The 144,179-nt window shown below is 46.4% G+C and overlaps 1 protein-coding gene across 16 annotated transcripts; it reads right to left on the bottom strand.

Moving 5' to 3' along the window:
- Positions 1-64,857: 64,857 nt before the first annotated feature.
- KTN1 (kinectin 1) lies at positions 64,858-142,886 on the bottom strand. Of its 16 annotated transcripts, none has more exons than XM_055804988.1 (44): positions 142,757-142,886; positions 118,447-118,900; positions 116,597-116,734; positions 113,961-114,128; positions 111,486-111,616; positions 109,297-109,413; positions 106,637-106,777; positions 104,411-104,517; positions 102,691-102,823; positions 101,585-101,672; positions 101,124-101,290; positions 100,412-100,480; positions 98,549-98,586; positions 97,856-97,946; positions 97,445-97,513; positions 96,675-96,712; positions 96,468-96,558; positions 94,064-94,132; positions 92,699-92,733; positions 92,477-92,567; positions 91,519-91,587; positions 90,591-90,628; positions 89,871-89,961; positions 89,642-89,710; positions 88,000-88,037; positions 87,248-87,338; positions 87,068-87,145; positions 86,127-86,164; positions 84,994-85,084; positions 84,822-84,890; positions 84,362-84,399; positions 83,337-83,427; positions 81,107-81,193; positions 79,207-79,296; positions 77,988-78,068; positions 77,456-77,545; positions 77,275-77,367; positions 75,875-75,946; positions 75,331-75,414; positions 75,058-75,141; positions 72,588-72,671; positions 71,159-71,251; positions 66,555-66,678; positions 64,858-65,371 (listed from the first exon to the last, which is right to left on the bottom strand). In XM_055804988.1, the coding sequence occupies exons 2-44, from the start codon at positions 118,859-118,861 to the stop codon at positions 65,367-65,369; spliced, it is 3,984 nt and encodes a 1,327-aa protein (XP_055660963.1). In that variant the 5' UTR covers positions 118,862-118,900; positions 142,757-142,886; the 3' UTR covers positions 64,858-65,366. The 16 variants fall into 16 exon arrangements, 15 of the variants coding, with proteins under 15 accessions (XP_055660963.1, XP_055660916.1, XP_055660924.1 ...); XM_055804941.1 differs by having other exon boundaries at positions 118,342-118,900; positions 142,757-142,885; XM_055804949.1 differs by having other exon boundaries at positions 118,342-118,900; positions 142,753-142,884.
- Between the last annotated feature and the right edge of the window lie 1,293 nt (positions 142,887-144,179).

Here is a 144,179-nt window from a genome sequence, read left to right as displayed (position 1 = left end):
ACTAAAGTCTGTTGAAACACTATTAAAATACAATTTAACTAAATGGCTTCCTGGGAAATAATAAAAAAACGCCCCAACATTTCTAGTTTCAAAGTCAAAAAATGTCAAAAGCACGGTTAAGTTGAGAAAAATAATAATGCTGTTTAGTTCTTGTATAATTCTTTCCATGAGATCTCAAAATAATTTTGGAAGAAAATAGGGGGCATCGCACTTCTTTCAGTGCTGTGAATTGAGAGCCAGATCTGAGGGAATCATTGTCCTGCCATCGCTCCGAGCATTAGAAGACACAGCAGAAAGACAGCCCAGGTTTCCTCAGCTCGGCACGATCTTCTGGCATCTCACAAAGAGAAACACGGCAGGTAAGGAAACAGGCAGAAAAACTTCTGGAAGTGCTCAAACAGCTGAGGAAGGGGGCATTGCTTTTTTGAAAGTAATTTGGGTGCCATGGTAATTTGGATGTCATTGAAGTCATGTCCTTCCCTGAGGTCTACAAATGTGCTACGTGTTCACCACTGGTGTTAGGTACCTTCGCTGAGACAAGGGGGCTGAGAAATGCACCTCTTCTGCTTTTATACCCATAGCTTTCACAACGTATAGCCTGTGCCATGACACCCTGCTCCACAGACACTGGCACCATCCCGTCCTTCCCTTGCCACCACTACCTAATGGCCATTGCCCTTTGGAAAGCAACAATAAAGTTCCTGCAGGATCCAAAGCATCTTGTATGTGGAAGGCTGGACATTCCCACTAAGTTTTCTAGCTCCAGGTTATGATGTGAAAGATGAATGGCAGCAGGTGCTTCTGCCCACCAAACCTGGGTTGCAAACAGACGCAGCTGGCAGGCTGTGCCTGAGCTGGGTGCTCTGGGCATGCAGCAGACCTGAGGGACAGGCAAAAAATACCAACAGCTACCTATGCAGAGGTTTTTAGCTTTGATCTTCAGGCACATGCCATCAGCCAGCTTGGGATACAAGGTCTTCAGTCGCGCCAGGGAGTGCCGGTTAAATTTAAGTGACTCTGGGAGCAGGAGAAATGGACCGTGGCTTTCTGGGCAGTTCATTCATAAACTATTTCAATGACACCAACATCACAATCAAAGCAGTTTAGCCAGTCTAGATCTTGCCTTTAATCTTCATTTTCTGCAAAAGAAAGAAAATAGTTGCCTTAGGGCAATCAAATCTATGAGTTTTCAGGGCTGTTTTATCAGAAATGCCTCCCATAGGCTGTCAGTTCTGGAGTTTCCCTTCCCTGTGGGGAAAATGGGGACGAAAGGGACTTGGGGTGATGGCCTGATGCAGCAGCATGGGTTGGGGACACTGGGGTCACAGCAGCTCCTCACCACCCCCAGCAAAGTGCTCGAGTGCTTCACTGCCCATTGCCTAAGAAAAAATGCTCCTGGTGTTTAATCTAAACTCCCTTGCTGCCATTTAAAGCCTTTATTTCTTTTCCTGTCCCTGATGAACAATAACAGAGAAACATTATCACACAATATAAAATATTAAACACCTGTTGTAAATATTAAATTATATACAAATACAACCTGGCAAAGATAATGCTCAATACATTGTTTACATTGCTACTGATTAATATTGGAGATTAAAATTAATTCTCACATAATATAAACATCAACATGCTTTTAGCATGCAATTAAGCTGAACAATTTCATCAGCACAAAATGTTCTTATCCTTGCAAAACAAGACACACTAAAAGCAAAGCAGGTCTGAAAATATCACTGAAATCAAACTCCAAATGCAAAAAATATGGATCACAAAAGATTTTGGGTTTTACACTTTGGAAAAGCTTTTTCCCAAACTGAAAGGCCACAGTTGCAGGTGACCTGAAATCCCATCAAGGTGGGCAGATCCTCCTGTCTTCTGCTGAGCAGTGTCTGTCGCCCTCTTTGCCAATACCACAGGGCCATGAGAGCCATTGGTATTTTCATTCCTGAAAAATCCATTAAAAATAGGATGAGCCAACATAACTGTTGGATTTACGGCATATGGAGTCTTCCTTTGGCATGGCTCACCACTGGCAAGGTCTCAGCTGGAGACTGCCATCACAGGAGGATGCAAAAAAACTAGGAAGAGCCCAAAGGGGTGGAACGAAGATGATCAGAGATTGAGAAAAGTTAAGGTCTAAAGGTAATGGGGAAAGAAGACTGAAGGAAGATCTCCCACCAGTCCCCAGAGGTGTAATAGCCCTTCAGAGACAGTTCTCCACCTCCACTGCAGGTAGGACAAGTGGTGAATTAAAGCACATTCAGGTGACACTTGAGGAAATCTTTCTAATGACAAGGTTAATTAAGCAGGGATAAAGGTGAGCTGGGCAAGCAAAGGAGGCTGCATCACTGGACATCTTTAAGAACAAGTCAGACAAGCATGTAGGAACAATGCAGAACAATGGTGTCACCTTGGAACAGGTGATGTGTTAAAGAGACATCTATTTTTGCTGATTGCTCTTATCCTCTGCTTTTTATCTCCCCAGGAGTCAGTCCAGCTGGATTTTAGCCACATGGGAGCTAAGAGGTGCATTAGCTCCCTGACAAGCTCTCAGACACCAACCAGCACGAGTGGAGGCCAAACCCAAGAGATCCCTGCAGGGAAACCTCTTCCCACTGTCCTTATCCAGAACGTCCCACTGCCCTGACGGAGCACCATGGTGCTCCATCAAAAAAACCTGTGGCCAATGCCTCTGCAGGAAAAAAAGCAAGATGTAAAGTAGAGAAGAAAAAATGTGGGTGTGTAATTAGGTGACGGCACATGTCCTGGCAGATGATTGCAGTGATAAAGCATGCCATATGCTCCGGCTCCTATGTAAATCTTCCTCAGCTGACATCGTTATGGAGCATTTGAGAACATACGCCGGTCCCTTATGTTTTCTCTGTCCTTCATAAATGTTGCCAAGCGCCAAATACCTAAACACAATTAACTTCTGACATTGCGTTGAAAGGCTCTGCTATACCCTCAGAGAACAGGGAGCTTCTCCCCACCATCCTCAGAGCACCCTACCTCCACGTTGCCCTCCAGGGCCACAACAAATCTATAGGCATTGCAGCAGCCTGCACGGGGAGCAGGCGCCTCTTGTCCCCTCCAGCCTTCGCCGAGCAAAGAATTGGTGAATGAGATGTGCCAAACTGATCCCAGTTGGGATCAGCAATATAAGACCAACGAGATGGTGTATTCAGGCAGTGCCCGGAGCATCCCAGCCACGACCTGGAGCTCAGCATCCAGAAAGCTACCGGTACAAATTGCTAAGCAATTTAGAAGGATTAGATCAGGGGAAGAGAAATTGCTAACAGGGATTTTTCAAGAGCAAATTCCTGTCAATCCTTTCTACTCTTTAACAAGAAAAGCAGCCCAGCTGATGGAGGGAAGATGCAGCTGTGACAGATCCTCACTCCAGGGAGGAACCTGGCACAATCTTGGCTGACAACATTGCAAACAAACAAGGGAAACCTGCTCAGGTGAAGTGATAAAGGGGGGGCACGAGAGAGGAGCAACCCTGCACTCAGCAAGCTGTTATCAGACATTCCCTGCCGGGCTGCCAGGGGATCTGAAGGGGCACCCAGCCCCCATATACTCAAAATTTGCATTAGCAACCCAGATGATAGACTAAAGAGTGTGTTACAAAGTGTGCAGATAACTCTGAGCTGTGAGGACTGCAAGGTTTTTGGAAGGCAGATAATTAGAAACAATCTTAATAAATTCATGGCATTTGTTTTGAGTGAGCTAAACAAATTTCAGTCAGAACAGAGAAGCAAAAAGCTGTGTCTTGAACGGATAACTAATGCCCAAATCCAAGGTGAGGAACAGCTCCTAGAGATGTCTATAACCCCCTAAAAATAGCTCAGGAGGTCATGATGGGATCCAGCTTGGGCGGATGCTCAAGAGGGAAAGGGCAGGCACAAGGGCCACCTTTGGGCGCATCCCTGGGAGGTGACACCTCTCCTTGTGCGCAATTCTTCAACTCACTGCGATGCACCACAGCACAAGGATAATACAGATGAGCTGGAGCCAGTCCAGGGAAGAGCAACCAGACATGGTCTGGAAGCCACGGCCAACGCAGAAAGGATTAAAGCACTGGGGGCTACAGACTTTTTCACCATCTGCTATCTAAAAAAAACGAAAACAACCAAGCTCAGGTCTTGTCGACTTTACCCAGAGACAGAGCGATAATTGGCTATGTTCAGCTGCATGTTTGCAACAAGCAGCTTCACATGGGTGGTTGGATCCCCAAAGCAGGTCTCTGCCCTGCAAAGGGCTCCTGGGCCGAGGTATCCCCGAGCAGCACCTTTTCTTTGCAGCAACACAACACAGCACACGAAGCTTGGTCATGAGTTTCCTCTGCCATGCTGATCACCCTTGACTGCTTCTTACCTCCTGAGGCTGGCAGAAACGCCAGTGATGAGACTCTTTAATTTCTATAAATTTTATAAAAGTTGCACTATGGACACCTATGCTTATTTTGCTGTACCTGTCCTGGAACAGCTGTAGACATCATTCTTCATTCAGTTGCTGCTTTCTATCATTTTTTGCAAAGTTATTCTCCAAATCACTTCTTTGAAGCAGCTTTTTGTTTCCCTTGGGTGGGTTGTCTGAATTTGCTTCATTCCCAGTGGAGGTCTGGGCATCAGCGCTAAGGAAGCAGGATAACGGTCCTCGTCACACAGGGTGGGCAGAGCAGGCATGGTACCTATTGTTCTCCGCATCCGTTTCAGCTACAAGAGGAGGAAATCAGCTTTATCTGAAGCAAAGAAAGACATCAATTAGGAAAATTATTAGGAAAAACTTCCTGGCAATAGCGTAGCAATGTATGGGAACAGACACCACAGGCAGCTGCGGAAACAGCTGTATTTTTAACAAATAACCTTAATGGAGATGCTCTTCTGTACACCAGCTCCTGTAACATTGTCACCTCATCCTCTCTGGTCCACACCTGATCCTTGCCCACACTGATTTACAGAGTTTCCCTCTCTTCCTACCCCATCACATCACCTCTTCTGGGGTCCCTGCATCCCTCTGACAGCACCATGCTCCCAGATCTGCAGGACCCACTGCCCTTAGCATCCCTCTAAAAGTTAGAAAGATGATGCACCTTTCCCAAAGGCTAGGAAAAGGGAAGAACCTTTTGGAAGGCAGCAGCGTGGATGAGGGGTGAGGGTGGGGGTTTTGCTTTCCCTCACAAGCAGCACTTGGCAGAGAAAGCTGCATGGTGGTATCTGTTGCAAGCCCACCACCATCAGCACTGCCTCTGCCGGCACCAGCAGAGGAACTTGCTTGCAAGGTCTGCTCTGGAGCCCACCCAAGCCTCATCCACGTGCAGGGGGTCCATGCCAATGGGAAAGCCACCTGTTATTCCCTTACAAGGGCAAAAAAAACCACTATATTTCTTCTGCTAGCCCTAGTAAAGCAAGCAACCAACCAGCCCTAAAAGCTTTAGGCTCCCTTTTAACCAAATTACTCCCTATGAACAACATTCAAGGGAAGAAAATAGTGTGCTGTGATGACTCCCCTGCCTGTTTAGCGTGCCTGCTGCTGCAAAGCCAGCCCAAGCAGCTGATAGCAAGTCCCAACAAGGGGATTGAAAAAGGTCCATTGTGGTTTGGCATGTAGCAGAGGACGAGATCAAGAGCAGAGCAATCTGCTGGCACACAGGTGGCTCACAAATCCCATGTCTAGTAGGCTTTGCTTATTTGTTTGTTTGTTGGGGGGGGCGGTGTCAAACAATGAAATGTTTTCCCCTTGGGACTTTTCAGGTCTCTCTCTGCCCCATGTTGCTCCTAATCTGGGACAAAACTGGGATGCTGAGCTGTAGAGCACATCTGAGCGTGGAAATGTGCAATGGGGTGGATGTCTCGGGAGGTTCTGCCACTCACCATCCTGCCTGCAATAAGCACACATTTCCTAAAAAGCCAGAGAACAGCAAAAAATAGTCCCTTCTCCTCCACCTGTGTCCTTGCTAATCATCTCAGCAGATATCTCAGCCCATCAGGCATGATGGAGGGAACCCCTCCTTGTCCCAGCAAGTCACTGAGCTCATGGTATGCAGCAAAGCCTGAAAGCCATTCAGATGCCCACGGCGTGGCACGAAGCCGCCCGGATCTGAGCCAGAGACCAGACTCGCAGACCTGCAGGCAGGAGGGTGCCACCGGGACTCTGCCAACAAGCTGCTCCTGGCATCCCTGCCCTCCCGGCAGCCTTTCTGCTTCAATATAGCCATCGATTTGGTAGTAAATTTGTAGCTGTACTGATGCTGTGGCTATCACAAATGCAGTATTTAGGATCAGATCTCTCTCCTGAGTCGATGCCTGTTGGTGCCCAATATTCCCTGCTTTGCCTCTGCATCTCTTCATTTCCAGCTAATAAAATTATACTGCTAATTTCCAGCCGGCACAAAGACATTTCAGACCCCAGGCTGAGGCTCCCTGGGCTCTTGCAGGGCTGGGGCAGCTCATGTCAGGGAAAAGCCACGGCCCTCAAGGGAAGGAAGCTCCAGCAAAGAGATGTATTTTTGTTACTGTGGCTGTGTTTTAAGTTTCTATAGCTACCAGCATGGAGCTGTTGGGAAATACTGCTGCGCCCTTCCCCGTACAGTGTTTCTGAGTGGAAAAGCAGGAAACGGGGCTGGTCAGAAAGGGTTTCTAACTTCCCATATTTAAGCATCTCTCCTCCTCTCATCTCCACACCCTCCTCCTGGCTGGGAAGAGCACATTTGGCCGTGCGTTAGCGATGCTTCACCAAGCTCGGTGATCAGATTGCAAGGCCAGATGCAGCACAGATTTCCTGCAGGGCTGTGAGCGATGGTGGCCAAGGACCCCGAAATCAGCTGGGAAGCAGCATGGCAGGCTGAGCCGGGGCTGCTGCCAGAGGGGTTGGTCCCCAGCCCGTGGGTCTCCAGGTCCCAGGCACCGATGTCACGTGCTGCTGGGCATCCCCCTCTCTGTCCTCCAAGGATCCTGCAGAAATGCAAACCCCACTCTATTTTACCTCTCTTTCTCTGCTTCCATCAATCCTTCTGCATTTACATACACACATATAAATGCACACAGCATGTAACAGATAACCTTGAAATAACTTGTAATTCTGCTTTCTGGTTTTGAGGGACTCGAGCCCTCATAAAAGGAGGAAAAGGGCCAGCAGAGAGTCACAACTTCTCAAAAGCCAGAAACACCCCCTGAGTCCATGCAGAACCCCGAGGCCACCTTTGCATTCTGGCACTTGCATCCACAACTCACAATAAAATCCGCCTTTCCCCTTCAAACAATGAGCCAGTCTTCCATGTGCTTTCAGGAATAATGTGCACACTGTTATGCATGGTGCCTGAATTGCTCCGAGGCGACAGAGAGGTACTCAGACACAAGACGATAAATAGGGTGTAAGGACCATTTCCTCAAAGGGGTTGAGCAATTTGAGTTGTAGAGGTAACAGACCTCATTTTGTTCAGGGACAGGCATGTTTCTGGAGGCATTATCTAGATCCAAGGTGTTTCTTTGCCTTCTGCCAAGTGTTGGGACACAACAGTCCAGAGTAATGCACTCACACCCCTGCTAGTTTATGTTCTTAAAACAATTTGGTCATTTTTCCACAATGCGCACACGCATACGTAGATGGGTTGGTCTCTCAGTACTTATGAATTAGTGAAATGTAAGGCTTGAGGGGTCAGAGGTTGGGTTCATACAAACATCCTGAAGTTCAAATATTTTCCCAAAGCTGGTCTGAACTCTAAATGACCTTCTTCAGACTGGAAACGTGAGGCAGCCGCTATTCCTTATGAGACTACCAACACGTCATGAATTTAACAAAGTTTGCAGCATCACCAGCAGAAGTTGCTTCTCCTGGAGTATTCGGTCCTTAGCTTCAGCTGCCAACCAGGGCCAGGAGAACTGGGCTCTAGGTCATGGTCAAACACTAGATGATGCTTTGGACAACTTCCAGGTGGTCTCCAACAACGTGGACATGGCCTTCAGGTGTTTTTCTACCTGTCCTTGCTACAACCCTTGAGACCCAAGACCCAGAAATTGCTCAAAGAGGTTTCCTTATCAAGCGAAAGCTCTGATTTGCCAGCTCCAAGGCAAGGATGCCCATCACGCAGATGCTGGAGGAAGGCTTGAAGATGACAGATGTGCACCCTTACCTGTAACGCTGTTATTCCACAATTCCTGCCATGTCCTGCCCTGATTTAAGGCCCAACCTGCTAAACACTGGGCACACATCTAGCAAAGGGCAGTGGCATGTTATTATCCTCGTTATAAAACCTGCCTCCTTCCCACCGCAGGGAGATGACTCAGAGGCTGAGCCTGAACGCAGTATGTTGCAGATAATCACAGAGTAACAAACTACCCAGAACCGGTAACGAACATCGGGAGCCTGGCGGACATTTTGCTGCCTGCTCATTGACGTTACAAGACGTTTCACAACATTAAAATCGCTATTCTTTAGCATAACTCACAAACAAAACAACACAAAGCCACCTCAGGTCAGTGCTTTAGTTATAAGTTGCTTAACAGCAAGCAATATTTCTGCTGTTGTTTCTAACAAGCAATTTGCTACTTTTTGCTGTTCCCTGAAATGCCAGATTAATAATCTCTCTCCTGGGTCTGCAAAATCTCCTTTTACCACTGAAACTAATTATGCTGTTAACCACTAATGCTGCCGAAAGAGAGCTAATGAGTTGCTAGACAGTGGGTGTTTTATCTCCCATGCACCAAAAGCTACAGCCGTACAATATGCAGCACTAACAGAAAACTTCTGCAGTGGCCACAGTCTGCCTGACAAAAGAGAAAACAGTGGAGGAGGCAAAGCATCTGCTCCGAAACACCTCTCCCTGTCTCCATCACCTGCAATGCTGAGAAAAACAGCCATGGAGTTGTAAATGAAAGGATGCCCCGCTGCTTTTACACCCCCAGGACACTGTCAGCCTTAATGAGTTAATATTGTTAAATCTTGCTGTGCTTATCAGCTGGGAAACAGCGTAGGAAAGGCACTTTTGGAGATGGTGCTCCCAGGACGGTGATTGTGCATTCCCATTTCCTCCAGCCGTCTGCTGCCTTTCCATGTCTCCCCAGGAGACGTGTCCTGTGTCATGCACTGCTGTCGTTGCTGCCGATTTTATTGCTATCGCCATCATAATTTCTTAATATTAGTATCGTAGAAGCAGCTTGGAGCACTAATGGTCCCAGACCCCTTCATGTTTTAATAGGACTTGTAGCAATAGGGCAAGGGGTAATGGTTTTAAACTAGAAGAGAATAGATTCAGACTAGATATAAGGAAGAATTTTTTTACAATGAGGATGGTGAGACACTGGAACAGGTTGCCCAGAGAGGTGGTAGGTGCACCATCCCTGGAAACATTCCAGGCCAGGTTAGACGGGGCTCTGAGTGACCTGATCGAGTTGTGGATGTCCCTGCTCATTGCAGGGGGGGTTGGGCTAGAGGGCCTGTAAAGGTCTTTTCCAGCCCAAACTGTTCTGTCATTATATGATTCATATGGTACAAACACTGTTGGAGATATCCCACACTTGCCCCAGTCACCCTCCAGTGCAAACTGAGTAAATTCAGGGCTCCACTGTGTGTTGTCCTACCTAAAAAACCTCTACATCCACCTCTAATGGGCTTATAGGCTGCACAACCATAACCCACAGCCGACCAGACCAGAGCCAGAGTCTGGAAAGAGGTAAGTGAGTCATGTCCTCCACGAGGCTGAGACAGTGGATATCCAGGGAAAATCCACTCATGATTAGGTTCACCCTTGAATGGGTACCTCTAGTAGGACAGGCTGTTTCTCCCCATCACAGCAGCTCTTTGTGCATTAGACACCTCTGGTGGAGTGGGAAGACTCCTACCGGGGCTGGAGCAGAACTGAGCAGCACCTCACAACGTGGTTTTCCTGAACTGCAACATCTGATCCTCAGTGGTGCTCAGAAGGGCATGAGTCAAAACTCCCAACTTGCTTTTCTTCCTCCAACATTAACCCACTCCTCAACAGCCTAGTTCATCAGTTTGTCCATAGCACTGCTGATGCTTTCCGTTGTCCCTAGGATAGCACAGGAATTAAATTAATGCTATAAAGTGGAGCTCAGAGGCAGAAAATGACCACAAGTATTGGTGATACGCAAATTCTACATTTCATCTTCCTCCCCACATGGCCAACTCAAATTCTTCTTTTTCCCCACATCAGCACTGGTGGGGAAGCATTCCTGGGAGCAGACACAGAGCTGGGGTACATCTCCAAGGTGCCCAACCCAAATACTTGCAGCAGTGGACACCTAAAACTCTGCAACCCTGTCTGTGTTCACTGCAGACATTAATTGCAGGTCATGTTGTGTCTCACGTTTATTGAATCCAATGAAACAAATTCTTCTTGACCTCAGCAAAGCCAGGGCTTGGCCCTGGGAGCAGAAGGAGACACGTTGGTTGCTGGCTCTGTGGTGGGCAAACCCCAGACTCGGAGTGGGACAGACCCTGAAGTGAGCCCTAGCAGATCAGGATACCTAGACGTGCCTGGGAGTTTTCCAGCTCTTTGCATCCTCCAGCATGCTAAATCTGCTTTCATACCTACACTGCATCAAGCATCTTCGCCTGTCCACACAGCAGGCAATTTCCCTGCATGTTACCGGGGTTTGACCTAGATGTTCATGGTGTTAACTATGCCCAGCAAAAGCGGCAGCGTCACTATCATGAACCAGTCTCCACTTTTGTCTGCCTTCCTGCCCAGCTCACGTATATCCTCAAAGTCCTCTGTGACCAACTTTCTATGCTTTGCAGCCTTGCTCAGCTCCTCCAGTTTTGAGCAAAAGAACATTTCTATATTGCATTCTTTGATGGATCATTCAAAGGCTTCAATAACCATGTCTCGAGTTTTGTAACCTTTCCTGAGCACTGCCTACTGCTCTTGTTTACATCTGGGACTTTCAATTGCACAACGGTTCCTTCATAAAAACGTTAGTTTCTCGCACTTGGGTTGAATTCATGGCTCAAAATCGTGTCTTTCCATGTGTTTGTATACATTTGCTGTGTTTGCTATGGCCAGACAGCAGCTCCCTGCTTCCTGGGGGGAAACTGCTGCGTCAAAAACATCCCCTGCATAGTTACGATGAGTTCTGAAGGAAGAGAATAAAGTGTCTGGTGCCACCAAGGTAGAAAAAAGGAGGTCAAAGCACTTCAGAGACTCCTGCAGGCCTGGAAAGCTTCTGGAAGTAGAGCTGGGAGTGGGGAGGACTTGCAAAGGAGGAGGTGCTGAGGAGAAAGCTGTTTTCCCCTAATTTTGCCTTCTCCCTTGCCATCCCTGTGCCCACCATGGAACCACAGAGCACTTCTGCTTAGAAAAGGGGACTGGTCCCATCACAGGCCAACAAGCTAAACCAGGGAGCCAGAGGTCAGGGCACACAGTGCAGTGGAGGGCTAGAGCCTGAAGGTGAACTCAAGTTACACATCCGGGAGATACTTTCACATGCAAACACACGACAAATTCAACATTTTAGGGAGCTCAGGAATAAGGAGCATTACCAGCATAGACCATCCCACCACAGAAACACCCTTGGAGTTTGATACCAGTGAGCTGGGACCTTGGTTTATGTCAACTACCATTGCAAAGGTCTCTTGAGGCTCCCCAGCTTCCAAGGTGCTCTACTTTATCCAGGGCAAAGAAAATAGCTGTCCTCTAGGAGGCAGGGGACGTCCTTATGGGCTGTTGTCCACCCTTTATTGTTGGTTTGGAGCCTCTGGGCTCCACAGAGCAGGGAGAGCCCGGAGGGGCTTTCTGTCACTCAGGGCTCAACATCTGCATCTTCTGGGTAAGGATTTAACCGGGGTCTGTTTCTCTTGCCTTGAAGCACTCATTGGAGCCAATCATCTCAAGGCAAGAGTGGCTAAGGGGTGCCGAAGAAAAGGAGGTAAAGGCTGGGGAGAGCAGGGGTTAAGTGTTTGGACGTTTCATCTCCAACATCAAATCCCGTCCAGGACAAGAAGCCAAAAAATCATTTCAAAGCAGCAGCTGTAAAAGTCACGAGGGAAACAGCAGTGTTGAAATAATGTCTTCGATGGAGCAGAGGAGCACACTCAAAGAAGCAGGTCAGACAGCACCTCTTCAACCTTCACAGCCTCACCATACCGGGGCCAAGCCTCCGGCAGTGACACACTCACACCTTGCATGGCCCCGTGTTGTCACCAGGAGCAAACTGAACACAACGGAGTGCAGGTGTTACACAGCCAGCGATGCCGGGAGCAGGAGCTGCCCCCTCCATCAAGCATCCCTGCAGGTGGTGGACTCTGATGGCTCCATGTAAACATCTTTCTGCTTGAGGAACAGAAGGATGTTTTGCTGGAAAAGAGGCTGTTTCAGGGAAAGGGTCAGTGGTATGTGATGCACCTCTTTGCTGTCCATATATTCTCTGGTTTTTATGGTAACAGCAAATACACGGGGCCAGAGACAACTGACAACATATGAGGAATTTTAAGACTATGTGATGGTGAGCAAACCCTGCCTGCATACAGACCTAAGCAAACCCTGACTGAAGAAGGTGGAGAGAAAATCAGAACAAATCTCCTTTTTTTTTGCCTGGAAAGGTTTGCTTTGTTTTGTGACTCCTCTCTGAAAAAAAAAAAAAAAAAAAAAAAACCAACAAAAACAAAAAAAGCAAAAAAACTAGCTTATTTCCAGAAAAAAAAAACAAAACACAGACACCTGTGTTTTCCTCTTTCTGGCTAGATCCAAGGTGGTTCAGCCCAGGAGCGCAGCTGCTGGGCCTCCTTGGGCCTGGAGCTGAGACATCCCTTGCTCCTCTTTTTTTCTTCAGTTCAACTTTTTAAGTCAAAATTCATCCCCCATGGCACAACACTGCATGCTGACAGAGAGCAGGGCATAAGGCAGCGGGGCAGGGACCGGCGGGCACACACTGATGCCCCAACATCCCAGCCCCCCAGCCCACCTCCAAACCATTTTTTCCAACCCTACGCAGCTACCCCTCTCCCTGTGCCTCTTTTCCTTCTTTCCTGAGTCCCCGAGCTGAGTTTTGGCCCTTAAGCTGGGTTCCTCCCTGCTCTCAGGGAGCTCCTCTCTATTTTCTTTCCCATTATGTTTTGCTTTTTAGCACGTTCCTCCCAGCTCCAGCGGCTCGCTTGCAAGACGCTGCATTTTTCAGACTGCTGCCATAAATCCGCAAATCGGCCGTTACAGCGAATACTGGGTGACCACACACCTCCTCTGACCCCAGCCAGAAAGCATCAGGCCACCTGTGCCTGGATCAAAAAAAACTTTTTTTTTTTTTTTTACTTTCTTCCCCCCAGCATTTTATTTAGCTGAGCAAAACCCACCCCAGGGTTGGCAGGGACCCAAGTGCCACCCTGGGAGAGCCCCTCTGCAGCCTGAATGCAGCCTCTGTTGCCGCTCACACTGGCACGTCTATGCGAGATGCCCCAGGGTCCCTATTGTACGGGCACCCCTGGCCAGGGGGACACCGCCGTGCCACCCTGCCCATCTGAACCCCCCTCCAGCGCATGCAGCCCCGGAGCACGTGTGCACTGCTGCGTGCAAGGCAGAGGGGCAGAAGCCCCTCCAGAGTCGGACATGCAGTAACGTATGATCTCTGCAAAGTCTGGGGCCGGAGCAGTGAGCCAGCGAAGTCACTGACACTGCAACCTCCTATTTAAAAAACAATTGAGATGATCAGTCTCTGGTTCTGCCTTTTCTTCTAAATTAACACTCCAGGGCCACAATGGTTTGTAGCCAGATTTTGTGGCAAAGATGGGCCTGTCTGTTAAGAAGGCTGTCCTTTTTAATCCACACCCTAAAGCAGCAAGAGACACCCTTTTCCTGACACCCACCAGGCTTTTATGCTGGTTTTCATGGGCATAGCACAGGGCACCTGCAGCACTGGGGGCAGCTGCAGAGCCCCAGGCAGGAACACAGTGAAGTCCCACACCAGTGGGCTTGCAATGAGCAATGAGGTGCAGGGCATTTGGCCACCACCCTCACAAGGTCTATGTCCCTCCCCTTTGGGAACACAACCTGGAGCCAGAGAAAAAGATATTAGGGATGGTCCCCTGGGAGGAGAGACGCGGGATGTCCCTGGGCTATCAGACACGGGTGAACATGACCTGATGGACGAGGCAAAGCAAACCCAGCACTACAGGCTGGTGGATTTACACAGCTCTTGCTACTGACATTTTTAAACCAACTGGTTTGTCAATGTGCTGGAGAAACAAAATGGGGAAAAGGCAATTACAGAGGAGGCCAGCATCATATTAGCAATTGCTGTTGCTGTTGCTATTAGTGTTATTGCCCTCTTCCCTCTGAGCCTTATTAGGTGCTTACATGAGAGACGGACTTTCCTGAAATGTCAGTAAGCACCAAGCATTTGAAAATCCAGCCCTGCAGCGCCCTGAAAAACTTGTTGATTACTTTATATGTTTTATGAACATGAAAAGCCACAGCAAGCGCGCCCTCAGGTGAGCCATGAGTCCCAGCCACATCCAACGGCGAGAAACAGGGAGCAGAGGCAGGCAGGGCAGGAGGGACCTGCACTTTTCAGACTTCTTCCTCTGAACCAGTCATGCTTGGAACATTGCACAGAAACCCTTAGTGCCAGGGGACAAATCCTGCCACCCACATCCAACCACAGCAGCTGGGTGACAGGTCCTGTTGCAGTGCAGCCACTTCAGCAGATGTGGCACCAAGTTCCCCAGGAACTCAGGTTTCCTGAGCACCGCAGAGATGCTCTGCTCTGTTGTTCAATAAGGGTTGCACATGGTGACCAGACTCTTCACCTGCCCTCCCAGCTGGCAGTGGGGCATCAGGAAGGCAGATGGGCAGTCTGCCATGTTTCCAGAGCAAATGTCCTCAAAAGTGATGCATTCCAGGGTTTGTGGTTTGATAAACAAACATCCTCCAAGGTAACACATCCTAGAAAGTGTCCAAGTGTTCCCTCCCTTTTCTTCATGCCTGGGTCTCTCTTTGCCTCTCTCTCACCACTGCATGAGCTCTATTTTCCCTTATCTTCAGGGCAAGCTGCCATGTCCTCCATTTCAGGTAGGGGAAAGGACCCCCATGCATCCCCATCCATATCCAGAACTCTCCATCAGAGATGAACAAAGTAATGACCTGATTCCAAAGGAAAGTCATTTTTTTCCCCACTTTTCCACAAAAGCCAAGCAGCTGCAACTGCAGGAACAGCCCCTGAAACTCCGGAGCTGAGCAGGAGCTTTCCCAGTGTGGGGTCACATTGCAGCAGGCAGAAGTGGCTGGGTCTGGTTTTTGTATTGTAAGCATGTGGAGGTACATTCAGAGAGCCAGTGCCAGCCCAGGAGAGCTTTTGGTTCAAACAGCCAAAGAGGAGGATGGTGAGCAGACCCGCTGGAAGGGAGCTGGGCTTGTTCCCAATCACCCCCCAGCACTGCTCAGCCAGGACTGGAGAAGCAGTGTCAGATCTCCTGGTTCCCAGTCCAGAGACCTGTTCATAGTTAACGCTGCTTTTGGACTTCCCCTGCTTGTAAGCTGCATGTCCATAGATAGTTGTTGACTTCTCCCCTCCACGGGACATGGGTGGTTTGAGTTTTACATACGTTCATGGCACAGGTCCTGGCTGAGGCAGATAGAGTGGGCTTGATGTCTCCGGGGGAGTTATATTTGCTCTTCCTTTCCTTGTTGTTTTCCCTAACCTAAAATAAGATGTCCCAGACTGAGGGGGAAAAAAAAAAAAAAAAGTCAGCATGTTTTGCTCTCAGTGTCTGGATAAACATATCACTTCCCAGCCCTTAAATAGAGCTAATGGGATGAGCTGTGGGGAGCTCATTGAGATGCGACAGCTTCAGAGGCTAACGAGAAATGCAGAGGTGATGGAGCCCTGTTTGCTTCATCCATCTGCCCTGCCAGCCCCACGGGAGAGGTCTGCTTGGCCATACCACACTCTGCAAGGCTTGAGAAATCAGCCCCCATCCGCCTTGCTCTTGCTCTCCTGCAGTGCTTCTCGTTAGGAGTACGCGGCCGTAATTAGCGCAGCCCATGCTGGCTCAGAGCTCCTCCTCGGGGACAGCTGCTGGCTGGAGCCAGCTATTTTTTCCCACCACAAAACAGGATTCATGTGCGAACATGTCGCTTGCCGGGAGCTGAGCTCTGCTGCGGGGAGCGGGCTCTGTGCTCCTCCTCCCCACAGGCCGGGAGGAGGTCCAGGAGAGTTGGGTTTGCCTCAGAAGAAAAGCAACGACCTGTTTTGGCCTTTTTGCAGTGGAGGAGTTAGTTGGTTTTTTTTTTCGCTTGGATGGACTTCTTTTCTACCTCAGACCATCTCTCCCTGGATTAAATGAAATGTTTAAATGTTATCAAGCACGGATACTGCTGAAATTGCATCCTCCATCAGTTGCAGACAGGGCTGGCTGATTAGCCTTTCACATTTTGCATCAGTTTAAGAACCAAAGATAGTGAAAGCAGGCTTGATATCTCTCAGAGAACCTTTCAGTAACACCCAGAGGATGAGCTCAGAGGAGATGAACTTCCATCAGCTCTCATAGGTGGGCCAGGCAGAGAAAAAGCCCATTTGGTCTGTCTCAGTACTTCAGAGAAGACCAAGATAAATCACCTGCACCACCCTCTGGAAACTCCCTGGACACAGGCAGGCCCTGCACCCCAGACCCTCCTGTGCATCATCAGCCTTTTCCACTGGTTCTGGGGAACGCTAGGAAAGGCACGTTTCACCCCATCAGGAGAGCGTGGCACACAGACTGCTGAAATTTTGGCACCAGTCCTTCTTCAGCAGTGGACATCTCCAGGTATTTGAGCAGCAAGGGGACATTTGCTCATGATGTTTGTTCTCGGCTGGGGAGGGCAGGGAAGATGCTCTTCTTGGGTCACAGCCACAGCAGAAAATGGGGCAGATGGTTTCTGTGAAACCCTGCATCCAGGTTTTGTGTTCCTTCCTTCTCCTACCTCCAAAACATGACCCAGGGAATGGGTCCCTCTCCTGCCCTGCTACAGTCTGGATGTAGGGACTTGGCTACATATTACCCCACATCACCAAAACCACCCACCTTCTGTTGCACGGTGAGAGCTCAAAGCTACCTGTGCTCAGCAACAACAGCAGCCCACGACTCTGTTTCCTCTACAGTTTTGCTTCTGTCACCAAAGATACCTGTGTAGGAATCACAGTTCCACCACCACAAGTGACACAGGGGCAGAGCAGAAGGAAACCCTCCTCTGCACATCAACGCCTGGCATCGTTCAGCCACTAAACCAGCCCTGCAACGCCTCTCTGCTCTCTCTAGGTGACTTAATTTTGGTTGTCTTCTTGTATCTTTTGGACTAATTCCCGTCAAAGCTGGCCTTGCAAAAATAACCTTGCCTCTGGAAAAAGAGCCCATCTTCTTCTGCCTTCATGAGCATCACTTGCACCCTGCTTGAGAGGACATGCTAGCCGGAGGGGACCCTGGCTGCTGCCTGCCCGCTCCACCTCCAGGCTCCTCGTTGTCCCCAAGCCAATTGCACAGAGATGTGGCACAGAAAATCACGTTCCACCCTTTGAAACTCCCTGCTCAGCCTCTCTCAGAAACCAGATGTCACCAGAGCCAGAGATTGCCAGCCCGAAACATGTCAGCTGACAACTAAAAGATGTTTATGCTGCCGATGGGAAACAACCCACCGAGTGAAGGAAGCTGCTCTGCAAGGGAGGGAGATTCAGCAAAAATGTGAGTCAGCAGTCGAAACGGGAAGCGATGACGATGGGCAGGGGGAAGGCTGACAGCCTGGGAGACATGAGCAGCTGATCAGGGTGAAGCACCACCAGCACAGAGAGTGGCTGCAGGGATGCAGGAGCCACTCCCAGAGATGCTGCCCTGCAGCAATGGGGCAGCCATGAGCCGTGCTCCATCCGACTGAAGAGGAGAGCATTTTCTCTCCAACTCAATGATGAAAAAAAGCAGCGTGGATCAAATGGGGCATGGGTTAAGCAGCCTACCACGCTGCTGCTGATTTACCACTTCTTTACCACTAGGATTTAAATCACCTGTTTGGGGCTGAATGTGAAGGGTGCCTGAATCACACTGACTCAGCTCAGCAAGTGAAAACCTGGGAAGAACAAGCATTGTTTCCTTCAGCTCCAGGCCAACAGTATTTAAGAACAAGGACTTATCCAAGGAGAACCCCACAGTGATTTCTAAACTGTTCTCTCAGCTAGCTGGCTGGAAAAGAAAACCACCCCCTCTGTTCCTGAGGATTGGGAGCCTTTGGTCCCTGGTCCACTCTATTTTTCAAGGCAGAAGCCCCAGGGCTGTCCTCCCCATTTCCTCCCCTCCCTGCCATTCATATCTCTGCTGGTTGAGCTGTGTAAAATCCAAAGCCTTCACTACATCTATTGCAAAAACTTCTGCAGCACATCTGCAACAATTGCACTAGGTGCTAAACCAGACATCTGAGCTGGTCACTGCAGGTTTTTTGCACCACAGAATTATCTACAGACCCAGAAACTGGTGTCCAGCCATGGTGGACAAGACTGGCCCCTGCACTGAAGACCTTGCTGCAGGTAAGGAGGAAAGAAGGAGTATAACCTACGTTTCCCACAGGGAAACCAGAAGGGCCATAAAAATATGGGATCCCAGTCACTTTATAGCAGAGCCCTTTTCCACGTGGCCCAATGAGCTCTTGTTGCATTTGGTAAAGCTTCATGATGTTATCTTAAAATAAAGCAAGCTTGTCTTGGATGTTTTCTTTGTGGAGCAACAGGTTGAAACTCTTGTCATTGCATAGCTTAAAAGCCAGGCTGTAAAAGCAGAGCAGTATGTCCCTGATCATTAATGCATTTCTGAAAGGTGTTCTCACTTCTTTGCTTTTCACAGCCTGGATGAGAAAAAGGCTTAGGTGAGCAAATCTAAAATTAATCACCTGAGTGTCTTACAGATTTCCAGGTAACAAGGGCAGCTGTGAATCATTGTCTTTGCAAGATGCACAGACCACAAAGACAGTACATCTCCTCTCTCCTCTTTCCCCTTCCCTGGGTTTGTTGCTCCAAGAGCAAACCTCACATCCTTACATGCAGGCATTAGAGGCAGAAACTGGGCAGCCTCACACGGATGGGCAAAAACATGTAAATATTAACACAATTGTACCTCTGAAGCAGGTTGTGAATGGCAGGTCCCTTCCCTTCTCCCTGCCCCACCCCACTCCTCCTCACCTGCTGCGCTGTCAGGAAGCAATGGTCCTTCCTGAGCAGCCAGGGTGCTCCAGAAATGGTCCCAAAGCCAGTGTGATAAACAGGAGCTAACAGCTTAGATTACCACCAGCACCATTTCTGCAACCAAGTGAGATATTTAGGCATGCTAGACCTTGTTTTTAAGGGCATGCAAAGCTGGAAGCTAACACAGAGTGCAGATACACACTCACAAGTGCCCCCCATGTTCTGGCCAAGTCGAAGAGCTGAGGTAGGGGAGCAAGGAAAGTGAGAGATTTAAAAATCAAGCACACATTAAATGCTGAGCAGACTGGACATCAGAATGCTCTGACAGCAGGTTCGAAGTCAACAATTTTACCTATGGAAAAGAAACATCACTGGTGAGATGTTTTCCTGGTGGGAAACTTCTCTGGTGAGAGAGACCTGCCTTGGATGCAGCTGACAAAGAATTACCTCCTAAGTACATTTTACCACTGATTCCTTTGGGAATGACCCAGGAATAAAAAGGTACTTACTGTGTGAGCAGAAGCACTGGAGTGGGCTTGATCCAAACCTGCTGGAGTCCAGAGGCACTTTCCATTGACTCGAACCAGACCCCAGCCCAGTTACACTCCAGGATTCCTTACTGGACTGCAAAGTCCATAGGGCTACAAGGCAATCTTTGGGCTGATAGGAAAGTCTTTGCAAACGGGGATTAATTTGTTAGAAGAGCTGAGAGCTGTAGTTCTAAGACAGGGCCCTGCCCCAGCAAGGTAGGTTTTTCATTGTTACTGTTCAATAATTATTTGAGAAATGGTGAGTTTTTGCCCAGATATTGCTTCGAAAAACAGTAGAAAGCTTGATCTATAGCTTGGCAAAGGGGGTGTGTGCTGCCTACCTGCAGGAAAGACAGCATTTGCCTGCCAAGAGCAAAGTCTGCATTCCCTGGGATTCAGGCTGGAATTCGCAATATCCTGCCTGCCAAGCTGCTGAGCCCATACTCAGCTTTGCCTGAGCTTTGATAAAAGAGAGAGGAGATCCCTTTGCCACATCCAATGTCTTTTGTTGCTCTGAGAACACCCTTTCTGGAGGCTTTTTTCCCCGTTTTGTCCAGTGCCTTCATCTTGGCTCTGTGTTTTCCACCCTTCTGGTTTTCCCAGAGATGTAAACCTGTGCAAAGTGTTAGTAGATCTCCCAAATCCACAGTGCTCACTTTCTCCCACGTAACTGGAAGGTCATCTTTTGCAGCCCATTCAAAGAAACATTTGCAGGAAAAGGACTACAACCTCGCCTCATCTGGAGCTTCTTCCACTCATCCTGGAGGCACAATAGAGCATTCAGCCCATCTGCAAACTTTTCCTTGCCTTTCTTGTCTTGTTGCCACAAAACAAGCAAATCAGTATTACTCTGACTCCTCATAGCAAGTCAAGTCCAGGTTGAGAAAAACATCAAGTAAATTTGAGCCCAAAAATGAAGGAGCTGATGGAGTTATAAGCAGAAGGGGAATATTTCTCCAAGGTCAGCGATGTGCATTAGCCTACACTCTGCCTAATGTGCCTGATGCATCAGGGAATGGCTTCCCACTGGCAGTACATCCACCTGGGAATGGCAATGCACTGCCCATCCACCAGCCCATCCAGCCTGGCCAGGTCCCAGTCTGAACATCACCTGCAGTCTTCAGCATCAGGAGACAAAGCAGTCACAACTACCCAGGAAGCAATTGCCAAAACTCACCATCTCCAGTGTCCCAGCCTTGTGCCGTAACCACTTGCAGTCCTGGATTTGCAAAATGAGAGCCTCTAACAGGCACAGCAGTGTGTGTGCAAAGCAGGTGATTGTAAACTTATGGTCACATTATGGGATGCTAGGCTTCATTCACGCCACGTACATCTTCAGCACAGGGGTGAGGATAGGCACTCAGTAGGCACCAGCCCCTTTCGCTGGCACAGCCTGTGGAGTTAGATCACAAATTTTCCAAGTGAATATGTCCTTAATAACAGTTATTTAATGGAGATCATCAGGAGACACATGCAGATATAAAGAATGCCTTACCTCCTCGCCATCCCAACAAAACATGCAAGGAAGCAGCAGCAGAGGAGACTCCTGTTCAAAGGTTTTCTACAGTGCAGCACTCGGGGCTGTTGCACAACCCTGGTGTCTTCCTTGCACAACAGCAGCTATGAAGGAAGGCTGGAATAAAGATAATCCAAGTGGATGGGGAGAAGAAACCCAGATTTCCCAGAAAAGGGACCCTGCTAGGAGCACGGTGCTGACACCACCTTGGTTTGGTCCTCTCCTCACCTCTGCGTTTCCAGACACATGGTTCCCCTCCTCGAAGGTGTGCATCCCCACCACCCTCATGTCAGAGAGTTCTGCACTTGCCGGGGATGTCCTGCACCCACCACACTTCTGCATTTGCTTGTCATGGATGTTGTCACCAGAACATCTCCTCCTGTCCAGCCAGTCTACACAACTGCCTGCTCAGACCATTTCCACCACCCATGAGCTACATCCATGTCTGGGATCCTGCTTTTCTACCAAACCCACTCCCAACTTCTCCCCTCTTGCTGTCATCAACCCCCTTTCTATGCAAAAGCTGGGGGCTTTCTAGCCCAGCTTGGGGTGACTTTCTGTGGCCAAGAAGGAGGCAGGATAGGCACAGCTTAGCCCAGGACAACCTGCAGCCTGCCTGGCTCTGGGACCACTCAGTCCCTCTGCAAGGATGCCTCTGCTTCCCATCCACCAGCTGCTGGGAGTGGTGATGCAGGGTTTTAAACCAAAATCCAGGACTCCCTTGCACACAGAGTGCTGCAGACGGCACAGGTTCAGGGCCAGCATGAGCGGTGATCCCTTGCATTGGCATCCCCCTTTTTGCAGAGTTGAACAGAGGTCAGCATTCAATCAGTGCCTCAAGCACCTTCAGCAGCAGCCCCGGGCTGGTGCAGCACAGCCTCGCCAGCTCCACGGGAGATGTTTGCCAGGAAGAGCACGGCAGGCTCAGTTTGTTTTGTCTGAACTGGTAAGTCTGGGAGATCAGCTCAAAGCGTTCCAGTTCGGAGGCCTATTTTTCATAAGCTCCTAAAGCCCTTTTCTTCCAGCCTAACCCAATCCAACACATTTGTTACTAGGCCACGATCCAGCAAAGAGTTCCATTTTGAATGCCAACAGCAAATTTTTATGACCACAAAATAAACCTTGAAATATGATATGTTTAGATAAGCGACGGGAATGCTAAGAGACTTTCAGTGAATTGAATCAAGAGGTGTGAACAGTCCTGCTTAAAGAACATTCAAAAATAATGGAACCGGGGCTGTGCTGTAACTTCCAGGAGGAAACAAGCTAGAGGCAACAGTCAGCAGATCATAATAGTGCTCATTTGAATTATGGCTCTGCAAAGACATGCTACACAGGAGCAAGAGGAGGTGCATTATGATCAGGCCTGAAGCAACGACAAGGTCCCAGGGAGTTCAGCCCCTGAAGACATGGCCCAAACCTGCCTCCGCAGAGCTTCTTCCAAAGCTACCACATGGCACAACTGGTTGCATCGTGGCTGCCTCCTGTCACACAGGGAGAGAAACCTTCCCCTGCACATCCACATCAAAGTGGCCTTACATGTCCTACTTTTTTTCCAAGCATTGGCATTCCCATGCTTCTAGATTAAATGCTCAGCCCACTCCAGTGCTTGACCTGCTCACCACCACTGCCCACATCACTACCACCAAAGTAGTCAGTGTTGGACAAGATCAGCTCCTGTCTGAAGGTAAAACTGAGAAGTAGAGATCATTTCGGTCCCTGGATATCCACTAAGCATGTGTGCTGTGTAGCTAGCTTGGAAGGGGTACAACATACCTCAGACGGCATAGGTGGATGGTGCATGTGGGCTGCCCAGGGCTCCTCAAAAGTCTGGGGCTACAGCATTCTTCTCTAGGTGCCACGTAGTCCAGGCATAGCCAGACGCATCCAGGATTTCTGGACATAGAGCAGCCCTCAAAAAAACCACAGTGCTATTGTGGGTTCTCACTGCTAATGCAAAACTCCACAAATACTAAAGATTACAGCTGAATATTTAAAAATACGCAGAATCTGCCCGGAAGATATTTCCTGGTGGAAACAGAAATCTTTTGCACCATGTAGCCCTAGATGAAGCAGTTCCAAGGGAGGAAGAGCCTGCAGCTGTTTGCACAGTCAGGATATCGCTGGCTCCTGATTTCCCATCAATGATGAACTCAGCCACCATGGCAGCACCCTGCGACGGTTCCCATCATACTGATGAGCAACCACCCTGCCCAGACAGGCAGACAATGACCTGTCCTCAGGCAAACTTCTCGCCAGCTCAGGGCTGAATTGCAGCTGTGGCACAGACCCAAGCCCAAGCCATCAGCAATTTGGAACCCCCAGGGAACTAGGGATGTTGCAGCTCATGTCCTCAATCCTGTCCTGTCCTCCCCTCTCAGTACATTCTTCCCCTGGGGATTCTGGGTAACCCTCTTGATCTTTGAAGCACCCCATAGTCAGGTTCCAGACCAGCTGAACAAACTAGTAACAAGCTAAATTGTTTGCCAGTGATGTTGCTGGCAGAAGGGCAGAGCTCAGCTGTGCATTAGCAGTGCTTTCTCAGGGGAGTCATTGGCGATGGGGATGAACTCCTCCAGGAACCATCACAGACCTCCCCATCGCGTGCAAAGGGCATTTGCTTACCTCAGCAAGGCAAAACAACACATTCTCAAATTAACAGAAACAAAACAACACGAGTGACTGCTCCTCTCACTCCCAGAGGAGAGGATAACACGACAAACATGGAGCAGATGTTGGCCACCTGGCTCCAGGCATGATGTGGAGACACTCTGATGTGGTGCACCAGCCTGTGAAACAAAACGTGAGCTCTGACAGTCCAGTACTTTCCCTTAACGTTGACATTACCAAAGGCATTGAGGAAACAGGACTCAGTGTCACCTACCCTCCAACTGAGGTGCAAGTCTCATCATGGTTGATATCATAATTTAAGCCCCAGGTTTTGGAGTCAACGTGATAATGGAGATGGCTCCACTCTACATTCCAACCCATTTTAGCCCTCAATGCCTGCCCTGAAGCTGGAGACTCAATTTCTTAAATATTTTAACAAATCTGTATTTTGAACTCAGCCCCAAGGGCAAGCTGGAAGCCACCCTAACGAGCTGTATTCAATCAGCCGGGCCCCATGCATGGCTCCAAGACATATCAGGTATCCTGCCCTGGCACTGAGACCCTGCCTGGGTGCCTTGAGCCTTGTGTTAGCTTTCATTGTGAATTTTTCAGAAGAATGAACCCAAGCCTGGGACTCCTTTCTATTTTTATCATGTTCCATCAGTCCCAGCAAGAACCAGACAAACAATCCCAAGAAATGCCTCAGAAAGTCTGGAGGACAAAAATAAATGCCCAGACTGTGGTTAGAGGGGCTGAGCTTGGCTGAGCCAGCTTGGGCTGGAAAACAAGCAAGCTGTTTTCTTTTAAAATAACACTGATGCCCAGAGAGGCTGGAACACCATCCTGCGGGATCAGGGCAGCACGGATCTGTGAGGTGGGAGAGAAGGACACATCTGGAGAACCCTGGCCTCAACATGCCCAGAGCGTAAGACTCCCGTAATCCCGATGTTATATTAAACAGCTTCTTTCTCTCCCTTTCTGCCTCTTCCTTTCCCTCCACCTCTCAGCCAAGCCTACATCTGGATGCACCAAAAATAGTCTTGGAAATCCTATTTTCACCCAGCTTCAGCCACCCACAGGCAGGGCTGGAGAGCAGATGTGGGGCATGGTGGCTTTGCAATACTGTAACCCAGAGAAGACCTGGGTTTAGTCTCCTGCTTCACCGCAGAGCTTCCGTGCAGCCCTGGGTGGGTGAGCATGATCCATCACCCTTTGGAACATCTCTTCCCTTGCATGGAGATGGCAGCGCCATCTCTTTGGGCAATAAGAACCACCTTATTGTCCCAGTTGCTGAAATTTTGCAGGCTGAAATAGAGAAATTTGATATGAAAAAGACAATAAAGTAAAACTTGTGATTTCTCCAGACCCAATGGAGGCAAAAAATTGCCCCACCAATGCCCTACAAGCCAGTACACTGAATTAAGCAGCCCATGGCCAGAGCCAGGCTCAGGGAAGGAGAGACACACAGACCTGTGCAGGGCATAGGGAGCTTTCCAGAAATAGCTTCATCCTTTCAGGGTGAGAAACCCAGGTATGTGGGTGGGATGTAACCCAGGAAGAGGTTTTCTAGAAGCTGAGATCAAGAGCAGAGAGAGGAGGCACCAACATCTCTTTAGCAAGGAACAAATGCCTTTCTAAGTTAGGAGGGTACTAAAGTCCCTGGTAAACCCCCTGCTGCACACAGGATCGATCCAGAGCTCTTCTTGCGAGCATGGAAAGTGCCTTGAACAGGGATGGGAACGGGGCTCCCAGGTATCTACCCACCCCTAAATACTATCCTGTCCAGGACTCTGGGCCACATGGGGATCTTAGTAAAGGATCCAGGATGCTGGCTCTGAGCCCAGGTTACCCCTCCAGCTGGCCTTGCTGGCAAAGCAAAACCCTCCTGCTCTTTATCTATCATAAATAAAGATGCAGCCTATCTCAAGTCTTCTGTATTCTTGGTGGCTTTTAAGAAACTCATGCAATCCTTAGTAGTCAAAATAATGAGATTGTGTCCTAATGTGAGATTTCCTTTGCAGGATAAAGTACACCTAAGGGCTGCTGATGTAATTCTCTCATGCTAAGCTGATTAAATGCTGAGGAGTTAGAGCCTTTTATAATTTTATTACATTAGATTCCAGCGATGAAATGAATAGAAATGACCAGACACTGAAGGAGGCAGAAATCCGTGTCCACAGATTTTAGAGACTATAAATTACATTCGGCCAATATAGCTAGGTGTAATATAGCAAGAACAAATCTAATAATAGAGTATCCGTCTGTTCGACAATATGGATAAACTTGGGCTATCGGTATTGTACAATATTAAAAGGAGAATTACAAGCAGGACCATAGAGAACAAGTAAAGGTCGTCGTATCCCAAGGATTCATGCCATCCCTTTGAGGAAGATCAGCAGCCATTAGTACTGCTTAGCAACTGACTGCAGGATATTATTACCACTGCTAATTATTTGTAGTGAGAGATGAAGGTTTGCCGGACTGGACTGCGGCTGCGACATGATAACTCCTTCATCCATGCCCAAAAGGTCTGAACTGCACCCAGCTGGATCATACCTGTCTACGGAACCTAGTAAAGTCCTAGATTTGGCTGACTTTCAAGAGAAATAAGGATTGCAGACACGCCTGAAGAAGCACAGATAACTCTCAAAATCAAGGCAGAAACAGCAAAATGCTTCAAGGTGCAAATTGAGATGTGGCATTGACTTTGGGTTAATTGACTCATTTCAGCCACCCCAGCACAAAACCCTTCACACCACTAGACTCTGGCTTAGACGAGTCAGCTGGGGACACAGATTACAAATGCGGCATCTGCTTGTTGAGCTCCTTCCCGTTTTCCTTCACAGGGAAAGCTCAATTTATAAGCAGCTTCCGACCAGGTCTTCCTGCCCACTCTTGGGTCTTGTTGGCCGTATTGGCCACATGGCCCAGTTTGCAGTTGCCCAACTGGGTGATTTATGCAACTCATCAACAAAGCAGCCAGTGTCAGCCAGGCAACCTAATGTGAAATTCAAGGGATATTCATGCACTGATGTTTTACATTTTCCTCCGGGCACCGCTGTCAGCAAAATGCTCCAATATTCAGATGAGGGTCCTATAAAAGGTCAAACTGAAATTTGCTTGCATATCTGAACAAATATTTGTGAACAATTTTCCCCATTATTCTCTCAGCTTTACATGCGGCCCGTTCAGCTGAGAAGCATGGCCCTTTATAAAATATTGCTAGAGACTGCAATGACTTTAAAACTGCCTGAAAGCAATTAAGAAACTGACTATTCAAATGTATTTTCTGCAAACAAAAGTTTATTTGCTATGTATAGATAAATGCTGTCAGTGGGCTAATTTGGAAGCGTTGTTGATTACCCATTGTAATGAGGCCTATTACATAATTAAAAGAGTTTTCTCCTAACTGCTTTTCCTGCTAATTAACATTTTATGCCATCTACAATGGACACTTTGGGCTGCATCAAAGACATTATTATGCAATTTTATCCTAAGAGCAGTCTATGAATTATTAATTAATATCAAATCTCTTGATTAAAGGGTAATTTGTAAGTAAGCCAGTCAGAGCTAGGAACATGCTTTGCCCATCAGTATTCCCCTGAAACATGGTCCCAAATAATATGGACTAAACAAAAGGTAGAACATTGGGAGTGTGAAATACGGGAGACTGGGATAATTTATGAGAACCTCTGATGTTTTTCCAGAAATTCCAGTTGTTGGTGTTTTAATTAAATAGCATCTTCTAAAACGCTCTATCATGTCCCAGCAGGATTGACAAAGTGAAAATGGTAGAGCCCTCCCTCTTTGGCGCAAGTCAAACAACAACAGAAACCTACTGTACAAATTCACCGTGACCTGGAAGTTCAGACCAAAAAATACCCAGGCAGGAGGGTGGGGAGCAAAAGGTGGAGGCAGAGACTGGAGAACATCTACAGAAATGTTTTTACCACAGTATAACCTCAAAAAGTTAAATGTGGGCCAGACCAAGGCTGCAGTATGGACGTGGGGAGGGTTGCCTTCCCGCTGGTCACTTATACAAGTGCATTTGTCTAAATATAGGTTCAGTTGGTCAAACCAAGCTGTCAGTTACTGGGCAAAGTCTTGGTTTACTGGGGTTGAGAGCAGACTCCCTTCAACATGAGTCAATTCATCAACCAAATAGCCCACCATGGGCGATAATGTGCACCTGGTCCCCTAACATCGCGTCCAGCCCAGCTGCACCCCCTGCACCTCATCTGTAATGAATCAGGGTCTCTGGAGGCCAGCATTAGCCACTGGGCTTCCCGAACTGCCAGCTAGGAGCCACAGCCACCCCAAAATGTCAAACCCTGAGGCTTCATCAAAGACCAGGCATCTTGTAGAACCAGAGCAGAAGGCTGAGGGGCACCCACCCACCCCACGCTGCTCGACTGCTGTGGAGTCAGGGCTCATTAATCACTCGAACCAGGACACAGCATCATTCCAGCTTTCAAAGATGAAGGCACTGCCCAATGCGCCCTCCCTCAGTCCCAGCATCTGCTCACTGCTGCAGCAGCTCATTTCTGCTCTGTGCTCAGGCTCAAATTGGCTGCAGCAGCTCCTCCTGAGGTCAGGAATGGTGGTAGACTAATAATAATAATAATAATAATAGTAGTAGTAGTAGTAGTAGTAGTAGTAGTGATTTTAATATTTATTACATTTATTATCATTGGTGTTGCTACTGTAATCGCCAATAATAATAATCAGCCTGATGTGCGTGCTATAGCTGGAGATACCTGAAATGCTCTCCACATGCTGCACAGAATGCATCTGGGCATGGAGAGGTAACCAGACTGATTTTCTCCAGCAAATGCCTGTTGGGGAAAGCTACTTGTAGCAGTCCTGTTTACTAGCACGAGCAGGCTACTGGAGTGCTGTGTGTTACTACAATGGGTATGCTACTATCAGGCTTTGTGATTCAATTATAATAGGGGAAGGGGAGAGGGAAGCACTGGGGGAGATGGTGGTGTTTGCAGTGTGGTACAGCCCCGACTGTGCAGTAGCTTACAATGTGTCTCACACTCAATGTGACCAGAATGGCACATGACTCGGGCGAGAAAAATAGCAAAACGGGTCATAAATAGAAAAATAGGTCAAGCAAACAGCCATGCTTCAGGTCATGGACATCTGCAGATGTCTTGGATGGAAAGGGCATTTCTGAAAGCTAAAGGGGGGTCCATGACACCGCTCCCTCAAGACCAGTTCTAACATATTCCCACCCCCAAAAAGGTGAAAATCTCCCCAGATTCCCCATCCCCAACCCCAGAGGTGAAAGTCCTCTTCCTTCTCATTGCAACAGCCACTTCTATGGACTCGCCCTCTGCAAGCCTGTGCCCGCACACAGCCTGGCCAGAGGCATGTTGCTGGCTCCTGTGGTACCCAGGAGCCATAACAAAACCCAGGACCAATTAGTCGTTGTCCTCCTCCCAAGAAAAGTACACAAAGAAAATAATTGTTGGAATTCATAAGACCTTGGATACAGCAATGATTAATGAGAGCAGCTAACTATAGAGACCTGTAGAAAGGCACAGCTATGTTTACATCAGCTGCCTTCATTATGTTTTTCTCCTTTTGACTTCTCCCATTATTTTGGAAGACATAATGAAGAGCTCCTTCAGTCATGCAAAAATGAAGCCAGGCAGTTCCTGAGGTTCACAGTTCCTAGGTTCCAGAGAGGATCTGGAATACTTTTCTTTACAAGCCTGGGTTATTTTGAATGCAGACTGAAGGAAAGGGGTGATCACATCATTTCTTTACACTGTATGTAGTTCATCTCACCTTTAGCCAGTTTTGCATTTTGGGTTAGCTGACAGGTCCTACCTCAAGTGAAAACCCCAGTGCAGAAGATATTGGTGATAGCAGGTTTCCCAGGTTTGGGTGCTTTTCCTTGGTCCCCAGCGCCTAAAGCCCTGTTGTACCACAAAAACAAGGAGGTGCTCCCCAAAACTAAAGGGATGTTCACCCGTTCCCCTCAGTGCCACACCAGCACTCATGGTTTCTTTGTGAGTACCGCACCATCTGGGGCCATGTGAAGAAGACATCTTCTTTTCTAACACATTTCTGGCCATCAGAACTGCAGAAGAAAGCATGAAAACATTAACTGGGTGCAAACAAAGGCTCGGATGCTGGGAAAAGAGCCCCTTCGTTGCTCTTTTTCTCAGATTTTAAAAGCAGTGTCTCACCTGGCTGATTTATGCTCTTTAACTACAAGAAGTTGGAGAGTATTGGAGTCCTCCATTTACCATCCAGTGTCACTCCAGCCTCAGCATTTCCCCTCCTCACTGATCAGTCTCACAGTGAAACCAGCCCATTCATTTTTAAAGCCATGAAAATGCAGACAACAGCCACCTCTCCCATCCTGGTTAGCTCTCCATGTAGTTAAAGCCATGCCGTATTTCCTGCTTCAACCAGACTAAGCTATGGACTTTTTGACCCTGGCCATTGGCAGAAAGCCAGGCTATCCTATGGACTACATTTAAAAAAAAAAAAAAAAATGTTTCACATATGAAAGCCTATAAATATCCAAGCAATTTACTGCAGATTTACCACTCTCCATTTTTCTGATCTCAGCTATGGTGCTCAAAGTTCAGCCCCAATTCAAATTAATACACAGCAGTAACTTTGCATGTCAATTAGAGGGAGAAGGTTATTTTCTGGCCCGACCTCTGAGATCAAGTGCTAATGCACTACAGAAAAACGCAGTGATCTATCATCCAAACTCCAGCCAGGACCACTTATTTCTATGAGAAGGACTTGCAGTAACGTACTCGACACCATCAGTCATTTCTTGGCCATCCTCTCGGGGGCATTCCCGGTGTTACATCCAAGTGCTGCAGGACCAGGAGTTTTCAGCCCCAGACACTGATTGAACACGACACCTTATTATTCATTTTATGGTACCCAGGTCATGGAGCAAGCCCCAGCCGTGGAGAACAGCAGACCTCCCGCCCGGAGACTTTGCAGTTTGAGGATATGCTGTGTTTTGATGGTGGTGCAATAAACACTCCTCCCTATGGAAGGGTTGCTGGAAAGGGCAGCGTTAAAGGAAGGAAAAGTGAACTGGTAATGAATTATGTCTGGAAGGGGTCAAACCCCAATGTTTTTAAGCACTCCACCTCTTTGTGTCATGCATATTGGAAATCACAGTCCAATCTGTCTTCCTGCACAGACCAAGTGGGGAGGCAGCATCAAATGATCCCTCAGTCCACAGAGATGAAGCTGTGCCCCCAAAGAACGAGCTGGCCATGGGGGCACAAGGAGAAGGGAGGGGGCATTCATCACTGCCATCTCTTCACCTTCCTTTTGCCCTCCTCCTCTTCCTCCTTCAGCCCCAAACCCCGCGCTGCCCCCATGGCTTAGCAAAGACCTGTGACTCTGCTCTCCTGCTCTACCGCAGCCCCTTGTCTCACTGGTGAGCCCAAGCCCATGCCTGTGCGTGGCTGGGACAGGTAGTGGCTGTCAAGATTCTGCCATCAGCCTCCCCTGAGATATAGAACAGTTTCCACCCCGGTCCCATGCACACATGGGAGATTTGCCCTTGCCTTCCCGGGTCAGGAGCTGGCTTGCTGGCGAGCGGTGGCTGGGCTCACTGGAGGCCAGCATAGAGCACGGCTAGGCTGATGTCCCATAGCTGCAAGGATGAGCTTTCAAAAGACCTGCTGGAGCCCAGCATAGCTCAGGATATTCTTTCAAAAGGAATATTTGAGGGGGAAAAAAAGAAAAAAAGGAACAATTTTCTCCCATAATGACCTTTGCTTTCCTGCTTTTCCACCCATTCCCTCCTCCTTTCCCAGCTTTTAGGCTGTGAACAGGTGAAGAGCTAGAAAGTCTTCCTCCCAGCACAGTAGCCAACACTGAGAACCGATGGCATCCTGTCCCTCTGGGTAACATGAGCTGGGAAGGGTGCCAAAAACCTGGGAAATATTTCCAAATACCTGCTGCACTGTGCAGTCTGTGCATCCTCAGACTAAAACAAATCTGTTCATCAGAGATGCTCCTGTGAAAGCAGTGGTGGGAGACGGTTTGCAGGGAAGGAAGGACTTCTCTGAACAGAATGGTCCCTAACGCTGCTGCAGCTGGGAAAGGCAGCACGTGCCCCTTCGCTTTCAGGAGCAAAGTGCCATCCCAGGTGTCCTTCAGGGTGGCTCAGAGCCTTGTTTGCCTTATTTCCCCAACTGCATATTCATCTGCTTAGTTTGTAAATCCCTGGAGCCTCATTTGTCCAATTAGTGCTTGCTGAGTCTCTTGCTACTGGCAAATAAGAGGCTCTTCCATACGCTATTGCATTACCCAAAAGAAAATTACTTGGCAGCTAAGAACTGAGGTGTCTTAGTGCCATGAGGAATTGAAGGGAAGAGATGCAGCTCCTGCACCTTAACTGGCCCTGACGTAAGCCCTGCATGGACAGGAGGGCTCAGCCTCAACCCTCATGGGGACGTGAGGTCATTTTGGTGCTGTTTTGGTATTCCAGGATTTGAGAAAACCTTGCCTGATCCCTCCATATACAAACTGCTTTAACTTCACACCTCTTAGCCTTCCCATCACAGGCGCTGTAGCATCCCACAGCTCCTTAACGGTTCCTTGCTTTGCTCCCCGTTACAGCTCACTGTTGGTGAAAGTTAATCCGGGAGCCTCCCCTCCAGCCAGACCTTTTGCAGAAGAATAAACCATTTGAGTGGGTTAAAAAAAGATTCCCAAGCATTTGAAGAATGAGAACATATTTTTAGCAACAACAACAACAAAAACCCAAAACTTTTTTCTTCCCCCCTCCTTCTGTTGGCGCAGTTAATCACTCAGCAAGAAGGCTGTTACCACCACCAACACCCAGGCCCCTCCAGCCCACCGGACAGGTGGCTGCTCCCTGTCTGCTGAGTGCAACGTTAGCGTGAGACTGCAGAAAATCAAATTAAACCCTAACAGACTGCCCTGCCTCACCTTGAGCAGATCATCCTACTTTACTTACCTAAATCTCTCCAAATCTGGTCCATGCATTTCTGGGTACCCCCTGCAGCAGAACTGAACGCACCAACATCAATGTCAGAAACACGGGTGGAAATTAAGCAGCAGACCTTGACAATTGGGAGCTGGGGCACCTGACTTGACAGGAGGGCATCTTGCTAGAGACCTGCCACTTAGTTTCTTAGCAGGGGAAAAAGAAGGGGCAAAAAAGCAGCATCCAGACACAAGAGCAGAGAGGGTGGGAGATAACTAATTAAATCAGCCATGCTGGGAGATAGCAGGAACACATTGCTCAGGCTTTCTTTCCCCTAGCCTGACATTTAGGCTAGACATATATATTCCTTGACAGAAGTTTGTGAGCAATTTGACCTGTGATAATTCTTTACCCCCAGCTGGGAGAGAGCCACACACCAGAAATCAATCTGTCTTGCCTCGATTTCTTGTCCAGCTGCATGCAGTTCCTTAGAAAGAGGCAAGCGTGTCCTTCCCTGATTTATCATACAACTTTAATAAGTGCATTTTATAGTTTAGGTCATATCCTTTCATGAGTCTCATTATTTCAGACAGGTTTTGTGGCAACAAAAATGTGCCATAAAAGTGTCTTTCTGCAGTGGAGTCAACCAGCCCTTCAGTTTAAGCCCCACTTGTGACTTGGAAAGAAAGAGTTTTGTTTGACAGTGTTGAATAAGACACCAAGATGACAATACGAGTGCCTAAAAAGGTGTGAAAAGTAATTGTGGCTGCAGTTGGAGTCTATTGAGTGTGGCTGTAATATCGCTTGCTCCCCCAGGAGGGGTTTGGATGTGCTGCCTATTTACAGCTTGCCAAATCCTGTCCCTGGAGAAGGCTCTATGCCTGGAGGACTGTTCTTCCTTTGGCTCAATTTTGGCTTTACAGAGGGGTAAAGGAGAGCAGGTTTGGGCTTGGATCTGCTGGCAGACTGTCTGCCCACAGGCCAGCCTGGTATCAAGCGAATTCCAAGCTCCATCAGACTTCAGCAGGCATTGGGTCAGACCCTTAGCTCTTCTCCAACTAAAACCAACATTAAAATGGGAAATAAGCCAAAATCAGAAATACTTGACCAAATTTCAGAATAAGCTGAGTCTGAACCCGGTTCCTAAAACCAGGACTTCAAACTAAAGCAGGGATTGAACGGAGAATAAACTCCAGATCAAATCCACCTGGATTTTAGGGACAGCTTGGCAGTTAACCCCACCACGTGGCCTCCTTGCTAGGCAAAAACAAGACGGAAAGTCAGACTGTCCTTACCTGGCTTTTGCAGGGGCCGATGACTTCCCCACGTTGCTCCCTTAGCCATCGCTCTCCTAACAGACCAAGTACCTCAGACTGAAACCAAAACCAAACTGAAATTCACGTCTCCACAGACGTGGGGGAGAAATCAGCACATCCTTGGCCGGTGGTGTTTGACAAAGTCCGGATATTAGGACTCAGCCTTCCACCTTTACTTATTTCTGCTAAAATCTGTGCATCCCCAGTCTTTCTCTACCTGTATGACCATGCTTTGTGCTCTCCAGGTGCGTTTAGTAGGATCTTCTGTCTCACCTTAAACTAAGTTTAAATCTGGGCTTCCAGATTTGGAGGTTCTTATTTGGGACAGCAAACTCTGAATATGACAGAGGTGTTCCCCGTCACTTTTTGCTTTCTTCCAGGGCCAGGGATCAGCCCTGACCACTGTTTAGCACCGGTGGAAGAAGCACATGATGCATATGAGGTATCTGACCCTACATCTCTTAAAATGGGTGTGACACTAGTGAAGGGAGGGAGGAAAAAACACATACAACTCTGAGTGGAGCTGGATCAGAAGCTGCAGAGGACTGGAGGACATAGAGCAGTGAGCCACAGCCTCCAGAAGAGCAAACCTGCAGGAGGTCCATGAGTGCAGCCCCCAGGCTCCCACCCCAGCACTGAGCCCCATCCTCCTCCAGCCAGAGCACCACCACAGCCCACCAGCATGTCGCAGACATTTCAGGAGGCCATTCTGCCCCGAGGCGGGATTGCATGCTGGGGCACCAGGAAGAGACGCAGGACCTTTCAAGCAAGAGACCATGGCATGAGATGGGGATAACCCCATCCTCTTTTGAAACCATGTTTCCAGCTGGACAGACAGAGAGGAAACAGCCCTAAATTTAAAAAGACATCCCATATTACCAAACCTGAACCAAGCCAGACTGAAGGATTGAATAAAATAAGACAAAGGCTCACAGTGTCTGTTAACCTGCTCAAGGCAGAGTAAATATTTGCATGCTAGGTCTGTTCTGCTCTTCCAGCACACATCCCCCTGTCAGCACATAAGCCAGGAGATTTTGTCACTCAGAGCATGCTCAGACATCTACCTCCACCACAAGGCCTTCATGTGGATCCTGCCTCCCTCTTATCTTTGCCTTACTCCAGAAAGAAATGAAAACCCACCTGCAAAGGACACATTTCCTCCATTTTCTGCACCCTGGTGTCAGCATGGCTAATGGGGCCAGTGAGTCACAGGCTGAGCCCTCCCCATCCACCCATGGATCTCCTTGAGGAAGCATTTGGTGGTCTCCATCCCACTCATTCAAAGATCCCTTTGCAAGCAGAAGATGAAACCCACAGGAAGGTGTGTTTGCTCCTTCACATTGGAAGTTTCACATCACCTATGTTTCTCGCAAGCACAAAAGCTGAAAATCTGCATTTCTAGTCAACTGCCAACCAAAACTCTTCAGCAAATAACTGAGAACATAGGCTCCCCTTCAATTAAAAAGCAGCCAAGCTCGTAATAGACATAACGTTTACTGAGCTCTACCTGAATTCCTCGCTGGGACTCAAGCCACTGGTCCCAGGCTGCACCTGCCTTTGTGAGGCTCCAGATGATGTCCTCTCTCCTGGCTGAGCTTCCTCCATCTTCTGCAAGGGGAGCTGTAGAGCAGAGGGTGGAGAAGAGTTGAGCAGGTGTTTATGGACAGGATTTTCCTACTGAAGAAGCAGCTGGAGGAGTATCTGGCATTAATGCACTTTCAAAAGCACTAGGTGTTTTTCTTTGAGATCCTGCTATGTTCGCTGGGAGCACCACCAGGAGCGGCAGGGATTGACTGAGTTGGCACTGACCCCCTCAGGTGGGGCATGTTCTGCCATGCAGTGGACACCCTTGCATGACACAGTGAATACAGCAAACAGGAGCGATCTCTGGCCCCAGGGAATGAAAACATACAGCTGGGTCATGGCAACAGTGCCTGCAGATGGTTCTGCAGATGCTGGGTGAAACTTCATCCTTGATCTGACACAGATAAAGCTATCGGAGATGGCCACTCACCTGTATTGAAAAGATGCTGCCTGTGACAACTGGTGTTTAAGGGTCCTTGCTCCACAACAGCACTAAGACAGCCTTTCCCAGGCAGTGGGAAAAACCCCACTATTGCTTTTGCAGACAGAAAGGAGACACCTTGTGTTATTTCTATAGTCACATAGGAGAGGAAACAGGCAATAAAAATTTCCGATGTGAACTAATAGGGTATACATAGAGTCAATCCCAAACACTCTCCCTTTAGCAAAAAAACAAGAGATCTACCTTTGAACCACACATTCAGCATCACATGACAACTATTCCTCATGAGCCTAAAGAACCAAGTGAGTCACAGCACCATTGTGGAGTCGGCTTTGCTCTATTTTGCAAATATTTGCTCTTGAGCAATACCGTTACTTTTGTCACACCTGCAGACTGGCTCCTTTGTGGAAGGCATCTGGTTGCAGGCCAGAAGATAGCTGCTAAACTAGAGAGGGACAAAAGACCTCAACAAGTGAGCACACACCTATGGGGAGTGGTCCAGGCCGTGCTGTGCTGGCTGCTCTGCGCTTGCAAATCACATGCTGCATCCCAGCACGAAGCACTGATGAGCAAAACTCTCAAGGACTGCTGTTCTCTCTCTGGAGGTCTTCTTCGAGCTCAAGCTTTGAATTAGGTGGGTTAAATACTGTTGCCTCCACAGCCACACTGTTGCCATCTGCCTCCGTTCTGGTAGCAGAGGAGGAGAGGCCGAGTCCACCCGAGTTGGATCTAATTGTCGGTTGATGTCATGAGCCCATAATATACTCTAGACGCAGATCCCAAGATGTCAGACACTGGTTTAGGCACCAAAATGCTTGGAGAAGTAACTGCTCCGTGAAATCATGGGTTTCAAGTCTGTGCATAACGGGTGTTTCAGCACCATGTTCTCGACTCCGAGCTTTTGGGAAGATGAGCTGAAGCCATGGCTTTTGGGAAGATGAGCTGAGCTCATGGCTGGATCAGCTCTTGGCTCTGTGGGAAAGGCTGCATCCCAGATGTTGTGCCTTCATCCCATGATGCCATATTCTCCCCTCACACACGGCCGTATTCCTCCATGCCTGGAAAATAGCAGCTCCCCTTTCCTTCCTTTCCAGCTACGTTCAGACCCACAAAGTGCCCCACATGGACCTAGGGAAGTCTGAAACATGAACCACATGGAACTAGGGAAGGACCCACACAGGACCTCACTGGTGCCATCACAGACCCTCTGGCAGGGCTGGTCCGGGTCCATTGTGCACAGGCATGTCCCCTGTCTGTGGCAAATTGCTTTAGGAATAAAAAAAAATCACCCAGTTTGTGCTAAGAACAGAGAGCGCCTGTTCCTAACGCCGCATTAAAATGCTTAGCTCAGTGCCGTAACAGGTCTCAAACATTTCAGGCTCTGTTAAAATATTCTAATAACACTGATAATATTTATCATGTGGTTAGGGATGTTTGGGCTAGAACAAGCCGTAACTCCAGCTGGCAGAAACCCCAGGACCCAAATAACTCTCTCTCCATGGTGAGCTGACGTCCCTTGCTCGCATGCTCCCCAGCCCGTCCCCAGTGACGGGAAGCAGCACTAAACCCTTGGGGAAAAGCTTTTTTAATGGCCTAAATGACTTAGGCTCATAAGACCACACAAAGCCAAGCAGGCTTAAAGCCAGATGTTTTAAAGCGATTTCGGGGTGTACCAAAGCAAACATTCCCATGAGGGTTTGAACCGAGCCCCTGGGAATTACCTGGCAGGAAAAGGTGTGACAGATCCTGGGGCATCACCTGGAGCAGGCACTGAGTGGGATGGAGAGGAGGTGCCAGATTCAGAGAAGCCGCCAGGTTCAGAGAAGCCATCGTGGCCACTGAATGCCACCACCCCACTCGCTGAGAGCAGGTGCTCCTGCTCCGCTGGCTGCAGCGATTTCCTACATCTCTTATCCTGCCAGTACTTCGCCAAAAAGCCTTATATTAATAATTACTTATTAGGACAACTATTTCAGCTCCCTAGGAGATCTCACTCAAATGGTAGCAACGCTTGTTGGAACATACAGCTTGCCGGTGGAGAGTGGGGGTTTAGGTAAACAGGATATTCCCTGTGGACAGCACTTGCAGCTACATCCCCCAGCAAGCAGGAAAGAGGCGGATTCCTGGAGCAGAGTATTTTCCACTCACTGATAGAAATAGGTGGACAGAGCCTCAGGCTATTCTTTTCCTGTTATGTGATCAAAGTTTTAGGTGGTTTTTGGGGGTGGGTGGTTTTTTTTTCCATTGCTTTCAGACATTCCAGATCTATTTTGTGGATTCAGTGGAACATCTAAGTGTGCCACACCTATTTATTGGGATTTTCACCCTGGCTTCAGGATGTATGATGTCTATATATCTGCTTGTGCACGTACATCAGACCAGGATGATTTTCACACTACGTGAAAAGTGCTCACTGGTTAGGAAGGACTCCCAGCAAAGACATCAGCATGGCTCCATGTGGTGGAGGAAATACCACCAAATAGAAAATTGTCAGCTGAAATCTTAGGTCACATAAACAACCACACATACATCCCCCTTTTTTTCTGGACCATTAGTTAGGGATTCACTCACAGGGCATAAGCAGCATCAGTTGGCTGTGTGCAAACCCATTCACTTGCCATCTTCACCTGTATTTCTAATTTGTAGTGTCCGACTGCTGCCAGGGCCCTGAGCCCAAAAGAGAAAGCTTGATAAAAGCACAGCCCATCACCCAGGTTCCTGCTAAAACCATCCCACTGGCCCCAGTGCCAGCTCCTAGGGGCAATCCAGGCTGGTGGTGCTACTCCTGATTCCCATGGGGTTGCAGGAGATAAGCCAAGGGGAGAGGTCAGCTCTACAATCAGGTCTCCTGCAAGGTGCCGCAGCATCTTAACCGTATGGTGCTCCTCTGGTGGCTGTGCATGCTATAATTAAGCCATAAGGCAATCAGGAGAACAGGCTTATTAGGAGATGATCACAGTCCCAGGACATCAGCAGGCTGTAGGCCTGCCCAGGGGGATCCAACCCCTTGGGAAGGAGATTAGCAGCTGCTAAACAGGCCTGCAGCAATTTACCTGTTTGCACGGTAACCAAACTGGGAGGAGATGGAGAGGGGAGTTAGGGGGCTGAGGGTAATGTCTGCCATCACATTTAGCCATGTGCGTGATGCACTTGAAACATCTCCTAGAGCAAAACACAGCAAAGCTCGGGTTAAGCCACTGATTTTTTTTTTTTTTTTCCTATAAAAGCAGGGACATTCCACAATGGATTATAGGACCTTAGCAAGCATGTACCGTACAGTGTCTGTGGAGGGAATGAATTCAGCAGGAAGGGGAGAGACAGGAGGTTGAGTACCAGGAGTTAGAGCCTCGACTGGTCTAAAATTGGCTTTGGTAGAGCCGAAAATCTGAGCTGAGATGGGAAGGAGCAGCCAGCAGAGAGGCATGGAAAAACTTCCCTGCTAGAGGCTGCTGCAGTTTTGGAACAGGGGCCCAGGGTGGCATGTCCCTCTCTGGGCGTTTTCAGGGCTCAGCTAAATAAACAACAGAAACCAGCAAAATCCCATTTCAAGGAACAAGCTGGACTACAGACACACCCCCTGACACCCCTCCCCACCAGCACTGGTGTGATCCATGATTGTGTATGTGGTTTGCTCTTGAAGGACACAATATAAAGTGACTTCTTCCCTGTTATCTTGTCCCCAGCCACCCCATGGTACCAACCCAACGTGGCAGCACATTCCTGTTGCATGTGCTAAAATTCTTCCTGAGATGTTGTTGACATATCCAGACCAGCCACCCATCCTGGGTCTCCTTTTTGCCAGGCCCAACCATGTGAACTGTCCCCTCATCAAGGCAGAGACCCCTGTGGTCCTTCAGCAAGCCCCGGTGTGACCACTGATCCTGGAATCTGCTGCCACACCAGTTATTATCAATAACAAACCCAACAACAAGCTGATGGATGGTGCAAAGCACACCGAGGGGCTTTCACCCCACTTTCAGTGAGATGCAAGGAGCAGAGATGGGGTCCCATGGGCAATGCAAATCCCAGCACAGCCAGGGAATGCAGGCACTCAGTGTTTGCAGCTGCAAAACAGCTTCAGAAAAGCTGATGGCTCAGCAGACCCACTCCGGCTCTTCTGGCCCCTGTGCAGCAGCACTCTGCACCCTCCAGGCTGAGCTTTTTGGAAGACGCAGCTCCTCAGCCAGCGCCAGAGGCTGCAATGCTGAAAGGAATCTGAGGCAGCATTGAATTTCAACAGGATCTGAGCCCCATCTGCCTCAGGTCCCTTTCCAAACCCCCAGCCAGCAGAAGCAAACACAGTCCTGGGAGAGCAGCGTCACTTTATCATCAGCAACTCCTCTTACAGATCGGTGCTGGCCCCCCAGATCCATGCACCTCAAAATACTCTGCTCCCAGGGCAGCCAGCTCCAGCAGGACATCTTTCCACTGTGGGTCCGTGTACCAATGGACCTGATGCTGCTAATTACCCTTGATATTAGTGCTGTCAAGAGCTCATAAGCCTGTAATTAGAAGCAAAAGGAGGTGATGGATTGGTGACGGGGGAAGACTGGGAAGCAGGAGATGCTGCAGGTCAGCAGGCAGACTGGAGAACATGTGCAACAAGAGACCTCCGTGGGCATCATTAATCTGGATCTTTTAACTGGGAGATTGGAAGAAGCCTTTTCCATCTGTCTTTAAAGGAGGGCCAGAGCTGGCCCGAGGAGGCTGGAACAGAATGACTAGCAGCCCCTGCAAGGCTGGCATCAGCTCTCATGCAATGATTTCCATCTTCCCTCGCTGAGAGCAGCCTCCTGGACGAGAGACACGTCACAACATGTCCCTGGCCCTTTCCCTCTCCTGTGCCTGCTCAGTCCTGCAGCCCCAGGGGAGGATGAATTTCCATTACTGCTTTCAAGTCTTGCTGCTGGTTATTGCTTACCACTATATCAGCCATCAAAGTTCCCATGAAAACACTGAATAGGACACAAATTGCAAATTAGGCTTTAATTAGAAGCTGGCACCTGCTTTCTGACCAAGAAATACAATGAAGATGTCTATATGTTGCTATGGCAGTCCAGAAACATAGATTTCTGTTTCAGGACCCTTTGAAGACAAATTTACTCAGCACTATAAACTTGTATGCCAAAGTGATTAACACTTTAATGCTAATATCAAGCTGGACCAGTTACACACATTTTATTCATTAGAAGGCATCATTTTTCAACTGTGTCTTATCAGTATGTAAATGAGATTTTGACTCAGTCGTTGTCTGCTCCCAAAAGCGCAGCCAAAGTGAATTCAATTAATGCGATTTACATACCAATGTGACACATGAGGCTGTGTGGGGCTTGATAAGGCAGCCAGATGGGAGCTGGGCTCCCGGCACAGCCGTGCCGTAGCCCTCCGCCTCCTCCTGGCTCCCCGTCTCTGCTGGGCACCCCCAAAACAAAGACACGTGGGCCAACTGCAACCCAAACCGGATTGTCCCCTCCTTGATGCTCTTACCGGCATGGGACATTCTGTCTCCTGCCACCACCCTGCTGCTGGAGCCATTGAAAGGGCACTGAAGCCACCGGTGCCAGCCCACGATCACTTCACAGTAACAGAGGACAAACTCCAGCCTTTCTTCTCAGCTCAGGCAAGCCCTGCAGATGTGCAAAACAGCTGGTTAAGCAGATTCTACGGCAATGATAGACTCTCAAGAGATCCTAGCTCCCCCCTTAAAAATCCCTCTAGTTTTTCCCTGATTTGGGCCAAAATCCTGCTTTTGCTTACACCAGGGCCAGACCAGAGGAAGGCTGCTGCTTCTGGCACTATACCAGGCACCAGCCACAGATTGTGGTGTAAACACCAAGGTAGGAGTGATGTACACAGGCTTGGGCACTGCTCAGCTGAGCTAATGGGAGAAAGACACTTATTATCAACCCTGACACTGTACAGCATCGTTACACATGGTCATTTTAGCCAGAAACCTGAGTTTCATCTCATAGCTCAGGATTTTTCTACGGGCCCCATGGCTCTTGACGCCTATTTGGCCAGAGCTGGCTCAGAAGCAGGGAAAGCACAGGCAATCCCCTCCTGAGGACGGCCTCATGGACATTTTGCCAGTGCCTGGTCAAAATGGGATGTGATTCAGTCTAAGAGTTATCTCAAAGCCCTGAAAACAAGGCTCGGTGCCTGCTCTTAATGCAAAATGCAGTAATTTTCCCAAAATTGCTACTGATATGTCATGGTGTATGCAAGAACACGTACCCAAAAGCCTGGGAGGAAAAAAAAAAGAGAAGAGCCTTTTCCTTAAGTGACTGAGCTTCATCTAAAAATTAAATAGGTATTCCTGCCCCTGCTCATGCCAGGACACTGCCCAGACATTGCATGGAGGCACCTCCTTGGCTGGAGGGCTGGAGGGCTGGGTACAAGGCTGAAAGCCATCAACACGTTACTCACCAGGCCAACCTGCGCACATTTTCTTCTGAGGGAATAAGCCCTTGCTAACCTTTCCAAAGCAGGAATTATTTATTGTGTGGTGTTTATATGAAATGCTGCTTGTATCCGGGTACAGCATTGGCATCTCTCCTGACCCCAAAGCTGGCCCCGACCCTGATCCGCGCTTTGCCCACCACCGCGGATGCTTGCATTTGAGCGCAGGGTGAGTCCCCAATGTAAATGCAACACGTGGCTCTGAGCGGGCACCCATCCTGAGCTGGCAGCTCCAGCCTGGCTGGGAAACACAGCGGTCACAAAGCCCACACGTCCATGACAGCTAATTAATCCAGGGAACGTGCAGCCCCGCTCTCGGGGAAAACGCAACGCTTGGCTGCACAGGAGGAGGCAGGAGAGCAAAGTGGTGTTCAGCTGATGCTGTAACAAGAGCTGTTCGCCCTCTGTTCACAGTTCTGCAGGGAGCTGGATTTGTCCCCAGCATCCCCGAGCTCACCCTGCTGCACCCTCCGTCCTGCCAGGGTTACTCTCCCTGCCTCTCCTCTCTCAGTCCCAAAAAAGCTTTGCATTTCTTGCGGCTGCATAGCTCATTTTCACGATTGCACAGTGCAAGATGGGAAAGGTTTTCCAGGCACCTCCCTGCCCTACTGCTCCACTTCAGCTCCCACCCAAGCACAGATGCTCATCCCCTGCCTCCCAATACTCCCTGGCCAATTTCCACCTCCCCCATCCCCACAGCCCCTTCCCCATCACCACCCCAATGCACCTGGCTCCCCCCCAGCAATCACCCCACCATCAGGGATCCATCCCAGCCCAATTTGATTTCCAGGCGTGGATTTTGATGGGCACACCCAGTGCGCTGAGCACAGGGGCAGGGAGCTTCCATTAATTCATGGCATGCCACTCTGCAGCCAGCCAGCACTTCGTTATCTCACCTGTGAGCAAGGTTAACATTTTCCACAATTAAAACTTTCCACAATAATTATTCACTTTAAGAGAGTGATTGCGGAGGGAAGCAAAGAGGAAAAGACATTTCTAAAGAGGCAAACTCTGCCTGGGAGCTGGAGCAGTCCTCATGACCCCAAACACAAAGTCAATTGTTGCTCAAAATCTTCCTTTGTAGGGTTCAAAGGACAGGCAATAAGCAAGCTCAAATTATTGCCGGGCCTTAATGAAGTTGCATTCAGCCTGAGCAGAATTGCCTGCTTATTCATGCAAATTCACTGTAACCAGCTTACGCACATTATCCAGCACCAGGACCTGTGGGAGATCATAGTTGCCTGGAGGAGATTAGGAGAGAAAACTCAGGACCTTGTATCAGCGTGAGCAGCTAAGGTGCTTCCAAATATCCCAATTAATTCCCAGATTGGCCCCGCATTAAGGCAATATAATAGGCCCTTATTGTCCAAGTGCATATGACTGTTAATGATGGGCAAAATCCCCGAGCGCTTGGGACAGCCTCCAGCTGAGCAGCACTGTGCACCTGACCGGGGAAAACCAGCACTGCATTGATCAGCCGCTGCCCGAGCCTTAATCAATACTTGCTTTGACTACGTGGAAATGCTCATTTATCTGTCGCGTGTAGATAATAATGAGATTGTTGAGGTGGCCGGCTGAAATAAATGCCGGAGGATGGCAACAATCCCCGCGGTACCGACATCAGCGGGAATTCTCATTTCTCATTCCCGCATGGCTGCAGATTTTAGATACAAAACCTCAGTGGCACCACAAGCACCGCTTACCAGAGCACGCAGGGGCAGGACCGTGTTTTGCACAGACCAGGCAGGCTCCCAGGGGTTTCTTTAGAGAAATTTAGGCACCTGGCACCAGCGACCCTCACACCCAAGTACCCTCCCAAGCACAGCTGCACCTCTGCCTTTGGGAGGAAACCTGCATAAATCGCGGCAATTTCATATCAGTGAGTCCAGAGCCCGCCCTGCAGTCATCCAGGTGGGACCAACCTCATCCAAGGCAGACTTCTCCCCCAGTGTTGGCCACCAAGGCCATGCCTGCCCCAGAGGGAACAGGCGCTGCTCACCTTGTGCTAAGACAGAGGTGCAAAATGGGTCAAGCAAACCCGACGAGGGTTCATCTTTCATCAACGGGATGAGCCAACCATGGAGATTTACATGCAGGTACTCGAGGGGGGGGTCCTCCTCTGGTGGCCATGAGTCCAGAGACACCTGCAAGAGCAAAGGGAGTTACTCCAGCTGCAAGGGCCACAGTTTAGCATCGGCTTTTAGTTACTGCAGGGTAAATCCAGAGTGACCCAAGCGCACACCACCACTCACGTGCATCTGCAGCCTTGCAAGTGATGGCAGTTACGCCTCGCTGGTGAAGCCCTGTAGGAAGAAGCAGCTAGAGGCTGCCCGGGACTCGGGGGATGGAGGAAAGAGTGAACAACATTGGGCTGGGAACTTCACAAACCTCCTTAAACTTCACATCTGGTATAAAAAAAAAAAAAAAAAGCCAACAAAAAAGGGAGATGAAAGCACATTTAGCTCAAGGCTGGGGTTGAAGAACGAGAAGAGACAGGGCAAAGGAAACCCTGGGGCACAGCACAAGGGGCAGCAGCCAGCACAGACCATTTGCTCCCCAGTTAGCCCCGTTCCACCACCAACTTTTCAGAACAGACAGCACAAGTCTCCAAGTGGTGCCAGGGTGTTCCCGGCCAGCCTGTTCACCAGGGAAAAGCCTCATTCCTTACAAAATAGATGACCAATGCTTGCTCCTGTGTGGCAGGAGAAGAGCCAGCCAAAGCAATTCTTTTGTAGCTTCAGGAAAGAGGGGTACCTTCAGAAACGTGTTATTTTCCTATTTAATTAGGCTGTTGCAGGGATGAAAATATCAACTTCCTTTTCCTTATCAGCTGGGGGGGTGGGAAATAACAGGCTGCTGACCCCAGTTAACTCCTTCCACCAGCAGTGGGGTGCTGGACGCGCACTGGCTGCATCCCCTGGGGTCAGTGGGTTACAGCTCTTCCCAAGGGTGTCCATTTCAAATGCACAAAATATCTCCGGCTGCCACAAAACAACAGCTGAAGGGGAAAGGGGGGCTGGTTTTTAACTGAGCCCGTTAAAACTATTGGGTGTCGTGAAAGTAAGAGCGGTGTATTTCCAGAAGCAGCTTTGTGGACCTCATAACTCAAAACTGGCTCAGATTGAAGAGGCTAATGTCTTCTTGCAGGCTGTCTCATAACCAGCACGGATAGAAGGATGGGCAAGGAAAACTCGTAGTGCTTTGTAAGAGAAAGCTAGAGAAATGTTACTAAATCATCCGGACTCGTCCCACTAGTTTTCTCCTGTTTCACTGGCATGTAGTGTGCCACAGCCCACCCAAAATCCACCCTCTTCCACTAAACACCTTCAAACACCCTGAAAACTGCAGGGCCAGGGTGTTGACTGTTTAAAGACGTGAAAGGCTGGACAGAAGATGGGTAGGATGGCCAAGGCCTTCCTTCACTACAGCACTGCTCTAGGCTGTCCAGGGGATGGTGGGATCACCATCATTGGGAGTGGTTTATGGTTTTCAAGACCCTACAATACTCCATCCCCATTGCATTCACCTTTCCTCCATGGAAATGTTTCAGTCACACAGTTTGTGTCCCTCCCAACAGCCCAGAACCAACAGCCAAGCGAAACTCTGTCACGGCCCAGGCAAGTCCCACAAGGAATTTCTTGCAGCCGGGGCCAAACTCCGGCTAATCTAACAGAATGACCAGGCTGCAAAACATACATGTGTGGGTATAACCCTAGAAAGCCAGAGTTAATTAAGCCTCTCACTGGCAAAAGCTTTTAATTGCATATCAACAGCCTGGCTGGAGGCTGGGCGACTTGTGCGTACCTGCAGGGAGACTTTCCATGCTCAGCCTGCCGTGGCACACAAACCCATCCATCCCCTGTGCCAGAGAGCCCAAAGCAGCAGAGGAGGCAACTGCCACACAGAGGTAGACCTAGAGCCAAGGGTCTGACCCCTCTCCCCAGGCTAACTTGCATCTCCAGCCCCTGGTTCAGGTGAAACCCTGGAAAGGTTTGCAACCCTGACTTCTCTCACTGGCCTTGAGCAACCTCCCTCCAGGAGGACGGGTAAGAGACCTCCTCTGTCCCTTCTCACCCCAAAATACTGCTCCTGCATGGCTGGCATCAAACCCATTGCTCTTCCCTCCTTGTGTCTTTAGGACTGGACCCACAGAAATGTTTAAGCCCACCCAGGATGGAAGCGCTGGGTGAGACCAAAGGTCCCTGTGGGTGCAGACCAAATCTCTGCTGGCGCCCAAAAACTCAGCGCCGAAGGAAAAGCATGATGGCAGTGTTCCTGCTGGTGCCATAAACCACTGCCCCACACTCTGCTGTGCCTAAAATCCCCATCTTCCCCCACTCCAGAGCTGGGAGCTGCTCTCGCTCCACTCCCTGACCAGGCCACCCCATCTCCAGGTTCGCACAAGCAAGATGTACTGAACCCTCACACCTGTATGCTACAGGGAAACACAGAATCCCTGTCCCTTTAGCCCTCTCATTTTCAAGTGCCTGCTTAAAGATTAAGCCATGTTAACCCCTCGCCATGTCTGTCTGCCATGACCTCCCCAGCTCATTCCCACCGTCCCTTCCTAATTACCTCCAGTGCCTGGACTTGTTCAGTTCAGCCCTTGCGGTGGCTTGTGGCTGTGATTATCTGCAGCTCTTTTAAATCCCTGCATAGCTGCAAGGCTGGTCCCTATCCAGGGAGAGGAGAGGGGAGCAGATCCCAGACAGCTTATGGCCAGCAAACATGACCTCAGGGTGGCATAATGAGGGTTATTAAGAAACGAGACACTGGGACTTATCAGCTGGGAACAGGGAAAAGGAGATTCTCCAGTGGTGGAGTTGAGGGAGAAGCAAGATGCTGCTGGGTCAGCTGAAAACCTGAGGCCACTGGTCACCAGCTACAGGCTCAGGCACCAGCTGACCCTGTGCCCAGTGCCTTCCCCCTTGGCTGCCAAGTCCAACGCTCTATCTGTCCCAGAGAACCCACTGCTCCTGAAACATGGATGATGGAGCAAACTCTGTTTTTCAGAGCCCATACAGAGGAAAAGGAGGAGTTGGCATGTCTGGATGCTCTCCTTCCCACGGGGAGGCATGGGAGAGATGGAGATATGGGGATGCAGCTCCATGAGACTGGAAGCACCAGTATGGAAGACCAGTAGGGTCATCCCAGACACCCTCCCTTCCCAGCCAGGTCATGTGCATGGAGATCCCAGCCTGCTCAGCCAAAACTAGCCACCAGCGCCCCATCCCTACATCTCCTTTTGCCACGTGGTTTTGGGTCCCTTCCCCCAGCCCTAATGCTACAGGGTGAAATTCAGTCCGTGCCTGCCTCCGAGCTCCGAGAAGATTTCCAAAGGGTACCACAGCATCGCGCTGGGGGCCAGCTCCAACGCACAGCTGCCTCTCACCCGAGATGCCACTCACCACCCAGCTCCTCCAGTGTAACAAAAACAGCCTCCATCCCCCAAAACAAATGCAACCACATCCGATGCCCGCTCCACTCTTCTCCCCCTGATAACCAGTGCTGCAGCCAGTGGGGACAGTGCTGCTCCTCTGGGGCTGTCACCACCTCCCTGCAGCACCCTGGCTACATCATGCACAGACCAAAAAGAAGCAGTGTAAGTTGGGCATCAGTCTGTGGTATTAAAACCTTTCCGGGGTCACCATTGATGAGTGCATTGATAAAAAAGGGAGATGGTGGGAGCAAGTCTTTCTGCTCTAGTTTTCGCAAAGAAGCAGAAATAACATCAGTTTATGGGCAACACCAAATCAAAGAGGAACATGTTTTTGCCTACAGGCCAATGCTGCCTGCTAAGAAACCCACTGCTACACCGTAATCTGCCTTTTCCAGCTTTCGGGGATTTTAGTGTAGGCAAGATGTAATGGCAAATCCAATGGGAAAAGGAGCCGGGCAGCTGGGACACTTCCCTGGCCCATCCACACAGCCTGAAGGCAGATACTAAACAAGTCCCTTTGCAGAGGTTAACTTTGTACATCCCTGAAGGCAGGCAGCACCATCATCCCTCATCTTCCTCGGCCCCACTGACCCTCCCCACTCTTGACCCCTTCCCCAGCACCCGCCTCCAGTCCCAGCCCACCATACGTTCAGATCTCCATCCCTCTGCAAATCCCACAAGGATTTTACATCCTGAAGCGACAAAATACCTCTGTTTTAGAGAAAGAAAGAAAGAAACAAACAAACAAACAAAAAATTAAAAACTCAGTGCTTACGTGACAGGCAAGAACAGGCCAAGCTCAAAGCACGAGCGCTTTCTCCAGCATCCTTCCTTTCCAGCGGCAGCGGCTGGACCTGGTGCTCCATTGAGGCTCCATCACAGCTTAAAGCTAAGGCAACCCAATGCCTCTCTGCACGTGAAAACCAAAAGCCACAAGGCAACGCAGAGTCCAGCATGGTGAGAAAGGCAATGCTGAGCCCTACAAACACTGAATGTGCGGCTGGTGGCTGCCACAGGGCTCAGGCTCACATCAGCTCCTCTGCCCTGAGCAGCAGCCCAGCAGCACCATCCCAACCAGCAGGAACCTGCTGCTTTAGATAAATAAGCCAGTTCAGGTCCAGCACGAAATAAATAAGCCGGCTCAGGTCCTGCAGACAGCATCCTCGGGGAGGGTGAACCTGCTGCGGTCCCACTGATCCACCGCTCTCAGTGGAAGACTAGGAGGGCTTGCTCCCATCTAAAATGCCTGTTGCAAGGAGGTTGTTTTGGGTTTGGTTTTTTCTTTTTTTAGTCGTGGGTTTGGACTTTTTTTCCTCCTTATTTCCTTCTATGCTTTCCATTCAAAAATAAATGCACTAACAGATCTTTTTAGAAGCGGAGAACAAAAGAACTGTAAAATTAGGCAACTGCATCTGAAAAGCTGCTGTCTGTGTTGTCTGGGCGCTCAGCAGCACCCCTGCTTCCCTTTTGAAGTGTTCTTGTAAAACCCCATTATTCCTCACTCAAACACACAAAACAACTGCAGCCAGGCCCCTGTTGAAAGAACAGTATTTTTGCTTTCCTGCCAGCACCTTGCCACTAACGTTTTATTGCTTTTAAAGCACCTCACAGCCTCCCTTTCCCGTGTGTTCCCCCTTTTTGTGTACCAAGACATTTTGCAACTTCCAGAGGTGAGCATGTGGGCTACAGCCCACCTGCCGGCCAGCCCTCGATCCTCCCTGGCCAGCGAGCTGAGCCTTTACAGGGGCTTGGCATGAAGCAAGACTGCTCAGCCTGTCACAGGACCAAGGCTTTAGTAGATAGAAGACCAAAAGGCAGCTCCTGGGGAAATCATTCCTCTGATTTCCAGCAGTTCCTGGGTTGAATTCAGCTCCCCTGCTCTAAACAACCAGCAGTAGCAAGCCCAAGCCTCGCTCTCCCCACCACTCCAGAGATGGCAGGATGGCTTTAGCCTGCATTGATTCCCCATGTATTTTTCCAGTGTTTTCCAAAGGCAAATAAATCTTTTTTTTCCCCAAGGGAAAGACTGGGAGAAGATTACCCAGGGAAATCTTGGAGCAGTTGCATGCAGGGACCTACCGTAGGACAGGCTGCCCACCCCCAGCGACACCCAGCCCAGCCCTGCTTCCTCGCATCACCCATCCAGCTGAAAAGTCACCACGGTTTCCCTTCTAAAGGCAAAATAAAATGCAAATATTTCTTAATGGAGGAATAGCATTAACCAAAACCACCATTGGCGTGGGATAACACTATCTCTGACTCCCCATAAATGCGGGGAGGGGCAAGTTATTTATTTCCAAGGCAGAAGAAATGAATCCTCCAAACACTTCTGTCACTGTGACATAATTTACATTATACCCTGCAACCGCCGGAGATGTAATCATGTCACTTGATGGATAGCAGTGTTACAAGGGCGGCGATTGCGTTATTGACCTGCTGAGTCTGGGCTGCTCCCAAGCATCGCATGCCTTGGCCAAGGAGGGACAGGAGCAGGAACATCTTACCCACCCAAGCACATGCTGCAGGCGCACAAGGCTCTTTCAAGCCTGTTTCTTTTCACGGCAGCAGTCCTGCCGGCCGGGCCCCAGCTATTTTAACACCCTGTTAAAACGCGCCGTTTCTGAAAGGACATGTGGCAGGCACAGAAATTGCAAATGAGGTTGTTGCCACCTGCTCCCACACAATGCAAACCCTATTAATGCAGGGCAAGGGGGCACCTCGGCTGCAGCTGCTGCCCACCTGCCGGCCACGCTGCCGCGAGCCCGTCGGCTGACCCAGCGCTGCACCCATGCCCTTCCCACCCGGCCAGGGTGGCTGGGGGACGCGCACCGCACCCACACACGTCAGGTCCTGCTGGGATCACCCTGCAGGTCGTCCTTCCGTGGGATGCAAAACGAACGTCCTGCTTGCTTGGGCAATTAAAAAAAAAAAAAAAATCATTAGCCACAAAGAAAAAGAACAACGAAACCCCAACAAACAAGCCGTTTATATGGCAATGATATTGCTCTTGTTGCTGTCAGAGCGGGTGGTGTAGCCATGGCAGGGCTGCCTCCCCCAGGCACTGAGCGGGGCAGTCAGCACCCGACTGCCCTCCGCCAAGCCCTACAAGCAGGCAAGGCATTCGGGTGCTTTTTAAACCCCTCATTTATGACTGCTGCGCGGTCAGGGAACGCAGAGGGGAGTTGGCTGTTTCCAGGGAAGGAAAGAAAGTCCCGCTCATTACGTGGGCACGCCGGCGGACCTCGTCTCTGAGCAGGGCTCAGCCTCCCCTCCTGCAAACCATCCGTCCGGCAGCACGTGGGGCCTCTGCCCAAATTTTTCCGGCCAGCCAAAGTCCATCACCCACTTCTCATCCACCCCCTCAAAGAGGAGAAAGAGCTGACAGCGACCTGCGCCCCCGGGCTGCGCCAGTCACGTGCAGGGGGCAGAAAAATGCAAAGCACAGTAATTATCTGTTACAGAGCCCTGTTAATGATTAAGTTTGGGAGACGCTAACAATCAAGCCTATTGAAAAGACTACAAGGGTTTCAAAGTGTTTCCTCTGAACCATGTGACGGCAAATTGTTCAGAGTAGACGGCTCTTAATTCAAATGCTCGTTGTCATGGGGACAGGATAACACCCCTCCTATTCAAGGATGCCACACAAGAAGCCTACTATTTGCTACAATAGGCTTTTTAGTTCAAGCTACACTTTATAAATAGCCAAAAAAAAAAAAAAAAGAAACCCAGAGACTAATATCATGCTCACCTTTCCTAGCACAGCAGTTGAAAGGCCAGAGCTGTGGGCACACGGATGGACGGACATTCGTGGGAAGCAGGTCACTGTGGCCCGTGCCCTCACGGTGTTGATGGGGCTCAGCCACGCGTGTGTGGGCGTGGAGTTTCTTTTTAATCCCCAAATGTCACTGGCGAAGTCGCCTCCACCTCGCGCTGGACACGGCCAGGCACTGGCAGAGGCAGGCTCCCGCAGACATTGGGAGGGCAGGAGCCCAGCTGTGGCAGCGGCCAGGAAACCCGATTGTCACCAAGGACCCCGGATCTGGCACAACCTCCCGTAAGGGTGTTTGTACCGGCATAGCCCGTCTCACACACGGAAGCAGCGTGGGTCCTGCTGATAAAACCCTCTGCTCTGACCAGTGTTATGGATGGGAGCAGAAGCCCCAAAGTGGAAGAAGGTGGCTTCACAGTACAAGAGGAGGAAGAGGAAAAGGAGGAGGAAGAGGAAGAGAAGGATTGGATGTCCCCAGCACCACCTTGATGCACTAGACAGCCACCCCAGATGTTGCTCCAGCCTCTCTGTGGACACATCGCTTGTCTCAACCCTCTGTGCACAACACAGGGCAGCAGGACCAAGAGCCCCTGTGGCCACCCCTCTGCCAATTCCCCCCCTCTGCCAATTCCCCTTAATCCCACCTCACCCTGGCCCCACAAAACAGCAGGGGACTCATCGGCTCCAGCTACTACCCACCACGAGCAGAGCTCCAGGAGGCCCCAGCAGCATCTGCAGCAGGATACCACATACCACTGCCCAAAACAAGGGCTGTGGGGGTAAAAGTGGGAGGCACCAGCTCATGTGTTGGGGAAGTTTAAGGCTAAGCTGAATGAGAGAGGCCATCACCGAGGGTAGAAATGTTGCCTTCACACAGAACTGGGATTACACCAAAGAAGTTCCTGAGAAAGTCAAAGGAAAAACAACAGCCAAGAGCATCTTTTACGGTATCCTGAGCAAGACGGCCCCTGGGCCTGCTGGAGTTGCATGTGACACATGTTTCTATCAAGCCACCTTGCAGCCCCAGTCCCTCTGCAGAGTGTACCGTACCCCTCGCTTCACAGGGATGACATCTCTGCCATGGGTCACAGCCAGGCACCAACCACAGAGTACTAGAAAATTCCAGGATGGGGCCAAGAAAAACCGCTGCCAGTCAACATTTAAAGGAAAGGCAGTTTTCCTCCTCATTACTCCCATGCATGGGAGGACAGAGACCCACCTTATTTCCCTTCCCTGAGTCCAAACCGGGCTATTGCACTATCTGAAACTGCCACCAGCCTCCCTTTCTAGCCCCTGCCCTCCTCCAGGCTCCCCCAACTTCTGACACCCTTCTTTCTCCAAAACCCTGGAGTGACAACCACTTGTCCTAAAGACATGAAGGAACAGTCTTGGCTTCTCCCAGAGCCAAGCACCATCAGACTAGCTGCAGCATCACCCATCCTGTTCCATCCCTTCCCACGCAGGTACCTTTGGAGGGCTCTCCAATAGCTTACGAGAAGCCACCAGGCTTTGCTACTTCACCCAACACCTATAATCACCGGGCTAACTGATTGAAGCAGCACACGTGAACCTTGAGAAGATGCTAAATCTGGTTTCTTGATGTCTGCTAATGACAACCTGCTTCAAACTACTGGAACCCAGACTGGTGTCTGAACTTGGCTCTTACCAAGGAAAAGAGCAGCACCCAAATCACACTCCGCCACGGGGAGGGGGATTAGAAAGCTGAAGCCTTTTGGCAGACTCTGCTCATTTGCTTAGAGTTGCTGAATTTGGGGCTAAAAATCAGCTGCGGCACCAGCAGCTGCTGCATGAGTCGTTCGCTCACCTTCTGCTCACAGGGGCTGTGGAAACATTCATACTAAATATGAAATAAGTTCCCAAGAGCTGCTAAAACACGCTAGGAATTTCTGAAACAAATCTTGCAGGCTTTAAGAGCTTTGTTCATGTTTGGGGTTGCAAACGCAGGACCAACAGTTGCATAGGATTCAATGATGGATCCCTACAAGTGCATGTGTTTAATCAGTGGATCTCCTTGCCTCGGGACACCAAAGTTAAGTGGGCTCCGAGGAGACTGGGTAAGTTCATGGATGGTTACCCAAATACATGGAAACCATATCCCATGCTGCAGGTCACCAGCAGCTGGGGGAGCATCGCTACAACCCTGCCCAGCCCCCGGGCTCTGCCCTGTGCTGGTGGCTGTTGGAGATGGTCGAGGGGCTTGCAGGGCTTCGGTTCTCACCCTGCCTGAAAAGCCTTTTCTTTCTTCTCCCCCACCTCTTAGGGGAAGCACAAAACCACAAATCACCCTGCTGTCTGGGAGGTATGCATGGTGGGGGGGAAGGGGGGGGCCACACTGCTCCCACCAAAAGGTCCCGACCCACTCTCGCTGAAGACATCTCTGAAAGCAACTGGAGCTTCATACCGTAGGAGACAACAGGCTATGACAGCTTTATTGTTTCCCCTGATGAGGAAGGAGGAGCACCACCACCTTCTCGCGTGGGAGCAGAGCTGAAGGGGGAGAAGCGACCTGCTAGACGGATGACTCATTTCCATTGCCACCTCCTCCTCCAGTGCTAAGCGTCCTCTAGAAAAGAACAGGAAGCAATCCTTCCCCTTCAGGCTCCCTCTTTGCCTATAAGAGCACAAAAAGAACCTTAGAGAAGCAGCCAAAACCCCATCCCTGCAGCCACAAAGGATGCTTGCTGCTCCCCAGGTTCAGCAACAATGAAGTAAAAGCTCTCAGAGCATCACCCGTACCCATCAGCATCATCCCTGGGTGCAGACTCAGACCACATCAGCAGCCACCCACAAAAGTGATTTCCCAGCCCAATGTTCCCCCTGCAGCAGCATCCTGAACCAAAAGGACAAAGAGGACAACCCTGCTCATGAGTGGCCGCATGCCCCAGCCCCCCAAAACCAGCTCCATGCAGGCACGTGCAGCATCAGGCCACTGCAGGCCCCATGCTGGGAGGCATCTCCAGCTGCTGCGGGCTGGCTGTCGAAGAGGAAAGTCTCTATCCTTGTTACCGAAACAACTGGAAAAGGCCAGAAGGAGCATCACACATCTCCCAGGGGCTCTACCGCTCGCTCCCACCTTGGGAGAGCAGTGAGGGACAGCTCACACCTCTCCCAAATTTCCTTCCAGGCTGCTGCAAATCAACCAGGTGGATGGCTGTCTTACCTTGCAGCTCCAAGCCACCAAGAGCAGACATGACTGTGGAGGCAAAAGGCTCCTGCAAAGCCAAGACTGCCTCCACCATGTGCTCCTGCCTTTGGTAACCAAGCAACTTAAAGCCAGGTAGGAAGAGAGGCGAATCATCCAATCCCACTTAAAACTGGCAGGACACACACCACCAGCCCTACCATTGCTCTATGCAATGTGTAAATATTTCAGAAAATTAATTAAGATGCTCTGTTAAGCATCTACGCTGCAGCTCTGGGAGGCAGAGGTAGGCAGTTGTGCAATGGTGGTGCCGCGTTTTTAATTGACCAGCCCACAGGATCAATCAAGAGCCACTATGGAAAGGAAAATTGCGTGTCCAGAGTTGAGAACGTTTTCTTCTGTCAAATACCAACCCGTTTTAAAAGTTCCTACCTACAAGATATCTCATTCTCCCCAGTCAGCAGCAACAAGACAAGACTCAGGGGTTTCACATAAAAGAGTGGTTTGGGGGGGGAGAAAATTGATGAAAATAGGAGAAAAATAGAGTGGAAAACACTGAATAAAATCAGGATGCATCAGTTCAAAGCCATTGTGTGGTTGTTGGTCTGTGTAAGCTGCTTTAACCTGAGCCCTCGTCTCCATTTCATAAGATGCCCATTGCTGTGCTCACAATGTACACAGTGCATTTGTTATGCAGCCAGTGAGCAAATGGTAACAGAATATTTTAATCAGATTTTAACAGAATTAAAGTCCATGCAACCTGAGTGGCAGAGTAAGGTAAACACCAGAAAGGAAGGCTTAATGCACCTTTTATTCCCACTAACTTCAGGCGTGCTAACTCTGCTCCTGCTTCGACAGCAAAACAACGCAGCCCCGTGCCCTTGCCACTGCGTCGCTCACTATTATTCCACCCTAACGAAGGCGTTTGGTGATGGTGGACAGGTGGAAGCAGAGGCGGAGCCTCCCATTTCCAGAGGGACTGATTAATGAAAGGTTTTTCTATTACCAGGTTATCGCTCCCCATTTTTTGTAATTGAGGTGGTGCACCTCCATCCTCTAAACTTCAAGGATGGCAATAATTAGCACAGCTAGTCTTTATTACTCTCATCATCTCTCCCCTTCAGGAAGTACAAGATCTAACACACCAGCAATGAATATGAAAACCGGCTTTGCAAAGCGCACGCTTGCAGACCTTGCAAGCCGCCCTGCGATCTTGTAATGAGCGGATTAGCACAGAATACATATGTGGCCCTTTAAAAGAGGATATTTATTAAAAATACATCAATATATCACTGCTGGGGTGCACACAGAGCTTATTAACAAGAGACCCCCCTCTTGAGCTGGCTTTTGTCAGCAGCAAACAGAGCTGTGGAGATAAACAGCAGCTCCCGTAATTAAGAGTAGCCCCCTCGTTAATGCCGGCTGCTGTTACAGCAGCCTATTGCTGGCCGCGGGGCCAGGAGAGCTGAGACAACAGCAAAGGCTGACCCCGAAGTGTGGATTTAGGTTGTAAAAGATGAGCCTATAATCCAGATCTTAAGCAAAAGGTAAAAAAAAAATCACGCTTGGAATTAGCGCCCTTGGGCAACATTAACTGCAAATTAGGAGCTAGTGTTCCTAGCCTTATGGGTTAAACACCCATATGTGATGCATATGTGTATATATATATGATGTATACGCATGTATATATATCAGATCAGAACCCCAGTTGGCACAAGACATGTGAAACACAGTCACAGGGGGACCCCCAGTCCCATAGGAGTCACCCCTTTACCCAGCTATAAGGGATGAAATTGTTTCAGCTTCCAAAAGGAGCCAAGATACTGGTTACACAGCCCTGCAAACAAACTTGCCAAAAACCATCAAATACCGCAAGATTTAGGATAAACTCACCCCAACTGGCAACAACCGGAACCCCTGAGCCAAGAAAACCTGGAGACAGTTTGTCTTTCTGCCAGTACGGCCCCTCCAGCCCCCGAGCGCCCGGGAGCAACACGCGTAGATGTGTTTAAGATACACCTGTGTGCTGCACAGCTCTTCCAAAGCCACCTCTCCTCGAGTGGGCACACCAGGCACAGGGACACGGCTGCAGAGCCCCGCACCCGCCCCGCATCCCCCAGCATCAGCACAGAGCCCAGCTGCCCTCCCCGGCAATGTAACGGGAAGGGGAGGTGGCAGGGGTGCATATATGCATATATATGTGTATACAATACATATAAATCAACTATATTATATGCATATATACGCACAGATGTATATACAAGTTTCCGTTCCCCAAGAGTCCCATTTTCAGGCTTTTTCCCCTACAAACACTTATTAAAGAAAGGCGTTGGGTTCTCTCCCCGCACCAACAAGAGGTTGCTCTTGCTGTTTCCCCTCATCGGGTTTGAAAAGCGCTTTGAAAGAAGAGAGGTATCAGTTTCTCCTTATTTCAGCTGGTGAAACGTGAAGCTTACGGTAACAAAACGGCTTGCAGGGTTGGGAGCGGGGCCTGACCCCCTGCTGTCGGCGCAGCCAGCAGCTTGCCCAGCCTCCTGAATCCGGGACTCCATCCCAGGAGCCCAAGAGCTGGAGATTTAGGACAGACAGCCCATAGAGGGCAACTTACTGTTTGAGAGTCTAAGTCCTGCTGCATGCCGCTTTATAAAACCAGTGACCAAGGGCATAGGCCCAGGCGTTAGCAAAAACAACTGCGTTTTTTTGCAATTTATAACTGGCTGAAGGCTGGGGGTCCCACTCAGACTTGCTGAAGACCCAGCAAACTGTCTCAGCAATGCAGGAGGAAGCAGCACTTGTAATTTCAGCTGTTGTGCTTCCTCAGCCAATTTACAACTGCATCCATTGAATTCATAATAGCCAGCCAGGACTGGCATTGCTAATACAAACCTGCTCCCTCTGCTCCTGAAATATTTATTGATTTTAAAGAATCATATCCCAACGCCTGATGCAGCTCAGGTTGTTTTCAACAGGGTTGGATTAGGACAAGCCTGTTTGCTTAAGCAAGAGATCAGGTCTCCAAGGATGGCCCCAGACGCGTTAACATACCACAGAAACACGGCTGGCTCTGGATATAAGCTCTGAGATGGTCTTGGGCTACTTCTTCTCTGTGCTTTAATCCTGGTCCTGGTGGTGATGGGTCTTTTATCCTAATAGGTCCTGCAAGAACATCACAAGGGTAAAGCCCATGAACCTTCATCCATCTCATGGTTTTTGGTTCCACAGCAATACAAATGGGACCCATGGCTGTATTTGATGGTGACTTTGTCAATGTAAAGACTTGCTGATGGCCAGCCTGGAGTGAAAAAGCCCATCAGGACCCCTTGGCACATCTGAGCTGGACACTAACCCTAGACCTCTGGAAATTAATAGGATGAAATTTATAATAGCCTAAGCTGCTTGCCCAGGCCCCTGTCCCTTGTCCAGCTGTGTATCGAAGGGGACGGTGGCCAACGTTGCTCATGGGGTCGTGCAACCATTATGGTGGGGCTGAAGCTGAAGTTCAGGGGGTAGAGGCGGCAGAGCTGCACAAAAGCAAGGTTAATGCCCAGGCACCTGGGCTGTGAACTTGCCTTTCCTGCAGAGGAAGGGTCAACATCTGGCTCTGGCCCGTGCAGTGCAAGAAGAATGTGGATCATTGCAAGAAGGAGAACAAAAAAAAAAAATTAAAATCTTCAGCAACAGAGAACAGGCCCTGCTCAAGGGCCTGCGTTTTTCCCCAGTTTCATTAGCTCCTCAACGATGCAGAGCCAGCTTCCCCAGGAGCCTAAAGATGTATTTTTAGGTGCAACTGCTCCAAAAATAGAAGTGTCCCCGCAGGAAGCTGCCAGCAGCCATTGAGGAGCCATGTGCAGGCTGCACCATGGATGCTTCAGCTGAAAACACACCCTGCATCCATCCCACATGGAGGGGAGGTCAAAACAGGCTCCCCTCGGGCAGGGACCTCAGCAACTTCCCAAACATGCACTTACAAAAAAATAAAACCAAACAAAAACGGAAACATAAAAATGAAAACAATCAGTCTTTCATAGGGATCCGTGCCACACCTCACCTGATCCACCCCAGGAGGACCACAGTTTCTCCTGGTTCCACAGCAACGGTTCTCCTGGTTCCTTTGCTGGAGCAGAGGTGAAGTGCCCCAACGCCACGCACCAGCGGCAGCAGCTGCCCAGCAAAGGCGATGGGCAGCAGGACATCCCCCATCTCCGGGAATGTGGAGACGGGCTTAAAGAAGAAAACACTCAGGGCTGTCAGGTCCGGGTTGTTGGGCAAAACCATTCCCAAGCTGTTATAAATTGTCATTGCAAGTATTTCAGAAGGAAGGTGTTTTGTTTTCTTTTCTAGAACGAACATCAGACCAAAAGGAAAAAAAAAGATATATATATCACTTTTTTCTTCCTCTTCCAACTGAAAAAGGGGAATTCAGTGCTTTGAAGGGTTGGGGGTGATCTGGGTGTTCTGGCAGATTCACTTTTCACATACAGCTGTTTTCAATTGACTTCATCAAGGCCAAGTGCAAGGTCCCACACGTGGGTGGGGGCAATCCCAAGCACAGATACAGGCTGGGCAGAGAACGGATCGAGAGCAGCCCTGAGGAAGGCTCGGGGGTGTTGGTGGACGAGGAGCTCAGCATGGCCCAGCCCGGAAAGCCAACCGTACCCTGCGCTGCATCACCAGCGGCGTGGCCAGCGGGTCGAGGGAGGGGATTCTGCCCCTCTGCTCCGCTCTGGTGAGACCCCTCCTGCAGTGCTGTGTCCAGTCTGGGGCCCCCGGCATCAGGGGGAACGGACCTGCTGGAGCGAGTCCAGAGGAGGCCACGGAGATGCTCAGAGGGCTGGAGCCCCTCTGCTGTGGAGACAGGCTGAGGGAGTTGGGGCTGTTCAGCCTGGAGCAGAGAAGGCTGCGGGGAGACCTGACAGCACCTGCCAGTGCCCAAAGGGGCCGACAGGGAAGCTGGGGAGGGGCTTTTTACAGGGGCCTGGAGTGCAGGACAAGGGGGAATGGCTTTAAACTAAAAGAGGGCAGATTTAGGTTAGACAGTAGGAAGAAATTCTTTACTGTGAGGGCGGCGAGGCGCTGGCACAGGCTGCCCAGAGCAGCTGTGGATGCCCCATCCCTGGGAGTGCTCAGGGCCAGGCTGGATGGGGCTGGGAGCAACCTGGGCTGGTGGGAGGTGTCCCTGCCTGTGGCAGGGGGTTGGAACTGGATGGTCTTTAAGGTCCCTTCCAACCCAAGCCATTTTGTGATTTTTTCATTAAAAAAAGAGCCTCATCTTGGCGTAAAAAAACACAAGGGCCAGTTCTTTGGTCCTGACTCTGGCTTTTGTTTTTTCCATTAAAAATAAAAAATAATAATTAAAAAACAAAACAAAACAAAAAAAAACCCAAAGAAACTAAAAGGTTTTTTTGAGGAGACAACAGTTTCAGAGGAAAAACAAAACCAAATGGAAAAACCACCCACATTCCATCAGGCTGGCATGATTTCTTTCCCAGCTGTTGAGACCAGGGATGCCTGCAACACCTGCCCCTTGCAAAGATTTTGTCACTGGTTCGGTGACCTGTGCTTGGTTTGGGGGAATAGCTGGTGGCTGGGAGCGAGGAGAGGTAGGTTTTGAAAGCGAGCGCACCACAGGTGACCTCCCCCAGTGGTCACCCAAGCAAGTCTTGGCATTCCCATGGGCTATCCCTGTATTCCTGGTCTCTTATATAGACTTAGGGAACTCCTCAAGGTCTTTACTGACCTGTTTGCTTTGGTCGAGTCTTGCAGAGGACAAAGTCCAGATGAAGCTCAGACTGGCTGAGGCCACCTCTTGGGTCTCTAGTCCTGCCCCTGTGACAGGCAGAGCCCTCAGCAAAACCAGCACGATCTGTACCTTCAGAAAGCTAGTCCAGGCTTATTTTAAGCAAGACTAGGGGAGAAAATGCTCCCCATGAAGATACTTGGCTAAACCTCCCTCCAAGGAGCACCCCTCACCCATCGCTCCCCCCAGCCACCCCAGGATGCTGTGGCAGGGGAGCCCAGCCAGGGCTGACAAGGGATCCAAGGGATCTGTCAGAGCAAGCTAGATCTGTGAGAGAAGGTGAAAGAAAACTACTACTTTTCCAGCATTCAAGCTATCTCCGTTTTATTTTGAAGCTTTTGGAGAGTTAGCGTCCCATAGCATTGCCAGAGACCCTTTCTCCCCAAGGCGTTTCCTCTCCAGCTCTGGACCCACAGAGAAGAGTTTACTGGAAGACGATGTTTAACCAAACAAATCTGAGTCTATTGAAGGGTCCAGGTGGTGAAGGGAAGCTGCTGTGTGGTGCTGTCCACACTCACCTCGGAGTGGATTACCTCCTGACTTGGTATCCTGGCTAAGTTTAGCCAAGATATTGAAGCCAACACAGCAGGCAGACACGACGTTTCTCACCTCTGGATGCTCCCTTAGGAACTCGCACTTGGCCAGCAGCAGCACTCCTCACTCACAGCTTCCACCAAGATCTGCAGAAGAGCCCCCCAGTATAACCCCACCGTCCGAGGCGAAAGGCAGAGCCCTGCCAACACCAGACTGGCAAGAGCCTTGGTGGCCAGTAAATCATTCAAGGAAATTCACAGCTGACTACAAACAGCACTGCAAGTGCTGCAGAAAAAGGCTAAGGTCACACGCTGAGCAAGGGGGACACGGGGACCACGGTGGGATGGGGCAACACAGGGACCACCAGTGCCCCCCATGGCACCAGCTGCCCTAGGGGGAAAATACAGCCATGTCATTGCAAAGGGGTTTTATGGCAAAATCATTTGAATTATTTGAGTTAAAGTTGCATGAGATTTCTTTTTTTAATCGCAATAATAAATAGCCAAGTGAGTCACGGCCCGAGAACACCCAACAGCAGCTGCTAGCGAGCTGCTGCCACGTCTGCTGGGCACAGCCGGGAAAGGGTGGGAGGTTGGTGCCTGGGGACGAAGAGGAGGCAGCACAACTTTAACGAGAGTAAACAGACAGCGCACAGCCTTCCCCAGCATTTCTCAGTTCCATTTTGAAGAGCTGATAAAGAACAGAAAGCAAGAGAAGCCCGTTTTGTACACAAACCAGGCTCAGCAACACTCAATAGCCAGCACCACGCTGAAAGCGCTCAGCACCACACTGCACGCAGCTTACGGTGCGCAGCTTCTGCTAGTGCCAGTCACCCCGGCCTTGCAATTAACAATAAATCCATTGCCGGCATCTGAACATCCCTATTTGGGCTTTTTCCAAGAAAAGCATCTCTGTATCCATTAGCTATTGTCTCCCTCTAGCGCGGGCAGAGACCGACCTGCCTCCCGCCGCGGCTGCAGCTCCCAGCCTGGCTGGAAACCAAGGGCTGAATCTCTGCAGAGAACTGGGAAAACACACCAAGTACCAGCTCCACCTTTGCACTGATGAATCAGCTTCTCACACACTTTTGTTTGGGGATTTGTTGTCTTTACATTTTATCTCAGCAGATGCTCAGAGCAGGAGGAATTTCTTAGTGACCGAATAGGGAAGCTAGAGCCTTCCACATTTGAGATGAGTGCCAGCAACCGGGCTTTATCAAGGGCTGGAGAGGACACAGAGATGAAACAGCATCCATTCCCCTTCCCACTGCTCCTGGGGAGCCATCCTAACCTCTTCACCCTTCAGAGTGGATTAGGGTTTGCTCAGTTAGGCCTTTCAGAGGATCTTTTTACAGCTGCCTTTAACACCTCCGTACATCTCCTAAAGCAAAATAAAAAACCACACTTAAATTTCAAAATGAAAGGTCTCACATACTCTCCTGGGAGGATTTCTGCCAAGAGAGAAAGGGAATGATGCTGCAAATCTCTCCCCTTCTAAACTAAGCACTGCAGCAGTAACTTCACCCCCTGCTCTGCAGCATAACCCAACAGAAAACCCAGTGCCTGGAGACAGCCAGGTTTCCACCTCCACATGAAGACCACCTTCACCTCCAGCGGCTGCATCCAGAAGCTCTCCAGGCACTACTGTCCCTTCCAGGAGTGCCTCTTCCTCAAACAAGGCACCATCGGCATTTGCAAAAGCATCTTTTTGAGGAAAGAGAGACATCACTTCACCTGGAGATCCCCAGGAGCACTGGAGAGGGAGGCAGGTAAGATAGCAGCTCCTCAGCCTGCTCTGCCCTCCCAGCACCACACTGGGCACAGATACAGGCAGATCAACCCTGCTCCACCTGGTACCCGTGCAACCTGCGTCTCACCACCAGCCTTCCCAGGGTCTGGCAAAGCAGCCGCCCCACCTGAACACAGGGAAGGAGGCTCACAATGGAGGGAATTCACCGGTGCCCATCCCTGCACCCTCACTAACCAGCAGTGCACGTGGCAAGGCACGCAGGAAGATTCTGAGCACCCCTGGACTAGTTACCCACATATACTGGGAGAATTGTCACCTGGTAAGCCCAAGGAGGATGGGAAACAGGTCCTCATGAAGATTCCCTGCTGTCCATTGCCCTTATGGATAATGGGAAAGGAGAGGAAGAAAAAAAAAAACCCAAAAAACACAACACAGCCAAGACACAGATGTGTGGAGGAGCCAGAGGAGAGTATCAGATCCAGGTTGAGCTTCCACCTAACCCCAGCCCAAAACAGCATCACTGAACGTTGTGGGTTTATGTCAATTGTTTTGAAACAGTCAAACCTGCACAGATCCATTAAACTGCTACTTACACCCCCTCCCTCCACCCCCACCCCCCCAAAAAAAAACACCCCAAAACCAAACAAAACCCCAAAATGTTCTCTAGACATCTGCCAAATGATCAGCCTCTGACCATAACCTGGGCAACTGTGGAGACCCTCCAGGGTTCAGGTTTTCCTTACGTCTAGTTGCAGAGGGTGTCCCTGGCTCCAGAAACACTTTCTGCTTCCCCTACAGAACAGTCAGGCTAACAGCATTTCAGTTTTTACTCAATGAAATAACATTTCCAAGGAACATGACAGTTGAACGGTTACAGTTGAAACCCAAGGGTAGCTTTTGTGAAGAAACAGGTTTTTCAGTTTTCTACCCCTCTTCTGAGCTATTTCATAGCTCTCAATAGGACTTGCATCATTCAGGAAACCACTGGGTCCACATAAGGAAAAACTTCTTCATTTCAGCTCCTATCTCGTCAAGGGGGTGTGTGTGTGTGACAAAGACCCAAAACATTAACAACAAAAAAATATCTCGCAAAGGCAAGAGTGTGAAAAGCTCGGAGTAAGCAGTTTGAACCATTTTAACTCAGCAATTAATTCACTTTGGCCCCTGTTCTTTTGCCTTCCCTCAGATAATCATGTCCTCAAGTGTAACCAAGAACTAAGCAACACCTCGCTTACTGAAGCATCTCCCACAGAACTGAAGGGTTCCTCTAAGAAACACTTAAAAATCCAAAGCGGAGGAGAACCAACTGATCTCTCCATGCCCCCAAATGAATCCCTGTCCCATCAAAGACCCTCCCCAGATCTGTTCCCAACAAAGCACCCAAGAGCATCCAAGCCCGGAACAACTCCTTCCACCACAGGCTCCCATCCAGGAGGCAAGTCTAGGGCAAAGAGAGATACTCTGCGCACCACTGGCCAGCCAAGCAGGCTTGTCTGACCCTCCCACCACAGCTGGCTTTGCCATACGATCTGATGTTTCCAACCGTTCCTCCCCCTTGTGCTCCCTGATTTTTCCCCAAGACTATATATGACATGGAACCACATTTTGCATGACGGTTTGCTGGGGATTTCCTGTATTTTTTAAAACCTGAGTACCTTTTCTTACTTTCAGTCTGGAAGCACTCGTGGTTGCTTCTTCTCAGGCTTGCGCCTCCTCCTCTGCCCAAAACCAAGTACACCAAGTGCAGCCTGATGCTTGTTTCAGGGAGGGGAGAGGTGGAAATCTCACCCGAGTCACCCACTTTCAGTTAAAAGAGAGCGGCAACACTTTGAATAACAGCATCCCTTTATTTGGTGACACCATTACAAAAACTGATTACATTAGCAACCAAAAAAAAAAAAAAAACCCCAAGAAAAAAAAAAAAAGAAGTGTTTACTTGAGGTTGAAGTCAGAGGCAGCTAATCCCAAAAATGTAATTAAGTATAACAGTGTACAACATCAGTATTAAAATGTTATATCCCACTGGTGACTTTACCATGTTGGAGTTTTCTGAACAAGTTTTATTCAGCAAAACAAGATAAAAGATTATGTGTTTACTGTCTCTCCAGGAATGTAAAGGTCTAATTATCCAAACAGGTTTGTTTTTATTATAAAACTAAACTCTGGAGGTGTCTACAGAGTTGGGTTTTTTCTTTAAATCAGTAGTCTAACAAGGATTAGAAAAGACAAAACTCTGTTCAGTGCTTCTGACAAAGTAGAAAGGGTGAAAACATAAATAAGGCTTTAATTTGGCAAAATATAATACAATGCCTTCTGCTATCCTCAAATTAACGATTCCCCCGTGACTTCATTCTGCAAAAGAAACACAAAACACCACGTCAGCTGAGCAGTTTCCAAAGGGCAGCGTACAAGCAAATCTGTGCCTTGCCAGCACTTCAGCGGCTCATGCCAGCCACTTCGTTAGCACCTGCCCTTGATGAAGCCCACAGGATCAAACCAGGGTGGTGGCGATCAAGCCAGAACAGCCTCCCAGAGCAGAGGCCAAGGTGCAGGTAGCACCTTCCCCCCATGTGCACCAGGCTCATCCTATGAGACCAGGTTTACCCCACTGTGAACATCTTGTCACCAGCCTTTAAGACCAGCTCTGCTGCCCACGCTGTATTACGGAGGCAGGAGCAGGAAAAAAAAAAAAACAAAAACACACCACACTAAAACCCACACCTAAATTAGGAAGCAAAAAACCACTTCCCCATGCTCAGTAGACAAGAGGGAGTTCTGACACTCCTTGCAGCAGCTCGTTCAGTGCCAAGGCTTCGCTGCCTCCCAAACCGAACAGTTCACAACCCGCCTTCAGACCCAGCTCACAGCACATTAGCAGAGGCTCACAAGCTGCATCAGCTTCCTGAGAAAGTTTAAGCGTCTCGACTTTATCCAACCATTAGCTAACTTTCGGTTATTTAAGAAGTTTACCAGCATGATGCAGTCAACCATAAAGGCCCAGGTTTCCAAGCTGGCTCTATATGAAAATAGAGAGTCTTGTTTGTGTCTATAATTGGATGAAGAGTTCATGCCAGACCGATGCTTCCGATGCTCATATCCCCGTGACCACAGCAAGCCACTGCTATTAACTCACTGAAAGCCCTGTGGGTTACTTTATATCCTCCATCCCAAATCAATCGGAACATGGAAGTGCAGACATTTTTCTTGTGCAGCTGGGATGAAGGAAACAAGGCACAGGCACAACAAAACCTTGGCAACCTGCTACATGAAGTAGCAGGTAGTGGAAGGGAGGGATAAAAGAGTTACATGCCTAGAGAGGGACGCAGGGGTGTGAGATTAGTCCCAGCTCACTGAGATACGTATCCAGGGAGGAACAACTTGGTTACCTACTAACAGCTTTTGATGATTTGCACCTAGAAAGTCTCAGATTTTGACATCTGACTTCTTAAATCTGAACAGGGTCCCACCATCAGACCAGTGTTCTTCCTGACAGCCACCCCACCGGTTCAACTAGACTGCCACCAGCTGTACCTACCTACTAGCTGGTAGTGTTCTCGTCCCTTTGACAGCATTTGGCTTACTGACACAAGCAGCTTCTTGAGATGACCTACATCCTGGTTAAGATTCACTGCCACATTTAGTCTTTCATCAGTCAATTCCTGGAAGAGGAAAAAAAAAAATCATTAAAAACTCATTTACAATCTCATTACCAAGAAAGCCTAGAATTAGATCTTCCCTATAAAATTACAACTCCTTGCACAGATGGGAACATCTCTTGTAAGTCAGAGGGTTATGGCCACATTTAAAGAGAACACGGTTCAAAGTCATAAAGCTATTTCCTGTTCCAGTGAATTACCTGCACACACCGAATGCCAGCGAGAGCATCACGGAGCTCTGGCTCCCACCCTGCCTGCCCAGGACTCCACTTACTCACTGCTTCCAGGAACTGTGCTTGTAACCACAGCTGATCCAGCCTCAGAAGTTACTACCCCACAGGCCTGGCTGAAAACCCCATGCAGATGAAAGCATATGGTTTAAAACACAGGCTGCTAAGCACAGGGATGGCTTCTGATCCCCTCAGCTGTAACAACAAGGCTCCTGGACCACCAAGGACTTGGTCTGTAAGAGGATCTGCGGGGTGGTGTCCTCAGCTATATGTAATGGCCAATCCAGCTGTAAAACCACTTGAAAGAGCTGGCTGGAGAAACACACCTTTCCCCACCCACACCACAGCACCAGCGCTCCTCTCCAGGCTCAGGACATGGGCTGCTGCCCAGCAGCTGCCCTACTGGTTCATTCTCTGCTCCGAGCCCCTGAGAAATTCCTGCTTGCCAGTGACACCCACACTTGGATGAGGACTTCACAAAGCAGTCTGAGCACCAGTTAACATGGAGAAAAGGAAAAAAAGCTACCAAGAGATAGAAAACTGGTTTCTTGTGCTGAAATGAAAATGCTGAGCTTGCTTTTTTAAAACAAGTGCTGCTTTTCTTTTTTTTTTTTTTAAGGCGTTCAACAGTTTATTAATAGGGAAGTGTCACAACTCAAAATGGACTCTTCCCCTCTTGCCTGTCCCCCTCTCCAAAGTCAGTCTTGCTAAGCTAACAGTGATATACCACCTGTTTTATTACCTTTATTGATTAGCTCCTTCAGAGACACAGAAAGAACTCCACCTCTAAAATGCACGTTTACTACTTCTTATTCAGCTCATAATATGGACACGCAGATAACCTGCAGGACAGCTTTCCTTCGCAATTTAACAGCTAAAAATAAACAACTCTGCCCTGGTGTCAGTGATACAGAAGTACGCAGCTCTCAACATGAGCACAGAGGTGCTCACAAGCACTCAGCATCAGCCAACACCACTCCAACTGAAAGCAGCTTTACTAACAGAATGAGACTGATGCATAATGCTGTTGCAAATCTCTCCCCAGAGTTTCAGAGAAATCAGAGCGAGTTCAGAGAGGGCCACTTTCCCAGCTCCCATTTGGCTGGAAATGCCGCTAGACTAGCTGTAACGCAGGGCGGGAAGTAAATCAAACTCAACCACCTGCACCATTATAGACACTACTCCAGGCTCAGGCAAGAGAACAAAGCAATATATTGCAAAGCTTTTACTTGATGCAACTGGTAAACATTTCTCTATTGTAAAAAAAAAAAAAAAAAATCATTGGGAATCCATAATAGGGTAGCCTTAACCTGTTTTACCCTTATTAAAGTAGAAAATCAGGTCTGTCAAGACTGAGACTTCACTTAGCAGTCTCGTGCAGATTGATGAAAGTGCAGAGGCAAATGCAATTAGCATCCCAGCAAATGAATGAATTGCAGCACTGACTAATAGTACTGGGTATGAAAGTGCACGTGCATTAGCATGGAAACCATCACAAGCAGTGAAGGAGCCTTTCAATTCGCTCTCCGTTCATCTCTGGGAACGGCTCTACTCTTCCCCTACTTGCTTCCTCTCCCTTCTGTTCTGTGACTTCACTGATCTCAGGAGATATTTACCCACAAACATCCCCAACCCTCTGGGGCCAATCCTGACCAGGTCCCGATGGACTCGGGCTGAGCACAGCCATACTGCAGCTTCTGCCAACCCAGGAGTGCAAGGCTGCCCTTATGCAGTCACTGCTGTGCCCCAGCCCCATGCTCTCTGTGACTCAGGGGAAAGCATGTCCTTGGTGTATGGGGATGAAGAGAGAAAGACGATGGTAGTAGTGAACCCCCTGCGATCACAGAGCTGGTGCTGAACTGACAGATTCCCCTCCACCGTGCTTTACACACACGGTATTTCCAGTTTTCAGTGATGGAGTGTTTTATATTGAGATCTGGGGGGGAAAGCACATTAGATTTCATAAGCCTCAAAATAAGTATACCGCCTAAGCCAGCTGCTGAATATAAATGACTTCCTTAAAGCATACTAAAAGGCGCCCTTTAGTCATCATCTAGTCCTATAAGTGACAAGGAAGCTGATTAGAAAAACCAAATGGTCTATTTTTAAATAGAAAGAAAAGGAAAGAAAACACACAGAATGTGTTTGAGGGTTTAGGCGAGCATCATTTCTCAATTTTGTGGGTTGAGTTCCAGTCCCCAGAAGGAACAAATATGCTCATTTTCAAGCACGTGTTTTCAGGTCCTTCTTAAAAAAGGAAAGAGAGAGACTGTTGCTAGGTGGAAGTGGCTGGAAGACTTTCTTTTTTAATCCGAAAGCTATTTTAAGCTGTGTTTTTAGGCTTCTGGGGAGAGGTTTGTGGGTTTTTTTTCTCCCTAAAAAAAATGCAGTAAGAGCAGCTTGGGGAAGAAGATAAAGAAAATATTCTAATTTCAGCCTCTGCCAATGGCTACCTGTCAAGAGCACTGTTTAGACAATTTACATATTTTTACTAATGAAGGCTTAATTACAGGTTTATTATGACTGTTTTTCCACACCCCTCTTTAGAATAAAGTGATGGATATTCTGGAGGAAACCTGGTTAGGGTTCCACAGCGTGCCCACGCAGCTACAACAGAACAACGCATGATCCAGAGGGATTATGCAAGTTAAGGCTAAAACGATTAAACCTAACTAGCATACTTGGGCCACCACAGGGCACATTTAATGACACCCAGCGCAGGAGGTCTCACCAGTGTCACCAGCCACAAAATGCCACAGCTGATGGCATTGCTTAGGTAAGGTGTAGCAGAGAGCAAGCAGTTTGGCACTGGTTTGAGAAGAGCTTTTCTTCTCCTGCCTGCTGCGGAGACATAGAGCACCCAATTGTCACCATCGCAGCTGGCTTCTTGCTGGGAACACAGGAGAGGGCTCACCAGACCTACCATCACTCCCAGGCAACCAGCTCACAGGGGTGGGACATCCACAGTCTCACTGCATCTCCGGCTCAGACAGGATGAGCCCACAACTCAAGTGTGATTAGTCGTGGATGCTGACTGACTCTGGAAAAGCCATTCCATTTCTGCTAATGACTACAAAGACAAAGGCTTTTTGGCAGTGCTCCTCAGAAGACTCAACATGAATTATTTGTCCTATCAGCAAGTGCTCTGCTTCAACAAGAGTGTTTCCTTCCACTCTATCACAGGTAATGAGTTCTGCTGACCCCATTTAGCTGTGTACAGTGTGCTGGGAAAGCATCTGCTTTAGCCTTTCCCTTCCCAACCGCCTTCTGGAAAGCTGACCTGACACTATTTTGAAGCTGGTGTGAAAGCTCTCGTTTCCAGAGATGGAGAAGTCCAGTTACAAAGCCACAAATCAACTGCTTGTACAGGTGGTGTGTTTTTAGGGGAGCACTCCGAGTACCAGCTACACAAGCAGTTCTGCAATCATCCGTGCTAAGAGTAACCCACAGGCTCAGGTGAGTTACCTGTAAGTGTGAAAACAGGCCACCCCAGACAGAGTCCGCACAATTCCAGACTGTGCAATTGCAATGCCATTACTGGAGAACACAAAAACACCATCGGTCTGGAGAGTTGCCCATCCACAGCACAAGGCAGTGCTCAAGCCTGTAGCTTACTGAAGCACAGCCTCGCAAGAATTTGCTGCTGGACCACCTCAAGGTCAGCACAAACTCCCAGGAGCCAGGACTAGGCTGAAGTTGAATTCTGACACCTACCAGTGTCTAAGGACAGGCTCTGGCCCCCAGCTGCAGAGGACCAGAAGGGTCAACGTTCTGGCAAAAGACATTCTCTGCCACGGTGTCACAGGGCACACAAGACTGCCTTCTTTGGAGTTACAGATGGCAGCAAGCACCAACCCAAAAGTTAGTATTTTAAGCTCATTTAGTTATCAGCAGATTTATTTTTAGCTTCCCTTCAAGAAGGGACAAGGCTGGGATCTTCCCACTTTTGCCCAAACCAACAACCCATCAGAAGCACAGATCTCCTGTCCAGAATCTCTCCCCTTCTTCCTCCTTGCAAATTTGAGCCATGGGAAAGAGGTCACAATCCAGATGACAGCAAAAGTCCCAATGCAACCGTGGGATCCAGCTGCAGGACACCACCCCAACAAGCTGTAGGACAGGAAATCTCATCAAGCCTTAATTTACCATCAGCAGCACATAACCTGTTTCTTTGCTGGACCTCGCTTCCGTAAGATCATACTTTGTATGATATTTGCATTGCCCTTGAGTGTGGGCTCAAAAGAAACACTCACCGACTCTGTGCAAACATCGCTGTTTTCAATAACATTGGCATCCCCAACAACTTTTCCAATTTCTCTCTCAAGAGATGCCAAAGACTCCTGGGCCTGTAGGGAAAGAAAAAAAAAAAAACCAAAACAAAACAAAACACAAAACAGGAGAGAGACAACAACTAGCAAAGGCTGAGAAGCAAACCCCCACTTCTCCAAGAGCACTAGACACACAGAAATCACTGTTCAGGAGGAAATCTGTTTTATGCCAGATTTGCTCAGGGGACCAACACATGTGCCAAGACTGACATGTCTCCTTACAACTAGTATGTTGCACATCAGCCCACTTACATTTGAGAGCAATTCTACAGGGAAGCTTTAATAGTCTCACGTAAGGTTATTACATAAAAATTGTGCCGCAAATTTTTTTGTGCAAGAGGGTTTTTTTTGTAGCAAGTGCGGGCAGGTCTCCAAAAACCTGATCATAGATCCACATTTATACAGATTATACCATGAACCACAGACACCTGCACAGCTCACTTCGTATGTCAACATCCAACAATCGTCCTAAGCAAAATGTTTTAACCACCTTCTTATTACAGCAGGTCTCCTTTAGCTTCTCACCTCCTGGCAGTGCTTTTCCATGTGTCCCTGTCCCAAGACAAGACTTGCCCCACCAACAGCTCTCCCCACTCCAGCGCTGCAAAAACACAGCCCCATATCCTTACTATGCATCTACCACGGAAGGAAAAAGGCATTATACAGTCTGGAGCCAGAGCTCAGCTGCTCTACAGGCTATTCTTGTCTCCATTTATCAGTTCTCCTGTGAGAGGTCCGTTTCTAGGTTGACGGACAGCACTGGGACCTCTCATGCGTAAAGACTGCCCACTCCAATCCATCTTGCCAGAGAGGCCATTGAGGAAGAGCAGAGGTAACCCACCTGCTTGTCTCATCAGGCTTGCACAGAGCTAACTCTAAAGATTCGCAGTGTCCTAGGTTATAGCCTATTTGTAACCAAGTGCAAACGGGCAGATGGCTTGTAAACCAACTTGTAACCCACTGCCATTTGAGACTGGATTTAAAAGCTTCAGGCTGTGGTGTGGGCTCTTTGTTAGGCTGGGTTTCTTTAAATAAAGAGTTATTTGTCAATCCCAAATCACCACTTATTCCCACTGGCGTAAGATTATCATGAACAAGAGACTCTTTCAAGAAGGCTAATTAAGTAGAGCTGTTAGTTGCATTTTTATCATTTCAACAGACATGCAGATAGCTTGCATGAGCTACTCCTGCAGCCCCAGTCACCCGGGGAACCAGCAAGTGGAGTAAGCCACCCCACCAAGAAGGCAGTCTCCTCAAGCCACTCAAATCAGCACATTTTCCAGGACTGCAAAACTACAGATCTTGTGGGTTTCAATTACATTTAGATCTGTAACCGTTAAGGGTCTCTGCTTACCTTGGGCAGGTCACCAGCTACCTTCTGTCTCTCATTCTGATCAACTTTGAGTTTCGATAATGTTTCATTTAGCTGTGTTTTCAGCTGCAAAACAGTAACAAAGAAAATCAGTTTCCTTCACACATAGATGGATTTCATCTGTCTGTCCCACAGATTAACCCAGTGCACACTGACTGCAAATGGACTAAGATTACTAACAATTATTGCACAGACCGGATTAGTCAACATGTATGATGAGATTTACAATGACAGTCAAGGAAAAGAGACTCCATCTGTAAAGATAAACGTAAAGAAAGGAAACTACAGAAGAAGAGACATGGCTGGCATCAGCTTCGTTACACACTGTTTCAACTTCTAAACTCCATCGCCAGTAGGAATATTAGCAGTACTAACAGTACATCAGCCTCTCCAGCACTCTTACACAAAAGTCAGCCCAGACTCCAGCTTAATTCATAGCAAATATGCAAAAACGTAGAGTCATCTTCCTAATTCAGGCAAAACAGTCACTTTACTGATGAATAAACTAAAAAGCTCTACTTGTCATCTTCATAAAGAACCACTTACTACAACTATGTTGACTTAACCAGTCTGTTAATGTCACATCGAGGCATGAATCACTGACAAGGGTATATTAAGCTGTCAATTGTGTTTAGATTCAATCCAAAAAAAGTGAAACTATTTCAGTCAAGAGGGATGAATACTTCGTACTAGCTGCCCTTAAACTACAGCCTTCCAAAGGATATAAACATTTTTTAAAGAATATTTCCATTGCTCTTCAACGCAGCACACAGAACCAGTCACAGCACTTAAGGCTTGAGCCTCAAACAGGAGCGCTAACAAGAAGCTCGAGTGCCAATTTGGTTGGATTTGTGCCTCTGAAGTGCAGTGTGCTAATGTTCACTACTTCTGCTGTCAGTCTTCTTGGGAGCCAGCAGGGGATTAAAGAAGTGAACAATAGCCTACTCAGAGCCCTGAATTCTCACCGATTCCAAACCTTTGCACTGTATTTGTCTCACCCCTGGAAAGTTTCCTCCTTTGGAGCACCTGGGCTGATGGATGCTAGTTTTCTACATTTTGGGGAAGCACTGTTGAGCTCCTCTGCAGTTTCAGCTTCTCACCTTGCTCACCTTATAAATTAGTAGGAAACATCCTGAAATCCCATCGCTTCCACTCCTCAACCTCCTGCCTACAGCAAAAAAACCCACCCTCATATACACTGGACAGCATTCCTGAGCCATTTTCGTGAAGGTAGTTGTTTACCACCTCCTCATGCTCCTACCAGCACAGCATCACCAGATTGCAGAGTCAAGCTGCCCTAGCAGGGAGCTCAGCCTTTCAAGCTGCTGTTGTTACAGACATAATGGATTGTTGCCTCTTATATTCAAGAGGTTGGCGTTTACTGATTAACTCTAAGATATGCATTCAATTCCCATTTCCCTTGCTTTCAAAAGGAGAGGCTTTGGTTGCTGAGGCAGGATGCTAATCAATGCTGTACTAGACTTGCCAAGCATACCATTAACTTAAGCGGATTGTTATTGTGGTGGTGGGTTCCGTTTTATTTTTTAAAATCAACTATTTTAAGCCAGTTACGTTAGCGGCAGTACCCTGGTGAGATCAGCAGCTCAGCCTGCAGTGACAGGTTGTCCCATCAACTACTCCAAAACCCAACAAAGACATAGTGACAGAGACAACCTTCCCCGATCCTGGCTCAAAAGCAAGAAAGCACTGTTCAAGCACATGCAGAGGAAGGATCCAGTGCTCCTGCAGCCTTAAAAAACACATCACTGAAACAAGTGAGAAATGAAAGGGCTTAATCCAGGAAGCCATGCATCTCCGGGTATACAGGTCTGGCCTCAGTTAATCCAACTCCTTGAGAAAACTTGGTATAGGAGCATTATTGGCTGGAGAGCATTCCTAGCCAAACACACTGTAACACAGTGCATGCCCCAAGCCAGCGCAGCTATTCAGCCACATCAGGATGCCAGCCGCTGAATGGCTGGATACTATGAGTTAATCCAACATCGGTTTGGGCCAATTTCTGTACATACAGAGGAGGATGGAAAAGGCTCTGCACAGCCAAACACAGATACCACAGTTGCATCCTCAAAAGCTTTGGAAAAAAAACCACCAGAGAATAATCCTCACATGAAACTGATGGGAGCACAGCTTCTGTTGCTCTAAGGACATTATATTTGCTGTTGCCCATGTCTACCACTGTAAAACGTTGATTCTCAAGAAGTTTCAGGAATGAAAGTCTTACAGACTTTGGAAAAAGTCTTAAGAACCAGACAGGCTATTGTTAGGAGCAGAGAAAGAGACAAATTGTAAAAGTCAGACTACATAAATGATTGCAATGGACAAAAATATCAAGCTGAAGAGGTTAGCAGAACAGACAGGATTTGAAATAAGTCTCCGCTTCATAAGTATGCTGGGAGCCTATTTTGTGCCCAGCGGAGAACAAGCTTCTTACCAAATTTAACTCTTCATTCTGTCTTACTGCTTCAGAATATGAATCATCAAGTTTTTTCTGCAATTCAGTCAACAGATCTTTGAGCTGAAATGAAGTTTAGAGTTTTAGGATTTGTCTCCTTAGGATGCCCACTTTTCTTCTGCTCAGTGAGTGTTGCTCTACCCTAAGGTCACAAGCATACAAACTCCTCAGCCACAGGGGCTAAGCATTAGATTAGTTTGTCAGCCAACTGGTAATCAAAAGAAAAATAACAGTTTGGTCAATTATGTTTACCTCTCTGACTTCTGAAACATAAGTAGATCGCTCTATTTCTGCCTTTTCTAGTTCACTTTCCAAATGTTCTCTCTCTTTTTTAAGCTAGAAACAGAAAAACAGAGTTAAAACAGATGTTTTCAATGCTTTCTTGCAGTATCATTTTCTTGATTTATAATTAGCTATAAATGTCTATCAAATATTCCATGACATTTAGAAAGCATTTGAAACCCAGTGAAGGCAAAGCACAGATTTAAACTGTTATACTTCAAAAAGATGAAAAGATAAAGAACCAAGCCCCAGATCATCACCAGGCAGTAAACTGCTCAGTCTCACAAGGCAAGAGTCCCAGTGGGTGAATACAGATGTACAAAACAGGACAGTTTCCAGCACCCAGCTTCTTTGCTTCTTAAAAACATTGGCCAAAAGATTCAGTTTAGACTGCAGCACAGGCTGTACTACTTCCAGGAGAGAAGTCCCAGTAAGTTCAGACTTCCAGCATAAGCCTAAATCATGTTTAAGTAACAGACAGCTTCAAAGACAAAAAAAAGCCACCTGCACGTACAGTTTCAACTTCTTTGCTTTCTTCCTTTAATCTCTCTACTTCATGCTCCAAAGCAATGACTGAAGAACGCATCTGCAGTTTTCAAGAAAGATAAACATATTTAGTTGGGTTGGTTGAAGACAAACTCTATATACACACAAGCCTGCATCTACAATTTAAAAATATTAGGGATGAAATCAGACTGATTGAACAAAATAGGATGCTGACTCAAATAACTCAATATACTGAGTCTGCATTAAGGACACCTTTCCGACCTTCTCCCAACACAAATCATTCTTTGACATATTCAGAGCCTAGATGCCTGAAAGATTTGAAATATAAGGACTAAGCCAGTTGCCCATTAGCCACGATAAGGGAAATACCTGTCCTAGACAGGGAAGACCATCTCCATCCACATACTGTATGTAGTAAACCCATATTAATAAAGCCTTATTAGAAGCTTTATTAAGCGTGGCAGATGGTAGCACATCTATAGTTCAAGATCCAACAGCCTTTTGTCCCTCAAGAAGATGTTTACAAGTCATCTATCCTTTTGCTTCGGACTCACACATGGCACTCAAATTTACTAAGTAGTACTTTAGAAATGAAAAGCAGTTTGACCTACTTGAACTGTAGATCAGGAAAGAAATATAAAATGCTTTTTTCTTTTTTTCTTACCATTTTTGCTAGCAACAGAGCCTTCCTAAAAGGGAAAGCTTTGCAGGCAATTTCAATCTAATTAATTGACCACAATTGATTAAGCAGTATTTCAACAGCTTCCAAAAATTGTTATTGATACTTAAATTTTAGCACGAAGAGATTGTGTCTGTTCACAAATGCACACTGGAAAAAAATCAGGTGCTCAACAGCAATATAGTTTGAGTTGCCAGGATCAGAAGAACATACATTCCTGGGCATATTAATGGGACACATACACCTTCCTGAATCTTCAGCTTCCCATCCTGTCAGCATTAGTATTACTACGTGCTATTTGGCCGCCTCCTGCATCACCTGTAAAAGACTGACCATCATGACAAATCTGTGTCACAAAGATCTTATACCTGGGCTGTTCACTTATTCTTGCTTCGCTGAAGAAGGCAACAGGCATAGCCACACAAATCTAAAGCAGCAACAATTGCTCAACTTTTTAGGGTTTTTTTAAATGGAAATGTGCTCCTCAAAAATAAAAGTCACTCTTGGCATGAAACTAAGGATCAGAGCACCAAAAATACGATTGTTATAAGGAGGGATCATTCCTATTATAGTGGTTGCAGACTTCACCTTTTTCATCCGTTGGGCACACACACATCAAACCAGGCAGCCAGGGCTGTTCTACACCTGCCTTCACAGCGCTCAAACACCCTCTGCAACTTCAAGCAGAAACTGCCTGGCTGCCACAAAAAGCAGCTCGTCAGAAATACCTGTTTAAGTTCCTTCTGTGATTCTTCAACTTTTATCTTCCATTTGCTTTCTTCCTCTTCCACGCTCCTCTGTAGCCTTTGAAAAATTGTCTCCTAAGAAGAGAGCAGGGTTTGAAAGCTTGCAGCAAAAGAAAGGCAGCTTGCAACATCACAGGCACAGGTGACCAGGCATCCTGCTTACCGTCTCCGTCAGAACAGATTTGTATTTCTCACACTCCAGTTGCAGCAGTATGTGCATTTCCTCGGCCTCCTTCAACTTCTGCTCCATTGCCTGGCAAGAGAAAAGGGACCAGAAGAGTCACATCTCAGCTGATGGATTTGAGTTTATTATTTAACTTATTTCAGCAAGCAAGCTGGTATCATTCACTGGCAGGTCTGTCTTTCCAACCCACGCAAAGACAACAGCAAGTGCAACAGTCACCTACAACTCTCAACCACAAACTTCATTTGAGCTACAGCCGTAATTCTGAGTTGCCTGAAAAAAACAGCTACTTGGAAGAGGGAACAGGTGTTTTGAATTTCATGAATGTTTGCACAACTCCACACGGTGCTTTTTGAAGATGCAAATACCTTCCTGATTTACAAGATGCAAATATTTATAAAACTATTTTCTTGTCACCTGTTTGCCAATTTTAACTTCACAATTTGCAAGATTTATACTTGAAAAATACACTATGCCACACACAAGGAAGCTGTCCACCGTTTGTGCCTACCTTCACATCTTCAGATCCTGAAGCCTCTCTCAAGTATTCTTCAGCCATCTTTTCAAACCCACGCATCCATTCACTGTGGCTCTGTTGGGAAATGCATCCAGTTAAAGCTGAGGAAAAACCTCAGTCAAACTACCTTCAGGACATTTGCCTCCCAAGTACAGGTTTAACAGAGCAGTGTTTCCATTCCTTAATTCCCTGGAGCTAACACAGCCTGACAGCAGTGGTTCAGCTAGTACTGCCTATGCAGCTGAGCGAGCTGACAGTCAGCAGGCAGCAATCCAGGAGCACGAGGCTGAGACACACAAGGTTCACAGGGGCTTGGAAGTGCTGAAATACAACTGGGTGACAGAGGTCTCCCTGCAAGTGTCAGGGCTCTACAAGAAGTATCTGAAGGCTTAAGGGAATCTCTTCCAAAATCCCTAAGCAGTTAAAGCAGACACTTGCTTCGTAATTCGGGGGAGCTCACTAGGAAGACTGTTTTATAACCTTACAGAAACAGCCTTCCTAAAGACTATTTCTAGTTCATCAGATTAACTTTAGCACATTTGAGAATAATTTTAAATATGAGTAATGAAAACCTCTAGACCTTACAGATGAAATGCAGACCCCTTATTTCCAGCCTCACTTCACATCACTCGCACAACCCAAACCACACGAACCCAGTGCACTTCCCTTGCAAACAACTGAAAACCACCAAGAATATAGAAGTTGGAAATCGGTGCTTTTCAAAGCAACTCTGGGAACAAAACAAACCCTCTTGAACTATATTAACTGGCACTGAGGCAGCACAGCCCTCTGGAAAGGGGGGCCAGCCATTATCTGCGCAGCTGATGCAAGAGATATGGATCCACATCATGCCAGACACTGAGAAAACACACGGCAGACCTTATCCAGCCCTGAAAATTTACTATCTTGGTTAGACACAAGATAACGCAGGCAGATTAATCAGATGTTGGGGCGGTAAAAAACAAAAAAAAAAAAGAAAAGACAAGATAACGATAACTTTTTTGTTTTAACACTTTTCTTGAAATAACAGACTACAGTTTTGCCTCTGCCGCTGGCAAGTCCAGGTATTTATTACCAGAAGACGCTACTCACATCCCACTGCAAAAGCCCTGGGGCAGAGGGGACTGCAGGGAAACGCTCCAGACTGCCCAGCGCAGCAGAACCAGAGCTCCCCAGCCCCCAGTAGCGGGGTAGGAAGGGTCACTTCTCTTACCACATTAGAAGGAAGAGAGACTTTGGGGAACAGCTTCTGGAGTAGTTCACGTGTCTCCGCCTCAGCAGCTTCCAAATGCTGCTGCTTCTCCTAAACCAAGAGAAAGGCTCACATGAAACTGGGCAACACACTTCAAGAACCTTGCAATAGCCTCTTTTGTGCCTGAAGTAAAATACTTAACCCAGAAAGTATTTTTTTTAAGTGAGAAAGGCACTATAGTCTCCAAAATTGCCAGTGAATGCTTCAAAAATTCACAATTAATTGCTTCAGAATTTGGCCTTTGCATTTGTTCATGCTTAACCTTTTATTTTCTTAAGTTCTCCTCCAATCTAGCCTGTCTGTACAGAAATTACACCATCATTCACTGGTTCCCAACAAACTACACTGTGCCGAGTACTGCATCCACAGATCACACCAACCCTGCCACTCAGGCTGAGCTATCTCAAAAACAAGAAGTTTGATCAACAATTTTTTTGAAATCCATACTTATTTTAAACACTTTTAGGTGGGGGGAAAAATTACCATAAATTAATATCACCACAACAAAAATACAATTAAAGTCAAAAGGAAACTTTGTGTTAATGCACATTTGAACCAGGCCAAGAAAGCAAGACTGTAGCTTCGAAGTATTATTTTTAGGTACTCGAGAGGGAGACCCTTACATCCTCCTTCCCGAAGCTTGGATGCAATGGGAAATAATTATTAGAGCTGTGTGACAATCTCCAGGTTTTCTTTGTCATAGCTCTGCAAATGTGAATACACAGAGCCAAGGCACCACAGATTTATTGTTCCTTTTACTTAACGTTAAAAGCAGACCAGCCACAAGACGTTTGCTTGCTGTGCTTGTGGCAGATTGGTTTAATTTAGCCATATGATGCTCAGGCTCCCATATAAGTTTAAATGCAGAAAGCCTGAAACCCTGCACAGAAGGCAGCTTTCAGCAAAAATCCTTCACTAATATTCAGGTTTGGTTTTTTCCTTTGACATCAGTGCTACTGCGCCTTGCTGCTCTGAGTTCCTCTGCTGCAAGAGATCGGTGGCATTAGTAGGTTGAGATTCAGAGACAGAAACGGACAGGAGACATCGGGTTGTGAAGGTGTGCTAAGTGTGTTAGTTTTCAGCAATATAGGAACGACTGAAAAGTGGCAAATGGCTGTTTGATGAAGTCTTCCAACTGCAAGAGAAAGCAGGCAAGCGTTAGCACACAGCAAAAGCAGGTACACAACTTCTTTGAACACGGGGCCAAGCAAAGAGTGGACACATCTCCAACACAGATGCACAATCCCAAATCAGAGCTCCTCTGCTTCTAGCTACTTGACTTGTGTTTTTAAAGTTATTTTGATGCTTTTTTGAATTCTGCACAATGGCAATTAACACCAAATCAGGCTCATAAACGCAAGCACCTTTCAGAGCACTTCACACCCCATATCATTTTGAACATTGGCTCTGACGGTACCTGTCGAGCTTCATATGCTTTCAAGGAGGAAATTCACAGTTGTGGTGACACAGTTTTCCTGAAAAGTTCCCAGTTTTTTCAATACCAATTTAGTCCTTCAGAGGTCCAATAAATTTGTTCAAGCACCGTGAAAGCCCAGTAGAAGAAAGCAGGTTGCTCACCAGCAGTTTTTATTCCAGAGCTCCCCACAACAATTCACAACAGCTCTAACAATTATGCAAACAGAAATCAAAAATCAGCATGCCCACAAACTAAGGATAAAAAAAAAATAATAAAAGAAACCTAAAGACAACAGGAAGCAGAGGTGAAAGTATATGAATGATCACTCAGAACAGACTATATTTAAATTGCAGTAAAAGTTAATGCCTCCATTTCATTTAAAGAAAACCAGCTGCAGATCTGCGTCTAGCTTAATGCATCATTTCTAGCAGTTAACATTACAACCTTGGCAGTCTTGTTCACTTTGTCCTGCAGCAATTTTTCAGTTGATGCCAATGCTTCCATTGCTTTCCAGTTTTTCTCCCGAAGGTCCTAATCATTTTTAGAAAAAATTATTTCAGTTCAGCCAATATTCAAACTGTTTCCGCTTTTACTTCAGAGATATATTCTGCATTACATTCCACCATTTGCATTTAAATGCTGGTTACTGCAAGATGATTTTGCTTGGCAAGATGACATACACTAGCAAAAGTAAGTGTTATGTTCAAAGAGTTTGAATGAAAAGGGGGGGAAAATGCCAATTTCTGCCCAACCTGCCCCCATGTCCAAAACCGATCCAAGTGTTACTGCAGAGCGTTATTGCTACAGCGACCCCACACTTTGACTGCACTTGTAAGAAGAAAGAGGGAAGTTTTCAAAAGTAGTGAGGAACACAGACACCAAACCACAGATTACACAACAGAGTGTTAGGCATGTCGCGTTGCAGAACCCAGCATGGACCCAAGTATACATAGAGGTGTACACATTTATGCCCCTGATCTTGCAGCCAGATTTAGCTGCGTAGCCTTGGGCCTTGGCCCAAACCTACCGTGCCAGGGCCGATTTTAGAAACACAAAGCTCACAGCCTTGGTTTGCAGCATTTATCCGTACAGCTCTCTCCACTGTACCCAAATAAAACTGGTTTGCTGCTCACCAGCCCTCCTGGGAGGTTTTGGGATTTCACCAGTGGCGAGCACACCCAGATCCACATGGAAACACCACTGTGCCGTGCTGCGCTCCTGCATCTTTCTTGGCGAGGTCATCAAACGTGTACTCCACAAGATGTCAACATGCAAGCTCAGTTAGGAGGCTGAGAGCTCTTATAAAAAGAGCCTCACCTCTCTTATCTAGGAAGGATGGTACATCTTGTGGGGAGGAGATTATGGTGCTTGGGATTTCAATTTTTTTTTCCCCAACCCTCAGAGCAATCAGCTTTAGCAAAGGACTATTTTTGAAAGGCTGTATTTTTTAAATTCGCCACGCAAAGTGGCATCCGAATACCAGCATGTACCTACACTGGTTTTACTTTACGACTTCCATTTGCCTGCTTTCCTGTAAGGGCTGTTTCACAGGACATACAAACAAGACTGGATAAAATTGCAATGTGGAAAGCTGGGACTTACAGGCATGGTCTGCCATTAGCAGTTGTCAGATTTCTGCTTACACCACGAAGGGTACTTAGACCTTGCAATTCCTCAGGAAACAGGCATGCATATGTTCTACCTGTCCAGCTCATCTGTCTTCTGAGGTTATCCAGCCACTTTCCCCTCTATCTCAGGTCTTAAGCAACACTACTTGCTCAAAAGCTCACATTCTCCATATTCTCCTTGTGCATCTTCCTTATATCGTCCCACTTTTAAGCAATAAAGCTCATTGCACAGTATACCAACTCTACAGGTTATCAAGGAGAGACAGCAGAGCTAAAACCCCTGTATTTTAACAGCTTTCTCCCCCATAACTTAAAATATGTCATTCTCTTGCCCTGCACAGGTAATGTATTGCAAGGAGGTAACTTCACAGCTCTGTGATGGAAGATACAGTCTTTACTTCCAGCCACAGACAACCCATACTGCACCATCAGCAGCTGCTGTAAAGGAAGGCTTTTGTCCTTCACCTCCTTCAGAAGACCAGAATTAGTCACTCTTAGGGATGGCCAGAGCCAGATCCAAGAGCCCTGAAGGTAATGCCTCCTCCCATGTCCAAGCACAAGGACCGCAACTCGGTCAGAGCACAGCACCTTACCTGCTCCCACCCTCCCTCCCCAAACTCCCTCTTCTTCCCTTGGCAAAGGACATGTTGCTGAACTGGGTTACCAAGGCTTGAGTCCAAGTCAGAAAACTGGCTGCAGGATGTGTCCCCTAGCAAGTCCCCTCACTCGCATCAAATCCACAACATGTCAAAGAGCTGACAAAACTTTCAGCAGTAAAGTAAGGTATGCTTAACCACTGTCAAGAAAAGAGGGGAGGAGTGTCCAGGGGACACAATACAGCAGACAACCATCAGAAACATGTTCTCAGCAGAACGTCCTATGCATAAAGGAGCGCTGTGCACACACGTTTGGTTGTTCTTTGGGTTTCGTTGTTTTGGTTTTAGTTTTCTTGTGGGTTTTTTTATTGGGTTTTGGGTTGGGTTGTTTTTTGGTGGTTGGGGGGGGGGGGGCGGGGCAGGCACAGGCAGAGGGGAGAATCTCCTTACGTTGTTCTTTTTCCTCTGTTGCTCAAAAGCATTTCTCTGAGAGGCAAGCTCATTTTGGAGACTGGTGATTTCCTTCTCTTTTCCTGCAACCCTGAATTAGTAAAAAAAATCATAAACAAGTCATGAGAAATTTGAGAAATTTCAAGTGAGGCACTGACACCTTTTTCACATACACAACTTGCCTTCCCTTCCAGCAACACACTTGGAAAAGCTGCTCTCATTGACTTGGCAGTAGTGTTTGTTTCCTACTGCTCTGTGAACTGCAGGCTGCCAGAGAAAAGCCCATTGTGAAGCTCTTGTTTGCCTACAACAGGCATCTGCACACATTTATCAAGGCCACAGAAAGGCAATGCATTAGACGAGGGTAAGTCAGTCAGCCCACGCTAGTACACCACCACAAAACAGGCGCTGCCTGCTGGATAAGAGCATTCTTTTTCAAGCACCTAGTCCACAATTTAAGTCATTTAACTTAAAAGAAAAATAATTCAGCCAGCCAAAAACGCATGACAGCAGCAATTTGTGCAGAATAGTATAAGCCAGTATGGCATTATCTTCCACAAAGAGCTGAAGCACACTTAAGAACTAAGTCATAACACAATTCTACCCCTAGGATTTTCCCTGGGAAGAGATTTCCACCAAACAATTTCATAACATGAACAACCCTCTACTAAACTGAGGTTCCAAGAAAAAGCCTGTCACTTTTGCTTGAAACACCAACATTTAACTCTTCAGACATACAGATGAGCTAGCATGCATTTAAAATTAAATCAGTCATGGCTTGCTTACATTGGGGGCACAACATACTGAAAGCACTGTCTGCAGAAGTTTGCAGCTGAGGATTATAAGCGTGAGCAGAACCTCTATGTTCAAGTTTTATTAGATTGTAAAGATTTATTTTTTTTTTACTGGCCACTTCTCACACACCAATATTGTACTTTTAGCATTTATTTAATCTTTTAAATTTTCTGAGCAACAAGTGAAATGAAGCGCTTATCTATCGCATCCAGGTTTTGGGCAGTACTCACACTTGCAGAAGCTCCTCACTCTGGACAGCCAGAGATGCCTGCAAACAGATCAGAAACACATCAGAAGCAGATCAGCCACAAAGACTGGTGCAGAGGGCATGATGTGCCTTGTTAACCAGGCACTGCTGCAACACTAAGCAGCTGCACTCTTGGCCTTCAAGGGAGTTGCATCCAGCCTCCTTTGGCCAGAAACCTGGCTGCACTACAGCACATAAAGACTGGTGGAAAGCCAGATGAGAATGCAGCAGGTCTAAGAAACAGCATACAGCTGCAAATCTACACAATAAAGGGAAGCAGGAACAGATATGCAAGTCAGAAAAGCCGGCTTAGTCAATCCAACCCTGAAGTTGTCCCTAGATTTGCATGGTCAGTACAGCTACTGGTTTCCCATGCCACCCATATAAGTTACCACCACCCCCTTTTGACTTCACGCAGTGACATCTGAAGTGGGAAGTTGTACCTGTTTGCAGTTCTCCTGCTTTAATTCTTGAATTTGAACTTTAAAAGATTCATTTTCCTTTTGCACATCCTGTTGAAAGAAAAGAAGCAATATATACACATGTATACATATAGATATAAATTCACAGTACATACACTCCTTACAACACAAGGCACTTCTATCAAAGCTTTACCTGCAACTGTTTTACTTGGCTTGCAATTTCTCGCTCCTTTTCTTCCACTACAGCTTTCAGCTTCTTCATTTGCTCTTCTTCTGCTTTCAATCTGCAGACATGGTTTATAAAGTTAAAAAAAATGGTTAAAGAAAGAATTTAGGCTAAAAAGGGACAGATGCTCTAGCTAGGATGGTTTTCAGCAGGAGAAGGTAAATAAATTCTGTATGCTATATATAATAATCAGAAAAGGAGACCACACACACATGGAGAAGAAACCATTGCACTACAGCTCCAAATCAAGAGAACTAAGAAAAAGACACGCCAGCTGCAACAGCATTTATTGCACACACTTACCTGCTAAGAACTGGCCTGAAGCGAGCTAGTCATTTCACATGTCAATCAGCAAACACATGTAGCCATAGCTGATCTCAGTAACACTCAGAGCCAGAGTGGGAGAGAAGCAATTGATCATCTGAGCACATCCTGCAAGTCAGCTGACTCTGAAGGTGCCAGGGACAGTCTCGTAAAGGTGAGGCTGCCTTAGATACCACATACAGGCTATACCAGAGCTCTGCTGGGAGGGTAGCACACTATGAGAGCTGCATTAAAGCTGGAGCCCTTTTTGGCACAGCCTCGTACAACCTTCCTCTGACTTACAGCAGCCAGACAAAGCAGAGTCAAAACAGAGGAAAGTCTGGCAGCGTTTCTCCATGACAAGGGAGCTGGAGAATTGGCTATTGCATCTCAGACTGAATATGGCAAACTATCTGTTCATTGCTTTTACTAAGAGCCACAGGCACTTAAATCCCCACTCTTTTAAACACGCTAAACAGAAGGAGGAAATATCACTAGACACAAGAAGCAGCAGCAATTTCACTAGTTAGTAGAGCCCTGGGCGATCATTCACTTTTGCAACGTGTATGAGCACTACTACTTAGGCACGCCAGGCAGGGACACCAGACACTTGCTATTATACACAGCAGCAGACACAGTAGAGCTGGCTGCTCTACGTCCATCAGCACCAACAGCTTATTTTAGTGAAGCCCACAAAATTCTTAGTGCCAATTCATACATTCTAGTTTAAGATAAACACCTGCACTGAATACATATTATCAGCAGGCACCTGAGAAACTGCTACTAAGCATACTCACAGGCTCTCTAGGTCCTGGACTTGGGATGCAGCAGGCACCTGAAAAACAAAGTTGATTTCCAACCTCATTCTGATGGCACAGTAAAGCTTTCAAATCGACAGCAACTCCTTGCATGAGCAGAGGCACCACACAGTTCGCAAGATACTCGCCAAAGAAATACCAGGAATTTTGCATCAGACATTGCTCCGACAACATCCAAACACATCATGGATTTCAGAAGCACAGCTTACACCATCCTAATTCACACCAGCCAATTTCTCTCCATTCTACCCTTCCCTGAGAATAAATGCCTGTCTCGACATCCACCCAAAATAAGACTGCAACTCAGTTTCTCCCTTCTACCATCAACAAAAATCCGAACTGAACTAGAATACGACTTTATTGGAAAAATTCTTCCATTAAGTTACACCTGGCTTCAAGGATGTCCAGTTGGCTGTTCTCAAGTCCAGTGCAAGAAATCAAAAGCCAAAATATTCCAGGCAGTTGCAATTTCTGCTGCAGGTAAAGGCAGGAGGGAATCACAGACAAGCCTGACCACCTCAACAGGAGCTGCTACATTCAGCTATGGCAAAGGCTCCTCCATAACCACAGCCCTACAGAGACGCTGCTTCAGTCTGGCAAGGAGGTACTTACGACACAGCTATGATTTTTGTCTGTGAGTTTCACAGTTTTCAGACCACCAGAGCTACTCATTATTCACAGTATCATCCAGGTTAAAGAAAAGCTCTCAGAACTTGCTATCCATGTGAAACCTGTTTCGGATGAACACAGTTGAACTAGTGGGCTCCTTGCACTGTACACTACCGGTTTAGTCAAGTGGGATTGAAAATAGCTCTGTAGGTTCAGGCCAATGCAAGTCCTTTGTGAGAGACAGGGGACAAAAACATCTTCCAGTTCAACTATGCAGCACTCCCAAACCACATCCACTCAGCAGGACATACCTGTTGGAGCTGTTGCAGGTTCTGTTGTTCCAATTCCTGAACTTTACTGGTTAATTGTGCAATTGTATCCTTCTGACCCTTAGGACAAAAAAAGAAGTTTAAAAGTGTAAATATAACATTTCCACAGCCAGAAATACTGCAACAGAACTTATTTCCCTTTAGAATACCTAGGAAGCTTACCTGCAGCCGTTCTCCTCTGTTACCAATCTCTTTCTCCTTCTCTTCCAATAAGGCCTCCATGGTTTTCACCTGCTTTTCCTTCCCCTTCAACCTGTACCATTAAACACACACAGACACAAAGCATAAACCCTTGCTCTTTTATCCATCTGAAAAATAAACAAAGGGACATCCTATGCTTTGCAGCATATAAAAGCAGCATATGTGATCAAAGGCACAAACTCCATTCATCCGCTAAAGATCAATGTGTGAACACTTACACTTCAGTCTGGGTTGGCAGAAGATGCCCTTAATCAATGGTAATGCTCATTAAGTGACAGCAGACAAATGCTGCACTGACATATATTGCAGGGATTTTACACTCCTTACCTAAAAATACTTACTTCCCCCTCCCCAGCTGGGGACACAAGGGACTGATGACCATGGTGGCTCAATTCTCATTTATCCACCCAGCTACAGCACAGGTATTATCAAAGTAAGTTTGCCATAGTGCCTTGCCCTACACCCTTCCACCCCAACTTGAATTTTACCCCTTGTAGTTTAACTGGGGCTCATGAAGCCATGCAGCACTTCATCTTGTTTGCCATCTCAGGCCTAGGTATTTCTAATAAGGACACATGTCTAGTAAGACAAGTGTTAATAGCCTGGAACATTTCACGCAAAGTGCAGACACCAGGCAAGAACATTTTAGAGTGAGGCAGGGAAGCAAGGGGTGCAGCACAGGGCAGATCCAACATGTTAACAACTGTACTTACAGAGTCTGAAGTTCTTTGACTTGTGATGTAATCGACACCTAAAGAAAATAAGAACTACTTCAGTTCAATGCACATGGAAGAGACAGATAAATGCTATAAACAGCTCTAAGGAGAAACGGGGAAAATCCATTAGAAATTATTAGAATAGGCACTGTTACAGTTGTGTAAGCACGAACTTTTTTTTTTGTAGAGGAAAATAAATTATGAGAAATCAAGTGTGTTCACTATTTACTTTTTCCACATTTAAAATGTGACTTCCAGAGCAGAAAAGAAAACCGTGCGAACAGGAACACAAGCAGGCCCAATGGAGCACACTCCCACCATGAGAGACAAAGAAGCAAACACTGATGAAGACAACCACCTCAGTAGCAACTACAGCTCACATCAGAGACCACTCCTGGTCATTTAGACCTTTGCACAAGCAGGTGCTTCTTAGATGCTCTCTGCAATGTCAGCACTCCCTTAAATTCCCATTCTAAAGCTGAACATGGATCAAAGAAATACCATTTAATGGGAACACTTCCTTTCAATTTTGTATAAAAGCCTGACAGTGACTATCTGTGTTGATACTGGCTGTCCAAACCACCTGCTTAGTTTAGTCCTCTACCACAAAATGACGGGAGTTTCAGACATTCCCAAAAATCTCTATTCTGCTTGCAGGAGAACAAAAGGTGCATAATACACCACCTCTGGAGCAAGCACCCCTCATAGGTAGCCTTCTGGAGACAGTAACTCTAAACTGCATTTTGTTCTGGGCTCCGTGTCAGTTCCAGGGAAGGAAAACACACACAAATGCCTCCAGTTCCTAGGAATTTGCTTTGGAGGAAAAGCCCAAGATGGAAACGTATTCTATAAAGCTTTGCCTAAAAAGGACAAAATTTGAACACTCAGGAAAGAAGAAAAGTGCATGACATTGGAATGTAGTGAGAAAGAGTGAAGAAAGTACAGACATAAAAACCCACGACCCACACACAAACAAGTAAGCAAACTTCCTGACAGCACAAATGGATTAAGCTGCCTGCAGAATGGCCTCCCTAAGGAAACACAGGTTCCCTTTGTGGTGGATGCTAGACAGCAAGCATGCCAAAAAAGCCAGTACTCTTCCACTTCTGCATTCCTGATAGCTAGAGTAAAACTTACTCCGCCAAGACAAGCTTTCTTTGAACACTGGAAAGAAAACAGTCTTAGCTTTACCTGGGAACCAGATACTATTTGGGCCTGTAGTATTTTTCTAGCAACACAGAAAGGCCAACAAAAGGAGAACTCGCACCTTCAGCACTTGAGATTTCTGAGTTGCTGGCCTCAAAGGATGCCCCAGGGTTGCATGTTTACTACAGGGACAATATGCAACATGCCCAGCCAGAACTAATGCTACAATGCTTTAAGTTATAGCAATTCTTGCCAAATTTCATACTGAAAGTTCAAAAAGCTCAGGCATCCAGAGGAATGTGGTTTTTGAAGGACAGTAGTAGTTATACTACGTATTTACAGCTTTGTACCCAAGAATAGCATAGCTCTACCATTAAGATGTTCCCTTTCCCAACGACATTCACCAGTGAAACAAAACACACTAGAACAGAAATGAGTGAGCAGCACATCCACGGCAAGGCTGTTTCACACTTCTGGTACTAAGGTATTTTACCTGTTTTTCCATCTCAAGCTGGGAATTTCCTACTTCTTCTTTCAGAGCCTCTATTTCCTGTGTCAAAGCCTTTTCAATGACAAAACAGACAGGATTGGACAATGGAAACACAAAAATGCCACAAAAAGGGACGCTACAAAATCATCACTATAGAATGCCATGCAGTAACAAATAAATGGTAGTCAGTGGCATAGACACAAAAAGGAAGGTAGGTATTGCAGAGAGATACCTGAACAGCCTTCTCCTTGCTTGCTACTTTAAGGATTTCAGCTTGTAGGAGTTCCTCCACTGATTTTATTTTTCCATCCTTCTCATGGATCCTTAAAGAGATTAGACAAACATTAGTTGGCTGAACAAATGCGCTACTCGAGCAAATACACAAGCTTTGGTTCTGCTATTCCATCATGTTGCCAGCCTCTGGGATCCACAGAGGGACTAAGCAGAATAAACAAAAAGGAGGAATAGGACTGGGAATAATGCAGAACAATCTGGCTTTATATAACCAGTAGTTCACATGCTAAATAGATACTATTACTGTCTAAAAATGCAGATTAAGGTATCAATAGTCCCTGGAATGACATACACTTAACTTCAGCCTTCACTGAACATGCCCAAGTATTTATCAACTTCAAATACACACACAGAGCATAAACAAGCCCACTCCTTTCAGAGTGCCTACTGAAAAAAAAAGCAAACACCAACGATTATCTGACAGTCTATCCTTGTCTAGTCAGTTAGGCTTATGAAGTTAATTGCTTAGCAGAGAAGGAACTGGATTTTCAAAAGTTACTCATGTGATATGTTTTCTAAAGTGATAATGCTCCCTGCCACACAAACATACTTCACCCAGTTAAAAGCAAATCATTTCAGGGAAGCATAACACTTAGAAGTCTTGGAATAACAACAGACAGAAGTAACAATCAGAAATGAAATCTGTGCAGTAACTTACACTTTCTGGAGTTCTTCCACCAGTGATTGGAAGGAAACCTGTTCAAAACAGAGCTTCAGAAGACAGCAAAACAATCTGCAGGTGTTGAGGGGTTTGGAGTAGAGCTTGAGCACTCTGGCACTGGATAAACTATGTAGCACCCTAACGATTTGATCTATCTGGCTGCTCTTGAGGAAGATTAACTATTGGTCTCCAGTTCCCGGCAAATCAGTAAATACTAAGTCTGCCACGGGTTCCAAGAAAAAAAAAAAAAAGCAAACCCACACCATCTTTACCAGGAGAGGCTGAGGTTCAGGACCAGCATTTGATTAGCCAAATTTTTCACACTGGCACTACTGTACAGCTCTCCACAGTTATTGTGCCTACCCTCTCCCATAAGTGGCTTTCAAGAAACTAAGTGCCCTCCTGAGTGGTCCAAGCAGAGCTGGATGTCAAGGAAAGGCACTTCCTGGTCAGCACCAAGTATACATCAAAAACAGCAATCCTGGTTTTGCGTCACTGAACAGAGACAAACCAAAGGGGGCTGTCACACCTGCACAAGTGTGTATTAACATTAAAAAGTTCAAATATGCATAATGAAGCTGATGCAGTATCATCTGCCTGCCAGCCATGCTTGCTGCATTGGGCTTCTGGAGGGGGGGGGGGGGGTTGCAAAATCAACCCAAAGCCATTTCAGTGCATGCAAACTCACACCAACCCAGAACCATTGCCAAGTGGAACCTTTACATTTGCCATGTTTCTGACATTTATGCAAAGGAAGTATTTGACAAGAGTATCAGCTTCCAGACCAATGCTGGAAGAAAACAGGATTGTTTGCCAGCAGGCTTCAAAAGACATCTTCACCTTTTTCCCTTGACTTTTGCAACCACAGCAAGATTCTTTTAGATTTAGTTTAGGTGTAATAAAAGTTTTAGATGAAAAGCGCTACCTGCTCCGATTGCTGAATTTGCAGACTTTGAAGTTCTTTTCTCAAGGATGAATTTTCCGTCCGCAGTGCCTTTGAAAGCAGACACACAGATAATGAAAGACTCATTTGTTGGAGGAAAAGCATTAAGCTTGACAGAAAAGTCGCTTATTTTAGAACAAGTGAAAGACTTGTAAAGTCTGAAAGAGACCCTCCTCTGCAGCAAGTTGGAGCCAAAGTATTCAAGGGACTAATTAGTCACTATGGACAACTCTGACTGGACTTCAATCTATAGGAAGCTGAAGTCCAGGGGAACATTACGGTGATGTGCTCATATATTTGGCTGTTTAGTAAGTAACCTATTTGCTAGTGTGCAATGCCTTCCCAGTACAGGGGTGTCATCGATGCACTTGGAATGTAAGAACATTAAGAGACTGAGCATTGTCTTGGCTATGTCCAGGTAGACAGGACATAGCTTTCCAGTAAAACCCAGTTGAAAACAAACAGGAATTTTTGTACTGGCTTTCCAGACTTCTCATCACTAGCTCCTTTATAAACAGAAGAGAAAGGAAATACCTTTATCATCATTCCAGAAGTGTCACTAGTTTATAATCTGTTTAACCCTTCAGATTATCAACTAAGCAAAAAGATGCAAGACTCCCAAACACCCTTTCCTAAAGAAAGATTTGTTGCACGTTAGGCCAAACATACTGCTCTGGAGATACTCACTTCATTCTGAAAGACACCAGGTACACATCCTAGTTAAATCTACTCTAGACTAAGCAGAGTAAGCATGTGCGTTGATGGCATACATTAAGTGCTTCTCTATCTCATCAAAAAGGTTTCAACCTTGTCTCCAATGAGATGCTTTTCCTATCAAAGGGAATGACCTCAGACTTCACTATAAGCACTCAAACATACACTTTGCACAAGAGCACTTAATCTCTACTTCCCCATAAAAAGACAGTATGAGAGATTTTACCTTCAGCTCCTCTTCTTTATTAGCCACCTGTATGAGTCCTGCCTCAAGCAGCTCTTCAACTGTCTTTATTTTGTCATCCCTCTCTCTCATGCTGAGAAATCAAAAGTGAGATTTAGGAAAGAGTTAATCTTTGAAGGCAGTTCAGCTATCAACAGTAACTTTGCTGCCAGCAAAACCAGGCCTTTGTTTTAGCCGCTGATTCGAAAGAAAAGTATTTCTTACCTTCTTTCCATCTGCTCTAGCAAGTCTTTGTTTGCCTATAAAAAACACAATAGGGCGATCATTAATTGGATCAATAATGGGTTGGGATTTTAAAGCCAGAAATAACTAGAGAGCATCAACTTAACCAGAAGCTTAGTTACCACACTAATCCAGAAGGGAAAATAAAGTAGGGGAAGAATAACCTCATGGCACGTGCATCTAATATTGATGCTGGAAAGATTTCAGTCCTTCGAGGTGGTACACATCTAGCCGAAATGCCTTTGTGATTTTACAGTGATAAGACTACAGGAGTTCTGGTGACAAGATGCTGTGGGACATAGGACCCCAGTGATCCTAGGGAGCATCAAGCATGACAAGCACTGTGCAGCGGCATCTAATCTGTAGCAGCTAGCTCAGCACCTGAAAAATCTACTTGAGTGTTTATCAAAACCACAAGCTCCACCTGAGGCTCACGCAGCAGAACATCTATGACTTCTCAACAACATATTGTGAGAGACCACACGAACATAAGCCAGTTACCAAGAAAAATCAGCCCCACAATTTCAGACAGGACAGCAAATCAGGCAGACCCAGGGGAATAAGGCTGCAAATCTGGTTGTCTGCCAGAAGAAACTGAGCTGCTCCAGACAGGGAGCTGCTGGCTAGCAGACACAAGTGCAGAAAAGGAAACAAGTTTCCTGTCCTGCAAGTCTTCTTCCTGTGTTTCAGGAAGTTCTCTCATTCCACACTGATATAAAGTCAGGGGCGTTCACAAGAGCTATCCCATCCCAGGCAATACCTGCAAAGGAGATGGGGCTGAGCAACACAACAGCTTATCCAGCCCGAGTACCAGTCAGGATGGCTGCAAACAGGTGTGCCATGGGCAAAAATACAGAAGAGAAGGCAAAAAGACATCATGATACGAGAAGTTTTCCCGTTCCATTGGCCTCTTCTTTGGTTACTACCAGTTTGAGAATTCATTCCAGGATGGAAGAAAACAAGTACAGTAAAAATCCTACTCTGATCTCTCCACAGCACTGTAAGAAACCTTTCCCCTGGAAGGGCTGGCTGTTCATGGGAATTTTCTTTTATTCCCAAAAATTGCCAATAAAAGCGGGAGAGGTTGGAGAAGTCAGTCCTTGCTTGTGTTAGGCTAGCATTCTTCAGGGGAGGAAAAAACAATGTTTTGTTTGGACACTCTTGGCTAGGTCTAGCAGACAGTCACAACTGCCTTACTTGAACCCTCCATGGAAAACAAAATACCTAAAAAGTAACAGGCTTTGACACCAACCAGCTCAGCCTAGGGTCAGCCTAAGAAAAAAAACACTTAACAAGTTGAAAAGAACAGAAGATAGTTGATACAACCTCAGCAAACGCTGGCTATACCTGCTCTGACAGGAGAGTCTGCAGCTGCTGAACTTCACCTTGCAGAGTTGTGTTTTGATCCTTGAGAACCTGGAAGGAATTTAAACATTTTATCAGTTCAGAACTACAAACCCTAACTCCAGCATTTCATAACAGCAATGAGGTAATCAAATAGCACAGAACTCATTACAGTGAGTTCTTTGGAAGCTACTTTCCTGCTTTCTATTTCTTTCTATCCTTTCCCCTTCTTTCTTGCTTTTCTGTATAAATACTTTTGTCCTTATGTTCCCATGAGAAATTCAGCTGTTACCATCTTTATTCCCTGGCAGAAAAATCAGACAGTACCAAGTGTGACAGGCAAGAGAAACTGCATTTTCCTCCTAAAGCAGTATCAGCATCATGTCAAGATTTGATAGCTGCCTCTTACAAAACACTCATATGGCAAAGCAAATGATCCAGGATCACCTCTCTAGTTCTCTTCAGCTGAGGATGCACAGCAAGGAATTGACAGTCCAGCAAGCAGAGAGCTTTGCACAGCTCCTACACTTGGTCGGACTGCAGGCTGGAAAGAGGCAAATCAGGGAGACGAACAAGCATACCGAGCACCTTGCCTCCACTCCTGCACTCCTGCTCCATACAAAAGACATGGCAGCCCTTAACAGACAGACTGTCTAGATTTCTCATATGTATTTCTAAATCCTCCTCTATTATTGTTTTTTGCTTTACAAAGTCTTTTTAAAGACCTGCTTGCTGCTTTAAAACAGTAAAAAGCAGGACACATGATCTGTGCTTCAGACCCAAAGCCTTTCAGGGACAATGTAAGCAGGAAAGGACAGCAAAGGCAAGGATTAAAAGAATTGCTCTGTTTTGAACCTGGCTTTTCCATCTTTCATGTGCATGGGAAAAAAGCAGTACTTCCTCAGGTGGAAACATTTAGCACAGAGCCGTCTGGCTTACGTTTGGGATCAAAGACAGGAGGAGAAGGAGACTAGAAGGCCCCATAATATTCATGTCGAGAGCTCTGGGGATTTCCACAGTATCACTATGATGACAATCTGTGTTCAGTTCTCTATTCACTTCCCAAGAACTGCCAGAAATTGCATCCAGGTGATTTTTGCCATTCCTTAGCACCAAGTTGATTTCAGCACATAACCATTCACAACACCTCTAAGGCTTTTTTCCTCAGTAGCAGTTACTTCAGGAACTAACACGCTAAAGGAAGTTCCGTTTATTCCTCCCCATACTCGTTTTCAGCATTTCACCTACCATCTTAAAATGTTCCACCATGCTGACAGCCCTGTGAACATCACTAACCTGAGACCTGCCAACTTGCTGAAGACTGCCACCTCTTCCCACTCCCCTTTCCAGACTGTTTATGCACCGATTGCCCAGCACACACACTGAAGATTCAGTCAATAGCTTTATTAGAAAAAACAACTGAAGCTGTACTTTGCTTCCTAATCTATTAACTGAGTAAACTTCTTCCCTCTTGCTCTCTGACAGCTTAGAGAAACTATGGAGCCTTGCTAGGGACCCTCATCAAAACCTCTTTGAAAGTGCCACTGTAATACGTGAATCAAGCTTACTACTTGCTTGCTAACACCTTCAAAGAGCTCCAGGAGACTCATGAGGCATGGCTTCCCCTACCAAAGCATGCTGCCTCTGCCACTACCCACCTACTGTTTCTCACTAGCAAACTTACCAACTTCCCACTCTGCATCTCATAATGTCTTTTCACCAGAAACATCAGAAGAGCAGCAGTACTCAACGTGGGCTTTAAAGGAGTTACAAAGATGAAGCCATCACCTTTCTCAGGAAGCAGGTCTATTTCTAACAGCTGAAGTTCAGAAGAAAAAGCCTAAGGTGGCAGAGGGCAAGGAGGAATTAAGTGCATACACCATCTAGAAACAAGTACCAGCTTTGCTGTGCAGACTCCAGATGTCAGAACTAAAAGCTTCAGCAATTTAGCTGCAGCCTTATGAGAAATAATTGGGAAGACAGCAGGAGAAAAATAAGCACTTTTACACCTACTCTGGGGGAGGGGCAGGGAGACAAAGACCTGACAACATGATAATCCAAAGGCTCACAACAAGAAGGCCTTGAGACTCAGAAGGTGGAATGCAGGAAAACCACAATAGTTTTTACTAAACAGCCTCCTTTTCCAGATTTCAAAGATCTCACTCTTCACAACTGCAGGCACTGTGCTTGTGTTATGCCACCTCTTACTCTGCTGCACGGTTGTTGCTGCTACTGTGACATCCCACATCACTCTTGCCTTGTGAAGCGAATACTATAATTTACCTTAATACCCGAAACTCAGTTCTATTTCATACATCAACATTCAGTTGTATGAACTGCTCTGCAACCTCTGAAGTCTGGAAAACTTACTGTAAATAAGCACAAGAATAACTGTTCTGCATCTTACCTTGAATTCTTCTTTTGTGTTTGAAATCTGAGCAAGTTCTTCTCGAAGCTGATCTTCAAGTGTTCTTATTTTGTCATCTTTGATGTGAATGCTGAGACACAGCAGAACAGTTAAATACATTTCCTCATCCAAGTCTTACAAAAAGCATCAATTCAAAAGAACACAGAAGACTGACAAACATTGTTTATCAAATCCCGAGCTATTTACCTTTTCTGCATCCTTTCCAGCTCATGTACAGCAGCAGCCTAGATATAAAGAGGATTAACACAGACTTAGGATACATCACATGATTCAATCAACCTTTCATTCCACAATATTAAAAAGCTAGAACAAGTCATTTGGCCTCTCAGCACATGACTCGCCAGCAAGAGCGAAAGAGCTTTGTCTTCATGCACTTTTAGAAGACTGCTATGTAGCAGGCAAGCATGCAGTTAGAGGTCTTCTTCCCTTTGCCTAAGAGATTCATTTGACAACCAGGATTATCTCTAATTAAACACTTCATTTCCACCTCTATAATGAACAGGCCACATAGCAGTAACAGAGGGACAGCATTTGTGTTCGGTTCTAAAAAGGAACTTATGGTGAGGCAGAGAGGGGCTGTATGCTTTTGGGGTTTGAGGGATGCTCATGACCTTTATATGCAAATGCTGAAACTGCATATTCAAGCACAGTTGTCTTCACTCCTGTGAAGCATCCAGCACTCTGCACGCCTGCAAATCTACACCAACCAAGCTAACTGCTTCATTAACTTGGTTATTTAAGTAAGAAAGATTTTGCTGGTGAAGGACGGGTAAGAAGCAGGCCTCCCACCAGCTATAAGAATTCCAGGGAATCACGTATTAGCCCAATTCGGTAGCCTGATGTCTTTAATGTGCTTAAGCACAGCTCCCTTAAAGCCAACAGATCTGCATTTGCATTTATGACAGAATAGGTAGTGGAAGAGAACAAAGAAATATTTAATGAAATAATTATTTTACCTGTTCATTTGTCAGAGCCTGTAACTTCTGTACTTCTGATTTCAGAGATAGGTTCATATTCTGTAAAACCTTAAGGAAGGAGAAAAAAAAAATGTCTATCTGCACTTCGCATAGAGACAGTATTTCAGGCAAGTTCACCCTCCAGTGCAAAGTATTTCAGGTTACTTTTTGAAGGCTCTAGAGTTAAAACAAGGTAAAGGGGTAAAAAGCAAGGCAAAACCTCAAGCTTTCTTATCAACAGCTTCCCAACATCAAGCATTGGCCTTGCCTAGAACAGCAATCTCAGCAGACTCGTTGCTGAAAGAGTAGCTGCTGACTCAAAGGCAGCAGTCTTGCAAGTTTCATTTTGTACATGCAACCAACAAGCCTCTCCCTGTATCCACTGGCAGATGCACATGGCTGTTACTATACCTTGAGCTCTTCCTCCTTGCTGGTTAAGTTGGCACGTTCATTGCCTAACGAGTCCTCCATCTGCTTTATCTTTTTGTCCTTTTCTGCAATCCTGCACAAATGAGAAATGATGACACATCAGTACTGAAAGGTCTTGGATGAAAGTGGTACATGAAGTGTCAGGCTAAACACAAAATACACGCTGGCCCCTAAGCCCAGCTCTTACTCTAACTCCTGCTGACAGTACACTTTGGGTCCAAAAGCTTTTCCATCCATTTTAAATGGTGTGTGCTTGCCAAAAATTTATGAGACATTTTCCAGCTCTGAAACACAACTACCCAATCTCCCAAAGGGAGAAGTCTCCTGGCACAGCCATATAGCCCAGATATTAACAGTTTTCATGGTCACACACATTCCTGCACACTGCACTGATCCCTAAACATAAGCAGTGACAAACAAGAGAGGAGACACTGCTTTCCGTGTAGCACAGAGCCACGTACAACAGACTCCAAATCTGAGGCCAGCCACAGAAGGGAAATCCATTGGAAGCTGTTTCCCAGCTCCCAAGTCAATCTCATGGTGAGAGTTAAAAGCATAGGCAGCAACGTTTCCATCACCAGTCCCTCCCATACACACTGCACGTGTGTGGAGAAAAGGCAGCATGCATTAAAAGCCAGTAACACCTCCCAAATACCAGAGGAAATGAATGCTCACACTTTGTGCAGTTCTTCTGCCAGGACTGAAGCCGAGTTCTGCAGAAGAGGAGGGGAGGGGGGAAAAACACAACATAGCTGAAAGTAAAGCAAGTCAAAGAATCATCATCTACAGTGAGCCAGAAATAGCATTTGTAAGATTTGCCTAGTTATTTTGAACTGGCACAGGACACTTCCAACTATTTCCTGGCTAAGGAACACTGAAGTAATACCAGCACACACTTACGTCCCTTCCCCTTTGGCCTAAGGTGACATGAAGGGAAAACATGAACCATCTTATTTGCCCTTTACCAGATTCAAACAAGCCACAGGGATCACCAGCACTCATCTCTCAAGGGTTAAGTGCTTTACAGGACATTCTGCTGAAGCCACTCAAATTTAAAAAAACGAAAACCCTGCACAGGGCATCAGGACTTGTGTTAGGAACAGAAACAGCAGCATAAAATCAACAAGTGGCGTTTTTTTCCCCCCTAGAAAAAGCCTATTCTCACGTGGTCACCCACAACAGCGTAGGGGAGACCCACCGCACTGGTTATCAAGGGACCTCTGCAGAATATTTCACATCCAGCTTGGTATCAGCTGTGGCAGAAATTTCACATTCATTTGTGCTTCAGATACATGGTCCTCCTTACCCAGCCTTACCCTCCACCAGAATCCTGGCTCTTTCAGAGCTTGTGCCCATGGGACCCCTATAGCAATTCTTATACTGCCTTATCTGGACCATACCAGAGAGAACAGTATCACAGAAATAAATAAATAAAGGGAATAAAGAGTTCCAGTCCCAGAGGGTCACCTTAATGACCAAAACAGTTTCATCCATCCCAATGTCCTGAGAAGCACCCAGCCCAACTTCACCCCCCCAAAGCGCCATTTTTACAGCCAGCATCTGTAGCAGAAGAATGGCCCCGTGTTTCTATGGCCAGTGGGGCCACATGGAGACAGCACACATCTCCTTCCAACAGCCTCCCTGTGTCACCCAGAGCTAAGGAGTAAAATTTCCCTAGGGATGCATTTTCAAAGACCTTTAGAAGGACTGGGACGGAGAGGAGTAGGTCATGAAGACACTACAAATCCAGAGAGCCTCTTCCTTCTCTACTCTCGCTGCCCAATGGGTTAAAGCACTTTAAGCAAAACCAGATAACACATTTTCAGTCTGATGTTGAAGTTAATCAAACTACATCAATCACGCCCATGATTAAAAGAACACAGCACCCAATTGCATAGGAACAGTCTCCATTTGCGCCTACAGAAGTCACGGCCTTCCTGAGCTGCTTTCTGTGGCCTAGCTCTACATGGAAGCAACTTCAGTGACCCTGGGGTTTTACATAGTGTTTACAACAGAAATAATTTCTCAGAGAGACAGTCAAATTAAAATTTTAGATATTAAAAAGATCGAGAAAGGTATTGTGCAGGTTTGCTGGGTTTTTTAGCTTTTTTTTTTTTTCTTCTGCATAGAAATCACCACTGAAATGAACAAATAGCTTTGTATGGGCGCTCCCATAAGACACCGATACAAAAGGGAAAAGCATGATCAGATGGTTCATAGGAGGAGTGCAAAAAGACCAGAAGAACCACAAGATAGGATTGTACGCATGCAAAGCTACAGAAAACAAACATTCAAAAAGGTAGTCTACCCTTTGGTTATAAATGAAAGCCACCAGAAGACTAAATAAGTGGATTTTTCCCCCAAAAGGACAGCAGAAGCTTAAGTTTTAAATCAGTCTGAGAAACATTAGAAAAAAAGATGCTAACAAGTCTTTGCCTTCAGCATTACATATCTCATCCAGCTACAAAAAAAAAATCTGGCTTTTAATGAAAGTTCACAATTCATGACTACAAAAGAAAGTCTGAGAACATGCTGTACCTGGGCTGCCATTTTTGAATGAAACTTCTGAAGCTGAGCATTCAAAGCATTATTCTGCTCTATCAGCTCCTTGTAAGAGAGCACAGAAAGAAAAGCAGGCTGAGATCTGCAGCTAGTCAACTTTTGCTAGGATTAGCTCTTAGCCATGATTATGTTAGTAAGAACAGTTTAGCATTTACATTTCAGACACTTTTGAAAGACACTTTTTCTCCCCACTAAGATCAATCAGTTTGAGTGGAAGCACAACAACCTGTTCTGTATCAAAAGAAAAGCATACCCTGCCCCACTGCACACCGTTTGGTTTCCCTGAAGCCCTCAAGAGCTGTGTCCACACTGCCTCTCACCACTTGATGCCAGGAAAACAGATCACTCCAGAAGAGCTCACACAAACATCAAAAGGTATATGGCTGCTCTTCGAGGGTGTTCCCCAGACCATAGCATCATTTCACAGCTTGGGAAATCACCTGGCTCGGCACATTTCCCTGACTTGCCCAGAGTGCTGCTCAGGTCTGAGATGGCCCCAGACCTCCTCATAGCACCACATGCAAGGTCTCATTCATAAATTGCCAGATAACAGGCTGGACCAGTTTTCTCATTTGGTATTCAGTGGGAAAGCTTTACCAAAGCAGCACTTCAAGGATATTACTGCATTTCCATAGGCACAAAGTGGAAGGAAAAAAACCAAACCCTTAAGATACTTGAGCAATACTACCTGCACCTGCATTTGCAGGGAGTCCTCCGCAGTAGCTCTCTTTTGCTCAGCCTCCATTAACTGCAACATCCTCTGCTCCAGCTGCTGTTTTGACACCATTGTATCAGTAAGTTTACTGTGCAAGCTCTGGATTTCATTGTCTTTGGCCACAAGCTTATTCTGCACATCTGCAGCAGAAATGTCAGGATTTTAATTCAGAACTAAATATTTAACTTTGGGGGAAATAATTTTCACTGTAAACAGGCAGGCTGATTAGAAGCCTTATTCCAGAAAGCCAAGGTTCAGCTCTCCCATCAGCATTCAACTGGTATCACAACATATAATCTCCCCAGAGTGCTGAAGCAACACAGACTTCCACCTGAGCTTTACTCAAGCCATTTACTCAATAATGCCCTTCCTTCACAAACCACAACAGCCAGATCACTGCAGTAAACATTATTTGGAAATTTTGCTATACGTGCCTTGTTGTGCTGCTTCATGTTCTGCTGTTCTTTTCCTGAGATAAGCCTGGATTTCTTCCCATCTTCTCTCTGCTTCCTGCTGCTGAACCTTCACATTGAAGAGAGAGTTGATGAAAAGAAGTCTAACCTTTTTCATTTTTGAAGCGTTCAGAGTGCATCTCTTTGGTGCTATTCCCAAAACATATGGCAAAGTAGTAAAACCATTTCTTGTTTCCATTAGGACACATCAGAGAGAAAAAGTGCCCTGTAATCCTCCTCCCAGAGTAGTTTAGCCCATTAATTTGAAAGGCAAATTGTGAACAGGATTTCATTATAGACTCTTAACAGGATGGTTTCTGTTATATGAAAGTGTAACATCTTTGCCCTGCAAGTTCAGCCTTAACACCAGAAGCCAGAGTAGCCAGGCATCACACAAATCTGCATTTATAATTAAAATATGTCTCAACTCTAGGTACCAACTCTCCATCTGCAAGGGCTAGAGGCAGGGAGAACTTCTGGTAACTAAGACAATTCCAAGTAAGAAAAAAGTAGCATGCTCTGGATTGGCACTCTCGCCCAAAAATGCTGTTTCTCTTCTGGGGAAAAAAACAAACAAATAAAAAACCACACAAACAAAAGACCTTTTCTTCCGAAGAACAGGAAAGAGATGCATCCAGAAGCCAGTCCATTTACATTTTAACTCTTTAAAAAAAAAGTATATTTAAAAACTTAAACATTTAAGCAAAAGCATGTAGTTTCAAATAAAAATCACACAAGAACAGCACTATACGGATGAACAGCTCCAAAATACCAAGTCTTGCTGGAATTGTAAGCTCACAGAGAGCAGAATTCAGTATCACCAGTTAAACTTTTTAAAGATATTTACCTAGAAGGGTAAGTTTAAATTCAGTCAATCAAAATCCAGAGTACTGAATAAAAGCATTAAATAAGCCCATAGGCTGGCTCAGCCTATCTGAAAATAGATACTTGCACATATAAAGACGACAGAGATTTAGCAGCCAGGGAAATAGCTAAAGTGATTCTTGCACACCTCGCATCCCCCCGATTCAGAACTTGGCTCAGATAAAGCCTTGAATGCCACGACAGGCAGAGAAAATCCAAGTCACCTTTAGCTGAGCAAGGGCCTGCTCTGCATTCTTCTTCTGAAGCTCCTCTTGCTGCAGCTTACTGGTCTTCTCTCCCAGCTCATTCACCAGCCTAGCATAATCCTGGCGCAGTTTGTTCAGTTCAGCCGACTGCCTAAAAATAAACATTTTCAGGGGTTTGGTTTTGTTGTTTGTTTGAGGTTTTTTCCCCAAAAAGCACAGGCCACAACAACAGGTACTTAAGTCAACACCAAGTCTTGTATTTGCAGCCAGCAGGCTGTACTGGGCGTGCTGTTTTTTCACAAGGCTTCATCCTAGGAAAGGGATGAGGGTCAGAGCACAGCAGCTACAACCCACTGAGTCAGAAACAAAAGGTCAGCAATAAGTCAGAAGCATCAGTTCCTTTAAAAGGTTTGCAAACTGATGGACACAATTTGGACAGGCTTATAGAAACTAAAGAGGCTCAGCATAAGCAAAGGTCTCACATCGAATTCACATTCCTTTCCCCTTCCCATAAAAGATCACTGATCTCAGACCTACTTAAGACTGTTCCTCCTAGACTACTGACTGCATGCACATCTTCAGACTACACAGTTGCCTCCTGGCCTCGATTTGTACGTTAATTTACACGTTAATTTACAAAGATATCCAATTCACTCTCTCATTTAGGGAAAGAAGATGCATTTATATAGCCCAAGGGAAGAATTTTTTCACTTAGACACAAAGAGGAGCCTTTCAAAAAGCATTGTATTTTTACCTTAAGTTTTCCTGAATTAAGGATTTTTCAAGATAACTTTCTAAGAGATAATGATGCTTCATTTCTACAAACAGGACACCTAAAATCAGGGTACCAATACCCTTCTTCTTGTTACATCAACCTGCCCTGGCAGAACATGCACAGGGAGCAGAACACACCTCTGCGAGGCTGCACTTGGCAGAGCAGAAGCTGTTAACAGGAAGGTCCACACAGAAGCTGCATCTCTGCAAGAACAGCATAGCCAGAGAAGAAAATAAAAAGCCCTTTCCAAGTCCTAACAGCGGTTTTAACATTCTAGCCTCCGACAGTAACTGCTGGAGTAACAAAAAAATCAAATATCTGAAAAAATGAAGTGTTGGTTTTGCTTTCTAGAGGCAGAAGCCTACTGGCAGCAATTCACCTGTCTGACTATACACCTTACCAGGGTGCTCAGCTTTTACCACAATACATACAGTCCTCTCTGCCAGCTCTGGAGCAGCCTAAGTCATAACTCACAAAAGACAAAACCTTGAGATGCCTTTTTTGTTTCTCCAAACATGTGCAACAGCAGCAGATAAATTCAAGTGCCATCCCAGCAGTATCATTAACTGTGGGGTGTTGATATTTTTTTCTTATTGCAAGACTGATTTATAAATTTTAGAGCTGCTGTTTTCCCAAGAGGCCAGCATCAGCACGTCTCCTAAAGGCCCAAGGGAAAACATATATACCCTGCCAAAAACACCTACTGTGGCTGAGCACTTCTTTCTGCTCAGCACCTACTCCCTAAAAGCTCACTCAGGCTTTAAATTGATAAAAGACAGTTACCTATTTTGAAAGCATTGTTCTTAATTGAAATACTACCTCCCCAGCCCCAAATATGTGTGTTCGTAGTTTAACCACAAATTCAGAGACAGCCAAGGAGATGGAAACAAAAGGAGCAGAAGCCAGACAACTCTTCAGGGGAGACTTAAAAACACACAGAGCTCCAAGTAGCTGTTAACGTACTTGCTCTCCATTTGATTGGTAGAAGTACTGACAGCATCTCTCAGGATACCATTTTCCTGCTTCAGGTGGCTTATCTCTGCCTCCATCTGCTCACGGAGTTGCTGGAACTGATGGGGAAAGGAAGATCAATTCCAAAAAAGATTAAACTAAGGAGCAATGAAAAAAACCCAACAACTTGTAACAATAGAAAAGATATCACAATAGTTTAAGTAAATAAAACTAAGTGGATTTTTTGGGAGAGGGGTAGCTTTATATCCCTCTTCATACACCCACTCTTAATTTAAACTGTGCAACTCGGACCCTCTTGCTCAAGTAAACATTGGTTTCCTTTTATACCAGTGTATCAACCTATTTATCAAAGCAACATTTTTCATTTGTTTGTTTAAAAGACCACACAAGCGTTACTTAGGATACCAGCTGCTCAGCTGTGTAACTTTAGATACTTGTCAGTAACTGGATACCAATATTTTACTTCTCCAAAGGGAAATAAAGCAAGCTTGCTGTGAATTAACATTAGAAGTTTACAAAGCCTTTGAACAGAGCAGAAAAAACCTAAAACAAGTAACACACACAGATTATAGCATGTAAACTGCAAAAGGATGGTCCTCATCCAATATCCTGAAGTCAAAGACTATGAAACAGATCCTTTATTTAGTTGATAATATGCTCTGACTTCATTTTCAACATGGTTCCAAACTGAGGCAGAAAGAAGCCCTGATAACCTAAGGCTGCTTCAGAATACTGCGAAGACAGGATTCAAAGAAAAAAGCAGACTCTGCATATACTCTGCATATACTCTGCATATAAGAGCATAGCTGGTCTCACAGCCCAACAGTCTGCTTTGAAAAATCCTCAAGCTCATACAGCTATAATACTTGCTTCCTTTACCAGTGCCAGTTTGTAGATATGGCTGACACCGTTTCCAAGACCCAGTTTCACTGAATGGCTGACTGGCCAATGAAGATTTTCTATATAAAAAAAAGCAAACAAATATTTGCCTAACAGCCACAGCAGCAGACAGCAGCCCCTTGTAGGGCAGCCACCTCCAGCTCAGCACAACTACATGTAACAAGCTGGTCCTCAGATGTTTTTGGGGGACCTCTTTCCCTCCTCCCTCCCCCCTTTTTTTTTAATGCCAACAAATATACAAGATCCCAACAGAAGAGGGGCATAAAACGCATGTAACTGGAAGCTTTGACAAATTTCAGCTTCTCCGCAACGCTACAGCACATCAGCAGGGGGAGCAGAACCAGAGCGCTGGTTCCGCCGCACAACCTTTCTGCTGCTTTGCCTGTGCAGCGTTTGCACAAGCTACTCAGTCATGCCCCGATCTCCTTCACCCTCCCCAGGCAGCCGTAAGACACTCTCGTTATACAGTTGTCTATACAGGGCTCAAAAAGAAGTTGTCTCTGCTCAGGAGAACGTAGTTCTGCTCCAAAACTGCAGAGATGCTACTCTCTGAAGTGCTGAGACAAAAGATTGGGTATCAAAGCTGGAAAGTTTCACATGCTGGGCTTGATGCTGTGACATTCATATAGGGGAAAAAAAATAATAGAATGTAAAATCTAAGCAGCAGTCAAGCTGGCATAAGAGGGGCCATTTTTCATAGAAAACTTCAAGTTAAAGTTTTTAATCTGATAAAACACACTCTTTCTGAGGTCACTCCATTACAATGCAATTTCAGGAGAGTAACAAGGGTCTTAAAAAAAAATTGTGTCTGCCCTTCAAATACTTTCAGCAGAGTACTCTCCCAAGCCATGGTATTTCTTGTATATTACATTACGTTGTCAACTCTCTATTGTAATTTTAAAAGTGAGATTTATCAAGCGGTAAATGATCATCAGCATTAGTGGCTCTCTTAAGTTGAGCATTTCAATTAGATTTTACACTGTAATTGAATAATACTACAGCAGAATACCACGAAGGAAAAGTAACTAGATCAGAGACTGGCTGCTTAGACAGCCCTGATTTACAGAGTACGGAACTCTGAGATCACCCTGTCTTTCTTCCGAGTCAGGAAACTGCCACAAAGTTTCCCCTCCCTCATGCAGATGCATTACACCACCAGCTACCTGCACACTGCATAAAAGGCCCCGAATTCACTAGTGAAGCCAATTTCTGTGTGAGCAAGTAAAAAATGCTGCACCCCAGCTAAAGCAATGGTTTCTCAGCACTGATCTGCTTGTGCATGAACGTCAGCTTTAACTGTTTTGGTAAAGCATTTACCTTTATCTTCATCTGCTGAGATTCTTGGTAACTAACATGTATTTTACTCTGAAAAGTGCCGTGCTCCTTTTCTAGCGTGATGATGTGCTCTCGCATTTTTGCTATAAGCAAGCCATTCCTCTCCTTTTCTGCAAGCAGCTCCTTGGGCAGGAAGTAAAAAAAGGGAAAGAAGTCATCTACTGCTCCTTTCTAGAGTCTAAAAGTTGGTGTTTTAAGACAACTAAAAATACAGCAAGTGTTCATCAAACTAAGATCAGCATCAATCTTCACTCAGAGAAATTCCAGCATTAGACCTGACCAAAACTCCAGCACCTTTATGAGGATTTAGGATCCACATCATTTCACATTTATTAAAAAGAGGTCTGCGAATTTAAACACCGATCTTCTGTTGTCCTAGAAGAGCTGGAATCTTATTTCTATCAAGTTTGGCCAAATTACAAAGTCCTAACAATTAAAAGCACCGGTATCACACAAGCCAGAGCTTAGATTTTCATCCCGAGTTTAGCAGAGCTGAAGAACAAAGGTAAAGAACTGTGACAAAACAACAGAGCATTTTGGAGCAAATACTTGCTTTGCAGCAGATTGCAAAGTCAACAGTTTTGCCCAAGGAGATAGGCTATATTCGTATCCAGCAACAGTCAGAGAAGCCCTGAATCCCACCAGCATGATGCCCTATTATAGCTTTCAAGTGAAAATACACATTGCTATTTAATCATTTATTAGCCCATAATTCAACACAGACACCCGAGAAATCCACGGAGCTGCTCCCGTGCAATAAAAATGCACTTGCAGTAGTAAGCAAAAATATTAAATGTAGCTTGCAACAAGCTCCCATCACAGAACAAGGTATTTGTAGCATGTAAGCTTCAGTATGCAGCTCCTTACAGTGCCAGGGAGCCTTGGCACATACTTTAAGTCTCTAAATTATTAGCCTGAATAACCTTCGCTCTTCAGAGCAATTCCAGCTTTTTCTGCATCCTAATTTAAATAAGAGCTATTCTGTTTCTTAGCTCCAACTTACTAGCTTCAGGAGGCTCTTCCCCCTGAACGAAGTAAGCGACACCAGTTCCCAAGCCCATGATCAGGGAAGAGTTTAGGAATTGAGTCACATCAAAAGTTTCAAGTCTGCAAATACATTGACAACAGCTTGACACAAACCTTTCTCCATCATCCACTAAGATGTAGCAAAAAGAAGGGCACCAGGACATATTGCAGTTTTCTTCAACCCCTCCATCAATTCCACCACCCGCCTGCAATCCTCGCTAACCCAGCTACCCTGTCAAGGCAGTGCCAGAGATCCTGGGAAGATTAACTTTCACCTAGCTTGTGTTTTGCCAAGGAACTCCAAGGTCATGCACCTCTTGCTCTCATTTATCCTCTCAAGTTACCATCTTTATCAACACCCCTGCAGGAACATCTCTGCACCCTAGAGTCCCTCCCTCCCAACCTGCTGGCAATGTTTTCAGAGAAACACATTAATTAGAAGATAAGAGCTTTTTGTCAGTCGAGCTGAGCTCTTTCCCTTGTTCATCCTGATACTTTAGCACCGCAGCAACTTTGCTTTTATCCATTTTTCTCCCAACTTCTCCCTTCCCTCCCCCAATACAGATGGCAAAAAAACCCATGACCCCTACTTCTCCGCAGCTCCTACCCTGCCTTCACAAGCGCCACTTTGCAAGCGTTTTTTCCCCAATCACATCCACTTCCCTCACACCCAGGCTCCCTCATACATTCCCCTCTGCTTTCTCAGCAGGAGATACCTCCCCTCTTTCATTCTGCAATGCTGAGCCAGCTTCTTTTTCCCCCCTGAACACATCAGAAGCCCTTTCTCCCTACAGCTACATATTGACAGTCCCAAACCTCTTGATCCCATCCAAATACACATCTCCCTGTGCCCTGCCAGAAGCTCACACAATACCCACGCCCTTCTTCCCTTCTCACCTGCCATGGCTCCCAACTCCCATGTCCTCGGGCCATTCTGCTCCCACCTTTGTCCCACTACATCACCTTCCTGAGCCTAACGCCCACATGCTTCCAAACTAGCCAAAACATTAAGAATTCTGCCCACAAAAGTCTCCAGTCACTCCATATCTGCCCAATTATTTGTTCTGCCATAACTGCTTTCCTCCAAAACCTTCACAAAAAAAGTTTCATAAACTAGTCTTTGACAGTGGTGCATCAGCATCCCTGTAAATCTAAAGCAATCAGAATGGCAACTCAAGGGGCTAAGCAGGCATCTTCACTTTCTGTAGCCTCCTTCTTGAAGAAAACTGATGATTGTTGTGCCTAGAAGCACACAAGAATGTAAATGCTAGAATATGTACCTAACTAAAACTGCAATGCAGAAGAGGTGTTTAATATTTCCATCCCCAAAACAGTCTTATACTCATGACGGAAGTAGTTTTAAAGCAACCTTTTGAAAAGAAAAACAATCTTAGCAAATGAACTTTCCGAAAAAACTACTGGAAAATAACTGCATAAATACATTAATAGCATCATAAACACAAACATAGTATCTTGGTAAGCTTTCCCAATATAAAAAAATTCCACCTTTCAATTTATACTAAGCTCAATAAACCAGCAGTTGCTGGCTGCTAATCCTAGAACCCCTGCTCCTCTCCTACACCTCTCTCTATATGCATGAACCTCTTTACATTTACCTGGGTGAGCTGCTTGCACTGCTCCTTTGCAACAGCTGCCTCCTCCTTCATCGCAGCAAGCATTTTCTCCTTGTCTTGCAGCTGATGCACAGCTGCAGCCGACTCAGCCTTGCTAGCCTGCAGCAAAAGCACACCAAAATGATCATACATGCCAGAAGTACTTGCACAGCCCCCTAGCAAGCAGGAAACTTAAGAGGAAGAAACACTCCCCTCCTGCCCTCAAAACGTTCATCTGCAGGGCGTACATGGCACCACCAGTACCCAATTCTGCTTCTAGTGAACCCTGCAGTACAGATTTCCTAAGACAAGGAAATGCATTTTCAAATGCACTGAAACCAATTAAGAGAATAAATGGGCTCTTAAGGTGCTTCTGTGTTGAAAGAGAGCTGCTGTGGTGGCACTGGGGAAAACAAAGAACAGCCATTAGGAAAAATAAAGGATGAAGATGCAGAGATGCTGAATCATTCGATAATTGAGGTTGGAAGGGACTTCTAAGATCACCTGGTCCAACCCAGCTCAAAGCAGGTACGTTCTAATAGACTTAATCTCTTGAAGTATCTCACTACAAAGAGAAAAAGGCAATGCTGATCTGGTCTCTCCCTCCACTTCACAGGAAAGCTTCCAGTTGACATGATTATGTTTCTGCTGACACACTGACACACAGTTTCAGCGATACTACAGGGAACAGAACCAGAGGAGCAATCCCCACCGTCCTGCCACTTGTATGCTGGTCTAAAAACAAAGGAACTGCAGTAAGGGGCAAACCTTCTAAATGCTTGTGCTCAGACTTCACTCAACGAATTCTCATAACAGAAACAGCAAAGAAGTGTCAGTTCCATAAATGCACTCTGAATTTGTTTGCAAGTTCTCCTTCAGTGGTATCATATACGTATGCAGTACAAAACACACTGTCAGTGTCTTGCACGAGCTACAAATAGAAAAATATTCACATTTTCATCTACAGAAACCTACATGTTTTGGTTTCATACAAGCCCAGGAACCCATTCTGATCCTAGAGTTTTAGGCTTAACACCCAACCTTCCTTTAAAATAAAAAAATACAGCAAGCAAGCTAGCTGCTGTTCCAAATCAAACAGGCAATACCACTGCAAGTGTACCACTACTGGGTGAAACAAGGGCCCAGAAAGAACACGAAGTCTCTGTCTTGGAGGCTTTCAAGACCCAGCTGCACACATCCCTGAGAAACTTACTCAAATTTGAAGCTGAGCCTGTTTGGATCAGGTAGTTGGATGACATGACCACCTGAAGTCCCTTCCAACCAGAATTGCGTGATATACTTCTATAAAGTATTAACTGAATTGACACATACCCAGTTCTGCATTTCTGTTCTGGTACCATATCTGCAGAAGAATACAGAATTGCAAGACTTCAAGTGTGACAAACAGGATGTTACAAACTCGAAGCAACAATCCTAATGAGTCACGGGAGGCAGGAGTAGATATTTCTAAGATATTAGTGGTCACCATTCTCTACTGTCTTAATGCAAAAAGAGAGAACTGCTAAGCACTGGCACAGGTTGCCCAGAGACACCGTGCAGTCTCAGTCCCTGAGGGTTTCAAGCCAGTCTGGATAAAGCCCTGAGCAGCTGGGCTGACCTCAGAGCTGGCCCTGCTTTGAGTATGAGGCTGGACAACAAACCACTCTGAGGTCCCTTCCAAATCTGAATTGTCCTACAATCCTATGAAAAATATCCAAAGAAGTCAGCAGAGCAGAATGCATAGACTTAAAAAATGGAGATACTTGAAACACACAGAAATCAGATGATAAGTGCACAGCCACAGCAGCTTTTCCTTAATTTCTTGTATAGTTTATCCTGTGTACACAGTTGTGAAAGATCACTCCTGAAATTCACCAGATAGCCTTCCCCCACACACTTCAGCTGCAGAGCAGTCCTACTTTAGGTACCTTAATTCTCCATGGTTATGTCTGCTCTTTAAGAGCAGTCAAAAGCCATCAGCCTGTCTAGCCAGCCCATGGGATGGCAGATGGCAGCACACAGACATCTGACAACTGCTTCCTGCATGCAAAACAAGCACAGACCAGCTGGGAAAAGTCTTCCCAAGACAGAATGCAGGTATCACAATACTGCTATAGCCAATTTGACAGCATCTCTTTCCAGTTTCTGCTTATTTAAAAAGTCTTCTCTCCCCCACTCCCACAGTTATTCACCTTTTGCAAGACATCATGAATTGCACTGGATTTTTCCTTTAACACCTCCACTATGCAACGGGCCTCATCTTCAGTGAAGATCATATTCTTCATGGCCATTACAAAGTCTTTGAATTTTACTTCGGCATTCTCTGCAATACAGAAGGGAGGATGTATTTACTTTGGACACCATACAGAACTATTTATTTTGCCTCAAAACAGCATGTGATGGGGTATCGTTATGCATTATATTTAATTTCAGTCTGAAATGTCAAGAAGCAAGAGGTCATGAACATTCAGCAAAACCATCATCTCTCCAATTTAAATCTGATAACAACCTGCCAGCTGATAGTTTTGGGAAAAAAATCCCACCACTTTGTTTGTACAGTGGGTAATATTTATAGTGTTGCTAGCAAGATGATAAAGCATAACACAGATTTTGGAGGGGAAAAAAATAGCACAAATGTGAAAACTTGAAGAATACCTTCTAGTGCATTGTGACAATAATTGAAACTGAGCTCTCACTTTAAAGAACAGCCTGGCTCTCTAAGCAATGCGCACATGACAAGTGAATGAATTTAGAAACTAGCACATTTCTGGTTACAATATATGGGAAGCAGAAAAATATTCCCTCAATCTAAGTTTGGAAATGAACTGCTGCAGAAGGAGTTTAGCAGCAGGAAGGTAAATCTGTAAGATCCCTCTTAATTGCTGACTAAATGTTTAAAAAGACACAAACAAAGAAACACAATTCAACCAAACTATGCTCTAATAGGAATAAAAATCATTGTTCATATAAAAACTGGCTGCACATACATAGGTCATTAGGTGGCCCCCTAACTTCAGGGAATGGAAGCACAAGACCAAGGCATACAGCATCTCTGTCAGACATTCACCAGTGCACAAAAGTACGTGAAGGAATGGGAGGAAAAAGGAAAAGCTTAAAAGTAATGCTTGGTTCAGGAGGCGCCCCAAAGATCATGGAGAAGGGTCCACGTTTCTCACCACAGGTGCTGAACATACCATTGAAACCAAGATACACATCAAACCCAACCCCCTACAGAGTTTAAAAAAAAAAAAAAAGAACAAAAAAGTAGTAGTGACATTAAGTCCCTAAGAGACATTATCGAGCATAAAAATAAACCACTGAAACACAGAGTGAAAGCTGGGGGTGGGGGAGAAGGACTGAGAAGTTCTAGCACATTCTGTCCTAGTCCTACACGCAACTTAGTCTTGGCCACAGACATCAGATCACGTCATTGCTGCACTGACATCGATGATGCTGTTACCAGCAGTATGCCAAAATCCTGAGACAACAGTCCAGTTAGCCAACAGTTTATAGCAGCTTGTCCCAGACTGGTCCGAACCCTGTGCTCCCCGAAGACAGGAAGACCTTGCCCTTGCATCCAAGAAGCTTACAACCAGAATAGGGGAAGATTTCTATATTGGGAGGGCAAATCCCAGCTGACACAGAAGAATTAGGAGCTCATATAGAAGGTTACAGCTTGCAAAGGAAATGAGGATGGACAGGTGCACGTAGGAAGCTTTGATGTTGCAGGGCAGTGATGTGCTTCTATCTCAATAGCTGCATAAGAGAGCCTCAGGCAAGTGGGAATCCAATCTAGATACCACAAAGTTGCCAGGAAGCTTTCAAGCAAGCATTTTGGAAGACAAGTCTAAAAAGTTTCCAAAGAGTGCAACGAGTGACCAGGCAGACAATGCTGGAGAGCCAGGCTTCTGCACAAACCTGAGAAGAGAATCACTGCTCAGTCACTTGGCTTCTCCTCTCCAGCTGCCCACAAATTTGAGGGTCCTACCTCATGGCTCAGTATGTTTGGCATGCTTCGAACAGGTCAGTGGCCTACTTAAAGTTATAGGGTGGGACACAATGCTCATGAATCACTCCAGGCCTCTATGGGGGAATATGAAGAAAGAAAGTCTCCTGTCCCAATCAATTCCAACTACATTGAAAGGAAAATTCAAAGTTTTCCTGGAAACTGCCAGACTATCTCCACTGGCAATTTGCTTCTGAGTGCAACACGGAATCACCAGAGATACACACTGGCTGGTTGGCCCCAGCTAGCTCAATGAACAGCACTAGAGCATAGAGGGTGCACCCCAAACTCAGGCAGACTGCAAGAGCCCATGCTGAAAGGTCTCGGTTTAGAGTCCATCACTGTTAGCAATGCCTGAGCTACCTACTGTAAAACTAGCTCACATGCATCTGTGTGGTCTGCAATCACCCGTTTGCTCACTGTGAGGACACAAAAGCCTACAGTCAGCATTAAAAGGTTTGGATAGCGCAAAGCCCTTTCAACAGTGCCAAAGACAGGGGAGAAACGAGCACAGACAAGAACAAACACTGTCCTGCAGCCACAAATGTTTTCCTCAAATCACTTCTTCCTAACTAATAAAAGAGGATTCACCTCCACACACACACAGCATGTTTTACCTGTTCAGGTATGCCAGAGACAGACCACATTATCTGTTTCCTACCTTTATCAGTTTCATTCTTCAGTTTCTTGCCCCTGCTCTTCTGGATCCCCTCATTCACATTTTGTTTTGCTACTTCAACTGCTTCTCGCTTCTCCAACGTGCCAGCATCAGAATTATCCATCAAAGGAATATAAGTAGTTGCTTGAATAAGAGGTTCATCCACCAAAACTGTAATCAGAAGTCCACAGGATGGGTCAAAGCTTTGTAATAACTAGCATCAACATTTTTAAAAGAGGTACACAACATTTATGAGAGCTGGACTACAGCACCTCTAACCTCAATAGTTAGTTATACTCTCTAGTTCTATCATCCTTCACAGCTTAACTCATTAAAGCTCTTCAGGTAAGTTCATTAAATAAAGGTCTAATAGCTTCAATTAAATTTCTATTTCCAAAGCTGCCTTTTAGCATTTTAACAAGTAACAGAGAAGAACCTTTACATTTTGACTTTCATTTCACTTTAATGAGAAAGCTGCACATGGCATCAATGAGACTGGTTTACCTGTGGCTGCATACGAAATCATTCAGCATCCCTGAAGTACAAGTACAGCAGTCTTTTGTCCCTATTCTGTTAAAAGCTGGTACCTCACTGCTAGCATTTTCACCCAGATTAGATCATTACACCACCTGTGAACTAAACCATTTAAACAGAACATGCAGTAGGGACAGCAATCAAGCTTATTTCACATGCAGACTCAACTGCACTTAATGAAGATATCTCATCTGTCAGAGGAGGCTTTAGGCATCATTATTATTCAGAGAGGTACCCAGAGGTACTGACCAACCTCCGGTCTCCATTCACACAGCACTGTATAAACATGGTGAGGATCAGCCTCTGTCCAAAGAACTTTTCAGACTGCGGAGAGAAAAGCCGGGGAGGGGAGAGGAAGAGCAACAGACCAGGGACAACAGATACAGCCAGGAACAGAGCTGAATTTGATGTCTGCCCAGCTCCTGAGCTGCTGGTCCAGACCACCTAATGTATGCAAGATGTGTGCTGAGCCATGCCACAGCAGGAAAGCTCATTGACCCAGCCAGCCCAGGCTGAAAGGCGGGTGGTCAACAGATGCCACATGGCGGACCAGAGAGAGAAGGAACTGAGTGGGATGCAAAATTTCAGGCATCAGTGCAAGACAAATACGCATTCCTGGCTGCCAAGGAGCCAGTTATAAAATTATAAAACACTTCTGTATTCTGTGCTGTTAAGGAGCAGAATAGACCAGATGGACCTTTTGTGTCACCTGCTAGTCTTTGCACTTCAGCAGCCAGCAAACATCTGCAGTACGCTGCAAGTTCAGAAGTGAGGAGAGCTCTCCTCTAGCAGAAGTATCCACCACCTAATCCAGTTACCATCCTCACCTTTTCCCTTCCTCTCCTTAATTTCCTCTCCTCATTTTATTCCCCTCCTTTCAAAATTATTTAGTATCAACGAGACCTTTTGCAGTGCCAGCAACATCTGAAATCCCCATAATACTGTCTTGGCTAATCTGGATGCCCACCACAGCTAACTTTTGCTCTGTCATTCTGGAGACGTGGCTTTAAAAGAAAACAGCTTTCATTCAAATAATGCATGAGCTATTCCTGTGTAGCACTGACAGCTTAGCTTTAATGCTGGCTGAACTAGTACTGACACTTATTTGCCACATACAGACAACACAGTTTGTGGTCCATAACATGGCCCCTCAAAAAAAGGCAATGGGTTTATCGGGAAAAGCAGAAGAATGTCCATAAAAGGCAAAGGCATCCCAGGTTCCCCATCAATAGGTTTCTTCCAGGAATCTTTTTTTTTTTTTTTTTTTTTTTTCCCCAGTTGTTACAACATACAGTAACCCTACACTTCTAAGAACCCCACCCTGGTCTGACCAGAGCCAGTGACTGATCTGGACCCCAACGACCTGACCAAAGTATAAAGGAAACTGTGACCAACACTGTCTGCGCTGGGAGCAGTCCACCAGCCACCAAGTTCTTTATAGCTGTCCCAGTAAAGAAGAGTTCTGAGAAACGTTCTGAGAAACTAACAAGGTGGCCTCACAGAACTTCATGGTCACGCTCTTCCCAAAAGCTGCAGACAACAGCACTCATTGTAAAAAAAAAACCAAACACAGAGGCACGCTGAGCCAAGAGGAGACAAGCAGCAGCATCTTGGCAGAGAATGAGAGATGACAAACAGTAAAGGCCTTGACAGCAAAGACGAACAGTTTATGCTGGAGCAACAGCTAGATAACAAAAGGACAGTAAGAGAGCAAAATGGTCAAAGCAACCGGCTAAAAAAACTGCAGTCTTGTTTGGGGCAGATGACTGCAGCAGTTCCAGACATGCCTTGCTTACAGCAACTTAGAGCCTGCTCAGCTTATACTCCAAGTCAACACATTACTCATCAATTCAAGCATGGCTGTTTGGATCGAAAAGAGCACAGAAAGGTTCACAGCATCATCCCATGTTCAGTGGTACCAGATGTTCATAAAACCAAACAGCATCTCAGGCTGAGCAATCTTTCCTATCTGGAGTTCCTGCTTTTTCAAATTAAGAGAGTTACTCTCCTCCAAGATTCTTTTCCAAAGGAAGAGCAACTAAAGTATGTATGACAAAAGGTTTAACAGTCAGGTTTATCTGAACTAAGATGGTCTGTATTCTCACCATTATCAACTTTCTGCTTCTTTGCAGAGACTTTCTTCTTTCCCGATACATTTTCTTGCTTTATCTCCTGGTGGAGCAGCACTGGGTCTTGCTTTTTGGCAGGGGACACAACAGAATCAGTCTTAGTATCCTGATCATCTGTAACAGACAAATAAAGACAATATGCTCTTCTGTATAATCTCATCATTACTTTTAAATCAGTAAGTCTGTAATAACCATCAAATTCCACTCCCAGAAAAAAAACACTCATGTATTTTAAATCGGAACACGAAGTTATCTATATACATGCGTACACACACACACTCACAAACACATATGCTTCCCATATCAGATGAGACCCCAAAGCAATAGAAAGGTTTAGCAGAGTCAAGAGCCACAGCACCTAGTGTTTTGACAGACAGGAATCTTATCTGCAAGCAGAACATACGGCAATGCAAGTAACAGTTTAACATATCCAATCCAGGTTTTACTGCAACAGAGCAGACAGCATTTGTTACCCATACTAGTTTCTTATTTGCAAAAAGTATTCCACCATCACCACCACCACCCCCCATGGACCCACTTAGGTATTTTAAACACACACCCCCAATAGCTACTGGGACTGTGAGAAGCAGAAAATAAAGTGTTTTACATTAGGGAACTGTTCTTTTAAAAAGTTGTTTCTAGTGAGAAATTTTTTGGACAGCCTGTGCTATATAATACTCTTGTGAGAGCTGACACACACAACACATGGTTATGGTGTTAGCTCCTGTAATCAAGGATAAGAGTGAGTTGTGGCTGCCCTCAGAAAAGTGCTTGCAGACCACATTTTAACCACGCCACAGAGATTTTCAGAGAACACCCACAAACAAGACTTGGTACTTTTTTTGTTGGTAGTGGGTGGGTCTTTTTTCTCCCTTTTTTTCAGAAAAAGGAAAAATCCACCACATCAAGCAGCAATGTTGCTCTTTTTCCTCACTCCCTGTAGCAAACCTATTATGCCTGCATCTCAAAAGGGTGATCTACAAATACCTCAGGTTTCCACTTATTTCTGAAACTGTATTTTTATTCTTTTTTAAGTTCAATTCATAGTCTGACAACCATGCTGAGACATGTCAACTCCTGCTAAGGATATGGTCAAAACAGTCACAGGCAATCCTAGGTACTGTTTTTGCTCTGCTCCAGGTCAGATGTTTCAGTTACAACAGCTGGACCAGTTTTCTTTTAGCATCAGTTCCATTCAGTTATAGAGGTGTAGCAGGTGGGAAGCAGCTGTAAGTGCTTCTTTCCATGAGTCAGCCACCAAATACCTCTTTGTACATTAAGCCTGCACATAACCAGTGATTTATTTTGCACAGTCTGCTATGAGGTTTCTCTAGACGCCCTTCTTCATCTGAGCAACTACTCTTAGGATTCCACTTTTTTCATAGCTTGACATCAGAATGCACACAGCAAATGTCTAATGACTTCTTTCAAGTAATCAAAATTTTGACAGCTTGAGAGGAAAGCAGAGATATGAGCTACTCTATTACACTCAACAATCTTTAGCAGAAGAAAGCAAGGATGGGAGGAGGAAAACCAGAGCACTGCTGCCAGATGAAAATCGGGGGGGGGGAAAGCAGTAACTCGTAAAAAGGGAAAGGTTAGAAGTGAGCTTTGCCCCATAGAGATAGGCAGAATAGTTGAGAGACACACTCTGTGGCCTTGCAAAAAAGCAGAACACTGTTTTGGCGTTCTGTGCAAGAAGCATATGCAACATCAGATACCCATTCCATTTTTCTGCTTCTTCTGCCCAGGCTTCTTCTTATATGCTGCTGATTCAGATGGTGGAGTGGGCTGTTTTGTAACAGGGACTGGATCTACTTTCTTGCCTGAAGACTTGGATCCTTCCGAATCCTTAGTTACGTGATCATCTTGAACGACCTTATGCTGCTTCTTCTTCTTCCGTTCTCTAACGCCAGTAGATGCTTCGGACACACTCAGGGGAACAGAAGCGACATGCTCTTCATCTGTACTCAGGGCATCAGACAGCTTAAAGTCCCAAGGTGTACTTTCAGAGTCAGACTCGTGGATGTTCCCATTCTGAGCTTCTTTCTTCTTGTTCTTCTTCTTCTCCGTTTTCTTTTTATCCGTCTTGGTAGGTGGAAACTTTAGGTTCCTTTTCTGTTTTGCAAGGACTTCATCATACAAAGTTTCTTTCATGAAAAGCCAGAAGAAGAGAAAGATGACTGTAACAACCACAGAAGGAATGAGGATAATACAGTAGGTAAACTCATAAAACTCCATTGTGCTTTTTCTTAGCTATATTTAAAAAAAACAAAACACCTATGGGGGGAAAAAAAAAAAAAAAGTTAGGTTTTGAACAGGTTTCCTTCGATATTATTTCCTCCACCAATTATAATAATAAAAGAAGCTTTCTCATTGTTTTACAGAAGCCTTAAAACAGCTTTTAATAAAATTACCAAACTATATCAATCATGGAACTACTTCTGGAATCATTTACCACTTGCTTCAAAGCCGTTAGCCCAGATAGGAAGCAACTGCAGTTTCCAAGACTGCTGATCTTGGAAGACTGCAGTTCTCTTTCCTTTCTTTTCATCTTCCTCATTCTCCCCTCCCAAGTGAATTTCATAAAGTTAAAGCTTTTGATTTCAGAAATCAAAATACAGCACTTTCAGAGGCTGTGAAATAAGGACCAGTACATGCAGAGCAACACTTTTTTTTTTTTTTTCTGTAAATCAAATTTAACAAATTAAGATTTTTATCTTGGCAAGTGGGAGTTAAATTTCAACTTCCTTTTGTTCCCAGATTTATGACAGCTTCAGAAGTGGAATGAGGGGAATGAGGGAAAGAAGGGAGAGCACCCTAAATTTTAGTCAACCACAAAGAACCAAGTATTTTCAGAACTGCCTTTTGAAGTTTAAAACCCAGCTTTAAACTCATGAAAAATCTACACATTTACAGGAACACAGGATGATCTGTTACTTATTTTGCACATGTAATGGTGTACAACTTCCAGGGCACTAACAGACCAGAAGTCTCCAGGATAATTTGCTAAAAACACTACTTATGCCCCAAGCATTATTGTTTTTTTTTTTAAAAGCAGGAACCACAGAGTAGAAGTCAGAATGAAGCTAAAAAAACCTAACTTTGGGGCCAAGACAAGCCAGATTTTCCCACTTCACAACTAATCGCTACAAACAGACAAGGATTTTTGCAGGAAGAATGCAAATCTTTTCCAGATTGTTTGTTCCAAGTTAAAAAAGAAGCAACCATTAAAAAAACCCACATTCAAAACTCTAAGCAAGTGCAATTCCTGATTCACCAACTCGGTTAAAAAGTCACCAGAGAAAGCATGACCTTCAATACATTTTCCTCTACACAAGAAAAGACAACTAACTCAACTGTCCCTTGAAAGACCCATTATCTTGGGAATGAAAGGCAAGGGATCTTGGGATAACCCCAAAAACTGTAGGGGGGACTGCCCCACACCTTAAAGCAATATTGCTTGAGGTATTTCCACTGCCACTTACAAAATAGGTGTGCCTACTGAGCGCAGAGTGCACAAAGTCCATGTAGAAGTTGCATGATGCAGGGAGAGGACAGGCTCTCCTTGCTTCTGGACCGACAGAGGATTACTCTTCAAATACCACATAGTACTATTATATTTAAGGCTGTTTCACCTCAACTCCTGGCTGTGCTGGAAACCGCTATCGTAAGCTGGCTTGCCATCCTGCCACATTGGCAAGGGCTTGGTTTGGAGCCTGGCTCTAGCTCAAGAGGGAAGAGTTGTTATATGTAATAGTTCCCAGACACAGAAGAGTCGCTGTGATAATGTATTTGTATAGTGCATTGAGCAGCACAGAAAGCAAGGGTTGAGAAATCTAATTTGGCTATTAAGTTATCCAAATAAAAGACTAACATTTCAATACACTAATTATTCATCAGTTGTCTTAATGTTAAGTCTCCTCCCAGTTTGTATTTATTTTCTGTTGAGCACACAGATTATTGAAAAAGCTTGGGTCTAGAATTACATCCAGCACAGAACATTTCAGAATGGTTTGAGAGGGATGTGAGAAAAATCTTGTCTTTCAGGGAGAAAAAGCACAGAGGCTCAAAACTAAGCTGGAGCATTCAAAATGATTAGTTACAGCTACTTGATAAAACCAGCTTCTTGCACTAAGTGATCTAGTATTAGTCATCTCTTGAAGGAAGCAGAACTTGAAAATTTGCCTCAGCCAAAGTCAATATTGAGTGCTTATGGGAGAAGCTAATCCCCAAAGTAAATATGTAATTAAGCAGATTTTTCACAAGTGTAATTAAGTTGATCATTACAATACATTACTACAACAACTACAATACCTAACCACAAAGAGACCAAACAGCCCACCTCAGCCTTGCTGATACAGAAGCATGCAGCTATCCACAAATTCATCCCACTGCTTTGGCCAAGCTGGAAAGCTCACACCCTGCAGTCATCCCTACACATTTCCCAGCACCTGACAGCAAACACTCAGGTCAAATCACTTCCTCAGCAAAACATGTTATAAAGGCTCCAGACATCAGTGTCAGGAGACACAACGTTCATCAAGGCAAGACCAAGTATTAGCAGGAAATGACTATTGCTTTGAGACCAAAGAGGCTAGACACATCTAAAAGCTTCAGCTGCTTGAAGAGGAGCCATAAATAAATAATTAGAACAGCTAGTCCAAGTGAGGAATATGTGCTGGACTACATGAGATCTGATCTCTGAGCTGGCCAAGCAACACAAGCTCTGCTGAGGCTCCATCCACCACCCAGCTCCCCCCTCTCTGCGCTTCCCTCCACTTGGGCAACGGGATCATTTCACCCTACACAAGATTCACAGCCTCAACGGACTCAGGTCCTGCTCCTGTCCTCCTCTCAGTCATCAGGCAAAGCGGAGCATGAGTCACATGAACGCTTCCACCCCAAACACTGTGATCAGAGGTACACAGATTTCATCTCCAAAGTCCAGCAGGGAATTTCACATACAAATCCAACCTTTCATGTGGAAGCAGGATTTAAAAAAAAAAAAAAAAAAAAAGCCTCATGGTGTAACTATAATTGATTAAGCACAACTGGGAACAGCAAACGAGCTCTGCTCTGATGGTAATGCACATGCTGGGCTGAGATGGAAAATTAGTGTGGGAAATGGATGGAAAATGCCCTCATTTAAAAGTACCTTCTAGGAGGATACCATTGCTGCTGGCTTGCGTGCAGAATGACAAGATTACATCCTTCACCATCCACTCCTTGTCAAGATGTCTTTATAAAGTGGTATTCTTGCCATGGGGGGTAAATAGGCAGCATTTTGGCTCACAGTTTCCAGTTGTCCTCTGACAATCTACAATTACCAAAAAAGCTTCTCCACTTCCATTTATACTTCCATATTACATTGACAAACCATATCAGGAAAAACAGAAGCAATTTATAGGGAAGAAAAATCCCATGCCATACAAAAAGGAACAGGACAAAGCAGCTCCTTTATTAAACCGGGGAAAATGGTACATTAACTTTTACACACCCTCACATACCAACTTAAGAGCTCCTCAGGGTTTAGTTTTACCATCCCTCCTATTCCTGTTAGCTACAGAAACAGAAGACACCCTCACAAAAATGTTATTTCTGCCCCCTAGAAGGTGCTGCAAGTGGCCTTCTATCATTTGCAGCCCGCCCTTGGACAACTTTCCAGGGTGGCTGCATCAGCTCTCTACCCACTCCAAGCTGCAATCCCCAGACAAGGCACACCCAGTAGAAATGGCACACACACCCCCTCACTGCTGCCAACCAGAGGCACAGCAACTTCAGCTATGTTTAAATAGCGAGGTATTCTGTTAAATACTCACCTTTCATCTGTATTTGATATTGAACCTAATACCCATCAGGCACACTTCTTAGAGCCTAGCTGCCCAGCACTTGTGCCAGGCTCCCCACTTGCAAGCACGCTCCCCTCTCGATTGTAAATTCAAGAACTCACAACATCCCTTTAGTCATTCTGAAAGAGGGGAACAAACCGCATCTGTCCCGGTCTGCGTACAGACTCTGTTACTGTTCCCATCCTGCATTTAACAAAAGAATTGCACTTTTGTTCCCCTAAACAGAGCCCATGCCACAGAAAAAATAACTAATTTCTGAACTCCATTGCAGTATCATTGCTTGCACCTGATTTCCTCCACTAGTTAACATTGCCCTGGATTTTGTAACACACCCTTTGCTTTTGCATTTAAATCTCAAGTTTCACCCTGCACAGATACCACATTTCATGGGCTATTCATTCAGTTTAGGTCCAGGGGATTAGCTTACCTAAGAAGACAGAAATAAATTATAGCTCCATCTGGCTAATGAGTCACTCATAGCTTAGCCCCAGCACATTAGAGGCATTGCCTCTGTAAATGCTTGGGTCCCAAGATGCGCGTATCTCCAGGGATTTGTGCCTCTCTGAAAAACTAACATTAAGAGGGCAAAATGTAAGTGCCAAGGTGATTATTTTTTTCTTTTTAAATACTAAGCAGTTTAAGAGATGCCACGTATGATTTAGCTACAGCAACAGTTCTTTTAATTGGGGTATTTTCCCTGGGATTTTCTCAAGCTGGCAAACGTAAGAGAAAGCCCTCACATGCAACAGTCACTAGGAACACAGCAAGAAGTCTCAAGAGTATCTGTATTCAATAAACCCCTCAAACAGGTAACACGATTTTTTCTCCTTAATCTGCCACACACTCCACATCAGCCAGCTGCAAAGAGGATCCTCTCACAGAGGTTCACTCCCAAGCCAATCTTCCCCCAGAGCTCTGCAGCAGAGGATGCCCTGCAACTGGGGCTAAACAAGGCAACTAAACCCAGGTCCACCACAGGTAAAACACGAAATTAAACAAGATGTTTAGCCACTTCATGCCTTTTCCTCATTCATACAGCAGGAGCAACCAGTTCCCTGTGACTATGTATTAACAAACTAAAGCACTGCTGGGCTCAAGTTCCAGTGAGGAGGGCTGCCAGAAAAACCTAATGGTAGTTCATTTAACATCAGCATTGCTATATGATAAGAAAAAAATCAAGAGTTAGAACCTAGGTTGGCGTAGTTTGGGTTTTTTAAGCAGCCTTGTATGTCACTGAAAACACAAGGTGTTCTTCACACCCCAAGACAAGACACAGAAGACAGCAAAGCTTCTGTGATGTGACACTAAGAGGCAGAGTGTGAAAGCTGAGCTGTCAAAGCACACAGGGATTTCAGGCCATCAAACTTCCTCCGACTTCATTAACACCTGGCTAACTTCAGCAGGTGAGCAGCACTGGGAACAAAGGGAGCCCTTGCAACAACTCAGCACCCTCCTCAGTGTTCCCTTTCAAGGGTTACCCATTCCCAAAAAACACACTGCTCTGAGAACATCAGCAAGGAGACAACTTCACCTGGACACTGTTTTTAAGACAGGACAGTAAGATACTACATACAAATCTCATCTGCCACCTACAATAAGGAAAAAGGTGCAGCTTCCAGTAAGGTCATGCACAATCTTCCCACAGGTCACTTAAAACTGTACAACTTTAGGCATGCACAAAGCACCCACCACCTAGAAAAGCTGAAGGTCTAAATGGCCCTGCCAGTTTTGACCCCGATGGCAAAGTTTAACCTACTTTTTTGCATTCTTTTTAAACTCCACTTTTATATCTATATTTCCTTGCTCTGTTTACAGAAGTCCTCCCACAACTAAGGGGGGGAAGCATAATAAACAGCAGTTCAAGCTATGGGTTTCTTTCATTTAAATACTTGCCCTGACAGCACGATTTTTGCAGCAACACAAGCAAGCTGCAGATACTTGAAATTACAGACTAAGAATTCATGTATTAAAGTTACTCTTCTCCAGGAAGGAGACCTGTTCAAGTGAAGCTCAACAGTGCTTGACACCCCCTACAAGCCGCTAACAGCAAGAGGAGAATAAGACTTGTCAATAAATCTTGCTCTTCTTCACTTTATTACACTGATACTATTAAGCCATTTGCAGAGCACAATCTCAGTGCCTTCAAATACCCTCTAGGTAAATATTTTCCATTCCAAACATGCCACTGTTTGTACCATCTGTTGGGCTCTGCCTGCTCTCAGTTGCTTGATGTTAGTTAACACAGACACGTTATTTGTTAAATTCCAGAAAAGAGCAGATTTGCTTCGACAAAAACCTTTACTTTTAGGGCATTGGGGTTTTTTAATACCTTTTTAGAGCCAACACCTGACAAAACACAGCAGTGCTGAGAGCAAGCCAGAAACACAATACAGCTACATGACACTGCCACCACTATCTGGCAGATGACCTTGCTCTTGTCCGAGTGCCAGCAGCAGTGAGCGCCCCAGGTCCTCCCGCAAGGGTTTGCCAGGAGCACACAGGAGATTTCCACCACAGCCCGGCAGTCCAGGCAAGTTCATACAGGATAAGGCAGGCAGGGATTCACTGTTGTGCAGCAGCTGACGCCCTGAAACCACCTGGGCCACAGGATAAAGCCCAGAGTTGGAATTTGCACCAGTGAAAGTAGAACTAGCAACCTCACATTTATCCAGGGATAAAAGCATACACACCTGTTGTTGGCACAGAGCAAGGAACAAGCTGGAAAACCATGCTCTGCACTCCTGCCCAGCAGCTTACCCAAATACCCCAAAACTGCACAGACCCTGTCACAGCAGCAACCCACAGCATTCACCAAAGCATGAGCACAAAGACTCTTGAGAGCAGAAACTGCAGCCAGCAGGGCTGGGGGCAGTGACCGTCCCCCTGCCCTGGGCACTGGGGGGGCTGCACCTCGAGCCCTGGGCTCAGCGTTGGGCCCCTCAGCACCAGACAGACCCCGAGGGGCTGGAGCGTGTCCAGAGCCGGGCAGGGGCTGGGGCACAAGGCTGATGGGGGTGGCTGAGGGAGCTGGGGGGGTCAGCCTGGAGGGAAGGGGCTCAGGGGGGACCTTATTGCTCCCTACAGCTGCCTGAAAGGAGGGCGTAGCGAGGTGCGGTTGGTCTCTGCTCCCAGGTAACAAGCCATAGGACAAGAAGAAGAGGGCTCCAGCTACACCAGAGCAGATTTAGATTGAATACAAGGAAAAATATTTTACTAAAAGGGTTGTCAAGCTCTGGAACAGGCTGCCCAGGGAGGTGGTTGGTAGGTATTTAAGAGGTGTGTAGATGTGGCACTTAAGGATGTCATTCAGTGGTGGGCTTGGCAGGGCCAGGTTAAGAGTCAGAGTCAATCTTAAAGCTCCTATCCAACCTCAACAATTCTATGTCGTTCAGGACTGAAGTCTCAGGAAATCAGAATGCTTCTTGCAGTATTTGTGAGGAGATGTTATTTGGGATAAAAGCTGACCTGCATTAGGACGAGAGGAAAGCCTCCTTGGCCTCGCCAGACTCCAGAAACCGCAAGTTTTCCCTTAAAAATCACTAACTTCTAACACACACACCCCTACTATCTCCAAAGTCAGAAGATAACAGGTCATCTGTACACCACCTTCTTCCAAAATGCCTGTAAAGGATCAAAGGTTTCTTTCTTCCAGCAGGAGAGGGCCAGGCCAGGACTACACACCAAGAGGGCTCTCAGCTTTACTCAGCAAGTCTGCACCTTCCATCGCTGTTTCCAGGGAGCCCCTGAGGCTTCCCCAGCTCCTTCCTTCACACACTCATGTACAGACATGCTCTGCCCAACCACCATGAACTATTCACGAGGCTCACAGTCTTGGGTAAGCAAGCGCTTCCCTTTTCCCTGCTCTCCTTGCAAGGAGAGACCAGATCTGACACTTGCTCTTCAATCACCACTCACTTCTGTGCACACGGAACTGGGAAATGCTAATTCTCAAAATATGAAGGAAAAAACGTTGGCTGTGTTTTTCTCACCAAGGACCAAAGCACAGCAAAACCCAAACTAAAGGCTGAACATAGACACCAATTTTCTCAGCTTGTGGTTTTGCTCACATCCCAAACGGGCAGCAACAGTAGCCAAGATCACTCACACAGAAGCTCCAAACAGCCAGAAGATCCCCCACTAGATCAGACAGCACAGTTCAACAGCAAGAAAAGCTGTACGAGTAGCCATACGAATGCACCAGCAGGAACAACTCTGCTGGTGTTAAGGCAAGGGAAGGTATCGGTACAGCCGCTCAGAGAGGCACCTCCTCTGCAAGCTGGGCAGCAGACAACTCTCACTTCATCTCCAAAGCTGCCAGATAAAGCCAACAAACTCAGCCAGCAAGGCAGCTGTACCTTTCAGCCATGTTTTAGAAAAGAACTAAGTTTACATTTCTAATCGTCTCAACATAACAAGTTGATTAAAAACAACTTTCACTGTTCTTACCACGGCATTGCCCAGCTGCATTGCAACGCATGGCTTTCACAGGTTTGCTCAAGGAATAATTGCAATTTGCTCATTGCAATAAGCCCAACATTGATTAACACATCAGTTCTGGCTTTGCAGGTAATAAGAGAACCTGGGGTTTTGCCAAAGCCTTATTTTCAGTATGCAATCCTGCATTAATAAGAGAGAAAGTTAGCAGATTAATGGCCACAGTTGAGTTTAGATCACTAGTCTCAGCAGCAGTTCCCCACATTATGTAGTTCTCAAGCATCAAGGGGTCTCCTGCAACACAAAACCACCCAGCAGCAGGAGTCTGGTACAAATTTACACCAAGACTCCCGGGGCAGCCAGGCAGAAGCATCAAACACACACAATGACACCTGAAATCTGTTTCTGCCCAGCACCTAGATGGCAGGGAGGAATCAGGCCATGCCTGTTTTGTTGTTCCAGTTAGGTGTCTGAAAAGTTAAGGGAGATCTGTACAAGCCAAGTTGATGTGACAGTCCATAACAGCTCGAGTTTACCACACGCAAGTGCCATTTACACAAGATCAAAGCCACTATGCACCTCAACAAAGGACTTTAGACATCTGTTTTCATCTGTTCTATAAATATATAGTCATGGTATACACTTCACTGCAGATACACAGAAAGCCTCAGAGAGCAGCTACTATCCCCTAAAGCCAGGGGCAGGCACTATACAGTAACTCCGATGCTGAGCACTGCACAGCCCAGGTGGGTTTGCTCAGGCTTTTGCCATGGCTCGCTCAGCTAGCACAGCACCCTGTCCTAGGACACCGGGTTTTGCATCACCAGCACAACTATTTGAACATCCTTCAGCTGGGGTCACAAAGCTGCCCATCACCCATCTTATCCCCTGCTGCATCTGTTGACATAACCACACACAGTGTCATTCCCAGAGTTGACTGCCAAAACAAGGCCAGGTGAAGGGTATCAGGCTATCTTACTCCAACATGGCTTAATCCTTTCTAAACACAGGAGTAAGTTGCACTAGCATAAGTTTATTTATTCTGAGACTTCTGCACCTACCCTTGCCATGCTCTATTATTCTAACTTGATTAAAACAAGCTCTACAGCACCCACAGCAATTACAGAGTTGGCTTCCCCCTGGTCACAAACGAGGCAGAGCCTCAAACTCCAAGCAAAAAAACTGAAAGAACATCGGTTGAGAAATGTGGGGCTGCTACAGCCCTTTCATCTCTTTACATCCAATTCAGTTTCTGCAAGCATGGAAGGACAGAGGGAAGCAGGTACAAGCAGTAACTTCTCAGTACTCAAATTCCTCTCATACTTTCACAGCAATGTGCAAAGAAAAACAGCTGGAATGAAACATTTTCTGTTCCCCCGCGTATATAGTAAATTAACTATCTAAATATGCATTCTTGTATTATGAATTCTTGTTTAGGTTTTAAAAAGTAAATGTAAAATAAGAGGAGGCAGAAACAAAAGAAGGAAAGGCCTTTGGTCCATGTTGTGGTTTAACCCAGCAGGCAGCTAAACACCACAAAGCTCACTCCTCCCTACTTCATGGGATGGGGTAGGGAACTGCATAGAAAAAAAAAATGTAAAATTCATGGGTTGCTACAAAGACAGTTTAATAAGACAGAAAAGGAACAGAAAATAAAATAACTAGAATATACAAAATAAGTGATGCACCATGCAATTGCTCACCACCTGCTGAAAGCTGCCCAGCCAGTTCCCAAGCAGCGGCTCCGGCCAGCCTTCCCCATTTATGTACTGGGCATAACATATGGTATGGAATATCTAACTATAGTCAGTGTGTTATCAACATTTTTCTTATCCTAAATTCAAAACACAGCACTATACCATCTACTAGGGGGAAAAAAAAAAAAAAATAAAAAAATCACTCCATCCCAGCCAGAACCAGGACAGTTCAGCTTTTTTTTTTTTTTCCCTCTTAGCAGATTGGTGTGAAAGTATGAATGGCATCAGAGGCCAGGAGGCTAATTCTCATTAAAAAAACAACCCAGGTTTTCATATACAAGAGCTACAAATAGTCAAGTCTATTATCTGCCTATCTGCCTATGCATCCCAGAAGAAGTAATTACCTCCCTTGTGCCTCACACAGCCCCACCAACGCTTTTTTTCCTCAAGCTGCCTGGCAGGAGCAGCACTGCTGCCCATGCCTCACCTCCTCAGGCAGGCACAAGCTGTCCTCCACTTTGAATCCAGGGCAAAGCAGATATCCTCAGAGCCAGAATGACAGGAAAACCATGACAGATTGCAAATGAGGATGGCATTTTTAGAGGATGTATTTCTGAAGTTTGTACATACCTATGAAGAGGTCTGTCTTAATTTACTGCTCAATTCTTCAAATTCCTACTCAACTTTGCCCTTAACCATATTGGTCAGATGACGCCTACTCACTTGAATTTCTCCAGACACACAAGCAAGTTTTAAACCTACCACTTGTTCTGTGGGTCTCCAGGCAACTCAGTGCTAAAACTTTTCTCCAAATTTCTCACCAAAGCAGCAGCAATGGAGAAGCAAAAAATAACCAGCCTTTAAGTGCTAGCAAGTCAGTCAGAGCAACGTTTAAGCAGGTCCATATAGCTTAATACATTAACCTTTGTACCTCTGCACCATTGCCAAAACTATCCTACAACTGAGCCATGCACAGCCTAACAGTGTCACACTGGTGCTTTCACCAATTCTCTGCCCACACCAAACACAGTCTCACAGGAACTCGGGAAGTGGGGTGCATGCATGCACAGAGGCAACAGTGCAGAAGGAAGACAAGAAACCTTGAAATAAATGAGAGAATTTGGAAATTTTCCTATAGCAACGCATCACTGAAGTTTTCTTGCAAGAATATATTAAATTCATAGTAGAATTATTAGCCTTTAGAATGTCTTTCCCTTACAAAACATAAATCAGGCAACAAAGATATTCTTAGTATGAACACTATAAAAGTTACTTTATCCAGACTTACTTTTAAATGTGTATTTAACAGATGAGAATAGAAGTCTTCTGCCAACAAAGACACGTATTAACCCAGGAGAACCTAGCTTCAGACTTCCTAACCATACAAGATTCTACTGAGGTACGCACCCACAGTCCTTTACCCTGTTGCAAAAGGAACAAAGGAAGAGGAAATGACTAATCAAAGCATCAGCACATTAATATATTTTGGTATGGGAAAAGGGAAAATTGTAGTGGGTATTTTTAACACTCCCAACAAGAGAAGGCATTACTATACATATATCAGCCGCCATGGAGGCTCAGCAGCTCCCAGGAGGGTTAAAAAAGGAGTGTCCCACAGAGGAGTTCTGTATTTTCCATTTCCCAGCATGAGCTCTGCTGGAAGCAAAGCACACCACAGTGAAAGTGCGGTTTATCAATTCCGTGATGATGTCTTCGCCTAACAATAAGCCTGGAAAGGAGGCATAGCTTGGGCAAACAGCAATGCCTCAATAATAATGGGTGCACTTTGACTTGAACTGCAGGGGAAGCCCAGCCTGGAGAGATGCTCTGGGGGCAAAAGGTGAGAGTTTCTTAGATCCCTGACACCAATAGGAACTCCTGCAAGTCCCTATGCCACCCAGCTCTGCTGGGCAAGGGATGGTCTCACCCACAGGCTGATCAGAGATAGGGGAAGAGAAGTCTCTCCCTGCCACAGGTGGCATCTGGCAAGTCACAGCTCACCCACATGCCACAGAGCACAATCCCATCCTGTACCTTCCCAAGCTCAATTCCCCCAAACTTCTCAAAGCTCTCCATCGCCTGCCTGCACATGCAAAGGGGTCAGGCTGCCAGCAAAACACTGCATCTTCAAGTCCTTCCTGGCAGTTACTTTGCCACTGCACCTACACAAGCCAAGCCACCAATGTCCCAGTACAACTGGATTTAGTAACTGGTTTCTAGTCCCATGCTCCCCCTTGTCAGCTGCCTCCATGGGAAGCTCTTTGGGACAGCCACAGTAACAGATTTGCTCAGAGCAAAAGGGCAGAAGCCTGAAGGACCACTGTGATAACCCCAAAATTAGAGCTTTCAAACCCCTTCCTAAAAGAGATCAAAACGAATCAATCTAGCAACAGCCCGCTACAGTCATTTGTGCAGTGGGATGGCACAGAACAAAAGCATTGCTCACCCAGTAAGAGAGGAGCTGGACTGCTGCCTGTCTGTCCGGCTGCAATTGCTCCCGCACTTCATAATTAAGGGCTACAATTCACCCTTTTTCTAATGCCAAATCCCAAAAGACTCATCGTAACAAAAGCATTTTAAATACTAAATGGGAAGCTATTGCTAAACCAACTGTAATGGTTCAGATCCCCCTAGCTCCAACTCTGTTGAATGCAAAAGATACAGAGAAACTAATATTTAATGTTCTTGCAGAGGGATTTGTAATCAGCCACCCCGTACACAGCCAGAAGCCTGAAGCTTAAGCAGGTCTTTACCCTAGTATTGCAAAATGACAATCTCAGTCATTCCACCAACAAGATTTTCCCATTATTTCTGTTCAGTGTGCTGTTCCACACAACTATACAAAGAGATTGGACCACTGACAAAAAAAAAAAAAAAAAAAAAAAAAAAGTGCTTCATTAACCTCTTGGTGACTCAACAATCCTATTGTTAAGCAGCAATGGACAAAAAGAGATGGATGCTCTTGTCTATTTGAATTCCTAAAGGAAAAAAGAGACAGACCCACTCTTGAACCAGGCTGCAAGTTAAGGAGAGTTAACTCATACAGGGAAATCAAAACTCTTAAGTGATTGTGAATCATATTAGATCTAGATGCTTTCATGTGATTTCTCCTAACTACCTGAAGCTTTAAGATATTTTTTACTACACAGATTATGTCTAAGTATTTGAGTGACCTCCCTTTAGAGAAAAGGGAAAGAAAGTGTGATTACTCCATCAAAATTCCTGTAAAGTGGCACAGACCTAGCTAAATGAGAGCATCAGAAAGCAGCATTTGAAACAAGATTGCTGTACCCCATTATCAGGCTAAGTCTTAATAATTCTTCAGCTAAAAAAGGGAGATGAAATCAACAGGCAAGATTTTTCTCTGTTTTTACCGAATAGAGTATAGTGGGGGAAAAGGTGGGAAAAAGTATCCATTAGTTAAACAATCGAAGTTCAGAACCGTAATAAATTTTAAAATATGTCTAGAGTTTAAAACTCAGGAATATGCAGTTAGTTCTCAACCCCGAGATTTTAAAGGGGCAACTTTGGTTTAGGCTAGATAGGAGAAATGCAGGCTCAACATACAGAAGTCAAAGTTCCTATAAGTTGACAGAGGCATCATAGAGTTATTATCAACACGCCCAGCACAACCACCTAACTAGGACTTAGGAAGTATGAGTACTACAAGCCTCCCCAGGAATTGCCTCCTCTTCAGCTTACACAGCTGTGCAAGCACTGCATCACCATGCCTATTTTTGCTTTTAATACTGTATACCACAGTCATAGTTCAGAAAGACACAAAAACATCGGAAAAATCCCAACAGCCAGGCATGAGCAGGCATTACTCTCTACCCTCGCTTCCCCCTGTGCACGTACAGCTATGCTGCTGTGAACTACACCCAAGCAAACAGGGGCCAGACCCACAGCTCGGCTTCCTCCCACTCATACCTTGCAGGGTGGGGTTCAAGACAGAGGACAATGCTGGCGTAGGAACAAGTGGGTAGTAACGGGCCATGAATGCATTTCTGACTGCAAATCAGACTGACAATTGAGACAGTTTTTCCCACAAGGCGCTCAGTGCTGTAATGATGAATATGCAACCTCCATACAGAGCATGGGTGCCGTGTTTTATTTCACCTGGCCATACAGCAGCAGCCTCCTACTCACAACTCCTGCCACTTAGGTACAGAAGCAAACTAAAGCCCTAGGACTGCAGGGAACAAGTTTTAACTGATACAAGAGGCATCTACCACTCTTCTGCTAGTAACAATCAGTGAGTTTTAATCTGCATCCACATTAGGAACAGCACCTGCAAAAGAGGGTTGCATTGTAACTGTACATTAAATTTAAAATTACTTGCCAGATTAAAACATTGTTCATGCTCTATCTATAAAAGTCTTCAAACACAGGGGAAGTTTAGACATACATTCAGGACTCAGTTTGGACCTCAGAAGCTTGGGCTTCCTACAACACTGATGTTTTGACTTTCTGCTCCAGCACAAATCTGTACCAGCTGAAGGATGAACAGACTCCCACCACCAAGCCTTCCACAGCAGATACGAGTTAGTTGGACTGCTCCACAGCGAAGCTGTCCTTCAACATTCATCCTAAATTATGTCATCACACAGGCATAAAGAGAGTGTTTCTATATACAAGCCAGATTCCTTACGCTGTAGAACATTGTACTGTTAATAATCTTAGAAACAGTTTCAAAATGGTTAAGGAACAAAAGAGGCTTTTGAAGTAATCCCTACAGGATCGCCAACATACAAGTTACCCCAGTGTATTTCAAAGTATAAACTGCATTATGAGCTGGAACTTTTAACTCAAAAGCACAATGTGAAATTTAAGAAATTGCTGAACTGTGGTCATTTCCCTACTGAGACTGGTGAAGTGTTAAGGTCCCTCTCCACTCTCTTTTGAGATACTGCATATAGCCTATTTATCAAGAGCAGCACTAAGGGCTCACTTCACCATCTGTCCAGAACACCTCCTGCTCTACAACAAGGACCTCACTGGCTATAGCTCCACCAAGATACCATGCTTTCAACTTCCACTCCAAGGATATGTGCTCCTAAACTGTAGCATCACACATCCCTCTCCATAAGGTTTTGTTTCACCCTTTTAACCTCTCTGTGCTTCATTTAAGAGTCTGCTGAAGGCACTCACACATGAAGAAGTGATACACAGTTAGCATCATCTCAGTGCAGGGACCCTTTAGGATCTGGACAGGCAGCTTAAGAAGGTCACGTACTCAACTCATGTGCAGTATTACGGCAAAGTCCAATGCAATATTTGCATCTTGTCTTAAAACACTCAGAGCAAAAGACTAAACTCCCCTCCAGTGCCAGGGAAAAGGCTCCAGCTCCTCCATAGACTGGCTTAATACATCTGAATTACACCTGGGCCATGTGGTGACAGAGCTTTCTTTTACCACCTTCCTTGTGTAGCTGTTGATTCCCCAGGTGAGCGATGCTGAGGCTTGCCAATGTTCCTCCAAGCAGCAGCAGCCCAGCAGACCCTGCAACACTCCTTAGCCACACTGGCCCCACTTCCACAATACAGTGCACTGCCTAACTCCGGATACAGAGAGATGTTGGGAGCTGGATGACAACACACAAGAACCCACCAAAGAATGCATTCGAAGATGCATTCAAAGTGCATCTCTAAGGGTTTCTCGGCTTTCCCCACTTGCGACCATAAGGACCAAGCTTGTAATAGCTTCCTAAAGGGACCTCAAATACACATTTCACTGTTTTCAGAATTCTAAATTCAAGTCAATAGCCCAACATCCCAGAGTTCTCCCCCAGAAACAGCCTCATAACACATGCGTGCACACTCAACTTTACTGATCAGCACAGCACTGACCTGAACTCAAGAACAGGCCAAGTTGTTTAAAAGGCCTAAAAACACTCAGCAACAGAAACGCAGAGTATTGAGATAATTTCTCTCATGCTTCTCTGGGTTCTCACTCCCCTTGCTTTAGTGTCCCACAATCTGCTCGCTCCTCCTTTGGCATGCAAAGACCAACCTAGCACTCCACTGCAACCACACAGATCTAAACTTACTTGCCTCCAACTTTGGAGTAATAGTTTGAGGTGTAACCAATAGCCTGTATGTGGAGCAGGGATTAAGAAATCTACTTAGAAATAAGCACACCAGATCTTAAGCCAAGAAATTCTTTTGGCACACAAACAGCGTGGGAAAAAAGGTAGAAACAGGGAGATCGAGTAAGAGGGGGCTGAAAAGGCAGGCTTGTAATGGAAATATCTGACCAAGAATCTTCACAAGCCTTTATAAATACTGAAACCTAACCTCTTTGCTAGCACTTTTCACATGCCTCAGACTGCAGACCATGTTACACACAAGTCATAACTGTGCCTCTGCAACCTTCCCTCCCACCCACAGTGCTCCACAGCTTACTGAATCCATGTGTTGAAGTCCACTGAGGTGGACAAGAAGCATACCTGTTCCTCCCACAACTGGCCTGCTGTACTGCCACTTGTGCAGAGAAAGCCTAGCTTTGTAGTACATCTTGAACTAGGTTCTAACTCATTAAAAGCTACTTTAAAAAAAAAATAAAATCTGGTTTTACATATGCAAACACTAAGCTGTAAAGAGGTTTACTAAATTTCGCATGCAACCCAATCCTAGCAGTGGCACAGCACAGGCTGGAGATATGGAAGTGAGCTTAGGTGAAGGTAACAAGGGAGAACTGTCAGTACTCCCATTCAGCTGCCACGGGAAAGCCCAGTAAAATCCTATCACAGCCTCCATAAATCCTCCGTGCAGCTTGGCGGTTTCCAAGATTTTGAGATGCTACCTCTGCCTCTCTCCTGGACAATGCTGCTCATTGTCCACGCTAGGACAGGCTTGGTGAGGACACCTTCTCAGCAAACATGGCAAACAGCTCCTCCTTTGTCAGACAGTCAGAGTCTGAGCTCAGAGAAGCAAAGCTTTGTGGTCCTCCACCACCATCACTGTAAATACAAAACAGGGCAGCGTAAAGAGAAAAAGCAGCACACTCCTTTATCAGTCCATCGCAACTGAAGCCACACATGCTGCCAACAGGTATTTACACAAGCAAAGGTCAGTAGGTGTGACACGGGATACAGCATTCACCCATAAGTCCATTTTCTGCCAGCTTCCCAGCACCACACCCCACCGAGAACTGCAGATGCTGCCTGATCCAAGAGAACGACATGCCGAGTCTCCCCGGAGGACAGCAAGTTAAAGGAGGCAGAAACGTTCCTGCCTAGCCCCGGCGGAAAGGGCCCTTCCTGGCACAGCACTACTAAACTCTGGTAACTTCTCAGATGTGAGAATGCCCTGTCAAAGATCTGTTGGTTATGATCTGCTGTAGCTGAGGTGCTGCTCTCAGGTATACCTGGAGCTGAAACAGGGAAGAGCAAAAGAGATGCTGCAACTGGTTTCACATACCTGTTTAGCACAGCGTTAAGAAAAAGGCAATGCCTACATGAAAGCCAAGCTCAGATGTCCCCAGACAACATAAGCAATGACTTAGCAGACAAAGCAGCACTAATCATCAGAGCAGCCTTTCAAACCAGTTTGGAAGCCAGGAAGAAACATCACTTTCTGGGACCAGGTTTGGCCTCCCACCCACGCTGCAGCAGAGACCCCAAAAAGAAGACGCATAGGGGAACAGCCTTGGTCACTGCAGAGGAGTGGTTTCCCACTCACCCACCAGGCAACTGCCAGCACAGCAGAGCTGGGACTGTATGCCCTAGGGGCCAGGTCACAAACAGGACCAAGAGAACAGCATCAGCTGCTGGTGTCCTCTTGACATCCTCAGCTGCAGGTGCATAGCCTCTGCTTTCCCTTCTGTTAAATGGGAAGGTAAGCACCTCCATCCCACATGCACACCAGGGCAGGTGGAAGGTGCTGTGCAAGAGCCTAGCAGCAGCACAAGGCAGGCACCTGGGGGAGAGACATCCATATGAGCCAAATGCAAGTCATGAACTTTAGACACTCCTGTCACCCAGCAGCCCCCACCAGAGACTCAGGAACCATTCGCTTCCTGCAATAAACTGGACTTTTTTCCTTTGTACTCACAGAGTACAGACTTTTCAACTTAAAATCCCACAGCAAATAGGCTGAGAAAAAAGTAGTCATAGCCAGTGGTCAGATTAAACCACTAACAATATGAATTATCATCTGACTGATATTATAGGCTCTTTTATCAGTCAGTCACAATGCAGTCCAATCCTGGCACACTCCCTGAAGAGCTGCACCTACCTTGTGCAATAGCTTAGTCATCATCTTCCTTGACAGCTACGCACATGCAAATGGATTATGAGTCCACTCACATTTTCCCATGAAAATTTTCCCCTCCGCCCTACTACAAGCAGGACAGGAGCAAAGTGCTGCTGAGCAGAGGCAGCTTGCCCCCTCTTAGGGGAAAAGATAGCACTTATCTCCTGGGCTCAACAACTTCCTGTGCGGCTGCAGGCAGACAAAAGACACCTTTTCACATCACAGACAGCAACGAGATGTACCAAGATTTGTCACATCCCTGAAATAAGATACCCTGCTTACCATTTCCAGTCCATACCAGAGAGCGTCAAGCAGAATTAAGCTCGCAAGAAACACCTTGCAGGGTGGGATTCACAAGCAAAAGAATAAGGAGCCCAAAATAACTCAGGTTCAGCTTATATTGCTCAGGCAGGCAACAGCTAAATGAAAGATGATAACACTGGAGCGAGAGTACTTCCCCTCCACAGGATGAGAGCTGGATCGTTTTTGGAAGCACCATGAATCACGGGCATAAATATACCAGGCTTTAAAAGCCTTCAACACACATATAATTCTGAGCTCAAGCTTTATTTTCCCTGGGTTATTCAACACATCTTGATGAGCTGGACACCAGACAGGCAGGCTGAGAAGGTTAGCTATTCAATTAATATGTGCAATCCAAAAAATGAGAACTTGTGTTTTGCTGGACAACATCAACACACCTGACAAAGAAAAAGCCCTCCCTGATGCTCAGTTAGTCATTCAACTACAGCTTGAAGGAAACCAGGAGTTTTGCTCTATTTCCTCAACCTTACAGCCTAAAAGGGCTTCAAGATGTTTCCTGCAGCACAGGAGCTGTTAGCAATGTACCTGCTGTTCTCAAACAAAGTAGTGATTTGCAGGATTGTCTGGCTGCAAGCAAATCCAGACAGGGCAGCACAGGCAGCAGGATCAGCCAGGAGGGAGAGTGCCCAATGGGAAGAGCAAAAACCTGCAAGAAGTGCTGCTTCAGGTACTTTATTACCACTGAAAATCCTGCACACCTGACAGTGACAGCAGCAGGGAACTGTTAATACTAGTGGAGGACAAAGTTATTTATAAATACAGATTATTAGTGCAAGAAAATTAGGTACTTGACAACATTACTAATATACAGACACACTTTCTCCAAGCTATAAAGCAGCCTCAGTGATCTACAAGCAAAGATGAAGTTTCTTTTGAAAAAGAAAAAAATACCATTCTTGTAATTAAGAAAAAGGGAAGGAACCTCATCTACTTCTCTTCAGTAACAGGAATTTAGGGCTGTGAATGTTGATAAGCAGCGTAGCCACAAAGTGCTAAAAAAAAAACAAAGAACACTGCAGAAAACGAGAAAGCTGCATGAAGTAACTATTCCACTTCTGATTAACCCACAAACCTGACAGTTCCTGTCCCTCTTCTCTCCCTCCCATCCTACACACACTGCAAAGGAAAATTCAAGGCTTGAAACTCCTAAACCATTTCTCTGCATCACATAGTTACAAGAAGACAATATTCTTTATTTGCATTAGAAGGAGTCTGAGAAGCAGCTTTCCAGAGTTTTCACATGCATAGGTGCAACACAAACTACTTATTTTTCCCCATTTTCAACAGTATCCAGGAGACCGACTTAAAAAAAAAGAAAAATCACCTTCAGTTAAATGGGAAGCATTTAAAAGATCATGAGATTTGCATTCTTTACCATTGCAAATTATTAGTTTCCACAGCCATGACTTCCCCTTCCAACTCCCCACCAAGCTTCAATTAAAGAATGCTCAAGTACGAGTGGATTTTGACATTTATCATATCAAGACACTGGAACATCCAGGCCAACAAGATGGCAAGGCAGCAGAATTTACGCATTCCCAGGAGATCTCTGTTTCATTTTGCTGCATGCATAGACACTGCACCAAGCCTGCACTCTGCCCATTACCTATACTTAGGGACTGAGTTGACCCGACAGTGCCCCCATAAGCTCATTTATTAAGATTCACTTATTCATTCTAATATAATCTAATTAGACTGCAGCACTCCTGCACACAGGCATGACAGCGACCAAGGGGATGAGTTCAAAAGTAGGTAACCTGGCACAGATGCTGCTTTAGTTCTCACATGGCTGGCAGGGGTGTGCGTGTGTGCATGCAGGGAACACTTGCAGAAGAATGGCAGGAATTGCGGATGCATGCATACCGTCTCCCTGCCCTGAGAAGCACCTGGATCCTCTCTGCTCCTCTCCCATCAACAGCTAAAGACCAATTCTTCAATTGCAGCAGAGTCCAAATCAACATGTGGTGCTTATGGATGCAAAGGCTGCTGCTCCCGCTCTGAACTCATTGGAAATAACTGCCACCATTAAGTGCCATGGGGGCAAAAAAAAAAAAAACCAAACCAGGAATCCAAGTCTCTCAGGCAGTGCCCACACCCACCAGCAGGCACAGTTGTATTCCCAAACTAGAGACCACAGGCATCAGCCTGGAAGAAGTGCCAACAAGTCCACATTGTACCAAATTATTTTAAAGGCTCCATTCTGGCAAGAAATTGGAAGTTTTCAAAGCTCAGAAGTACCCCCTATCTCCTGTAAGCAGCTATAGTTCAGGCATGCTAACAGAAAGAAGCTTTTACATTTCTAAAAACATAAATAAATACTATTTTTTTTACAAGGCATCATGTGTTTTATTTGCTTGGACATCTTGTATAACCATGAGAAGAGAAACAGATTCCTAAGAGTCATGAGCTGGTAATTCTCCAATCTATCATCTCCATAGTTTATGCACAGTCATTAACAAGAAGTGATTTGTCTGGGATAGATTTGATCCAGCAACTCCCTGTCTCATTAGCCTAAAACAATCACCCACGGAATGTCAAAAAAGTTTGAGAGTTCAGTGCAGCAAGCAGCCCCCCCCAAAAAATACTTTTTTTTTTTTTTTTTTTTAAAAAATGTCCAATCCTGCTGCTTTGCCAACACAGAGCAGGAAGCTTAAGAGCTAAACACAGATTAATAAAATTCCCTGTATATTAAAAAGGTTTTGATGGGTAAAGGCAAAAGGTTTTCACTGACAAGGAAATCCTGAGAATATCGACAGGAGACTTAAAGACTTTGACTTGTTTAACCTATCAAAACAAGTGGTCAAGAGGGTATCTGATTGCTCTGTCTAATTACATCAGGGAGGGAAAACAACCATTTAAACCAAATGGCAATGCTAGAACAAAAACTAATTATACCAAGAGGCCATAAACACTATGAGGATGGAAATTCAGTGACTGTGAGGCTTAGAGGAGGCTCTCCAACAGCTCTCCCACAGAGATGGGGGCAAAGAATAAACCGATCAAGTTTCACCCTAAAAGCAGTTATATACTAGAGGCAACCCCAGCACGCATGGGTGCTATAAACAGGGAAACTAAACTTGATCGGGGGCTCTCTTCCACTCTCAGGTTCTTATCAGCCTGCTTGCTGCCACAGCTTTTGGAGCAGATAGCAGGAACGAAAAATCACCCCCTTCCTGCCACTCTGTCTTCTGCTTCTTCCCAGCCCTCCAGGACAGCACAGGGGTATTCACACTATTTGCTCAGGCACATAATTGGGGTATGATCAGGGAACTAAACTTGGGAGCTGAAGCTCTCACAAAGTCAATGGCGAGAGGTGGGTGTCTTGGCAGCAGCGGGGGAAGGGATTAGGAGCAACCAAGTTTGATGCTTAAAATAAAACACACGTCCTCTCCCCCCATGTCCTTAGATTTAAGGGTCTTGGTCAAAAATGTATTTAATCTATACCCATCACCTCTGAAAGTCAGTGGAAACTTCATTTTCTGAGGGATTTTGTTAACCCTGGGTTTACAGTATCGATGGTCAAGCAGTGATTTGACACTTCTGAGTCATAACCATCTAGTCTCCAGCAGTAAGAGTGGATGATGCAAGTGAAAGCTGTTACATGGCTAACCAGATTTTATACAGGCTTGAGCAAATCTTTCCCTCTTTTTCAAGGGGTTTCAAAAACAAAGTAGTTAGCAAAGTTATCCGTAGTAAGGGTTTACAACAGTGGGGGATAGAGGATCAAATTAAACTGTGTTCTTCATATCATACTGCTGCAACCTCTGAAAGCAGAAAGCGTCTTCTTGAGACTGGCTAGACAAGGAATGGGCAGAAAAAAATTAACAAAAACAGTATTTGGTAATAACTCTAACAGATAATTATGTTTCTATCCAAACCCCAAACTTTTCCTGCTGTAGTTACACACAAAAGATATTTTAATCACAGTATGCAGAAAGCAGCATCAGCATATGAGGCAAGAGAAAAAATATGTGGTAAAGCAAGTTGCATAGCCTGTTCGTGGACAGAAATTACAGTGCAGTTATAGGGAAGAGGTCCACAAGGCAGAGAAACACTTCCAGCCCAAAGCAAGCAGGAAGACATTAGTGATCCACCAAGAGAATAGGCAAGAAAATACTTGAAAGAAGGTGGCACAGGGGGAACTGAATCCCCTTTCAAGTTTTGCAGCAATCAATTCAGACTTTCCAGCGAGGGATTTTTGCCTTGTCATACATAAAGTGAAGTTAAATAGAACTTGTCAGTTAAGTCTGCTAAATACCATGTGTGTTGTTGGACAGAGGCAGCAAGAGAAACACTAAGGAAAAAAGTAATTTTAAACAGAAAAGAACTACAGTAGAGCATCAGCTCAGCTCCTCTTCCACAACTCACTTCCAAAAAGCAAGAAATGATCTTCAATTTTTTCTTATAGTGACCTCAAAATACACAGAGCCCCTGAAAACCAAAAAAAGTTATAAACTGAAAAACCAAAAGCACGCATGTATGCACATCACTAGGTAGCATTTAGTATTGCCCGCTGCAGAAGAGATGCTATGCTGCATTATTCTTATTAACCACTGACATAATTAAAATACTTCATCAATCAAAATTAGTTGGGTACAAAAGACACAGCTTTTCCACCTTAACTTTCCTTCCCCCTGCCATACACCCAACCTCAACCTGTAGATCAGAGGAAGGCTTCCATCAAGGGAGTAAGCCTTGAGTAGAGGAGGCAGCAGGAGAGGCATTAACACCTCCAGGGTTAATCCAGCTGGACGCAACCCGTACCGGTGCTGTACCAAAGGACACAGACGATTTTCAAAAAATAAGATACCCCGGACCAACGTAACCCAGGAACACAGGAAAAAGCAGCATATTTCACCGTGCGCCGCTCGCACCACCACAGGAATACGAAATGGGCCAGCCTGAGCCGGTGAAGCGCAGCGCTTCATTAAAGTTTGCAAGGCCACCCGGGCGCTGCAGCATTCGGTTCACGCCAACCTCACCCAGGGGCCCGGGAGCACGGGGAACTCTTAAAAACCCTATTTTGGGGGTAAATTCCGGCTCTGCCGCTCTGCATAGGCCTGTGCCCCAGGCAGCCGGCAGGTAACAAGGCAAACCTACGGAAGACGAGCGATAAATTTTTTTTTCCTACCCGTTTTTACCTCTTAACTTAGCTTCAGGAAGGTTACCGGGAGCTGTGCTCGGGCGGCATCGAGCCCCCCCGGCCCCGCCGGGGCCGCGCCGCCCCGAAGCGGCGGCGGGCCCCCGGCAGCAGCCACCCCACCGCCCCAGGACCGCGGGTGGGAGCGGCTGCTGCCCCCCCCGACCGGGGCCGGCCGAGCAGCCCCCGCGCGCTGCCCCCCTCAGCCGGTACCGGGGAAGGGCAGCGGGGGCCGCGCCGCCGGAGCCCCCCGGCCGGGCCGCAGCCCCGGGGCCCGCCCCGCCGCCCACCTGCCGGCGCTGCCCGCGCCCCGCGGCCCGGCCACGCCGCGGCCTAGGCCCACCGCCCCTCACCGGGCAGGCCGCGGGCAGGCCCCGGGCCCGGGCCGGCCCCTCCGCGCCGCCGGGCCGGGCGCTCCCCGGGTGGGACTCACCGTGAGGCGCGGCGGGCCGAGCCGGGCCAGGCCGTGCGGAGCTGGGCGGCGGGGACGGCGCGGCGGCGAGCCGGTGCCTGCGCGGCGCTGGCGGGCAGGAAGGGCGGGCGGGCGGCAGGAGGCGGCACCGCACGTCCGCCGCGTCTGCCGGCCCCCCCGGCCGTTACACGCGCGACGCCGCCTCCGCCGCGCGCCGCCCCGCGCCGCCCCCCCCGCCTGTCCCGCGCGCGGAGCCACCCCTGGCCGGAGCCCGTCCCGGGGGTCCCCACGGGTACCCCCGGAGCGGGGATCGCCCACCCGCGCGTCCCGGGAGCCTCCCACCCTGGATGTACCCGCCGCCTTCCCGGGCGCCTGGGGATCGCCCCCCAGGCGGAGATGCCCAGAGATCTCCTCACCCATGCGTGGGGACCGCCCCCCAAGCCAGACCTGCCCCATGCAGGGACCCCGCTGCCCAGACCCCCTGCGCACTGGGGTCCCCCTGCCCAGACCCCCCCAACCTCCCTAATTAACCCCCCTGTGCCAGCCGTCCCACAGCACCCCTCTCCACCCCCGGCCCGGGGGCCTGGCAGGGTGGCCAGGCAACGGGACCCCACGGGCCCGGGCCAAGCAGGCACAGCGCACCCCGGGGCCTCCCGCAGCACACGAAGGCCACCAGGACACCTCCCCATGACCAGAAGCACGGCTGGCCCCTAAACTTTCCTCAATTGCCTTAAAACCACGTGGGTCTGCAGGGAGGAGCGCAGCATGCCATGTACCAGGGGCTTGTTCAATCATGGCCCTGCCAGTCTGCAATCGGGGAGCTTTTCAGCTCTGACTTCTTCAAGCCCTGACTTTTTCCTCCCTCTGACATGGATCCTCCCCACAGTGCTCACGGGGCAGATTTTTTTCACCTTAAACACCTTAAACAGCTCACAACAGCTCGCGCACGAGATCAACAGCTGACCATGGATCTGTGGGTACCCACGGGGATCAAAACCGATGCTCTGCCATGTAGTTACTTGGGGACAACAGAACAGCCCAAGAAGCCACCAAGGGCACCCATCCAGCTCCATCGCTGGGGGACTGACATCAGTTCTCAGTGTCCCAAACATTGATGGGAAAAAGCAGACTCCTGCACTCAAGAACATTCACCTTTTCAGGCAGCAGGAGTGATGACAAGGACCACTGAGCCAGCGATGGGTGTGGGTCAGTGCCAGCACTGGTCAGGACCAGCATCCCGAGCCCGGCTGTGGAATCCACAGTGGCTGGCCACTCTGCAGCCAGGAGGCAGTCAGCAAAAGGGAGTTATCCCAGCATAGCAGGGAAGCTGGCATCGCCCCAGGGCTTTGCATGTACCCTCCCTTCATTTCTCCAGACCTCTGGCAATGAAGAGTCTGGTTTAACTTCCAGGCTCTGTTGCTCACAGCAAGCAATGTATTTGTCC

This window comes from Falco peregrinus, chromosome 1 (assembly GCF_023634155.1).
Source record: "Falco peregrinus isolate bFalPer1 chromosome 1, bFalPer1.pri, whole genome shotgun sequence".
Taxonomy (NCBI): Eukaryota; Metazoa; Chordata; class Aves; order Falconiformes; family Falconidae; genus Falco; species Falco peregrinus.
This window is presented reverse-complemented; position numbering and strand designations above follow the sequence as displayed.

Bases quoted from the DNA above. Each gene is read 5' to 3' on its own strand.
- KTN1 (XM_055804941.1), bottom strand. From the start codon at position 118,861: ATGGAGTTTTATGAGTTTACCTACTGTATTATCCTCATTCCTTCTGTG. The intron at 98,587-100,411 runs GTACAGCATGTT...CCTCTTCTGCAG, and splicing joins ATTCAAAAATGGCAGCCCAG to AACTCGGCTTCAGTCCTGGC. The intron at 66,679-71,158 runs GTGAGTGTTTCT...TTCCTCTTCCAG, and splicing joins GCGATGTTTGCACAGAGTCG to GAATTGACTGATGAAAGACT.